This window comes from Impatiens glandulifera, chromosome 1 (genome assembly GCF_907164915.1).
Source record: "Impatiens glandulifera chromosome 1, dImpGla2.1, whole genome shotgun sequence".
Taxonomy (NCBI): domain Eukaryota; kingdom Viridiplantae; phylum Streptophyta; class Magnoliopsida; order Ericales; family Balsaminaceae; genus Impatiens; species Impatiens glandulifera.
The window spans coordinates 161419323-161555734 of record NC_061862.1 but is presented as its reverse complement, the minus strand read 5'-3'; the positions used below and the strand labels follow the sequence as shown (position 1 = coordinate 161555734).

Below are 136412 nucleotides of genomic sequence, written 5' to 3'. Positions count from 1 at the left end.
AATTAGTAAAAAAATATTATATTAATATATATGAAATTATATAATTTAAAAAAATGTATATAGACTTATCTATTAATATTTTGGTACTGACTTTTAGTAATTTATATATATATATATAACTTCAAACCTATATAATTTTTAGTTTTTAGTTGGATTAAGCAATGTGACAGTCAACTAATTAATTTTTATTTATAATATTGAATAAAATAATATTTGAAATATAATATAAATATTTTTGGGTAAAATTTGTTTTATTTATATTAAAAATTATAAAATATTATAAACTCATTTTGATAAAAAAAAAAATACAAAATATTAAAATCATAATGAAAAAGATAGATTAAATGAGTCAATTTTTAATAATATATATTAAGATAATAGTTAGTACGATTTAAATGAGTTTTTAATACAAGAAATAAGTCTAAATGTGATTTATTCATTTTAATTTAATAACTTAAATAATTTAAATTGTTAAAATATAGATAATATAATAAAGAGTTATTATAATAATCAAATATGCTCTAGAATAGGTTAGTGCATTATCCAAAATTAAAATGATTAAATGAGTTTACATTAATCTCTTATATCTAAACCATAAGCAAATCATAAGATGTGAAACTTGATGTGTTTTAGATAATCTTTTAATAGTTTGTTTTGAAATTGTATTATTTAAATAATTTTATTTTTTTATAAATTTTAATTTTAGAAAAAATTTAAAAGTGTTAATATATAATAATAAATTTTATTTTTTTAAAATAGAAAAGTATTTTAATTAATTAAGAGATATAATTGATGAAATATTGATGATTTTTTTTTTACATTATTTAAATAATTATTCCAAATAAACAAAGACCAAGTCTTCCCATTGTGTACCTTTCCACACCATTTAACCCTTCCACTTGTATAAACACCCCCACCTCACCCACTCTTTTAATATTTCCATTTAATCTCCTCCAAGGCCCCCAACCTCACCTATTAAATATTTTGATCATTAATTTATTTTGAAAGTTTTACTTTGTGGGGATGCCTCATTTATGTGTGTGTCATTTGATGCAGTAGTACGGAGATGATAGTTTTTCAATCGATCCATGATATGCTCAAACAAGCTTTGATCAATATAATTTTGGATCTTTACAACTCTCAATCTTCATAAAATCTTGTTCAATTAGATTTATTAAAAAAAATACAATCACAATCAATCATATTTCTTTCTTTTCTCATTTATATTAATTAAAATATTAAAATACAATTTATTCAAAAATAATAATATTTTATCGTTATATATTAATAATTTTATTAAAATATATTCATTTTTTCAAAATTATCACTCATTTACATTTTTTAAATAAACAAAGATTTATTTAAATAATTCCTATGGAAGAAGTTATAAGTGTTTTATCTTGGTTTGCATTCTAAAAGTTGAGTTGTCCTACTTACTTATAGACAATTACCAATTAGTCCATTGTTGGAAGATTACCTATTTGCCCCTTTGACGACATGAAGATTTATTTATATATATGTGGGCATGCATGTATTTGTGTAGTGTGTGCACAACTTGTAAGAAGATCGATCCTAGCTTAATTAATTAAGGCTTGCCATTTCAGCATGCAGATTTAGAAATTGAGAAATTTATCGATTAATGGGAAATTGTGTGATAATAATATTTCAATATTTTCTTATAATTAATATTGTAATCTTGTTGCAGCTGATCATTTCACTTCCTAATTTACATGCTCAGGATGATCAAACAGGTTAGGTCATTAAATCACAGTGACATGCACTATTTACTGATATTAATTTTGTGTGATCGACCTGTTTAATTTACACTTCATGCCATGCAGGATTCATAAGCTTAGACTGTGGTCGGCCTAATGGTTACACAGACAAGGATACTGGATTGAGATATGATTCAGACGACAAATTCATCGACACAGGAGTAACTGGAATGATCGCCCCTGAACAACAATCAAACACTTTGTATCAACAGTTCCTGTATGTTAGAAGCTTCCCCCAAGGAACTAGAAACTGCTACACTTTAAAGGTACCAGATAATGGATCAAGAACAACATTCCTAATAAGGGGAAGATTCTTCTATGGAAACTACGACAACAAGCATTCCCTTCCTAGTTTTGATCTTCAGATCGGGGTTGACCTTTGGGACACGGTGCTAATTTACAACGAATCTCGTACATTAAGAAAGGAGATCATATATGTACCAAACTCAGATTTTATTCAAGTTTGTCTCATCAATACCAACTCTGGAATACCTTTCATATCAGCTCTAGAGATAAGGCCTTTCAGTGATGATACCATATACAGAACAGAGTATTCTTTGAACTATTTTACAAGCTGGGACTTAGCTTCATCTGCAAATAACTTTTATAGGTAGGTTGATCATCAGCATCAATATCATCGTCTTCTTTAATTAATTTATAATCTTTACTGAATTAGTTTAAATGAAAAATAAAGGTACAAAGATGACTTGTATGACCGCATATGGATGCCGTATGACATGGAGGACAGCACTAGTCTCACAAGCGAGTTGCCCGTTAAGACTAATAATTTTCAGGTCCCTAACGTTGTCATGAATACTGCCAATGTTCCCCAGAACCCTAACGACTCCTCCTTAGTTTTTACGTGGGATCCATATAATATTACCGATCAATTCTATCTTTTCCTACACTTTGCCGAGCTTACTCCCAATGCGTCACGAAAATTTGGAATATTTCTCAATGGGGAGCTATGGGGTGTGCGCAATTATTCTCCTCAGTTTCTTCAGGCCGAAACTTATTGGAAAATGTTAGATGTTAGTTCATCTTACACGATCTCTCTCAATCGAACAGAGGATTCCGCGCTTCCTCCTCTCTTGAATGCCATCGAGCTCTACACAATCAAGAAAACACTCAACTCTCAGACTAATGATCAAGATGGTAAATTATTTTTATTTTTATTTTTATCATTTTTTGTACATTCTTAATATATACACTAATACAATATTTCATTTACAGTTGGTGGTATTATGGGGATAAAATCAACATACAAAGTGTTGATGATGAATAATTGGCAAGGAGACCCTTGTGGCCCTAAACCATTTTCCTGGGATGGGATCATATGTAGCTTTCAAGGCTTCAATCCACCTCAAATTATTTCATTGTATGTGCAAAATATTAATTCATCTTCAACCATATATATTTATTTATGCCTTAATTAATTGTAGTATAGGTATAAATTAATTAATACACATAATGCAGGAACTTGTCTTCAAGTGGATTGAGTGGGGAGATATCTCCTTTCATCCAGAACCTCACATCATTGCAAACTTTGTATGTCTAGTCTTTTATATTTATTAGATTAATTAATCCAGTAAGTATATATAATGATGTTTGGTTTAATATTAATTAACAGAGATTTATCCAATAACAATCTATCTGGGGATGTTCCAAATTTTCTATTCCAGTTTAGTTCGTTGCAGGTCTTGTAAGTATATACAATTAGTTATTTCTTTTAATGGGTTGATTAATTTGGTTTAGCTAGGTTAGTTAAGTTATAATATCTGTTTTAGGAATTTGAGGGGAAACAACTTGACATGTCCAATGCCATCAATATCACTCCAAGCAAAGATAAAGAATATTTTAAGGTACTTAATCTGGATACTTCCATGTTCTGTTATTTATATATTATGATTTACTTTCATATATAAACAACAAAATGAAATATAATGCAGTGATGATTGCAAGGGAGATTCAACAGCAACAGCAAGCAATAATCATAGAAATGGAAATAATAATGTTATTGTAGTAATTGCTGCTTCTGTTGGTGGAACATTGATATTAATGCTTATACTAGCTGCTGCTTCATTTCTCCTCTATTTCATTTGCATAAAAAAGAAGCATAAGAAAAGGGATCCAACAACAACAACTGGTACGAGATTATACATCCAACACATTCTCCTATCAATAAAATAAATAAATGTTTCTTAATTAATTTGATTTGGTCACTTAAAAATTTCAGTTCAAAGCTCCACAACAACCGCGTCTAGCAACTGGCAGAGCCATAACAAGGACCACATGATGCCGATCATCATAGGCGGCTCTAACATGGAGCACATGATAAAGAATTGTCAATTTAGTTATTCTGAGATTTTGAAAATCACAAACAACTTCGAGATCGTTCTTGGCAAAGGGGGGTTTGGAACAGTCTATCACGCCTATGTTGGAAACACTCAGGTTGCTGTCAAAATGCTTTCTCAGTCGTCCTCACAAGGATACAAGGAATTTCAAGCCGAGGTATGTATCATCTTCTTAAATTCACTTCCTTCCTTGTTTGATCCATTATAATTAATTAGTTCCTATATATATGTTACCTAGGCTAAGTTCTTGGTGAGTGTTAATCATAAGAATTTGACATCCGTGGTCGGTTATTGTTACGAAGATGATAAAATGGGACTTGTCTACGAGTTCATGGAAAATGGAAATCTAGAAAATCATTTATCAGGTAATTAGAAGTTAGTCATTTATATATTAAAGTGATGCTCTTAATGATGTCTAATTTCTCTATCACTTATCATGCATGCATGCATATTGAATTGATACAGAGAAAAGCTTACAAATATTGAATTGGGAGGAAAGACTTCAAATAGCAGTTGATGCAGCACAAGGTATACCAAATTTCAATCTAGCTAGCTAGTCTTAATTTCATAAGGTATCATTGAATTGATTTTCCTTCAAATCTAATTAATATAACTTATTTAACTTAGGATTGGATTATTTGCACAATGGTTGTAAGCCATCGATCATCCATAGAGATGTTAAGTCTTCCAACATCTTATTAAATGGGAATTTTGAAGCAAAGTTGGCTGATTTTGGGTTATCGAGAACAATTCCTTTAGAAGGAAGCGATTACTTCTCGATGGTTGTAGCTGGTACTCCTGGTTACCTTGATCCCGAGTAAGTACTTGGTATATATATTTTATTAATTCAATCATTAATATTATAACTAGTATATGTTAATTGATTTCTTTGTATGAGGTCTCTATAGGTATTATCTTACAAATAGAGTGACAGAAAAAAGCGATGTATATGATTTTGGAATCGTCCTCTTGGAGATAGTGACTGGTAAGCCGACGCTCTCAAGGAGGCAAGACAATGCACATATAATTCCATGGGTGAGTGCAATGATATCAACAGGGGATGTTAATCAGATTGGGGATCATAGGTTAAGGAATGGAGATGTTGACACAAATTGCTTATGGAAAGTCGTCGAATTGGCAATGGCTTGTGTGTCGCATGAATCGGCGAGGAGACCAAACATGAGCCAAGTTGTGATGAAGCTGAAGGAGTGTTTGGCCAGTGATATAGCACGTGGCTACCCGAAATCAAGAGATTTGATAAATGAAGTGATTCTAAATGATGAACTTATAATGCCTCCTCTTGCAAGATAATAAATAAAGAGAAATGATATTTTCAACGAAAGAGTAGCGAAAGCAAGGCCACGAATCTACGTGGCCTTGCCAGCTAGGAGAGAGAAAAAAAAAGAAAAAAAAAGAAAAAAAAAGAAAACGTTTCAGTTTTCCCCTTCTTCTTTCTTCTGTCTTTCTTCTTTTCATTTATTCTTTCCGGCGATTTTTCTCTTCTCTGGCGATTTTTCTCTCCGGCGGCGGCATCCCCGACTTCTTCAACTTTATTCATCTTCTTTCTTTCGATCGAAAATGGTAGGTCTTCTCCTTCGGGTATTTCTGTTCACTTCACTGTCTGCATTCATTCGTGAATATCTTTTCTCTTTTTCAGGCTGGTGGTCCAGGTACATCTCCATGCAAGACTCCAAAATCTCCAAGGACAAGGTAAATAACATCTAAAGACATGTTTTCATACCCTCCAGCTTCAACTACAAGTGATTGAAATGTTTTGGCCACAGTTATTCCAGCTTCATCGTTTGTATCCAATCTTCTCTTTACATTTCCGTCAATTACTTTGTAGGATTTAACATGACGTATTCTCTTAGGGCTTAAAGAATGGTTGTGCTCAAGAGAAATACTTGTTATCACATATTCCCCTTCATTTCGAACAACAACATTAATCTTTGCTTTACAATCTGTCTTCGTTATTGGTCTAGGCTAATGAAACTTGTTTTTTGACTTCGATTCTTTCAGAAAACTCTTGGCACAACCAACGCTGAAGTATTTCCTCTTACCACTTACATTTTTGCTCCCTAATTTGGTAATGCCGAATCCCGTTAAGTGGGCATATGATGTGTAGAATTCAAGAAGTTGTTCTTCGGAGGAAAATGTCATTCCAACACTAGGAATGTGACTGCAAAAATTAAGTGAAACCGTAAGAAAAAAAGTCCATAAACCACTCATTTCGGGTCCCGAAACCACCCATTTCGGGTCCCGAAACCACCCATTTCGGGTCCCGAAACAACCCATTTCGGGAAATAAAAGGACCCTTTCGGGTCCCGAAACAACCCATTTCGGGACAAGGAATGACCCTTTCGGGTTCCGAAACAACCCATTTCGGGACAAGGAAGGACCCTTTCGGGTCCCGAAACAACCCATTTCGGGACAAGGAATGACCCTTTCTTGTCCCGAAACCAACCATTTCGGGACAATGAATGACCCTTTCTTGTCCCGAAACCAACCATTTCGGGACAAGGAAGGACCCTTTCTTGTCCCGAAACCAACCATTTCGGGACAAGGAAGGACCCTTTCTTGTCCCGAAACCAACCATTTCGGGACAAGGAAGGACCCTTTCTTGTCCCGAAACCAACCATTTCGGGACAAGGAAGGACCCTTTCTTGTCCCGAAACCAACCATTTCGGGACAAGGAAGGACCCTTTCTTGTCCCGAAACCAACCATTTCGGGACAATGAAGGACCCTTTCTTGTCCCGAAACCAACCATTTCGGGACAAGGAAGGACCCTTTCTTGTCCCGAAACCACTAGATCTGTTCAGGGTACCTTTCGGGTTCAACAGGGGTGGATCTGTTCAGGTTAAGTTCTTCATCTACTGGGTTGTTCAAGTTCGGTGCTTCGGTTTCCTGAAAATTCAAACAGTTTAAATCCATAAATACTTATGTAAAATGTAAACCCTAGATCTGTAAAATCTAAACCCTAGATCTATTCAAAAAAAAAAGATCCTTAGAAAGGATACCATGGATTGGTATCATTTTTTTTACATTAATTCTTAATATACATACTAATACAGTATTTCATTTACAGTTGGCGGTATTATGGGGATAAAATCAACATACAAAGTGTTGATGATGAACAACTGGCAAGGAGACCCTTGTGGCCCTAAACCATTTTCATGGGATGGGATCATCTGTAGATTTCAAGACTTCAATCCACCTCAAATTATTTCATTGTATGTGCAAAATATTAATTCATCTTCAACCATATATATTTATTTATGCCTTAATTAATATTGGTATATGTATAAATTAATTAATACACATAATGCAGGAACTTGTCTTCAAGTGGATTGAGTGGGGACATATCTCCTTTCATCCAGAACCTCACCTCATTGCAAACTTTGTATGTCTAGTTTTTTATATTTATTAGATTTAGTATATGTATATATTGAAATTAATTAAACCAATATTATGTTCATTAATCTAGTATATATATGTTTAATGATGTTTGGTTTAATATTAATTAACAGGGATTTATCCAATAACAATCTATATGGGGATGTTCCAAATTTTCTATTCCAGTTTAGTTTGTTGCAAGTCTTGTAAGTATATATATAATTAGTTTACGGGTTTAATTAGGGGTGAGTAAATGGGTAAAATCAATCTGTTTTGTCTTATCCGTATTAAATCCAAACTAAATTTATTCAATTCGTAATCCAAACCATTTTACTAATTAATACGGATCGGATACGGATTGGATTGAAAATGGTTTGGATAATTCAAACTAAAAAATATTTATATATATCAACTTGAAATTAGTCAACAATTTTTTTTTTTTTTTTATAATTTTTTTGGTTTTTTTTTTAAAAAAAAAATTGAATTTTTTATTATTATTAAATTTGAATCTGAAAAAAATAATAAAAAAAATAATAATAATAAAATAAAAATAAATATCGTTGTGAAAGTGATGATAAGTAAAATATATATTATATTGAGATAAAATTTAATTTTAAAAAAATAAATTGAAAAATATATTTTTATTTAGATAGTTTGGATAATTTTAATCCAATTCGATTTAATTAAATCCGAACTCAATCCAATCTTAATCCAATCCGAATTAGTATTTAGGATTCGGATTGAATTAGATTTCGGATTAATTCATCCAATGTTCACCCTAGATTTGATTTCTTCTAAAAACACTTTGAGTTTAAGCAAGGGACGTGTCTAAGGGGTGTAAGGCAGGTCCTGCAAAAGTACATGTAATTAGTTATTTACTTTAATGAGAAAATGATTAATTTAAGTTATAATATCTATTTCATAAATTTGAAGGGAAACAACTTCAGATGTCCAATGCCATCAATATCACTCTGAACAAAGATAAAGAATATTATTTTAAGGTATATTAATATCTTAATTTGGATACTTACATGATGTATGTTCTGTAATTTATATATTATGATTTAATTTCATATATAAAATGAAAAATAATGCAGTGATGATTGCAAGGGAGATTCAACAGCAACACCAAGCAATAATAATCATAGAAATGGAAATAACAATGTTATCGTGGTAATGGCTGCTTCGGCCGGTGTGATGTTGATATTAATGTTTATACTAGTTGTTTCTTCTTTATTTCTACTCTTATATTGTATTTGTTGGATTTGGAATTATATTTTATTAGAGTTTATATATTGTAATGGATTTTAAATATTTATTGGGCTTAAAAATAGTAGTTTAGTCTTTTTAATTTTTAATGTACTCCTATAAATGAAAACATTCTAATTTAAGGTTACTTAAAACATTATTTCATGGAAAATCAATAAAATAGACGACTCTCCGAGAATGTAGGCATTTATTGGCCGAACTTCGTTATATCTTGTATTCTTCATTATTTTTTATCATTTATCTCTATATTCTTTTGTTATCATGTGTTTAGATTAGATATTTTCATAGGTTAAGGAATAGAGATTTTGACACAAATTAGTTATGAAAAGATGTGGAATTGGCAATGACTTGTGTGTCGCATGAATCCGCAAGAAGTCCAAACATTAGTTCATAAAGAATTGTCAATTTAGTTACTATGAAATTTTGAAAATCAAAAACAACTTCTAGATTGTTTTTGGCAAAATGGGGGTTTGGAACCGTCTATCACGCCTATGTCAGAACCACTCAAGTTGTTAATATGTTTATTAGTCGTCCATGTAATACACAAGGATAAAAGAATTTCAAATCGAGATATATCTTATTGACATTTAAAATTTTTACAATATTTTTTTATTTATTGTTTTTTTTTCTTTTCTTTGTATAGTTTGAATGTATCTTGCATGATATTAATTTGATTACTTCCAGAAATTATACCAAAATATTGGGTTATTAGGTAAACGTTATATTTAGTCTAATTCTCTCTTTGAGTTCGAGTCCGTCAAACGTCAAATTCTGTGTCTAGTTAAATGATTAAGTGTATTTACGGACTACCTACTTAATCCGTTTTTCCATTTTTTATTTATATGTTTAATCCCGACTTTATCTTCTATATTGTTTATGTATGATAATTTTAAATATTATATATTATTAACGAAATTATAATAAATTAATTAAATGAATATTATAAAAAATTAAAATTAAAAAAAATTATATAAAAAACAAATATTAAAAAAAAATTAAATATGAAATATTTTAGTAAAAACTAATATAAAATAATTATATCATATTAGTATATAATATTTTAAAAACTTTATTTCAAATATTATTTAGGTTGGAATTGGACTTTAATTTTAATTTTAATATATATAACTAGTTTGACCAATTAAATTATGGGTTTATATCTTTGTTAATTGATTAAATTATGATATACTTGAATATGTTTTATATTTTAAAAAAGATTATGATGTAAATAGTAATAATTAAATCAAATATAATTATATTAATACTAATTTCATTATAGTAATAATTTTTAATTAATTAAATATTATTAATAATAATGATAATAGTTACATCGAAATAATTAAATAGTACATTTTTATCCATCATATTATTCTTATTCACCACATTTATTAATCCTATTCATATTTATATTCGAATTCTTTGTTTGAACTAAGACTTCCTTTATTATAAAATTTTGACATCTATATTATTCAGGTTATTGATATGATAAAATGGACTTCTTTAGGAGTTTATGGAAAATAAAATTTTAAAATTTTATTTATCATGTATATATTAAACATTATATATTTTTCATGTCTTTTTTATCTATATTTAACAAGAAAATAAAATAAAAATTGATACAAGTAGAAGTTCACACATATTGAATTGTTGAGAAAGTTTTGGAACAGCAGTTTGATGCCTTGATGACTAAATTTCTGTTAGAAAAAACCATTTAATTACAATTTTGGAATAATTGTTCTTCCTTTTTATATGACACAATGAGATAATAATAAAACCAAACCAAATAACAAGCAATAAAATTAAACATCTTGCTAAATGGGAATTTTGAAGCAAAGTTGGCTGATTTTGGGTTATCGAGAACATTCCCTATGAAGGAAGCGATTAATTCTTTATTGTTTTTTTTAGAACATTGTGTTCCGTTTCTCCTTTAAAGTGCGATTAATCTTTGCGGGTTAAGAAATTTAGCACGCAAACACACTTAACAATTTAATCAGACGCAAAACTTGGCACTTGACAAACTCAAACTCATGATATTAGGGAGGACTGGGATGTCTAAATCTTGTTGTAGCTTTAGGTTTTTTCATAGTTAACTACACCAAATTAGGTTTTTTTCCGGCAACATTGTATTAACAAATTTATGGCGTTGGAAATTTCTCCACCACATAGAAATCTATCTTTAAATTCATCGTGATTTTTTCTTTTATTTTTGAAAATAGTAAATGACGTGTAATTGATGTATGCATATTGCATGATATCGGGAGATATCTTCATGGTGAAATATCATATAGTTTTCGGCAATGGAAACATGAAGTTGGATTTTCTGAAACAATTTTCCTCATTGTTGAATTCAATGGGTAATTTGTATGGCTTCACATTGTTATATATACCTATGTACTTTATGCGTAGATAGGGTCAACAAATTATAGATTTTTGTTCACACTTATAGAGACGGATTTTTTTACAAGATTACTCTATCCTTGTAATATATTCCATCAATTTGATGCCTTATAAGTTGCTTCTACTTTGGTATCATATATAATAAGTGTTAAAGCCAAAGCTCATGTCAGCAATCTAAGCATGTGAGGAACTGACTCGAAAATTCTTCGATTTCTTTAATTTCGTGAATTCATCCAATACTTTGCTAATTGACTTTGCATCCAGCACCATTCTTCGATTTCTTTAATTTCATGAATTCTTCCAATACTTTGCTAATTGACTTTGCATCCAGCACCCTAATAGTAATCATGGTGTTGAAATTTTAGTGTTCACTAATTATGAGTGGTTGTGCAGTGGTTTGATAGTAATCAATATAATATATTAGAAATATAATATAAAAATAATATATTTGTAAAATATTATCCTAATATGATAATTTGTGATAATATCGATATTATATTATATTATATTAGTTTTCTTATAAGTTTAATTTAATGTCTATATAAGAGACATGCCTTATGTAATTGAGAGATCATTGAATAAAATAAAGAGATTTTATTGAATGATCTTTCAATTACATAGTATTTGTCTCTTATATAAACATTAAATTAAACTTATAAGGAAACTAATATAATATAATATAATATCGATATTATATCTTACAGATATATTATCTTTATATTATATTTTCAATATATTATATTGATTATATTTATTACACCCCCGCAATCGAAGCAGATAAACGATGTATGCTGAGATTGGATCGAAACTTTTCAAAAAGAATCCGAAAAACCCTAATCAATGATGGTGTAGTAGCCAAAGGCGAAGAAGGTAATGTTCCAGTCAGAGTAGCAGCAGATGAAGATCCAAGCGCTACTGAGGTCGCAAATGATCTGAAAGTAGATGCATCAAAAGGAGATGACGATGCACTAGTTGCCATCCCAAAAGGAGGATATGGCGAAGAACTAGTGACGGCTGATCCAAATGGAGGTTATGGAAATCGTTGTTTTGGTTAATCCAGATCTGAAAGGAGCAGAAGCTCCAGTTGCGTCAAATCCAATGGAATGTGTGGAAGCGACTAAAGCCGAGACACCATGTGTTCCAAAGGAATGTGTGGAAGCAGCTAAAGTCGAGGCACCAGTTATTCCGAATCCAAAGACAGGGGCACCACTTGCTCCAAACCAAAGGAACTAACGGAAGCGAATGACACTAAAAAAAATAACAAAATAAAAAAACATAATAAAGTTATAGAGTTTTATTTGAGCCCTCCATCAATGACTTAAAGTAACCATTGATGGAGACAGCGGAAGACTATATTTTGTACTTAAGGACAAAAATTTGGCTCTATACCATGTAAGAATATAGAAAGAGATTTTATTGAATAATCTTTTAATTCCATAATACATATCTCTTATATAGACATTAAATTAAACTTATAAAGAAACTAATATAATATCGATATTATATCTTACCGATATATTATCTTTATATTATATTTTCAATATATAATTCATGGGGTTGAAAAACATATATATTATATTCTTATCTACCTACTTTTTATTTTAAATATTCAAATCTTGTGGATAAATCTTCTTTGGCAACAAATAATATATTCAAATATTGTTTTTATTAGGATTTGAATTTTTATTAATAAATTTATTAGAATATAGGTAATGAATAATATAATATTTTGATAATTGAAATTTATAATGTTGATATTAAATATTTAACTGTTAGTTTGTATGAACAAAAAAAATATAAATATATATTTTTATATCAATAAAATATTATATATATATATATATATATTTTTGTATCAATAATATATTTTAAAAAATAATAATCAAAATAATAATAAAAAAGTCTTAAGAGTTTTACCAGCACATAATTAATCTTTACCAGCGTAAGATTATGTGTCAATAACTTTATTTACCGACTCATAATTAACCCTTAACAACGTAAGAATATATGTTGGCAATTCTCTTTACCGGCGCATAACTAATCCTTACCGGCGCACAATTATGTGTCGGTATAGACATTTGCTGACACTAGATTATGTAATGGTTATATATTGGTGGCACATATATATATGCAGCAAAATTTAAATTTTTATGCGATAAAAATATTTTTATTGGAGTGGCTGTAGCTGGCACTCTTGGTTACCTTGATAAAAGTATATATATTTTATTAATTTACATATTTGGTCATATGCAAATACGACCGAATTCGAACAAATTAATTCGAATTTAAATACGATTTTTTATTTTTAAAATTAAATTGATAAATCAATTAATTTATTATTATTTATTTTATTATATATTATATAATAAATATATTAAAAAAATTGAATTCGGTTTGATTTTTAAATTGGTTAAAAAAAATCGAAAAACTCGATGGGTGAAATTCGAAAAACTCAAAAACCGAACCGATGAACACCCTGTTAATTGATTTTTCTTTGTATAAGGTCACTAGGTATTATGTGACAAATAGGGTGACCGAAAAAAGCGATGTATATTGTTTTGGAATTGTCCTATCGGTAATAGTGACCCGATACTTTCATGGATGCAAGACAGCACACATATAATTTCATGGGTGAGTGCAATAATATCTATAAGGATGTTAATCATGTTGAGAATCATAGATTAAGAAAGAGAGATTTTGACACAAATTATTTATAGAAACTCGTTGAATTGGCAATGGCTTGTATGTCACCAGAATCAATTAGGAGGCCAAACACGAGTCAAGTTGTGATCGAGCTAAAGGAGTGTTTGGCTATTGCGATAGCTAGTCGCTATCCAAGATCAATTGATTTGATTAGTCGAGTGCTTCTAAACGATGAACTTATAATGCCTCCTCTGGCAAGATAATAAATAAAGGAGATTGATTAGATGAACTTATAATGCTTCCTCCGACAAGATAACTTATCTTAATTTGGATATATTTATGTTTTTATGGTTGAATAATTGATAAACATTTTATTAATATGTACCTAATTAAAACTTCTTAATTAAACCGGCCGGAAGACCACCTTAGTAAAATAATACAATCCGTAATAATATTAAAGTCAACAAACATTAATGACATTGACAAGTATTATTGAAAAATGATACCTAACTCTTTATTTTTATTAGTATAAGGTCTAGGAACTATATTATAGTGTATATTTCAAATTAAAAATAGATATACTTTTAGTGGCTTTAATGTATTTGATGATAACAAATGTGTAATTAAACTCGAATCAAACAACCACTTTGTGTTCATTGATAAATATTTTATCATTTTGTGGTCCTATATATATTGTTGAATAATTAATAAATAATTTTTTAATATAAAATTTTATTTAAGACATTTAAACATGATTTAGGACTCAAAGTGGTTAGTTGATATGAGTTTAATTAAACATTTATAATTATTAACACATTTCCACAAATAGTCCTTACTATTAATTTATATATTTGTTAAATGTTTCAAGTATATTAAAAATAATAAAAATTATTTAAGAACGACAATAAAATATGACATGAAAAAAAAATACAAACAAGTTACTGAACATATGTTTGGTTCTTCAGATCATTAAAAAAATCGAATAACACTCCAATCTATTTCATCAGTTTTCTAAAGCAAATATAAAAAAATCATTATAATAATAGTTCAAATCGTATACGATAATTAAAAGTTCGGTGATTTCCTTTTAACACACCAAAAATTAATCAAGAAAGTAACATACAAACTTTATCATAACTTCCCAAAGATTTGAATACCTAAATTTATAACCATTATGGTTCAATTACTTCTTTCTTCTTCCACCCTGTAGGGCTCATGAGATGGATTGATTTTCACTCTTCAAAATTTGAATTTCTTTGTTTATACAACTCCGTGTCGGCTCCGTATTATTGATGTTGTTCAAGAAAGGGAGGCTCATGGAAGTCATTCAACTATTTCACAGGAAAGAGTCGAAGTCAAAGCTCGACTCCTCCAACCTCCCTCCTGAAAAGCCCCCATTTTTACAGCTAAATTTATAGATTACAGGCGGAAAGATCAGTTTCATACCTAGCTAGATGATCCAAATGGAACTCTTCCTGTTCATCGTGTTCAGTGTTTTCTCCATCATACCATTGGTTCAAGGGCAGGATAAGTCAGGTAAATTCATTTTTCTGAAAAAATTTAGGCACTGGGGTTTAGTTTTTGATCTTCAATTGAAATTAATGGCAATTTCTTACGTCTTAATAAGGTATGTTAAGCATAGACTGTGGCGTATCAGATTCCGATTCAAATTTTGTCAAGACCGGTGTAAACAATGAAATAGCAGATGAATACAAGGCTGGAAACACTGATCCAAGACTAACCAGTCTCAGAAGCTTCCCTAATGGAACAAGGAACTGCTACACATTGAATCCTCAATTTGGAAAGGGTGGTAATTACATTGTAAGAGCTTGGTTCTTGTATGGTAATTACGATGGAAGAAATCAACAACCAATCTTTCATTTGTACATCGGTGCTAATCTTTGGGACGTTGTTTTTAATTTCAATGCATCTCAATCTAGCTTTACGGAGATTGTATATGAATCCCCATCAAGTAATATACATGTCTGTCTTGTAAATATTGGTTCTGGAACTCCTTTCATATCTGCACTGGAGCTAAGGCATTTGAACAATTTCATTTACAAATCAAGGACCGGTTTGATGACACCATACAGACGGATTGATATGGGATTCGAAGGTCGTGATAGCGACTTGCTCGGGTGAAGCACGACATCCTTCCAAATTTCAAATATATGATTCTCTATTGAAGGAAGAGGTTGTTGTAAATTGTAATTAACACTAATTCTTGAATTTGTTTTTAAATTTTAGGAACGGAGATGAACTTGGTCGGCTATGGAGTTCCTCCAACGCTTCCTTTTTCCCGACAAAGTATGTCAGCACGTTTTTCCCTATCGACTCGCAGAATAGTAGTGATTACAAAGTGCCTATCCGTGTCATGAGAGATGCAGTTGAACCAGTTAATTCTAGTGACATACTGAGATTTTACTGGGACCAGGGTTTCTCTGGCACTAATTTTTATGTTTATATGCATTTCTGTGAAGTGGAAGCAATGAATTCAACAGAGTTGAGAGAATTCGACATCTTACTGAATGAAATCCCATGGGTGGAATCAGTCACTCCTAGTTATCTGAAAACAACCACTATTAGCAAAGACAATCCTGTTAGTGGCGGTAATGGTGGAGAACTATGGATGACTATTCAGAAAACAAGCCGATCAACTCTTCCTCCTATTCTTAACGCCATGGAGATTTACTTGGAAAAAGAAATTCAACAATCACCCACCAATCCAGATGACAGTATGTATATGCTTCATTCATTATTCAATACCTCTTTTGGTGATGTGTTTTGCCAGTTTTTTTATACAAAACTTTATGTTATTTTTAATTTCAGTTGATGCAATGGTGAGTATTTCGCTGGCATATGGAGTAAAGAGAAATTGGCAAGGAGATCCATGTGTCCCACTAAACATGACATGGGGTGGTCTCAACTGCACTTCAAATAGCAATTCGCCTCAGATAATTTCATTGTGAGCGGATCATTCTTATTATAATCTTGATTCCATCATACATAATATATAGATTCTAATTGGCAAAATTATGATGGTTGAAACAGGAACCTTTCTTCAAGTGGATTGACAGGAGAAATAGCTGCTTCGTTCTCATTGCTCACATCATTGGAAATTTTGTAAGTCTCCTTATATATGTCAACGACTGTTCTTGAGCCAAATAATACTGGTAAGCTCATTGTAGTTCTTCCATTTACAGGGATTTGTCAAACAATGACCTGACAGGGCCAGTGCCTGAATTTCTATCTAATCTTTCCAAATTGCGCATTCTGTAAGTTACCAAATTCTCGTTAAAAAAACAAAAACAGGAGTTGAACAATTTTCTGCTTTTTCAGGAATTTAAGGAATAATAATCTGGAAGGTTCTGTGCCTAGAGCCCTCACTGAGAAGACATCTTTGCAGCTTAGGTTTGACTTGTATTTTCTTTCTGCTAGTCTAAGAAAAGATCAAGTGTAGTAGTCAAATTCATCTGATCTGAAACTCTGCAAAAATATATCATCTTGCAGCATAGATGGAAATCCAAATATTTGCTCGTCGGATTCTTGTGTTCGAGCAAAGAAGAAAGGCAGTAACATAGTTGTACCATTAGTTTCATCTATTGCTTCATTCCTGGTAGCAGTGCTTGCAGTTGCTATACTATTGATACTAAAAAGAAGACGAAAAGGTGTTCATTTCAACTAGATCCATAATTGTTCTTCTTTTTAAAATATATATATATGAATGAAGAACTAAATTTCTATAATATTTTCATGTAAAGCCAATATGCCTGGAAGGCTGGTAAAATCAAAGAACCAAAGATTTACATACGCCGAGATTGTGAGCATGACAAATAATTTCCATAAGGTGGTTGGCAAAGGAGGATTTGGAACTGTCTATCTTGGCTGCTTGGATGATGGCCAAGAAGTTGCTGTCAAAATGCTTTCTGTGTCATCCAAAGGATCAGATCAATTCTGGACTGAGGCAATGCAACCAAAACCTCATTTGAAGCCTTCTTTTATCTGCAAATTCCACTTTTTTCTGATTTCCATTTTTCTATTGTTTTGCAGGCCGAACTTTTGATAAGTATGAATCACAGGAACTTGGCTCCTTTTGTTGGTTACTGCGATCAAGGGTCTGAAACAGCATTAGTTTACGAGTATATGGCTAATGGAAACTTACAAGAATATTTATCGGGTAACTTGTCATTTTGAGTAATTTCATTTCGAAGAAAACTGTAAGTATGAAATGAATTTTTTAAGGATGATGGGATTTAATTTACAATGGCAGACCTTAATAAACCTGTCCTGAGCTGGAAACAGAGACTCCAGATAGCGATTGAAACAGCCCAAGGTTAGCTATAATTTGTGTTTGAATTACTTTCTTCTTCACTAAGTTCTGAAAAGGTTGATGATATTTTTGTTAGCTTTGGAGTACCTGCACTATGGCTGCAAACCACCCATAGTTCACAGAGACGTCAAGACTGCCAACATCTTGCTAAACGAAAACTTACAGGCAAAAGTTGCAGATTTTGGATTGTCTCGAGTGGTCCCTGATGGAACCCACGTCTCCACTAATGTGGTTGGAACATTCGGATATCTTGATCCTGAGTAAGTTACTCACATTCTTTTCAAAGAAAAAAAAATCCTTGGAGTGGATTAGGAAACTGAGATTCTATTATCTACAGGTACTTTTTCACCAACAGACTGACAGAAAAGAGCGACGTTTACAGCTTCGGGGTAGTTCTTCTAGAGCTAATAACAGGTCTACCAGCTATATTAAAAAACGAAGACAACGAACATGTAGCCCAGTGGGTGAAGCCCATGCTAGAAAAAGGGGAGATAGACAACATTGTTGATCAAAGGCTAGAAGGAGATGTAGACATAAACTCTGTCTGGAAAGCTGTCGAAATCGCCATGAGCTGCATTCCAACCAATCCCATCCAGAGGCCTACTATGGATCATGTGGTTGTGGAGCTGAAAGAGGCTCTAGAAATTTATGCCCCCTCTGAAAAGACAACGAAAACAACAGATTATGGAACTTCAGAATTTCCCGACAGTTTAACTAATAGTATGATTGGAGATTACAGTGTTTTGGATATTGATTCTTCCTTGATTTTACCGAAACCAAGATAGGTTTATTATATACTAGGTGAAAATTTCTTAATCAGATTTTTTTACACTATGTCATCTTCATTCAATTCATCTCTTCATTGTTATTTCAGTGTTTTTATATATTGGTGTTGGATGTGTGTTTCTTTTTAGTAGACCAAAATTTAAAGTTAATCTTTCTTTTTTGTTTTTGTTGTTGAGTCAATTCATTAATCGTTTAAAAAAAGAGCGATATTTTTGCGCGATGGAATTGGCTAGATAAAATCGGTTTATAAGACCTACAATACACACAAATTCCGATGATGAATAAATGATTTCTCGCTTCATTCAACCAACTATTTCGTATTAGTAGTAAATGTATCCTTTTAGGCTATTGAAAGCGTCATTTTGAGGTAAATCTTTCAATGAAATCTTTCTTTTTATAGTTTCTATAGAGAACAACATCCCTAACTTCTTCCAGCTTCTTTTAACCTCCAAATTTCATAAATATAATCATATCATGAAACTACATAATCATGTTCTTAATACTTTTATTAATTTGATATGCCCTTGTAATTATAAATATATAATTGGCATCCTTAGTGTGTAAGAATCAAGTGCATAATATATATTTTCAAATTAAAATCTCAACCTATAAAAAAATATATATATCAAAGGGGATAGTGTAAAAATATAGAACCCGGCTGATAAAGGTTACCAGATTGTTTGATGTTGGTCATTTGAGGGGATTTTACTGAAATAAAAAAATTCTTTTTGGATAAAAAATAGTTATTTAGATTTTTAATCATTTAAATTATTATAATATTATTTTTCATTTAAAAAATTATAAAAGTAAAAAAAAATGATATTTTAATATTGATATTTTAGTTTTCTAACCTAATTAGATATAGAGAACAATTTAAAACATAAAATAAATATGTCTCGTGCTCACATATTATTGTTCATAGTTATAAATCGGGGTTTAAACGTGTTTTATAGACTTGATCTGAATAACATAAAATGTGGGATACATATTTTTTTTTAATAAAATTAGCCCGATTTATCTTTATTGAAAAATACATAGGAGTCTAATGTTTACTTCTCATTTTTTGATTGAAGTGTTATAAGACGAAATTTCACCCGGTGATATATGAATGCAAAATAATAGTTTTAAAATATGCGGTTCGACCGATGGTTTGATCGACGGTTCAATCGGTCTGACCAGACCGCGAAACGGTTGAAGGTGGTCAATCTTTTAACTTATATACGTTACCTTTTGAACCAGTCAAAAATCGGTCCGACCGGACAGTTCGACTGGAAATCCGAACCGAAAATTTTCGATTCGAAAGGTTATCTATTATTTTATTGGATCAGTTATACTTCCATATATTTCTTCTTCTCGGTAGGCAACCTTGACTCTAATCCTGTCGAAGACTGCATCTTATCGCTTCGTAATTAATTATCTTAAAAAAAATTGTACCATGATCAGACCAAAGTTCAACTAGTGGCGGACGGTGGCGGTAAATGTCTTTAAAGCATCTGATAACTCTTATCCATTCATTTCTATGTTTGTTAAAACTGAAGATCAATAATTTAAAGAATCGACGAGATTTCTCATTTTGTAACGCAAAGAGGTTCAAATGAAGGAGAGCGAGAGACAAAGAGATGGGAAGAAGAAGAAAGACAGAGATAGAGAGATGAGAAGAAAAATATAAGTCCAGCTATCTCTGCATCATTTGTTGATTGTGGTTGTGTAGATTAAAGTTAAAAAAAGTAACAATGGTTATGTTAAAAATAGAGGAGGTGTTGGTGTTTAATGTTAAAAAATTAACCATGACTAAGAGTAAAAAATGATAAGTATATGATTCATTCATTATTCGGTAACGTGTTTTTTAGTATTATCTTCTTAGTCATGGTTATTTATTACTTTCAAATAATAAAAAATTTAAAGTTCAGTCCAACCAATGATTTAACATGTTGAACCGGTTGGACCGAAGTTCGCCTAAAAAATCAGATTGATGACCGGAACAATTTTCAGAATAATGTGCAAAAATATATGATTAGTGTGAGTCGTGGTCGTAAAAATTAGAAAAAGGTGGAAAAAATTTCTTATATATTTTTACATTGTGAAGTTGTTGCAAATATATGAAGTCTTTTATGAAATTTGAGGGGAATTCAATAAGTTATGCCGGAGATTCTCGGTGACTATTGAAAGACATGGATTAGGGTGGCCAAAATAACGAGATTTACAAGTTTGTATCCTATAATTTTCTAATAAATTATCTGGTTGAAAAAACAATTGGAGGACATTTAATCACCGAAGTAGGTCATTAATGATTATTCACAATGTCATTATCATTAATATATCGGAAATTAGATCTGAAAAATTGTGCTTTTCTTCGAGATATTTGAATCAATCAATTGTAATTATGTTTTTATTTATTTTTAAACTATTTTTTCAATATATATATATATTATATAATTAAGTGATTTAATAGTTTTATTTATTATAATAAATGTAAAAAAATATGATAGAATATATGTGTTTGGGTAAAAACATGACCTCCTAATACGAAAATTAAAGAAATCAGTATGCCTACTGACTTCTCTTTTAACCTGATACTTCCGTCTTCTTCAAATCGCCATGGCTGCTTTTCAAGGTATCTGAATTAGGTAAGATCAGTTTCTTCTCTATCGTTTGTCTCTTGGAATGTCTGAGAATAAAATCCCTCTTCAAGCTCCTGTCTTTGATTCGTTCCATTTTCCCCCTACCTTGCTGCAGATCCAGAGAAGTCGTCATTTGAACATCAACTTGTCGATTTTCTGAAACATCTGTGAATCGCCCATTCTGTATAACTGAAGAATTTCTTCTTGCTAAGAGGTATGTGAGTTAGTATCTTGTGAATCAAACCCTTGATTTGAGAAGCTCTGTTGGACTACGTAACTTTCTTCTTTCTGAGAATTATCAACCTATAAATTGATGGCGACGACACCAATGGCGCCTCCGAACGCGGCCGGAAATTTCGATGGGAACCCTATGGCGCCGCCGCCGCCTCCAGGCACGGACATGACCGGAATATGTTTTAGGGATCAACTTTGGTTGAATACTTATCCGCTCGATCGAAATCTGGTCTTCGACTACTTTGTTCTTTCTCCGTTCTACGATTGGACCTGCAACAATGAACAGCTTCGAGTGCGCTCCATTCATCCTCTTGACATCTCACAACTTACGTAAGATACTTTCTTCTCATTTTTAGGGTTGAGATTGTGATGCTTTCATAAATCATAATGAATTCGTGCTAACAGTTAGAAATGTTCTTATGAGCTGAAATTCAAATCTTGTGATTCCTTAAGTTGCAACACATATCATGATCTCATTCATTCATCCAGTTTATTAGCTAGCCAACAATACAAGGCTAACTGTTGTATGATAAGAAACAGTTTTTTCTAACTGGGAAATAAGTAAAAGTGTAGGATACTTGTACAGAATGTTTTCGCAGTTCAATATTGAATGATGGGATCCTTTCATTGTTTGTTACTATTATCGATTAATTCGCTCATAAAAAGGGGTTAGATGGATGCGGATTGTAATTTGTTGTACAGGAAAATGACAGGCATAGAGTTCGTGCTGAGTGAAGTAATGGAACCTCACCTCTTTGTATTTCGTAAGCAAAAGAGAGATGGTCCTGAGAAAATAACTCCAATGCTAGCTTATTATGTCTTGGATGGGTCCATTTATCAAGCTCCACAGCTCTGCAGTGTATTTTCTGCTAGAATTGTAAGTTTCGATCTTCAGGCCTTTCGTGTTTCATATCAAATGACTGTTTTTCTGTTCTAGTAAAAGAAACTTCACTTATTTTGTTTCTAATAATAACACTGGAAAACATAAAACCTATTGTTTTGATCGGGGCGTGCTTCAGGCATTTCATGTTTCATATCAAACGACTGTTTTTCTGTTCTAGTAAAAGAAACTTCACTTATTTTGTTTCTAATAATAACACTGGAAAACATAAAACCTATTTGTTTTGATAGGGGCGTGCTCTGTATCACATATCCAAGGCTTTCACTACTGCAGCTTCAAAGTTGGAGAAGATTGGATATGGTACATACACATACCTCTCTTCGAAGTTTGACTGACTCCTCCTATATTAATTTTGGTCCAGAAATGTGTGACTCAATTTTGATATGAATGTAGTTGACAGTGAAAATGAGACAGCAGCGGCCGAGACAAAGTCTAGCAAGGAGATCATTGACATGAAGGAAGTCAAGCGAATAGACCAAGTTCTTGCCTTGCTACTCGGAAAGGTAACAAGAGTTGCTTTAATTCTACAAGGCAAGGAATCATGATGTGAAAATAATATGAATATGAATACGATTCGATATGTTTTGCAGTTACCAGCAGCCCCTCCCCCGCCACCTTACCCAGAAGGATATGCTCCTCCGGCCACAACAGAAGGGGATAAAACTTTCGAAGGAAGCGGGCAAGGAGCCGAGACCCAACTCCCTCAAATGGATCCCATAATTGATCAAGGCCCCTCAAAGAGGATGAAATTTTGAGAGGTAAATTTGACTCTTTTTTTACTACTCACTGACTTGACTGTACAAAACAAAGATCACTACATCCACATGTAATAGAACTTACTATTTTATTATTAGTTATGTGTGTTCTTATACTATATCTGCAGAAGCCCAATTTTAAATAATGATTTTTCTACAACTTTGATTGTTTCCATTTGGTTGTTGAAATTTCTTCTATCTTCAGTTTGGCCACAATTTTATGAGAAGAAGAGAACAAACAAGTGACTTCCACAACATTAATAATATTATTGTAATAGATTGGATTTGTTTATATTATCTTTTTTGTATGTCAGGATTTTTGATCACTCATTTCTAGAAAAATAGAAACAATCATTGCAATATGCATAAGTTTTTCTACCCAAAAAAAAACATTTATCATGTTTTGTGTTTTTTCAACCAATCATTCAACTAATCTATTAAAATATTTTCATAAATTTTGAATAATAAGTGAGCCTCAATTTTCTTATAGAAAATAATAATAATAATAAGTTGATGGCAACAAGATAATAGCATCGAAAATGTAGTAAAAAGGTAATAAAAATTAATTGTATATCAAATTCAATTATAATCCTATTATCAATTTATTTTTTCATGACCAATTTAACATTCTTAGTTATCAGACCAACATTTGTATAAAAAGGGTAAGGATTGGTCTGTGGCATATCGAAAAAATAGTAAAAGAAGAAAACAAATTAAATTCCCTTTTATGACCAAGAACCCATCCTTGATTCATGTCGATATGTCATTTGGTGTAAAAGGCAGATCCAAAAATTCCCTTTTATAACCAAGAACTCATCCTTGATTTAAAGTTGAGTTTTGCATTATGTCATATGGTCGTCTCTAGCTGGATTTTATGTTTGGAAAAAAATATTTTAAATATGTTATTTAGATATTAACTTAGATAAATAATATTTTAAAATATATTTTAATTATGTATATATTCATCAATTTAATAATATTTATTTGACTTTGATTTAATGAGATATTAAAAGCAATAGCTGTTTTTCTTTTTTTCTCAGTCTCCCATCAAATTATTATTTCAAATTTAATAGAATCTTTAATTGTTTTCACATGCAAAATAAATTTAGTCAATATATTTCTTAAAGTGATTTAATTACGTGATCTGGAATTAAGATTATTATAATTTTTGACTGGATGCCACGTCAGATGGATGGTCCCCCAAACGTAGAAGGAAGCAAAACTAAACAATCCTACATATAGCTGAGTCATCACGATAAGATGATGGGTCCCATTTGCCAACCAGACCTAATTTATTATTTATTATTTTGCTATTATAAACTGAAATAATATTTAAGGGTCAAAAAATAAACAGTTACAAAATGCAATAACCTTAATTTGCTATTTTAATCTCTGATTTATAATTATATATCCTACTTTTTCTTTTTCATTTTTAAAAATGATCAATACAATATTAATAAATAAAGTAGTTAAAGTATAATAATAGATAAATAATGGCATTTTTTTTTTTTATCAATTTCTTAACCTATGTGATGTATATCTACTAAATATATACATTAAATAAAGAGAGATTTTGAAAATTTTCAATAAAGGAAGCCAGCCACCTATAAATACATACATCTTCTTGAACCAATATTGCAACAACAATAATAATAATATTTTCTCTCTCTACTATTCTGTCATCATCAAAATCAAGAAGATGACTATTCATTTTGAGCAAACTCATCTCGGTAGTTCTTCTTTCTTTCTATCTCTCTTCTGGGTCGGTATCAGATTTAGGGTTTTGATCAAATCTTGCAACTTTCTTGGATAAGAAAATGATTTTTTTGATACTTCTTCTTCTATTATTTGGGTTTTAATTTATTCTTTCTTATTTATAATTATTAAACAGAAGGAGGAACTGAGCTGATTGCTGGTCAGAAGAAGAATGGAAATAATTTGGATGCTGATGATGAATTTCTTGTTCCCGATACCAATTCCTTCGGTCACAACTTCAGGTTTTTATTTTTAATTATTATCTTATATTATAAATTTGATAAAATCTAAGTTCAAATTTTGAAATATAAGATTTTACTATTTTATAAGAATAACGAATCTGATCGAGATATTCCGGTTAAATGAGAAAACTATTTCTATTTTAAATTTATTATAATAAAGATTTTATTTGTTTAAAAATGTTGTAAAATTTAATTAATAAATCTTGATGAGACTGAAAAATGCTTATTTTACAAAAAGACATGACCTTAAAACTATCAAAAGTATTAGGATCCTCTATGTCCCCATCAACAACATTTATAACTTTGTAGATTTTACATTAATAATAATAATAATAATAATAATAATAATAAGAAGAAGAAGAAGAAAGAGAAATTACAAGTTATTGTACAAGGCCCATTCATAAAATGGGCTTATAGAATTATGTACAAGGCCCAATTATTATTGTAATTTCATAAATAGAAATTAAATAAATAAATAAATATCAGGGATTATAATGCGGAAAGTGTGAGACAGCAAGGAGTGGAGGAGTTTTACAAGACCCAACATATCAATCAAACTTATGAATTTGTAAGTTTTTTATTTTATTTTATATATTTTGATATTTATTTATATATTTATTATTATTATTAATAAGTACAGGTGAAGAGGATGAGAGAGAAATATGGGAAAATGGACAAGGTGGAGATGAGCATATGGGAATGCTGTGAGTTACTAAACGACGTCGTTGATGAGAGTGATCCTGATTTGGATGAGCCCCAAATTGAGCACTTACTTCAGACTGCTGAGGCCATCAGAAAAGATTATCCAGATGAGGACTGGCTTCATTTGACTGCCCTTATCCATGGTAACTTTTTTATTACTTTTTTACTTTTTACTATATTCTATCTTATTTATTAAAATTTGTTTCTTGTCATATAAGATCTTGGCAAGGTTCTTCTTCTCCCAAGCTTTGGTGAACTTCCTCAGTGGGCTGTTGTAGGTAATTATTTATTTTACCCTACATTAATTACCATTACTTATAACAATGTTGATTATTTATTGAGACAATACAAAAAATGATTTGTAACAGGCGACACCTACCCGGTTGGATGTGCCTACGAAGAATGCATTGTGCACCACAAGGTATTACATGTCTCGATTAAATTATAACATTTTATTTTACTAAAACAAAAATTAATAATCATAACAATTTATTTTATTTATTTTGCGTACGTAAAGTACTTTAAGGAAAATCCAGACTACAAGAACGAGACTTACTCCACCAAATTTGGGGTCTATTCGGAGGGATGTGGGCTAAACAATGTGTTGATGACATGGGGTCACGACGATTACATGTACTTGGTGGCTAAGGAGAACAAGAGCACTCTGCCTCCGGCTGCCCTCTTTGTCATTCGATACCACTCTTTTTATGGTGAGATCGACAAACCGACCCATGACCTTAGTCTTACCAATTCAAATTATTAAGAATATATACATGATGTGCAGCTCTACACACGGGAGGAACTTATAAGTACTTGATGAATGATGAGGACAAGGAAAATCTGAAATGGCTTCATGTATTTAAGTATGTAGATGGTTTTATTTTTTATGGCTTATTATTTTAGTAAAGTTTGATGCTACTAATGTGGGATGAAATGTGGCAGCAAATATGACTTATACAGCAAGAGCAAAGTTAGAGTTGATGTGGAAAAGGTCAAGCCTTACTATATGTCTCTTATTGAGAAGGTATATATATATATTATTACAAAGTTAATTTAATTGATTGTCTTATTTGAAAACTAACAAATTTTATGAAACAGTACTTTCCGGCAAAGCTGAGGTGGTGAAGAGGCGAGCGGACATGCTGAGTTGAATGAAAAATTGAGTCACCATACCCTATAGACTTACTATTTTAATTTCATTTCTATGGCTAAACAAATTTTTTTTTTCATTTTTATGAATAATCTTGTCTTTGTTATATGGATTGATAGTCTTGAAATCAAATTTAAATCTCCATTATGCACTTGGGTTGAGTTTTTTTTGGCATACATATGGTTTTTGATTAATTTTGTCAAACAAATTGAATTTTTGTTCTACCTAATTAACGTTGAGTTGTTAGGAAAGTTATATTAAACATGAACGAGAATAATGAAAAAAAAGGATAGGAGAGTAATTATGTCTTCATAAATTTTGGATTAAAGCTAAAATTTAAGAAATGAAATCTGAAAAACATGCTGGAAAGAACTCTAATTGGGGTAGAAAATGTCACGCCCCTAACCGAGTCATAAGACCAACTGCTGTTGGCATGTCATTTACTGCACGACTAAAATAACATGCAAGGTTAACCAACTACATTTCAAATCTTCATTAACACAAAAATCCTCCTTACTCCTTACAAAAGTATTTTCATACACAAAATGTCATTATACCCCATCCTTAAACAAAAATCGATGGTTACATATTTCATGTCTTAAGGATACAATTTTTTCTATTACTCTTTAGACATGAGAGAGACTAATAATCTTTACCGATTATAATATTCAAGTCTTCGATACCCGCACAACCTCAGCTATTCAATATTATCTTGTTCTGAAAGAGTAGTCCATAAAAATGGATGAGTTAAACTTGTCCAATAAGAAATCATAAGTTTCTAAACAGCTGAATCAAGAGGTAATTAACTATGTACAGAAAAATTAACTTTTATTCAAAATATAATATTTAGTTTAAATAACCAATATACTTTTCGTATATAGCTCGGGTTAGTGATAAGACTACATTATTGCGATAACTCATTAGCCATTAACCAGGATTTGAGGGTCTATCATTGACTAATTTACCATCAACCAGAATTTGGGGGTCCTGTGTTGACTCATTAACCATCAACCAGAATTGGGAGAACAGTTTCCTAAAGTAACCTTGTTTGCCGTTCACTTTCCCAAAGTAACCTAGTTTGTTCATTCATTCCCAAACTAACCTAGTTTACTATTCAAACACAATTTTATTTATTTATTTATTTTACATTTAAAATTTATTATATAAAGTTTATATTTTGATATATATTTTAAATTATTATTTATATAAACTAAATTATTTAAATTTTGATATATATTTTAAATTATTATTTTTATAAATTAGATTATTTATATTTTGATATATAATTTAAATATAATTATTTTTTATAAATTTGATTATTTGTATTTAATATATATATATATATATTTACATTTAAATTATTATTTATATAGTGTAATAAATATTAAATAATTCTAATAAATAATTGATGTATACTAATAAATTTAAAATATTTTAACCATAATAATATAATAATTAAATATTCGCGTTTTTAATTTTATCAATTATTTATTAAATATAATAAAAAGATTATCATATTTATAGGGTTAAAATATTAATTAAAAATCTTATTATATTTAATAAATAATTGATAAATTTAAAATTTTTTTTATGAATATATTATTATAGTTAAAATATTTTAAATTTATTAGTATTTATCAATTATTTATTCGAATGTTAAAGGAAATATTTATTATATATATAAATAATAATTAAAATGTAAATATATATATATATTAAAATATAAATTATCAAATTTAAAATATATATCAAAATATAAATAATTAAATTTATAAAAATAATAATTTAAAATATATATCAAAATATAAATAATTTAATTTATAAAAATAATAATTTAGTTTTATATATAATAAATTTTAAATGTAAAAAGAATAAATAAATAAATAAAACTGAGTTTGAATAGTAAACTAGGTTAGTTTGGGAATAAATGAACAAACTAGGTTACTTTGGGAAAGTGAACGACAAACAAGGTTACTTTGGGAAACTGTTCGAATTGGGAGGTCCTGTGTTGATTCATTAACCATCAACCAAATTTAACTGTCATGCGTTGACTCATTACTGTTATAAGCGCTGATGCATTAATAACTATTATCAAAATAATAAGTACAAAATCCTATCTTGAGTATAAAATTACTTCTTTATTTCCACATTTACAATTCAACTTTACCATATTTTTTATTCTCAAATCATATTCTCTTTCTCAAATTAATTTGCCTAGTCAAGGTTATTCAAGTTATTTTTCCCTTTACACCCATTTTCAACTCATTTTAGTCTAAATAGACTAATCAAATCATTTTTTTAAAACTGATCTACCAAAAAACCTATGAAACTGATCTTCACTCACGGCCTCATTCACACTCCTCTGCTTCTTGCTTTATATCTCTCTATTGTTAGGAAGATCCACAATATATCAAATATCAAAAGTATATATCCTTATAAAATATTTTAGTATATTAAAATATTAATATATTTCATTTCTCAAATCTCACCTTTCTCCATAATATCTTCTTTCTTATTTTTTTCTTTTTTTTCAGAATCTTGAGCCTTGTGCACCTACCCTGTCTTATCCGTTGTCATTTTTTTTTCTCTCATTATAAAAATATAATATCTTTACAATCTTACCTCTTAAAAGAAGTTTGGTCTTCCAAGCTTGATTCAATCCTGGAATAAGTTTGGATACTTGTCTCTCATATCCTTTTCGAGTTCCCACGTAGCTTCCTTTTCAGAATGATTGCCCTACTTAATTTTATAATACTTAATAATTCGACGCCGAAGAACTTGCTCTTTATTGTCCACAATCATTGTAGGAACCTCCTCGTACGTCAATTTTTTTTCAAATACTAGTGGAATATATTCAATTATGTGACCATTAGTGGGAACATATTTTTTTAACATCGACACATGAAAGACGTTATAGACTCTCGCTAATGTTGGGGGTAATGCAATCTCATAAGCTATGCTGTCAACCTTTTTCAACACTTCGAATGGTCATACAAATCCATGACTCAACTTTTCTCGCTTTCCAAACTGCATAATACATTTTATTGGAGATACTTTTAAGAATACATGATCACCAATATTAAACTCTAAATTCCTTCTGCGATTATTGGCGTAAACTCTTTTACCTGCTCTGTATAATAATCAATTTTTTTATTTTACGAATCTTGTCATTTGTCTCCTACAAAATTTTTGGTTCCATCAATCTCTTTTCTCCTACCTCATCTTAACACACAGGTGAACGACATTTTCGACCATATATGCTTCATAGGGAGTCATTTGAATATTTGCCAGATAACTGTTATTGTAAACAAATTCTATTAAAGCTAATGACCATCCCATGCTCCACCCATATCAATTATACAAGCTTGAAGCATGTCTTCCATAACTTGATTTACTCTTTCTGTTTGCCTATCAGTTTGATGGTGAAATACATTACTAAATATCAATTTAGTTCCCAAACATTGATGCAAACTTCTCCAGAAATGTGACATGAACTTACTATCTCTATCTGAGACAATAGTTATTGGTATCCCATGCAATCTCATTATCTCCTTGATATACAATCGTGTCAAGTTGTCTAATAAAAATTCTATTGAAATCGCTAAGAAGTGAGCGGATTTTGTCAATATATCAACGATTACTCATACAACTGTATTATTCTTTCTTGTTTTCGATAATCTTGATACAAAATTCATGGAGATGTCTTCCCATTTTCACTAAGGAGTGGGTAAAAGGTGCAAAAAAACCTGCTACTTGTTGATGTTTTGCTTTCACTTATTGACATGTCAGACATTCAGAAACTTACTGAGCTATTTCTCGTTTCATATTATTCCACCAGTAATGTTGTTTCAAATTTTAATACATCTTTGTGCCTCCGGATGAACAATATATCTGGAGTAATGTGCTTCCTCTAATAATTCTTTTTTTAAAAGATCATCATTATGAACACATAACCGATTATGGAAACACAAAACTCCATCTTTGTCTAGCTGAAATCCTTTCCCTAATTCAGATTTTATATTTTTCTTGATCTTGATAATTCGAGAATCATTTTGTTGTGAGATTTTGATTTTTTCGAGAAATGTAGGAAGAATCGCAATATTTGAAATCAGACTTGGCTATTTCCCTTTTGATGATTCTCTATTCAAGGCATCGGCTACAACGTTAATTTTTCTATGGTGATAATTTATTATTAAGTTAAAATTTTGAATCAAGTCTAGCCACCTTTTTTGACGCATGTTTAATTCAGTTTGAGTATAAATTTCTTTAAACTTTTGTGATCCGTATAAATCTCGACTTTTGGACCATATATACAAGTGGTGTCGCCAAATCTTCAAGGCAAATACAACCGCTATTAACTCAGATCATGGGTATGATAGTTTCGTTCGTGCAGTTTTAATTGTCGAGATGCATAAGCAATAACATGTTTATTTTGCATGAAAACACAACCCAATTCCTTATGTGAAGCATCGCAATAGACAGTGAAATCTTCATTTTCCGATGGTATAGCTAGCACTAGAGTTGTAGCTTGCTGTTTTTTAAGTTTTTGAAAACTTTCTTCACATTTTGTTGACCATTCGAATTTCACGCATTTTTGAGTCAAAGAGTTAGTGATGATGCTATTTGAGAAAATCTCTTAACAAATCTCATATAGTAACTTGCCAAACTAAATAAACTATGTATCTATGTAAGAGTAGATGGTCTACGCATAGGGACGGACCCAGGAATTAGAGTTGGGGTGGGCTTGAATAAAACTTATATATAATAGAATATAGATTTATATCCTTAGATAAATCTAGTTTGATATAAAGTATTAAAAAATCATCCATCATTTTATTATAGAGTTTTGTCTTCACATTTTTCATTTCTAAAAATACTCGCTCAACTCTTGGTTAATTGTTGATACAACTCAATAAATGTAGAAATCTTCAATTTCAACATCACATTAAATTTATAATATACCAAATTCATACTTCAAAACAATAATATATTGATCACTTAAATTTTCAAAATAAAAATACATTCCAAACTTACAAATATAATAATATTAATTGAGTTGAATGAATCTGTTAAATGAGTTTGAATGAATTTGTTGGTTTTAAAAATGCGATAAAAAAATAAGTTTTACTAATGACTCATTAAACCGAGTATTTAACTCCATCAAAATGAAATCAATTTTTACATTAAAAACATTAAATTGATAATATTGTTTAATTACTGATCGGGAATGATCGAGAATACTGAATACTGAACTTATATAATAAATGACGTATTTTTTAAGTTGTTAGAGGTTTAGGTTCGATAGTCATATCGTCTTGAGATTTTTTTAAGAAGTTGACAAAAAAATATATATATTATTCTCATAATTTTATGTATTAAATAAGATATAAAATAAATTCAAAATTTGTCATATTTATGTTAATCGAACAATTAAATTAAATAAACATTTTAATCAAATAATTGGAGTGTAATAATGAAAAAATAAAAAATAAAATAGATATTTCATACAATTAAAGTTTAAGGATGAAAAAATAAAAAGAAAAAAATAAATTGTTAAATTTTAAGACTATATATTCAATTAAACATACTTAAACCAATTATAAATATTATATACCTAATTAAATTGATGAAGAGAATTAGAAAAAAAAAAATTAAGGATCGGTGGATAAGTCTTTATTCTTTTTAGGTATTAAAATGAAATAAGAGAATTAAGATGGAATTAATTAGAAAATAGGAGTTGAGGGGAAGGGAATTAGTTAATTAATGAAATAAAGGTAAAAGGATTATAGTTGCAGGGGCAAGACTATTTTCATCCCACAAAACAATTCTCAAACCCAAAATGCAGTAAATGTTATATCATACAGTAATTCATCTCCAACCTAAAAACTCATTTCCAAACCCAAAAGAATATTCTTAGAATATTTCTTTTTACACAAACTTTTTAACCTTATTAATATTATCTATATATTTATCAACTTTACATATTTAACCCTAATATTTTTTATTCATTCAATAAAATTAAAATAAAATTAATTATATATCACTACTTTATAATAAATCAATAATATATTTAAATAAACGAACATATTATATAATAACAAACATTATTAATAAAAAAAACACTTATACGTATAGATATAAAATAAATTAGATAAAATTTAAATATAATAAATTTAATGATTTAATTATACATTTAGAAAAAAAATATATAATTTTGTATCTTAAGAATAAAAAACATAAATTAAATAATTAATTTACATGTAAAAAAATTTAGAAAAAAAATAAATAAATAAGTGTGAGGACCATTTTTTAAAAATGGCAAAAAATGGTGATAATGAACTGTCCAAACGCATAATATGCGTCTGAACTGAAGAGAGAAGGTTGTTACGCATTATAGGTTTTTTTAAGGTGGGTTGGAGGAGAAAAGGGCAGCATAATAAGTTATGCGTGTCGGTTGGAGTTGGTCTAAAGGAGTAAAACAGTACTTACTGGAAAGATGAGATGAGGTTGCAGAATAATTTATTTATTTTTGTTTGGAGGGCAGCTCTAATTTAGATTCAAATCTGACTATGCAAATCTGATACCGCTTCCACCTCCTTTCGAGGATCTACACATATTCATCTTTAAATATAACTAGAAAAATTTTGGTGCGATACACACGAATAAAAATATAAATGAAATAAATTTAATAATAAAATAATAATATATATTCAATGTTTAAAATTCTTAATAAATTGCGAATAATATATTAAAATAAAAAATAAAACGCTCTTATTCCACATTTTATTCATTTCGCTAAAACAACTTATCTCCTCACATTTTTATCACATATTTTTTCCAAATAAACATTCCATCTCGTGACCTTACACTTTTATTTTGGTCAATCAAATATTTGATTAATATTTTTTTAATATTTAACATCATGACCTCACACTTTGGTCAATCAAATATTTGATTCATATTTTTTTAACCACTTTTAATTGAAATCGGCCTATTATCCATCGGCAAATCACATCACAATCACACTTTGTTAAAGTGTTGTACTTGTTTTGTTAGGTTGTAAGTTCGAAACATACCTATAACATTTTTATTTTTATTTTTAACCGTTTTAAATTTATGGGCGGGTCAACCCAAAATCCGACTCAAGTATCCATTTATTATCATATATATATCCAGATTAACCACAGTTCTCGAACTGGCAATCCGGACACTTTAAAAATTAAGTATCATTAATTATATATATATATATATATATATTAATTAGTTAAAAATGTCTTACGTTCATTAAATTTAGTGTTGAATTTAAAATATAAAGTGTTATTAGTTTAGTTGGTTAAAGAACGTTATACTTGTTTTTGTTAAGTTGCAAGTTCGAAATATACATATAACATTTTTTTATTTTATTTTAACCATTTTAAGTTTATGGGCGGGTTAACCCACAGTCTGACTCATGTATCCATTTACTTTCACATATATATCCAAATTAACCACAACTCTCAACCCGACAATCCGAACACTTTAAAAATTAAGCATCATATTTTATATATATATATACGCACTAAAAATGTGATATTATTCCACTAGAATTCACATTTCGAGAATTTAACATATAACTGATTTTCTCTAAAGGATCTAATTTTTATTTTTTTAATTTACTATAAATTGAAATAATATTTAAGGGCAAAAAAATAAACAGTTACAAGATGCAATAACCTTAATTTGCTATTTTAATCTCTGATTTATAATTATATATATCCTACTTTTTCTTTTTCATTTTAAAAAATGATCAATACAATATTAATTAATAGAGTAGTTAAAGTATAATAATAGATAAATAGGAAAAAAGCTCGCTTAAACGTATGTACTTATACAACTAGCTCACTTAAACGTATGTACTAATAAAATGTCATTTAAACGTACTTACTATCAAAAATTGGCTCATTCAGCCTCTTTTAGTAACCATAGTTAACTTTTATTTTTAAATTTATATATTTATTAATTAAATATTAATATATTTTTTCTCTCTTTCCTTTTCATTTATTATTTCATTTATTACTAATAAATCCTTTATTTTTATCTTTTTTATAATTTTTTATTATTTCTATATGAATATTTATGATTGATTATTTTAATTTTATTTTATATATATAAACATTAATCGTTAATTATTTTAACTCTATATTTCTTCTTCTTTTTTATATATTTTTTTTATATTCACATTAATTATTAATTATTTTAAAATTATTTAATCCCAATAATTGAATATAACAATAAAAATTCTTTCAGCAATAAAAATTCTTCAACACAAAAATAAATTAATTAAAAATTAAGAATTGAATAATAATAAAAACTCATTCATCAAACACTAAAAAAACACTAAAAGAGTAATAATCAAATATTTAAAATTAAGAATTGAATAATAATAAAAACTCATTTATCAAACACTAAAAGAGTAATAATCAAATATTTAGACAAAACAATTCTTTTACTACTAATATAAGTCGTGAATAAAAAATAAATAAAATATTATTAATTTCATTTTTATTTATATTAAACTAAATAAGAAAAAACCCTTTTTCATTTTTATTATATTAAATTAAATAAAAAAACCTTTCAAAAAAATATTACAGTAAACATAAAATTTATAAATAAGTTGTTAATTTTTTTTTAAAAAAATAAGAATTTAAAAAATATGAGAAATAAAAACTAATAAAAAAAGAAGATGAAATATAAAAAAGAAATTAATATTAAAATAATAAAAAATATAAGAATAAAATAAATTATCTAGTTTAATTAATGAAAAAGAAGGAGAAAGAAAATATATTAATATTTAATTAATAAATATATAAATTTAAAAATAAAAATTAACCATAGTTATTAAAAGAGGTTAAATGAGCTAATTTTTGATAATTCATATATTTAAATGACATTTTATTAGTATATACGTCTAAGTGAACTAGTTATACAAGTACACGTCTAACTAATATTTTTTTCCTAGATAAATATATACATTAAATAAAGAGAGATTTTGAAAATTTTCAATAAAGGAAGCCGGCCACCTATATAAATACAATAGGTCTTCTTGAACCAATATTGTAACAACAATAATAATAATATTTTCTCTCTCTAATCTTCTGTCATCATCAAAATCAAGAAGATGACTATTCATTTTGAGAAAACTCATCTCGGTAATTCTTCTTCTTTCTATCTATCTCTCTTCTGGGTCGGTATCAGATTTAGGTTTTTGATCAAATCTTGTAACTTTCTTGGATAAGAAAATGATTTTTTTCAGTATTTCTCCTTCTATTAATTAGGTTTTAATTTATTGTTCTTCTTTATGATTATAAACAGAAGAAGGAAGTGAGATGATTGATGATCAGAAGAAGAATGGAAATATTTTGGATGCTGATGATGGATTTCTTGTTCCCGATACCAACTCCTTCGGCCACAACTTCAGGTTATTTTAATAATTATTATTATTATTATATTATATAAAATATGTTTCAAGAAAATTTGATAAAATATGAGTTCAAATCTTGAAATTATAAGATTTCATTATTGTATAAGAATAACTAATCTGATTTGAGTTAAACGGTTAAACGATTAAGGCTCTATTTTATATTTACTATAATAAAACAATTTTATTAGCTTAACGATTTTATGAGCTTACAACGTTTTAGGAAGAGACATTCGGAGAGTGGGTTTTTAATAAATATATAAAATTCAATTAGCTTTTGTTTACAAATGTTGTAAAATTTAATTAATGAATCTTGATGTGACTGAAAAATGCTTATTTTACAAAAAAGACATTACCTTACAACTATCAGAGTATTAGGATCCTCTATATCCCCACCAACAACATTTATAACTATGTAGATTTTAATAATGTATAAGGCCCAATCATAAAATGGGCTTATTGAATTATGTACAAGGCCCAATTATTATTGTAATTCTATAAAGAGAAATTAAATAAATAAATATCAGGAATTATGATGCTGAAAGTGTGAGACAACAAGGAGTGGAAGAGTTTTACAAGACCCAACATATCAACCAAACTTATGAATTTGTAAGTTTTAGTTTTTATTTTATTTTATATTTTGATATTTATTTATATATATTTTTTAATATATTTATTATTATTAATAAGTGCAGGTGAAGAGTATGAGAGACAAATATGGGAAAATGGACAAGGTGGAGATGAGCATATGGGAGTGCTGTGAGTTACTAAACGACGTCGTCGATGAGAGTGATCCTGATTTGGATGAGCCCCAAATTGAACACTTACTTCAGACTGCTGAGGCTATCAGAAAAGATTATCCAGATGAGGACTGGCTTCATTTGACTGCCCTTATCCATGGTAACTTTTTATTACTTTTTACTATTTTCTATCTTATTTATTAAAATTTGTTACTTGTCATATAAGATCTTGGCAAGGTTCTTCTTCTCCCAAGCTTTGGTGAACTACCTCAATGGGCTGTTGTAGGTAATTATTTGTTCCCCCTACATTAATTATTACTTTACTTGTAACAATGTTAATTATTTAACAAGAAAATACACCAAAAATGATTTGTAACAGGCGATACCTATCCGGTTGGATGTGCTTATGAAGAATGCATCGTGCACCACAAGGTATATACATATGTCTCTCGATTAAATTATAACATTTTATCCTACTAAAACAAAAATCGGTAATCATAACAATTTATTTTATTTATTTGCGTACGTACGTAAAGTACTTTAAGGAAAATCCAGACTACAAGAACGAGACTTACTCCACCAAATTTGGGGTCTATTCGGAGGGATGTGGGCTAAACAATGTGTTGATGACATGGGGCCACGACGATTACATGTACTTGGTGGCTAAGGAGAACAAGAGCACTCTGCCTCCGGCTGCCCTCTTTGTCTTTCGATACCACTCATTTTATGGTGAGATCGACAAACCGACCCATGACTTTAGTCTTACCAATTCAAATTATTAAGAATATATACATGATGTGCAGCTCTACACACGGGAGGAACTTATAAGTACTTGATGAATGATGAGGACAAGGAAAATCTGAAATGGCTTCATGTATTTAAGTATGTAGATTGTTTTATTTTTTATGGTTTATTATTTTAGTAAAGTTTGATGCTACTAATGTGGGATGAAATGTGGCAGCAAATATGACTTATACAGCAAGAGCAAAGTTAGAGTCGATGTGGAAAATGTCAAGCCTTACTATATGTCACTTATTGAGAAGGTATGTATTATTATTATTATAAAGTTAATTTAATTGATAATTAATATGTCTTATTTGAAAACTAACGAATTTTATGAAACAGTACTTTCCTGCAAAGCTGAGGTGGTGAAGAGGCGAGTGGACAAGCTGAGTTGAATGAAAAAATGAGTCACCATACCCTATAGACTTACAGTTTTAATTTCATTTCTATGGCTCAACAATTTTTTCTTTCAATTTTATGAAAACATAGTCTTGTCTTTGTTATATGGATTGATACTTTTGAAATCAAATTGATTAAATCTCCATTATGCACTTGGGTTGAAGTTTTTTGGTATGGATATGGTTTTTGATTATTTTGTTAAAACTAATCCAATTTTTGATGAGTTTACTCTACCCAACCTAACTATGAGTTGTTAAACATGAACACGGATATAAAGAAAAAAATAGATGATGGGAAAGTATTTATGTCTTCATAAATCTTGGATTAAAGCCAAAATTTAAGAGTGGAAATTCAAAAAACATGCTAGAAAGAACTCTAATTGGGGCAAAAGACTTAATATTGATTGATTATTTTGAAATTAAATTGATAAATTCTCCATTATGCACTTGGGTTGGGTTGAGTTATTTTTTGGCATGCATACGGTCTTTGATTGATTTTGCAAACAAATCGCATTTTTGGCGAGTTTACTCTACTCAATCAACGAGAATAATGCAAAGAAGAAATGAAGATTTGCCAACAACCCTTTTGATGCGGTGCGAGTCGAAGAGGCGTTTATGCGAAAGTTGCAGCATCCGAAAATATCTCGCAAGTGTCAGATTTCGACGATTGCCTAGTGTTTTTCGGGCGGAAACGTTTAGGGGCTCAAAATCGCATTTTTTATTAGTTTCGGGTGTTTTTTGCAATTTATTAAAAGTTGTTTATTTCTTTTGCAAGCTAGGGTTTGAGTATTTAAAGGATCTTAAAACACTTTGTTAGGGGAAGATTATTAATCAGAAAACTAGGTTTCCTCAATATCTATCGACTTTCGGTATTCGTAAGAATCAACGAATCTTGATAAAGGTTCATCCTAGCCACGCACGCTGCATCAGTTGGTATCAGTTTCCAGTCGACCCTGAGGTATGCCGCCCCGAAGACAGCCGCGCAACCCTACCCCTGGTGCTGATGATGGTGACCTTGCTGAGTTGCGACGTGAAAACGCTGAGTTTCGCCGTGATAACGACGATTTGAGGCGGCAGGTTGAATGGTTGACGCAACGGATGGATGCATCTATGCACATGCACCACCCTGAAGATGATGTTACGATGACAGATGAAAACCCTCTCGGTGGTCTTCGGAATCGATCCCCTGAACGCCCCAATCATCGCTGGGAGCAGACTTTCAGGGTGGACATCCCTAAGTTCGATGGTAGTCTATCACCGGAAGAGTTTATTGATTGGCTTTCTCAGGTTGAAGAGATTCTGGATTTCAAGGAAGTTCCTGCAGATCGTCGTGTACCCCTTGTTACGATCCGCTTACATGGTCGTGCACAAGCATGGTGGCAGCAGTTGAAACAGACACGTGTTCGTCATGGTAAGGCAAAGCTCACGAATTGGGACAAATTCAGGAAGCATATTAGGGCTGCGTTTCTACCATATAATTACGAACGTAACCTGTACCAGCGGTTCCAGAATCTTCGTCAGGGTTCTCGTTCCGTGGATGACTATTCCACTGAGTTTTATACCTTTGTGGCTCGTGTTGACCTGTCTGAGTCCCCTCTCCAGTTGGTTTCTCGCTATATTGGTGGCCTTCGCCTCCAGTTGCAGGATATTTTGAATATGTTTGATCCCTTGACTGTTTCTGAGGCACATCAGCGTGCTTCACAGGCTGAGAAACAGCTAGCCAGGCGCGGTTCGGGTAGCTTTGGAAAACAGGTTGTCCCCACTAGTGGCATTGGTTCTTCTTCCCAGCCGGCCCATCCCACCCCAGCCCCCCCTCGCAGCACTACAGCCCCCCCGCAGGGACGTCCCGGTGGCTTGCGTTGTTTCAATTGTGGTGAAGTTGGCCATCGCCAAGCAGAGTGTCGCAACCCAAAGTCCACCAATCGTGGTCTTTTTACTGAGGTGGATGATCCTGACTCTGCTCTTCCTTCAGATTCAGCCCCAGTGTATGATGTTTATGATGATGAGGCAGCGGAGGAGTATGTTTCTGGTGATGTTGGCCCCCTTTTGGTGATTCGTCGATCATGTTTAACCCCTCGTGCTCCTGACAACGAGTGGTTACGCAATAATCTGTTCCATTCCACTTGTACCATCGGTGGCAAAGTTTGCACCTTCATCATTGATGCTGGGAGTTGTGAGAATGTGATTTCTGAGGTTGCAGTTTCGAAGCTGGGTCTGTCCACTGAGCCTCATCCCAAGCCTTATCGCTTGTCCTGGCTGAGTCAAGGTACGGATGTTACAGTTTCGAAGCGCGTACTTGTTAATTTTTCCATTGGTTCCCATTATCGTGATGCTGTATATTGTGATGTGGTTCCTATGGATGCTTGTCACCTTTTACTTGGTCGCCCTTGGCAGTTTGATCATTCTGTTATACATGATGGGCGTGCTAATACCTACACGTTCTTATTTCATGGTACCAAGATTGTGTTGATGCCAAATCAGCCCAAGAAGGGTGCTGCCCCCACTCATCATGCGTCCCCCCCTGCCACCTTGTTGTCTCGGGGTCCTTTTCAGACTGCCATGGTCGAATCAGGCATGGTGTTTGCTCTATTTTGTTCGCTGATTACCTGTGGTGCTAGTTCTGAGGTGCCTATTCCAGTGCAGCCGCTGTTACAGGAGTTTGCAGATGTTTTTCCTGAGAATCTGCCTTGTGCCTTGCCTCCTTTGCGTGATATCCAGCATCACATTGACTTGGTTCCAGGTGCTGCCCTACCCAACCGTCCTCATTACCGCATGAGTCCCAAAGAACATGAAGAGTTGCGTAGACAGGTGGAGGACTTGCTGGCTAAGGGACACATTCGAGAGAGCCTTAGTCCCTGTGCTGTCCCGGCCCTTCTTACCCCAAAAAAGGATGGGTCTTGGCGTATGTGCATTGATAGTCGTGCTATCAACAAGATTACAGTGCGTTATCGGTTTCCTATTCCCCGGTTGGATGACTTGTTGGATCAGTTGGGTGGTGCTTCTGTGTTTAGCAAACTGGATCTCAAGAGTGGATACCATCAGATTCGTATTCGCATGGGTGATGAGTGGAAGACTGCCTTTAAGACTCGTGAGGGCTTATATGAGTGGCTGGTTATGCCGTTTGGTCTGTCGAATGCTCCTAGCACCTTTATGCGTGTGATGAACCAGGCTCTTCGCCCTTTCATTGGGAAGTTTGTAGTCGTTTACTTCGACGACATCTTAATTTACAGTGACAGCGAGGTAGCACACCTCTCCCATCTTCGTGAGGTGTTATCTGTTCTCCGGCGTGACAAGTTCTATGCTGCTTCCTCGAAGTGCACATTTCTTACTGATTCTACCCAGTTCCTCGGTTATGTGGTGTCTCGGGAGGGCCTGAAAGTGGACCCGAGTAAGGTACTGGCTGTCAATCAGTGGCCCCGCCCCTCTTCGATCACTGAAGTTCGCAGTTTTCATGGCTTGGCTTCCTTCTATCGGCGTTTTATTCCTCACTTCAGTAGTGTTACGGCTCCTATCACTGATTGTATGAAGGGGGTTAAGTTCTTCTGGACGGATGATGCCGAGGCTGCCTTTGTTGAGATCAAGCACCGACTCACTTCAGCCCCTATTTTGGTTCTTCCTGATTTTTCCCAGCCATTTGAACTACATTGTGATGCTTCGAAATTGGGTATTGGGGCTGTACTTAGCCAATCTGGGCGTCCTGTTGCTTATTTTAGTGAGAAACTGTCTAGCGCTAAACTTCGTTTCAGTACCTATGATATTGAGTTCTATGCTATTGTCCAGGCAGTCAAACACTGGCGTCATTATTTATTTCAGCGGGAGTTTGTCTTATATACGGATCATGATTCCCTCAAGCATCTTGGTGGTCAGGACAAGATTTCTCATCGTCATGCTTCGTGGGTCTCTTATTTACAGCAGTTTACTTTTGTGATTAAACACAAGGCTGGTGTGTCTAATCGCGTGGCTGATGCTTTGAGTCGTCGTCATGGGCTATTGGCGGAGATGCGTGTCCATGTACCCGGTTTTGATTCGTTTGTGGACCTCTATCGTGATGATCCTTTCTTTTCTCAGGTCCTCATTCGCATCCAACAGGGGGATTCGAGGGACTTTGTCTTGGAGGATGGGTTCCTTTTCCGCGGTGTGCAGCTGTGCATTCCAGATTGCAGCCTGCGTTTGAGGATGATTCAGGAACTCCACAAAGAAGGCCATGTTGGGCGTGATCGTACCTTCCAGCTTCTTGCAGCTTCTTATTTCTGGCCTTCGATGCGCAAAGAGGTGGGGCGTTTTGTTGCTCGTTGTCGTGTTTGTCAGTTGGCTAAGGGCGCTTCGACTAATGCCGGGTTATACTTGCCTCTGCCTATTCCCACTCAACCATGGTCTGATGTCAGTATGGATTTTGTCCTTGGGCTGCCACGTACCCAGCGTGGTTCTGATTCGATTTTTGTGGTGGTTGACCGATTCTCGAAGATGGTTCATTTCATTCCCTGCAAGAAAACCTCTGATGCTGTGGCTGTTGCACAGCTTTATTTCAGGGATGTGTATCGCCTTCATGGACTTCCTGCCTCCATAGTTTCTGATCGGGACACTCGCTTTGTGAGTCACTTTTGGAGGAGTCTTTGGCGTTTGGTTAATACTCAGCTGAATTTTAGCAGTGCCTATCACCCGCAAACTGATGGCCAAACTGAAGTTGTTAATAGGTCTTTGGGGAACCTTCTGCGCAGTTTAATTGGGGATCATCCTAAGGCTTGGGATCTGAAGCTGCCTCAGGCCGAGTTTGCTCACAATCATGCTGTTAATCGCTCCACTGGTTTCAGTCCTTTCCATGTGATTTACGGCCTGTCTCCGCGTGCTCCTCTTGATTTGTTAGCGCTGCCCAGCAAGGTGCGTCCTCATTCCACTGCTGCGGATTTTGTTGGTCAGTTGGCTCAGGTTCATCAGACCACTCATGACCGCTTGGTTGCTGCTACTGCCAAGTACAAGGAGAAGGCTGATTCGAGAAGGCGTGCTGTTGATTTTGAAGTTGGTGACTTTGTGTGGGCTATTCTGACTAGGGATCGTTTTCCAGCTCATGAATATAGCAAGCTTGCTGCTAAGAAGATTGGTCCTGTTGAGATTGTGGAGAAGATCAACCCCAATGCTTATCGTTTACGCCTTCCCAGCCATGTGCGTACCTCTGATGTGTTCAATGTGAAGCATCTTGTTCCTTTTGTGGGTGAGTCTTCTTCTGATGAGGATGATGCGGTTCCAGATTCGAGGACGAATCTTTTCTACCCTGGGGGGAATGATGCGGTGCGAGTCGAAGAGGCGTTTATGCGAAAGTTGCAGCATCCGAAAATATCTCGCAAGTGTCAGATTTCGACGATTGCCTAGTGTTTTTCGGGCGGAAACGTTTAGGGGCTCAAAATCGCATTTTTTATTAGTTTCGGGTGTTTTTTGCAATTTATTAAAAGTTGTTTATTTCTTTTGCAAGCTAGGGTTTGAGTATTTAAAGGATCTTAAAACACTTTGTTAGGGGAAGATTATTAATCAGAAAACTAGGTTTCCTCAATATCTATCGACTTTCGGTATTCGTAAGAATCAACGAATCTTGATAAAGGTTCATCCTAGCCACGCACGCTGCATCACCTTTCTTCTTAAATCTCGGATTAAATCCAAAATTTAATAAAGAAAGGAAAACCATAAAACATGCTGGAAAGAACCCTAATTGGGGTAATTGGCAAACCTATATTGTAGTAATTAAAGAGCCAAAATTCAACTTGTATACAATGACCTGCAATTTGTTTATAAATGAAAAAGCTCAAATTCATCCTACTCACTCCAAGTCTCCAAGTCCATTCAATGCTCCTAAATGAATGCCATATGAGAAAGAACCCCACTACCCAGGCAACAAGATTAAGACTTAGACAAGTAAAGTGTCCCTTTTATTTTCTCCCCCAACTTTTGTTTAAACATCCAAAACAAGGTTATTGAAAACTATAACCTATGAGCTATAAGTGTCAAAGAAAACAAGGAAAATCAAAAAAGGCAGATAATGAAATTACAAGAACAAATAAAGCAAAGTTGTATATATTGATATATTTGGTAGAAAACATATATTAAAATTACACAGCTCAGGTCAAAACTCAAAAGTTAAATGGTGTGGAATATCAGTACAACCGGTGCAGGTAATGAAGTGAAGTGGGGTGGTACCAGAGTCAGAGATACAGAGTGTTAGGTTGACTTACGAGGAAGAAGAAGAAGATGGGCTAGCTAATTCATTTATTTCATTCATTCATTCAATCTCAAAATGAAATGAAAGGAGAAACACATTAACTCCATCACATGTAGAATTACTTCAAACATCTCTCTCAAAATTGCAGGCCAGATTCAACTTCCAACTCTCTTCACCCATTAATTGTCATTCAACTACTTTGCCAGCCCTCTATAAAGACTAGTAGTAGTAATTTGGCACAAAGCAATCTTTCTTAATTATTATTATTGTTATCATTTTCCCTGTTTGATCAAAAGATCCAGCACCACCAGCTGCCTAACTGTATTAAATCATATTTTAAAAAAATTAAATATAAAACAGTATACTGAATAATTTAAAGATGTGAAACAACAAAATTGTGGGGTTGTCTTTAATAGCCTATACCAACTTCAAAGAAGATATCAATTGCCTGTACTTCATCTTCTTCATTATAAGTTCTTCATTTCTCTATCCCTCTCTTTCACACTCCTTTGCTCACTTCACTACTAGTAATCCAAGATCCAAATACTTGTAATGGGTCCCTTCTTCTTCTTCCTCTTACTACTGTCCATTGTTGTTGGCACTGGTAATGCTCAAGACTCAACAACCCTCGTCCCAGCAATTATAACGTTCGGAGACTCTGCAGTTGATGTCGGTAACAATGATTATCTTGCCACCATTTTCAAGGCCGATTACCCACCTTACGGCAGAGATTTCGCCAATGAGAAACCTACTGGCAGATTCTGCAATGGAAAGCTAGCCACTGATCTCACTGGTGAGTGTACTTTTAAGTTTAACTTAAAAAGATCCAATTTTTATTTATTCATATCGTTTGTTAACATATTTGCAGCTGATACGTTGGGATTCCAGACTTACCCACCTGCATATCTGAGCCCAGAAGCTTCAGGGAAGAAACTCCTCATCGGAGCAAACTTCGCCTCTGCTGCGTCTGGTTATGACGACAAAACAGCCTACTTGAGCGTAAGTAATTACAAAAAGAAAGAAAGAAACTGGCACAAATTTGTAAACTTGGTTTTGGGTGTTTGTTGTTGCAGCATGCAATATCGTTGAGCCAGCAGCTTGAATACTATAAAGAATACCAGGGGAAATTAGCAGCGGTTGCCGGAGAAGAGAAAGCAGCCTCGATTCTAAAAGAAGCTTTGTATCTTGTAAGCTTTGGCAGTTCTGATTTCATTCAGAACTATTATGTAAACCCGTGGCTCTACAAAGTCTACACCCCTGACCAGTATAGTTCATACCTTGTCACCATTTTCTCCGGCTTCATCAAGGTAACTGTTTTAAACAAATATTTCTTTTCTTGTTCTTGTTCTTGTTCTTCTCCAATTGAATCTCGGAAGAATCTCAGGATCTATACGGATTGGGAGCAAGGAGAATCGGAGTGACATCACTACCACCATTGGGTTGTCTTCCAGCGACAATAACCCTGTTTGGATTTCATCAAGATGGTTGTGTGGAGAGGCTAAACACGGATGCTAAAGGATTCAATAATAAAGTAAAATCGGAGGCGTCGAGTTTAAAGAAGCAATTAGGGGGGTTAAAGATTGCAATTTTTGACATTTATACGCCTCTGTATAATCTAGTCAAATCCCCTTCAGACCATGGATTTGCAGAAGCAAGAAGAGGGTGTTGTGGGACAGGAACGGTAGAAACTACGTCGCTATTGTGCAATCCAAAGTCAATTGGGACTTGCAGTAATGCCACTGAATATGTATTTTGGGACGCTGTTCATCCCTCTGAGGCAGCTAATCAGGTCCTTGCCGATTCTTTGCTCTTAGAAGGTATTGAACTCATTGGATGATGATCTAGATCTTCACCCGACCGACTGACCGAACAAACGACCGGCCGGCCTGCCTCACAATCTCGTTTTCTGTCAAGTTTCAAAGTGTAACTGTAATATTGTGTGTCAAATTTGTGTGTGTGGTTCTTTCTTTCCTATATAAAAAGTTAGTATATCCCCCATTAATTATTAAAGAAGATGAAAGCTTTTACTTTTACTTCTTTCTTTTTAATTTCTAAATTTGTATTGTATAAGCAAAACTGGAATAAAAATATCTTTATAATCCCATATTCATTGTTTAATTTCGAGCTATTGTAATTTATAATAGACACAAATAAACATAAACAGACAAATCAATAAATAAGAAAAAGAAAGTTAATAAATAGAATAGTTGTGGAAAAAGAAAGTTAGTGAATATGAATAGTTATGGGAAGAAAGTTCATCAAGATTCATGTAGAGACGATGGAAGTTCAGTTGTATCATCAAGATTGTGGATATTTGGATACATAGCTTCGGTTGTATTTGTATTATAGATTGTGATTTTCGGTTGCATAACATCGGTTATCACACACCAAACTCAGGTATTTAAAATGACATGTTCAAATTATAGAATAATGTTATTTATTAAAACTAAATATAAATTCATAATATTAAGGTATCTATATATATATAATGATGCTTAATTTTTAAAGTGTCCGGATTGCCGGGTCGAGAGCTGTGGTTAATTTGGATATTTGGGTCGGATTGTGGGTTGACCCGTTTTTAAATTTAAAACGGTTAAAAATAAAATTAAAAATGCTAGAGGTATGTTTCGAACTTGCAACCTAACAAAATAAGTACAACTCTTTAACCAACTAAGCTACAAAGACTTTATATTTTAAATTCAACACCAAATTTGATAAATGCGGGACGTTTTAATATTAATATAAGTTCAACTTTTTAACTAACTAATCTATATATATATATAATGATGCTTAATTTTTAAAGTGTCCGGATTGCCGGGTCGAGAGCTGTGGTTAATTTGGATACTTGGGTCGGATTGTGGGTTGACCCGTTTTTAAATTTAAAACGGTTAAAAATAAAATTAAAAATGCTAGATGTATGTTTCGAACTTGCAACCTAACAAAACAAGTACAACTCTTTAACCAACTAGGCTATAAAGACTTTATATTTTAAATTCAACACCAAATTTGATAAACGCGGGACGTTTTAATATTAATATAAGTTCAACTTTTTAACTAACTAATATATAATGATGTTGAGTAAATGGATAATTGGGTCGGATTGTGGGTTGACTCACCCATAAACTTAAAATGGTTAAAAATAAAATAAAAAATGTTATCCGTAATTTTTTTTCACGGTTTTTATATTATTACTCGTGCAAATGCACGGGCTAAATGCTAGTTATTCATATAATTCAAAATTTCATCTCATTTTATGTTAATTTAAGACGTTTTAAGTGAAAATTGAAACCGTTAATTACGTTAATTTAAGACGTTTTAAGTGAAAATTAAAACCGTTAATTTAAGACGTTTTAAGTGAAAATTGAATCCGTGACATTTAATCTTTTAGAATTTTTATTTATATTATTTTCAAAACAAATTCTACAGGGATTAAATCGTCCAGGTATTATATCATTCTTTATTTTTATATTAAATTCACGATTTTTTCTATTTTTATTGAAAATAATAATCGATTTGGATGAACTCAACTAATCTCGTAAAAAATACAGTACATTTTTTCTTTTTTAGAGTTATATCAAATAACATATAAAATAGTTTAACAAATCAATTTAATCATTAAACTCGAACCCACTTTAATATATATATATTCTTTCGAGCATGGTAAAATCAACATTACTTTAATAACTTATAAACCATTAACCCAGACTTAAAAATTCTCATCTATCAATCGAGACTTAAATGTCTTACGATGACTCATAACTATCAATCGATACATAGATATCCCACGCTTTTTCATAACTATCAACCAATACTTAAATGTCCCGCATTGACTCATAACCGGTATAAGCACTCGAAGTAGAGGTAACGAGAGACAAATCTAGGTTGAGAAAGGTGCAAGTCCATCCCAAAATTTTTTACACTAAAAATATGATATAAACTGTCAATTTTTTAATTCATTTTTATTTAATTAATTATTTATTTATATAATTATCAAAAATAGATAAAATTATACATTAATCTACCCGTTTCATTCATAATTTTCTCAAAAAAAAATCAAGTCCACCCATCTTCATTTTCTAGATCCGTCACTATAGGTAACCATTATCTTATTAGTGTAGAATCATGTCGAGAATAATAAAAAAATTCCACTATTTTCATTAATAAATAAACATGTAATTTGGATATATATATATCATTTTTAAATCAACAAGCATTCATGTAATTTTTATCTATATCAAATCAACATCATTTTGAAACAATACGATTGTTTTATAAAAACTCACTTTATCAACATAATAATATACATATAATTGAACTGTAAATAAATATAAAATTATTAACAATTATCTAAACTTATTACCCAATCAAAATTCCAAATAAATTTTCATTTTTCTTTTTCTATTTCCTCTATGAACCTATTGGACCAAAACTTGATGAACCTTCACCAAGAAACGGACCAAAATTGGATGAACATCCATCAATAGACGAATCAAAACTGGATGAACCTCCACCAAGAGACCTACCAAAACCCGACCAACTTCTACCAAGAGGCAGACTTAAACCCGACGAGCAGACTAAAACCTAAAAAACCTCCACATAAAGGAGGACCAAAACCCGAAGAACCTTCATCAAGAAGAGGACCAAAACCTGATAAATTTACACCAAGAGGCACACCAAAGTTTGATGAACCTCCACCCAGAAGTGTACATAAACCTGATGAACTTCCACTAAGAGTTGAACCAAAACATTTATACAACAGGGATATCATCAACTAATTTCAGTCAATAATTGCGTAATTTATGTATGTATTGGACCAAAATAAATTTTTATTAATTACATTTGGTTTTAACCAATAAAATGAGTAATGTATATGAATGTTAAGAATGGTATGCAAATGTAAAGAATAGATAATCTTAATCGAATTTGGAATCTCATGTCTCAATTATCCACTAATATTGTAATATTATTTTCAATGAACCTTCATTTGTATATTGCTGTATCATAGTTTCATATAATTTGAAGACAATATATTATATTATTCTGGAATTCAAAAAAATAATTTATAATTAATTAATTAAATCATGACATAAATTATAATGAGTTACCTAAAGTAATTATAAATAAGAAATAAGGCTGTTCAAAATTTTATGAACTTACTTTTTTTAAGTGTATAACATTATTACGATTACACTAAAAGAATTGTAGAATTTAGCATAGATTATTAGTGTTATTATGATTATCACTTTGTTATATTATATTATCTAGCTGGAATAATTAATTGGAATAAATTAAAATTCATAAAAATGAATATGCATTGCAAAATACAAATGATGAGTTTTCAAATTTGGATGTTACTCCACCTCCTCTTTAATTGGATAATTAAAAAAAATATATATATATTAAAATTCAATTACACTATTTTGTTTTCGAAAATTAAAAAAGAGGTCAAATTATTTATTTCAAAATGTCTGGATTATCTGGTTGAGTATAATATATATATATATATATATATATATATATATATATATATATTATAATATAAAGGAGTAAATGGATACTTGGGCGGATGGTAGGTTAAATAAATATATATATATATATATATTATATATATATATATATAAAGGAGTAAATGGATAGGGTATGTTCATAAGTTTAAAACGATTAAAAATAAAATTAAAAATGTTATACATATGTTTTGAACTTTTTGACAAAAATAAATAAAGCCAAGAATTAATAAATTTTGTAAATAAAATTTTAATTATATTATATAAAAATAATAAATATTTATTATATATTTTCAAATTCCTTCTTATATTTAATTCTTTAACTAATAAATTAAATATATAATAGCGGTAAAAATTAATAAATTTTATAAATACAATTTTAATTATATATATATATTAATTATTTTATTTGTATTAATTATTTTATATTATTATATTATATATAAGAACCATTTTATTTATATATATAACAATTTATTTAAAACTTAATTTACATATATTTAAATAAAAATAAATTATTATTTTTATAGTAGTCTATAATTTATATTTGACCACTATAAAAATAATAATTTATTTTACAATGAAAAAATAATTAAAAATAAATTCTTCTTTTTAATTATTTATCTATATTTTATATTTAACACAAAATAATAAATAATATTTTTTATATTAAAAATATAATTTTAGTTATTAATAAAAAGAGTCAAAATTATAAATATAACACATCAATGATAAATGGTCTAATGGTTAAAATGATCATTTTCCACATTCGAATATGAGAGATTGTTGATTTGACGAGGAATAAGAGACTAGTAATATTTGTTGCGTATGAAACTAGTAACATTGGTTTGTCAATGATAAGAGATTTGTTGTTTGTTTGCCGAGAAACAATATAAGAGATTGATAATATGAGAGACTATTTGAAAAACAAAAAATATTGGTGTTTAAATATATTAAAGGGGTTTTTTGATTTATCAAAAAAAAGTTAATAAAATGGTTAGTAATATAATGAGATTGTTGGTTAAAAGTGAAAATTAAAAGATGTTGATAAGAGATATTTGATTTTTATGATAAGAGATTTAGGTTAATTTGCGAAAATTAATAAATTTTATAAATAAATTTTAATTATATATATATATATATTAATAATTTTATTTGTATTAATTATTATTATATTATATATAAAAAATATTTTTTTAAAATTATATTATATATAAAAATTTATTTAAAATTTAATTTATAATATATTTAAATAAAAATAAATTATTATTTTTATTATTTGTTTATAATTTATATTTGACAAGTAACTAATATTTTTTATATTAGAAAAATAATTTAAAACAAATTATTCTTTTTATTATTTATCTACATTTTATATTTAACACAAAATAATAAATAATATTTTTATATTAAAAATATAGTTTTAGTTCATTAATAAAAAAAATAATGTTATTTGTGAAATTTATCAAAACAAAAAAAATAAAAAAAAAATAAAAATTTTATTCGTTATAAAATATATACAACAACATACCTACACAATAAATATATATATATATATATATATATATATATATATATTTTGATGTCTAATTAAAGTTTTCGAATTTTCTAGTCAAAATAAAAATTGTTATATTTATATGCATCATTTTATTTATATTTATATATATCTATATATAATTAATTATGCCTAATTTTTTTTAACCGTGTAAAATTTATATATATATATATATAAATAAATATTAAGTACTTAAAGTTTAGCAATTTTTATTTGTTAATTTAATTTTTATTTATTTATTTAATTAATTAATTATTTAAAAATAATACATAAAAATAATTAATAATAAAAAGTTTTTAAGAAATAGGTAACACAAATTAATAATATAAAACATTAAATTCTTTTAATTTAAAAAATAAAATAAAACAAATTAACACACTTTTAAAAGTAAAAATTATATTAATTATAAAATAAAATAAAAAATAATCAAATTTAATAACTATACAAATTAAACTAAAGTCATTAAATAATTAAAAATAATAATAGTAATAAAACAAATTAATATTAAGCCGTTTAATAAAAATAAATAAAAACATAACATATTAAATTATATAAATTACTTATTAAAATAAAAAATTAGTTATGTACGATTTTTGTAAACAAATTAATGAAAAAATAATATTATTTGTGAAAAATAATTAGTAATCAAATAAATTTAAAATAAAATAATAGTAATAAATTTTTTATTTAAAATAATAAATTATATTTAAAAAATAATTTAAAAAATATGTAAATTATCATTGCTTTTAAAATATATATTTTTCAAATAGTTGATAAAAGTATTAAGAAATTAAATATTATTTTAATAAAATAATATATTAAAAAATAAAAATGTTATAAAATTATAAAATATATTTTTACAGAAAATATAATATAATTTAAATTAATAAACACCTTTTTTATTTAAAATAGAGAATTAAATAGAAATATCAAAAAAAAAAATACTATATATTTATTATAAAATAAAGATTAAAAAATATAATAATAATAATGTTTTATAATTAATTAAATTTAAATAAATGAAAAGTATATATATTAGGGAATAATTATAAAATAATAGTAAATTCATTTTCAAATTAATATATATATTTTTTATTAACTAAAATATAATATAAAAATAGAAAATAAATTAAGATTAAATAAAATATAATTAAATATATAATAATGATACAAAAATAAATTATTATAAAAAATAAAGAAAACAAAAAAAACTACTTTTAATAATAATAAAAATTATAACAAATGATAAAAAAATGATAAAATTTAAATATTTAATTTGTAAATTAATATATAAAATAAAATGGATGATTATACAAGTATTAAAAATGTATTTTACAAAACTGAATTTAAAATTATTAAATTATTGAAAATAAAATTATATATTTTTTAAAAATAAAATATTCAAAAATAAAATGATATTAAAATATTATTAATAAGAAAATATGGTAATAATATTTAAAAATAGTTTTATAATTAATTAAAATAATAAAAGATAAAATTACTAATACATTTACATAATTTAAATAATATATATAATTTAAAAATTTTATATTTATAAAAATTAATAAATATTAAATAAATTATTATGATAAAAAAAGATATATTTAATAATTAAAAAAGATATATTTAATAATTAAATTATGATTTTATACAAGTTATGGATTAGTTTGCATGTTAATTTACAGTGCTTACAGTTTTTCTTAATATATATTTTTTTTTTAATAATTTGATTATATACAATAGATTTTAAATTTTTATAAATAATATTTTTATATAAAAGTAAGAGAAAATAAAATTTATATAATAATATGAAATAAAATTCTTTTAATTTTGAAAAAATATATTAAAATTATTATTAAAATAAAATAAAAAGTAATAAGAGAAAATATAATTCAAAAATAAATAAATAAATATTAAATTATATTAAAAAATAATAATAATTTTTGGAAGTATATATAAAATTTATTGGATTTAAAATAATTATTTAAAATTCAATTATAAAAAAATAAAGTAAATAACATTTCTAAAAAATAAAAATATTTTAAATTAAAATTATAATATATTTAAATGAGTGGAATATTTTAAGAGTTTTATTAAAAGAGATAAAAATAAAAATTAATAAAATAAATTAAAACTTTTTTTAATAAAAAAAAAATTAATATATAAAAAAATGTAATTTAAAAATTGTATATATATGGACATTAGAAATTAGTAAGTATTAAAAAAAGTATCTTGCTAAATATAAATATTAAGAAATATATTTATAGATTTTTAGTTATTAAAGTTATTTATAAATTATTAATAAAATAAAACTGTTTATAATGAAAAAATAAATAAATTTTAATTAATTAGTAATTAATAAAAATATGAAACAAAAAAAATTAATTCAAAATATGAAAAAAATTATGTTTTAGTAATTAATGATAAATAAGTTATATAATAAGAAGCTTTTGTTAATAACAAAATTAAATAGTAAATATTTATAAAAAAAAATAAGAATAATATGAAGATTAATAATAATAATAATAATAATAGTTGTACTTGTTACTATAAATCCTTAATTATTAATTATTTGAAATGATTTGGAGAGTAAACAATAATAATTATAATTGAAGTAGCTTAAACTAATTATTATAATAATTAATTTTTAATTTATTTAACCCAAAAATTAACTATTTTAAATAAATTTATTTTAAATCTAATATATTATTATAAAATTATAAATATTAACTTATAAAATAATTAGAATAATATATATATATATATAAATAAATAGAAAAATTATATGGGTTTTCATTTTATAACATGAATGAACATTTTTAAATATCAAATTATAGCTTTATTTTAGTTTTAATTTTTACCATTATTAAAAAGAAAAAATCTAATAATTTTGTATATATTAAAATTCGATCTTAAATAAAATATATTATATATTTTGTTTTGCTGGAACTCCAAAAGTAAAATTTTATCACAGAATGAATGAGTGGAGTACATTTTGAAATTAAATTGACCCAAAATGAAAGCAAAAACCTAACAACAATAACATATTTACATATGAGCTTATATTTTAATAATAACATATAGGCATTGATAATAATGATGTAATAAGCATTGAGATACATACATGGCCTGAAGTATATGCACTAAAATAAAGAAAGCATCGTGAAAACAATTATTTTTTCGTTTAACATATTAATAGGTATTAAAAAAAAAATTAATACAATATGACCCCAAAACTTGTTATAAATATAACACATCAGTACTACTTAGAGGGTTAAAATGACCATCTTTCACACTTGAAATAAGTTTGAATTCTTACAAATACAAATTTAAGTAAATTATATGTGTGGATAAGAGGACGGTAATAAAAGAGAGGTGATTAATTTGACAAGGGATAAGTGGCTAGTAACATTGTATTGTCAATGATAAGAGATTTGTTGTTAATTTGCGAGTAATAAGATGAGAAATTAGTAATATATGAGAGACTAATTGAAAAATAAAAAAAATATTGTTAGTTAAATATATGTGTTAGAATATAAGATAATATAATGTAAAATATTATCATAATATTATAAATTTTGATAATATCATTAGTATGTTATATTATATCAATATAATATAATATTATATTATATTATATTATATTATATTATTAGTTTCCTTATAAGCTAGATGTAATGTCTATATAATAGACATAACTTATGTAATTCAATATATAACATTCAATACAATTTCTCTTTATTCTAACATGGTATCAGAGCCTTATTATTGTTCTTGAGTCAATAAAGTGATAGTCTTCCGCTGCCTCCATCAATGGTTACTTTAGCAATTGATGGAGGGCTTTAATAATTTTTTATTAATTATTATTACTATCTCTTAATAATATTTTCTTCTTTCAAATAATTATGTTGATATTCTTATTTTTTTCGACAATCATATTCTCTGAGTTTGTTTTCAGTTGTTGTTTTATCCCAGTAGTTAATGCCATATTTTTTAGTGTTAATCCAATCATATGTGTTCCTTTACTGGTTATTTAGTCAACACACTGCCATTCTCTCGTAAGAATGAGTTTTACAGGTGTTGTTTCACTCCAACATTCTATTCCTATGGAATTCTACATACATTCTTCGTTGGTTTTTTTTAATGCAACACACTGCCATCCCGTCGTTGGATGGATTTCGAGACTCGCGAATAACTTCGGGGTTCATTCGATTGTTGTTTCACCCCAGCATTATATTCCCATGGGATTCTACCTCTTCGTTGGTTTATCCGTCAACACACTGCCATCCTTTAACTGGATGGAGCTCACGAGTTTTTGAAGTTTGAAGAATACAACATCAACATTTCATCATCTCGTCTTCAACTTCAAGTTGATCAAGCGTTTTCCATCTTGAGTTTGAGGAGGGATGTTAGAATATAAGATAATATATAAGGTACGTAAGATATTATCACAATATTATAAATTGTGATAATATCATTAGTATATTATATTATATCAATATAATATAATATTATATTATATTATATTATTAGTTTCCTTATAAGCTCAATGTAATGTCTATATAGACATAACTTATGTAACTCAATATATAACGTTCAATACAATTTCTCTTTATTCTAACAATATGAATGAGATTGTTGGTCTATTAAAAAAGTTAAGGTAAAGTGGTTAGTCATATGATGAGATTGTTGGTTTGTCAAAAGTGAAATTAATAGATGTTGGTACTATTAAAATAGTTGGGTGCAAAAATGAAGTTACAAGATTAGTAATATGATATGTCTATTAGGTAAGAAATGATATTTTTGGTTGACCGAGAAATGAAGGTGAAATTGGTGTAGTGAGAAAAAAATTAAATGATTATCAAATTTGTTATCATGTTTTTTTTTTTTTATGAATAACAAAAAAAAACGTTGAATAAGAGCAGTAAGACGACCACTAGATTGTCCCACCATTGAAGTCCCTCATGTTCATACCATAGATATTATCGACGAAAAAGATGATGAAGGTGATGAAAACGATAATGATGACGGCGACGACATAAATACATGAGAATTGTTTATTTCAATTTTGTAAATGTGAATTTTATTTATTCTTGTATTGCAGAGACATTATGTTAATTTTCATAATATTGTTCTTAATATTAGATAGATCAATGTTCAAACATTTAATTTAATGTTAAATGTAAAATAGCTTCAAACAAAATATTATTTAGATGTGACCAGGGGAGAGTTTGTTAGAATAGATATAATATTGATACAAACTATCTAAACTAAAAATATGTTAAATTAATTTAGATTATTTCGATAATATAGAAGAGAAAGATATAATCAAAATAAGTATTATATATTATAAACTACAATTAAATTTAAATAATAAAATAAGTTAATAATATATTTGAATAAATTAACAAAAATAATTAAGCATAAAATATTTCAAGGTGATTCATTTAATTTAATCACTTCTATTTAATGAAGGTGATTTAAATTAAATAATAATATTGTCAAAAATATAAAAATATATAATATTATACTTGAATGATAATTTTTTTTATCTTAAACATATAATTAATTGTATAATTTTTTAATATAAAAAGGCATTATGATCACTAATCATAATTATGACTTACATTTCCACTTAAAATATGAGAATAGTATATTTGATACCTTAAAAATCAAAAACTACTCAAGATTAGTTGAGCTATATTAGTAATATTATGTTGTTTAAATATTATTTTTGGATATATATTTTTTAGTCTTATTTAAAAGATTATTGTCCCGTTAAACTATATTGTTATATTGTTAACTAGATGTATGTTATAATTTGAATATATTGAATAAAGAATATATTTATAAGAAAAATAATATAGATGAATTTAAGTCTATATTGTTAATATTTACATAAATAGTAAAAATAGTTGTTTTGTACATGTCACAAAAAAAAAATTAATAAGAGAGATCACATAATGACTCCACAATCATGAGTACGTATGACCTCCAATTAATAATCACCTACCTATTAAAATGACATAATAACTTCTCTTAATACATCTATATTTTGTTTAATCATTTCATAGTTAACAACTGATATTTTATAAGAAACTGTGTTTAAATAAAAGAAGAAAAAGATGTGGTATAATGAGTCGGGTTAAAATAATTTATTTAATTTGTAGGGATATGCATATTAACTAGCATTAAATATATAAGTATTTTAAATAAAAATAATATTATTCAAATTTAAATAATTTTGAATTAATTTTAATTTATAAAAATTAATTAAATTCAAATATAATGTTTGCATATGGTTAAATTCATCAAGTATATAAAATTAAAAATATTTATAAAAAAAAATCTAACTAAGGATAGGATCTATGCAGGGGTTTAGAAACCTTTTATTTATTTTGTAAGGTGAGAATATGACTTACCTCTTCATTTAAAAAAAAAAAAATTTAATATTTGTTTATCCAATTATTAAAAAAAAAAAAATAGAAAAACATAATTTTATATACTATTTAAAATTTTGTTGTTATTGTTTTAAGCCTATTTTAAATTATTTTCAAATTTATCCCAACCTCAGAATCATGATGCATTTCTAAATTTAATGCACACAAATCAAACAACATTTATTATGTGTTGCTTGTGTCAAATATTATTTATATTTATTTGAAAAAAATAAAAGTATTAAAAAATTAATTAACCAATTCATTTAATTTTTTTATATTTATAATGATTTTGATTATTTAATAATCAAATTTAGTAATAAAAAATTGTTAGGGTCTTATTTTTTTATAATAATAAATTATTAAAATAGATAATTGAATAAATATTTAAAATTAGTATATTAATTAAATAAAAAATATTCATAAAATGTCTTAATTTGTTTTTTTATATAAAGTTACTATAATAGATAATTTGACAAATATTAAAAAATATTTAAAAATAATACATACATAAATAATTAAATACAAAATTATTCTTTGGTCCTAATTTATTTTTTATAATAATAAATAAGTCTTAAATACATTTTTCATTAATTTAAAATTTAACATATTTAGTTAAATATATTTTAATATTTTTTAATCTAAATATTTTTATTAATTTGTTTTACATTTTCTTTTCTTTAAATTATTTTTAGCAAATAATTTTTTATTTCTTTTATTTCAGTATTTTTTTTAATATATTTAATAATTATTTTACTAAGAAATATCATTAATTATTACTTTTGTGTCTCAATTTTTTTTTATAATAATAAATACGTTTTAAATACATTTCTAAATTAATTTAATACTTAACATAATTAATTAAATATATTATAAAATCTAATAAAAATAATATCTCAATTTCGCTTTTGGTATGATTTTAGGCATTTACTCACCTCCGTGGACGAACCTTGCGATTTTAAAAAATGCATTCTTAAACATTCAATTACATCTTTTTGCATGATCTTAGGTCCTAACTCACCCTCTGTGGACACGAATCATTGAATTTTATCACCAATATTTGTGTTACTCAAGCCGACATTCCCTCAATAGACGAACCATTTTATTACATATTTGGTATGATCTTAGGTCATAACTCACCTTCCGTGGATGAACCTTTAGGTTTTCTCACTAGTGTATGCGTTACTTAATCTGAAATTATCTCATCATAAGTTATATTTTGTAACCAATGTATTTTTTATTTTTTATTTCATCATAATTTATCTTTTCATTTTTTTCTAATATATATATATATATATATTATTCTAATTAAAAATATTTCTCTCTTAATTAATTTTTTAATATTTAATAATTATAACATGTTACATATTTATTTTTATATATAATATTTATAATATTTTCATTAACTAAAAAACATATAATTTTAAAAAAATGTTAAATAAAATTTTGTCTTTATTAGTTTATATTTTTTCTCTCATTATTTATACATTTAAATAATCTTTCAGTATGATTTTAAGCCTGACTCACCTGGTGAACATTCTCACTAGTGTTTGCGTTATTTAATTTGACATTCCCTCCGTAGACACGAACCTTCAGTTTATCTCACAAATGTTTGTTTACTAAGCCGTCTTTTCACCCATGTTTATTTACTCAGCTGACAATCTTGCTTCTACTTTATGCTATGTTATACTTAACTACTAGATCAAGTAAGACGTTTGAAATAATTTTATAATTTTGTGTATGTATATATATTTTGTAAGTTAGATTTTGTAATCAATGTATTTTTTATTTTTATTTCAATTTTTCTAATATAATATATATATATTATTCTAATTAAAAATATTACTTATTTTTTCTTAACTAAAAAAACATAAAAAAGTTTTTAAAAAATGCTAAATAAAATTTTTATTTGTTTACATTTTCCTCTAATCATATATACATTCAAATACACCTTTCACCATGATCTTAAGCCCTTACACACCCTTTTGTGGACACGAATCATTGGATTTTTTTACTAGTATTTGCGTTACTTAATTCGACATTTCCTCCGTGGACAAATCCTTAGTTTATTAAGCCGTCTTCTCACCAATGTTTGTTTACTCAAGTCGACAATCCCGTTTCTACATTATTCACCAATATTATATGTTATACTCTAGTCAAATTCACACTCACATATATTTATTTTTAAAAGGATTCGAACTCTGATTTAAGTATTTAACGTGAATACTTTAACTGCTAGACTAAATAAAGTAAAGTTTTTTTTTGAATAATTTTATAATTATATATATATATATATATATATAACATTTGTAAATATATATGGTATTTGTTTTTTAAAATATTTAATAAATACTTATTATTATAATATATTTTGATTGAAATTTTATTAATTTTGAGTTGATTATTTATTTATATATATATATATATATATATATAAATATATATATAAATGAATTTTTATTGCTAATTTTTTAATATTTCATTTTAAATATATATGATTTTAACTTTTTTATATTATTAACTATTCAAATATATATATATATATGATATTTGTGTTTTAAAATATTTAATAAATATTTATTCTTGTAATATATTTTAATTAAATTTTTATTTTTAAAATTTATTAATTTTTGAGGTTAATTATTTATATATATATATATATTAATTTTATTATATTATAATAATATGTGTTTATTATATATTTTAAAAATATAAATACATATAATTAAATAATTAATAATATAAAAAAAAAGTTGAATATCTATAACTTATATTTTTTATATTTCTGTGAGTGAATTTAATTAATTAGGAAAGAAATATAACTTTTTTTTATATTAACTTATTTCTTTGTTTTTTATTTTAATAATAAATATAAATAAAAGAATTTAATACTTCAAAAATTATTTAAAACAAAGTAATATTACCATCATTAATATTAGATAATTTAATACTTCACTAATTTCAATCACGCTTTCACACGTCTCTCTAATTTTTCGGGAAACTAACCACCGACCTGAATCGTCTTATTATTTATCGACAAAATAACCTCAAATTCCAATGTTGTTAGCCTCTTATTCATCGGTAAATAAATTACCAATCACAATCGACCTCTCATCTCGTAACTTCACACTTTCACACTTAGGGATGGATCTATGTAGGGGCTCGGATGGGTTGAAGCCCACTCCGAAAAAAAATAAAATATATATATATATATTACTGTTTAAATTTGACTATACCCGCTAATTTCTTAAAAAATTTCAATATACTTCAATGTTTGATTATCTAATTATTAAAAATAAATGTAAAACTTACCTTCATACGCTAGTTTTATTTAGATTTTTCTCGCTATTTTTTTAAGCCCGCCTCAAAAAAAATTAAGCCCACCCCAACCCTATTTTCTAGGTCCGTCCCTGTTCACACATACATTCCTCTAATTCCTTGGTAAATTAACCACCAATCCCAATCGACCTCTAATCTCGTGACTTTACGATTTTTTGTTATTGGAATTTTTATCCCTTAACAAATCAGCCACCAATCCTAATGTTACTAGCCTCTTATTCCTCGGCAAATCAACCACAAATCTAAATCATACTTTCACACACTTATTATTTTTCGGCAATCCAACCACCAATCACAATCACACTTTCACACACCTCTTATCTCTCGGCAAACAAATCATCATTCTCAATTGACCTTTAATCTCGTCACCTCATAATTCTTTATTACCGGTCTTTTATCCCTTAACAAACTATATCTCAATCACACTTTCACAAGTCTCTTATCCCTCGATAAACCAACAATCAATCTCAATCACATTTTTACACATTTCTTATCTGTAGGTAAACTAACCACCAATTCCAATCATATTTTTACACGTTTCTTATCTCTCGATAAACCAACCACCAAACTCAATCACATTTTCAAACGCCTCTTATTCCTCGGAAAACCAACCACCAATCTCAATCATAATTGCACATGTCTCTTATCTTTCAGCAAACCAACCACCAATCTCAATCATAATTTCACATGTCTCTTATCCTTCAGCAAACCAACCACCAATCTCATTCGATCTCTAATCTCGTGACCTCACAATCATTTGTTACCGACCTTTTATCTCTTGACAAACCACGTCACAATCACACCTTCATACATCTCTTATCCCTAGGAAAACAAACCACCATTCTCACTCGAAATTTAACCTCGTGACACAACACTTTGGTTAATCAAATATTTGATTCATGTTTTTTAACCACTCTCAATTGTTACCAGCCTATTATCCCTCGACAAACCAGATTCCAATCACACTCGGTTAAAGAGATGTACTTGTTTTGTTAGGATACAAATTCAAAACATACATATAACATTTTTTATGTTATTTTTAACCGTTTCAAGTTTATAAGAGGGTCAACCCATGATCCGATTCAAGTATTTATTTACTCTCACATATATATCCAAATTAACCACAGATCTAGATCCGAAAAATCAAGCAAATTCAAATTAAGCATTATTATATATATTAGTTAGTTTAAAATGAATTTATATGGTTAAGAATGTTCACGTTCATCAAAATTTGTATAAAATTTAAAATATAAAGTTTTATTAGCTTAGTTGGTTAAAGTGTTATTTTTTTTATTAGGTTGCAAGTTTGAAACATAGCTATAACATTTTTAATTTTATTTTTAACCGTTTCAAGTTTATGGGTGGTTTAACTCACGATCCAACCCAATATTCATTTACTCTCACATATATATATATATCTAAAGTAACCACACCTCTCGACCCAACAAACTAAACAAATTCAAATTGAAAAATATTATTATTATTAATAATATATATATATATATATATATATATATATATATTTTGTTGAACTTACATTTATTAATGACTCATTTACCCTATTAAAACATTTTTTTAATGTTAAAAATGCATTGTATATATTTCTGATATACTAATTGTTTTTACAAATAAATTATAGTAATATTTACATAATCTATTTAAGAATAAAGTGATTTTTTTATTATTTCTTCTATTGATATCTTTACAATAAAATTTAAAAATATTTATTTTTATTATTATTTATGTTCAATAATTTATATTAAATTCAAATAGAAAATTATTAAAATAACTCAAGTAATAATATTTTTAAGGAAAAAAGCTCACTTAGACGTATGTATTTTTGTACAACTACTTCACTTACATCGTATGTATTAATGAAAGGTCGTTTAAACGTACGTACTATTAAAAATTGGCTCATTTAGCCTCTTTTAGTAACCATGGTTAACTTTTATTTTTAAATTTATATATTTATTAATTAAATATTAATATATTTTCTCTCTCTTTCCTTTTCATTTATTATTTCATTTATTACTAATAAATGAACCCTCTATTTTTATCTTTTTTATAATTTTTTATTATTTCTATATGAATATTTATGATTGATTATTTTAATTTTATTTTATATATAATCATTCATCATTAATTATTTTAACTCTATATTTCTTCTTCTTTTTTATATATTTTTTTTATATTCACATTAATTATTAATTATTTTAAAATTGTTTGATCCCAATAATTGAATATAACAATAAAAATTCATTCAACAATAAAAATCCTTCAACACAAAAATAAATTAATTAAGAATTAAGAATTGAATAATAATAAAAACGCATTCATCAAACACCAAAAGAGTAATAATCAAATATTAGACAAAAACAATTCATTTACTACTAATATAATTTGTGAATAAAAATTAAATAAAAAATTATTAATTTCATTTTTATTTATATTAAACTAAATAAGAAAAACTCTTTTTTCATTTTTATTATATTAAATTAAATTAGAAAAAAACCCTTCAAAAAAATATTACAATAAAATATAAAATTCATAAATAAGTTGTTAAAAAAAATTAAAAATGAGAATTTAAGAAATATGAGAAATAAATACTAATAAAAAAATGAAATATAAAAGAGAAATTAATATTAAAATAATAAAAAATTTAAGAATAAAATAAATTACCTAATTTAATTAATTAAAAAGAAGTAGAGAGAAAATATTTTAATATTTAATTAATAAATATATAAATTTAAAAATAAAAGTTAACTATGGTTACTAAAAATGTTAAATGAGCCAATTTTTGATAGTACATATGTTTAAATGATATTTTATTAGTACATACGTCTAAGTGAGCTAGTTATATAAGTACATACGTCTAAGTGAGATTTTTTCCTATTCTTAACTAAGAAAACGTACATGTCTCTCGAGTTCGATTCTCACTAAAAAAAATTATATATTTTAAATTGAAGTGAAAATCATGATATATACTTGAAAAAATAATACTCTCATTATTTTTTGAGTGACATTATTAATTTTAAAATAGTGTTAAAATTTATTAGATAAATGAAGTATTTATAAAAAAAATTGTTTACGTAAAAAAAAATATATTTCATTTATTAAAAATGCTTTAACGAAATATGATCATGTAATTCTCCTTAAGAATAAATCGTAGTAAAAAAAATAATATTTGTAATAATTTTTAAACACCACAATCTAGATCTTCTCAAACTAAATTTTATCTTTCAATATTTCAATACTTTATTTTATTCGGTAATCCAACATTATTTTTCTTATGAATTAAATTTTAATGTAATTTCTATTTATTTTTTTTTTGGAAAATCGCTAATTGCATAATTGTAAGAAATAATTAGAAAGTCATTATTTTAAGTAGATTGAGTGTATTTTACTTTATTTTTATAAAAGTATATAGATTATAAAATTAACATCTAAACAAATAAAAATGAAGTAATAACAAAAGGGTAACAAGTCATCTACAAATACACAAGTATATAGTATTGTGAAATCAAGCCATCTAGCTAAATATTTGAAATCTATGAACGAAACAAAATATTTACTTTTATCATGTTATCTCATTGCGTCTTTATTATTTTATGCTTGCGCTAGAGAATTAACAGAGCGGACCAAAACTTGACGAACTTTCACCAAAAGGGGGCCAAAAGTCGGACGAACCTCCCCCAAGAAGCGGATCAAAACCTAATGAACCTCCACCAAGAGGCGGACCAAAACCTATGAACCTCCACCAAGAGGCGGACCAAAATCTGATGAACCTCCACTAAGAGGAGGACCAAAATCCGATGAACCTCCACCAAGAGGAGGACCAAAACATGATGAGCCTCCCCCAAAAGGCGGACCTAAACCTAATGAACCTCCCCCATGAGGCGGACCAAAACATGATGAGCCTCCACCAAGAGGAGGACCAAAACTAGACGAACCTCCTCCAAGAGGAAGACCAAAACCGGATGAACCTCCGCCAAGAGGAGAACCAAAACCAAATGAACATCCACCAAGAGGCGGACCAAAACCTGATAAATCTCTACTAAGAGGCGGATCAAAACCTGATGAACCTCCACCAAGAGGAGGACTAAAACCTGATGAACTTGGTGGACTAGAACATGATGAACCTCCATCAAGAGGTAAACAACCAAAACCTAATGAACATTCACCAAGAGGAGGAGCAAGACCTGGTGAAATTGATGGACCAAAACTTGATGAGCCTCGACCAAGAGGCGGACCAAAACCTGATACCTCCACCAAGAGGAGGACAAAAACTGGATGAACCTCCACCAAGAGGAGAACTAAAACCTGATGAACATCCGGATCAAAACCTGATAAACCTCCACCAAGAGGAGGACCAAAACCTGATGAACTTAGGGGACCAACACCTGACGAACCTCCACCAAGATGTGGGACAAAACCTGACAAACCTCCACTAAGAGGCAGGCCAAAACCTGACGAACCTCCAACAAGAGGCGGGTCAAAACCTGATGAACCTCCGCCAAGAGAAGGACCAAAACCTGACGAACCTCCACCAAGAGGCGGGCCAAAACATGACGAACCTCCACCAAGAGGCGGGCCAAAACCTAACGAATCTCCACCAAGAGGAAGACCAAAACCGGATGAACCTCCACCAAGAGGAGGACAAAAAGTGGATGAACCTCCACCAAGAGGAGGACAAAAACCTAATAAACTTGGCGGACCAAAACCTGATGAACCTCCACCAAGAGGCGGACCAAAACATGATGAACCTCCACCAAAAGGCAAACTAAAACCTGATGAACTTTCACCAAGAGGAGGACCAAAATCTGATGAGCCTCGACCAAGAGGCGAACCAAATTCTGAAGAACCTCCACCAAGAGGAGGACCAAAATCAGACGAACCTCCACCAAGAGGAGGACCAAAACTGGACAAACCTCCACCAAGAGGAGGACCAAAACTAGACGAACCTCAACTAAGAGGAGGACCAAAATCGGATGAACCTCCACTAAGAGAAGGACCAAAACCTGATGAACATTCACCAAGAGGCGGACCAAAACCTGATGAACTTGAAGGACCAAAACCCGACGAACCTCCACCAAAAGGAGGACCAAAACCGGATGAACCTCCACCAAGAGGAGGGCCAAAACCTGATGAACCTCCACCTAGAGGCGGACCAAAACCTGATTAACCTCCACCAAGAGGCGGACCAAAACCTGATGAACCTCCTCCAAAAGGCGGACCAAAATCTAATGAACCTCCACTACCAAAACTTCTACAACGGAGATAACATCAACTAATTTCCGTCAATAATTCCATAATTTATGCATGTATTGGATCAAAATAAATTTCTAATAATTATATTTGATTTTTACCAATAAAATGAGTGAATGCATGTGAACCTTCGTTCTTATATGTTTTTTTTATCATAACTTCATCTAGTTTTAAGACAATATATTATATTATTCTGGAATTGGAGAAAATATTTATAAATAATTATTTAAATTGTGACAAAAATAAAAATTACTTACCTAAATTGATTATAAATAAAAAGTAAATCTATAAACAATTCAAACTCTTTTGAACTTATTTTTGAAAGTGTATAACATAACACCATAATTATGATTTCAATGAAAATTTTGTAGAATTTTTAACATGGATTACTAGTATTTCATACTTGATTATCCCTTTGTTATATTAAATTATCTAGCTAGAATAATGAATTGAAACAAATTAAAATTGTACATTATTCCAACTCCTCTTTAATTGTGATAAATAAATAAAAAAACACATTAAAAATCATAACATCCTTATTTACATTGTTTTGAAAACAGTTTCGGTCATCGATCCGATTTTTTAGGCTATTTCGGTCCAATCGGTTGAACCACTGGTTGGATTGGATTTTATTTTTATTTTTATTTTAAATAAATTTAAATATATTAATACATAATTTGTATATATAATCATTTAGGTGTAAGTATATAAAAAATAATTATATAAATGCTAATTAAATACAATAATTTATTGATCAAATTAATATTATATCAATTATTTATAATTCCCTATAATCAAAATAACAAATATACATCATTCTTTACAATCAAAATAACAATCACATTAAATATTTATTATCAATTATTAAACAAACAAATCAATCAATATTAAAATTTTAAAAAACAGTTAAAAAATTATTAAATCAAACAAATATTTAATTACGTGGTTACAATTTGAATGAATACTAAATCAAACAAATATTTAATTTATTTTTTATTAATATTTATTTGATTAACAAAATTGACTAAATTTTTCTCAGAAAATCTAAAATTAAAATACATACAGGTCATACATACATATCCAATTCCCTTTTTCTTCTTCATCTTCATTTTATTTCCTTCCTAATGTCATCGTCAATAAATCTCTCTTTACTTACCTTCACTCCATAAACCCAATTTATAGGCATACAGTTAATTACTTGTTTAATATTTCTTTCTTCATCTTCATTTATTAATTAGAGGAAGATCGTAGATCTGATGAGTTAAGGACTATATATAGATCCGAGATCTGATGAGTGAGTTAAGATAGATATGATGAAACCCCATATCTAAGTAGATATTAGAAAGAAAAAAAAAATACCTACGTCTCTTTATTTTTTATTTTTTCTACAACAACTTGTTATACCCTTTCTTTCATCTTTACCAAATAGAGTAGTGTATATGGAGGAGAAGAAGGAAAATAATAATAATTTATAATGTAACGTTTTGAATCGGAAAAATTCGGTTTGATTTTCCGGTTCCGGTCGGACCAAATTTTGACCGGTAAGAAAGGTAACCATATTGAAGATAAAATACAGGCCGCTCAGTCAACTGTTTCGCGGTCGGACCGGACCACCGATCAGTCAGTGTATTTTAAAACTATGCTGATTTGTTAAATTTAGTTTGTATGTACGTGGAGACTGAAGTAAAAGAGAGAGAGAGAAAGATAATGAAAGAGGGGAAATTGAAATGAAACAGGAAGGTGAATTAGGAAAGGTGAACCATGTGTGAAATGAGTTGGGAATGATGCTAGATTAATTAGTATTCATATTAACAAGCATATGTGTGATTTGTCTCTTAAAAAATAACACTATTATTAAAGGTTATTATAATAAAATAGGAAGATTCTGGTCGTCATCTGATGCACACGAATAAAATATAAATAAAATGAATTTAATAAAAAATAATAATAATAATATTTTTAATGTTTAAAATTTTTAATAAATCACGAATAATATATTAAAATAAAAAATAAAACGTTCTTATTTCACATTTTATTCACTTCGTTAAAACGTACAACTTATCTTCTCACATATTTCATCACATATTTTTTCCAAATAAACTTGTTATCTCGTGACCTTATACTTTCACTTTAGTTAATCAAATATTTGATTAATATTTTTTAATATTTAACATCGTGATCTCCCACTTTGGTCAATCAAATATTTGATTAATATTTTTTTAACCATTTTCAATTGATATCGACCAATTATACATCGGCAAATCACATCCCAATTACACTTGGTTAAAGTGTTGTGATTGTTTTGTTAAGTTGCAAGTTCGAAACATACCTATAGAATTTTTAATTTTATTTTTAACCGTTTTTAATTATGAACGAGTCAACCCACAAATTGACCAAAGTATTCATTTATTCTTACATATATATCTAAATTAACCACAACACTCGACCCGACGATATAAATATTTTACAAATTAAGTATTATATATATATATATATATATATATATATATATATTTGGATAGAAACTGTGAAATCGGTTGTATTAAGTTATCTTTATTTAAATTATCCTTTGATAGATTATTTGTCTCGTAAAACTCGTACAAATTATTGTCGATCCATACGTCTAATTCACACCTCAATTATTATTACGATAAGGGTCTAATGAAAAATTGGTAGAAACTTCTGTTAAATTTTGAAAATCTCGAAGATTTTATGTTATATTTTATTATTGATAAATATTTATTATTTAATTTTTATTAATTGTTTCATAAATTGTCAATATAATTGTGTTTAATGACACTTTATATACTCGTATTTTTATAATATTTTTATTTCCATGTTTAAATTATCCTCATTTATATCCTATTATATAAATTAAAAAAATATATAAATATATTTAAAATTACTATTGAATTTTTTTTTTATTGGAGATCCATTGTCTCTTGAAGACTTTTTTAGCTTACCCATCAAATCCATTTTGTAGAGATAACAATAATGACTTTTGAGAAATTCCAATCCAAATTTTTGAATGGGCCTCAAGCTTTATATAATACGATATGAAAAAGGCCCTAAATATCAAAGTCAGCCCATATTATGAACCCTAGTTCCGTTCCTTCACTATATAACCAGGCAGCCATGGAAGTCTACAATATGTAGCATAGGTTATCACTTTCTTCATTTTGATATTCGTTCAATCTTTCGTAGATGTTCTATCTATCTTAGTAGTCAGCAGTGATTGTGTGTATCGTCGTTGTGCTTAATCTAAATGCACTCTGATCGAAAGATTTCCCTGCAATAGAAAATCGTTCAATCGATGGGGAAGATGGGCAGTTGTTCTTCATTGTCGGTTGAATGATCAACAATCATCTTCCCCACAAATTCATTCATCTGTATTTTCTTTATTTGATTTTGTCTCTCAGAATTCAGCAGGGATTGTGTGTATCGTCGTTGTGCCACTTAATGCACTCTGAATCGAAAGATTTCCCTGCAATAGATAATGGGGAAGATGGGCAGTTGTTCTTCATTCTCGTTGAAAGATCAACAATCATCTTCCCCACATTACATATATATTTTCTAATTATCTAATCAAACTGCAATCTTTATTTGATATTGTCTCTCACTAGTCAGCAGTCAGCAGGGATTGTGTGTATCGTCTTTGTGCCATAACTTATGCACTTTGATCGAAAGATTTCCCTGCAACATATAATCATTCATTTGATGGGGAAGATGGGCAGTTGTTCTTCAATTTCGTTGAATGATCAACAATCATCTTCCCCACATTACATATATTTTCTAATAATCTAATCAAACTACAATCTTTATTTCATCTTGTCTCTCTCTCAGCAGTCAGCAGGGATTGTGTGTATCGTCCTTGTGCTATAAATTATGCACTTTGATCGAAAGATTTCCCTGCAACATATAATCATTCATTTGATGGGGAAGATGGGCAGTTGTTCTTCATTCTCGTTGAATGATCAACAATCATCTTCCCCATATTACATATACTTTTTCAAATAATCTGTAATATCTTTATTTGATCATTTGTCTCAGCAGTGATTGTGTGTATCGTCTTTGTGTCATAACATATACACTTTGATCGAAAGATTTCCCTGCAACATAAAATCATTCATTTGACGGGGAAGATGGGCAGTTGTTCTTCAATCCTGTTGAATGATCAACAATCATCTTCCCCACATCACATTCTTCACCTTGATTAAAGAATTTAAAGTATCTTACTCACTGATGATAGAAAAAGCTTTCCTTCCAAATTATATTTTGGAACCTTCGCTTACTGATGCAGAAGATGTTCATCATCTGTTTACAATGCTTAAAAATCATTGATATTGAACTTGGTTTCTTCTACGTTATATGAGAGTTTGTCAATCAAACTAATTTAAATATCATTTTTTGGACTATTAGATTTTTTTAAACTTACTCATTAATTATACAACAAGATAAGTTTTCAAAACAATAATTTTAGTATTTAAATATATAAAATTATTGATTAGATGGTTGAAATGATAATAAAAGGATAGCAAGTTTTTTTTGATAAAATCTTAGATTGTAGTTTCATTAGAGTGACATTGCTTCATTACACTAAACAATGGAATTTTGTATATATGATGCAAAGGGCATCTTGTTTGATAAGAAGACTTATAGATCACTCTTTATTGAGAATTATTGTTCTAATACTCAAGAATTCTGATTATTTATCTATTTAACGAAAATTTATTAAATAAAAATGGCAAAGACATTATTATGAAAAATATAGATTTTCCGGGATTAAATTGAAATTGGATAAAATGTAATAAGAATAGGCTTTCTTATTTCTTAGTCGGAAAGATATGATTCATGAAAGTGAGATTATGTAAAAACAGAATTTGAATATGTTATAGTGAAACATGAAATGATGTATGGTAGTATGTGAACAGTATAAACATAAACAAGAGAGAGAGCGAACAATCTGTTCATATATTCTCAATTAAGAAGTAATAAAATAAGACTTCAATTCCTATATCCACTAGATAGATATCAAATTCATTCAATACTTTGTCATTCCCCTATCAAAGTATTATCTCAGATTTGACTCATTTTGTGATTCCCCTGTCAAAAATTGTTTGAAATTCATGATTGCTGTCCTAAACTATAAGCTCTGATTCATGATTAAAAACAATAAGCAAATAATCATGTTTCAGTGGTTTGTTTGATGTTGAAGAAGCTAAATAATATAAATTGACAAGTCTTTAACTATCTCAACTCAATGAAGCTTAATAACAACAATGTCAAAACCATATCTCATTCATTTAAAAACCAATAATAACATACTAGTCAATCTACTTTGTCATGTTGATAATTAAAAAAAAAAACGAGAGATTTTTCGATAATCAGTAAACTACTAATCATTCAAAGATTATTGAACGCTAGAAAACGATCATTGAACGACTTCCTCTTCTTCACATTTCCACAAGAACCCTCCGCCCTCTGTCTCGGTGCACTATGAGACCTCAACTTAGCCGAAAAAGATTCTGTGCTAGTCATGTATTTCGGGACATTTGAGTATGACGACCTCAAGAAACTCCCACTGCAAACGCTCTTGGAAGAGGGTGTTGAAGGTCCGTCATAATCTCCGCAGGATCGAGCCATACGCGACTTGGGCTGTGGCGTTGAGAACCTGCATGCAGCCTCGCCATTAATAAACCTCCATCCAGTGCAACGAAGGGGAGATGATAAAGATGTTGGGTAATAGCAACATGGGTCATCTCTGTTTTCAGATATTGATGGAGTTTGAATCCATCTAGTAGACCTGCACGTATCGATCTCGACTATCTTGGGACTCTCATCTTCCTACAACAAAACGAATTTATCAACAAAACGCATATGGGTCATCTTAGTATAGTAGTAATCTTGATCCATACCAATAATCTCCTTTGCTTATCAACGAGACACCGAGCCTGAGCTTGAATTAAAGCCTGCATACTTTGAAAGGTTTCAGCAACTCGTTTTCTAACAAAGTAGCCCCTTACAACTGCCTGAAGTTTCACCAGTCCTTTCAAAGCCCTGAGTGCACGACGTGCCTGAAACAGAAAACCCACCATTATTTGTTAAACTAACACTAAATTAAACCGAGCTAATAATGATGTTTCGATCATGAAAAGTTGAAAACCCATTCACCAGATGGCCTCTGTAAAAAGTCTGAATCTTGACAGCTGCCCACCAGACTGATCCTCTACTTTGGGTTGTTAATTTCACCACCTCAACCGCAGCTCGTGCCGCGACCATGGCTGCATTTGCTGCTGCTTTGGTTGCGGCAGCCACAGCTATCGCATGATGTTCTTCCTTCTCGGCGAGATAAGACTTCATCATCCAGCTGTTGTCGGTTGCTTGGTGAATTCCTGATTCCCTTGTCGATTTTCTGAATCTCCAACTTATCTTCTCACGAAAGGGAACTGAATTTGAGTTTTCCTTTTCTTTCTTCATCCCCAGAAGACCGCGCAACCATCTCATAGCTTTCCCCATTCTCACCTCCTCCAAGAAGAAGAAGAAGCAAAGTCTGATGATTTCATATTTCTCCTTAAGAAACGTTTAATAGTAATTAATTTTGAAAACGGTCAAATGGGATGCTTAAATTTCTCTCATTCCCGCCATTAAAGCACTTGTCAATTATGAGTGAGCAATCTTGTCTCTCTCTTTTTGCAGAAAAATAGGGACAGTTACATGGGAGAAGATCTTGTTTAAGCGAAATCTTACTGGACAATTCCCATTTGATTTTACAGGATTTTTTCTACGAGGAAATCCTTTAGAAAGATGGGAGCTTTCCTGTGGAGAATCTCTGTACAAGAAAGATCTAAATTAAGAGGCTGAATATGTTTGATTCAAAGAGCCGTTATTTTCAGTTTACTAAAATCTTGCTTCATTATCTGTTTGTTTGTATTTTCTAGTGGTTACAAAACTCTTTAATTTTATTTTGTTTTTTCAAATTTGCTCTGTGATTCTCCACTTTCCTATCAAAATATTTATTTTTTAAAATTAATTAGCATTAATATTTTATTAACTAATTTCCATATGAAATAACCCAATTAACAATTAATTGAGGCTTTTATCAAATGTTTTCCGAACTATCACAAATTTAATTATTTGAGTACTTTTTTAAAAATAAAACCAAATATTTGTGTTATTATTATAACATATCATTTTTAATTTTTTAAATTAATTTATCTCATTTATAAATAAAATGATATTTACAATAAATTTGGATGTACTCTTTGATAAAATTAAATATTTTTTTCAACATCTACCTATTTTAATTTGTAAATAACTAAAATAATGTGTAATAAGATGAAAAAAATGAAAATTTAAAAAAGGTATAGGTTAAGTATTTATTTTTCAAAATTTTTTGAAACATAACTGTGTGTACGAATACCAAATTGAGGCATAATTGTGTTTTAAACTAAGTATATTTTTTTGAGATTGCCTAATACAATTTTAATATTTTAAATAATGTGTGATAATAGTTGAAAAAAAATCAAAAAATATTTTATTTTTTTTAACTAATAAGAAAAGAACAGTAATAAGTTGCGCGTTTTATCGAAACAAAGGATTAAAATTGTGTTAATTCGAGCCTCAAATACCATAATTCAAAATTTAAATACATAAAAACAATTCAAATTAATTGAGCCATAAAAGAATTATAAGAACAATGTTGTACTACATCAATATCAATATTAGAACCAAATTAAACAGATGAATAATATAAACTTAATGTGAGTTAATTTGAATGGGGAACTTTCTTCAAAACAAACCCTAAACTCCCTTGAGCAAAAGAAACATAACTAATATCCATTCAAATGCAATCATGCATCACTTGGTGTTGTCTTTCCCTTCTTACTAGTGCCAACTGCAAATGAATGAAAGATAAAAATTAACATTCTTAAATTGAACATATCTGTTTGTTTTTACTTAAACTGTACTTACTAGGACACAAGAACAATTTGTGGATCTGAGATGTCTTAATGACTCGCAGTCTTCTCACACTGCAAACAAACATGCTAACAAAACAGAGACAACAAACAAACAACAAGCTTATAAGTATTTTCATGGCTTCCTCCTTCTAATGAAAATAGAAAGAGACTTCTTACTTCCATGGCACATCTCCAACAAGAACTCTTTCTCCTTCATTATCCTCATAAACAAGCGTGTATTCCCCACTTCCATCCAACAAACCCGTAATCGATTTCTCCTCACCATGATCAGAACAATCTCTTTGAGCTGCCTCCAAACAGTTTTAACAGTAAAATGAAAATCTAATCTTTACTACAAGTGAAAGTGATTATTATTACCAGCAATAAGGCCTCTGAACAATTCATCAACAACACTAGACAGCTTCTCGTAGCTATCATAAGCTTTAAGATCAACTTTCCTTCCTATTGCAACTCCTTCCATATTAATCTTTACAAACAAACCATTTTTAGTAATCTTCTCAACCTTGTCACATGGATCTGTTTTCATCAGATTCTTCCTAGATGATCTTATTGGAGGCCATCCCACAACTGGAGCACCACCAATTCTATCATTTATTTCATGTGAAAACAAGACATAATTTATTAGTTGTCGAGATGAGAGAAAAGGGTGTAAGATAAAACAGAGAGAAGAGTTGAACCTTTTCTGATCAGAACTGCTAGGGCAGGGCACAGCTGCAGGAGATGGTGAAAATGCTTTCTGTTGAGAGCTACAGGGCTGTGATGATTCATTTTCCATAACAGGGATGCTTTTTGGAATTGATTGAAGCTGGAGAAATGAGGGGGTTGTCTGCTGCCGCCATGGACATGGAGTTTGGAAGCTTTGGTTTTGGCTATCATCATTGACCCGTTCAGTCTCAGGCTCTTTTATATCTGAAAATACCCTTTTCGCTTGGAAGCTATGGTTTTGGCTATTACCATTGACCCGTTCAATCCCTGATTCTTTTATATCTGAAAATACCCTTTTGGCCCCTGAAGAAGAAGTATTATAAGTATTGCTGTTCTTGAAGAATCCATCATCATGTTTGATTCTCCAATCTCGTTTAACTGGAGGACCAAGCCTTAGCTCAAGATTTTTCTCTTCATCATCATCATCTTCTTCTTGTTCAACAATCCATTCTTTCTCTTTAGGTATTAGATTCAGTAACTGGGAACACGCATAATCATCATTGCTTGCAAAACCCACCATTCTTTTTTTTGTTGTTAACCAGAAATAGAAGAAACCCACAAAAAAAATACTAAAGCTTCTCCCATGTTTATTAAATATGGAGAAAGGATATGTGAAGAAGAGAGAAGGATGAATAGAATAGTAAAGAGAGAGCTGAAAGAATAAAGAGAGATTCCCTTTTTATGATCACAAAAGAAAGAGAGGTCCCCAAAAATGGAACATGAACACAGAAAGAAAAGAAGGATAGCGTAATGCACGCAACGCCGTCCCTTTAATTTGGTCTCTTCAGCAAGCAATCAAACAACCAACCAAACCAAAGTCTATCTCTCTTTAGCTTTACCTTATAGGCTTATAGCTGCTGCTGCTGCTGCTGTTGTTGTTTGCTGACCTCTTCTTGTTCTTCTTCCATCTCTATTATTATTATTAATATTTATTATGATATCTTTATCTTTATGCAAAAGGCGCCTACCAAACCTAGCTTTACGGGGCCTCTGCTTAATTCATGATTTAAGTAAGTAAGTAGTGTTTTTATAAAACTAATTTTACCTATTTCATTCAAATACTTCTTCTAGATAGCTGATCTGTAATGGGGATGTAAAAACATACAAGTGAAAGAGAAAAAGATTTATTATTATTATTATTAGCAGCAGCCAGCAGTCGCGTGTTCCCAATAAAAACATGCTGCATATGATACGGTCATATCCCCCATGTTTTTGTTTTTGTCTGCTTGCTTGCATGATTCTAGAAACCAATATCAGCCGTTGAATTCTGTGTGTTTTTAACTCATCGTTTACCGGGTGTTCTCATCCAACGGTGATCTCATCATTCGTGCCCAAAATATACTATTAATTTATGGGTTAATTCGATATTACATGTACATGCATTACCTATATTCCACTCATCAGTGACACATATACACAAAAATAAAGTATAATTTTTCATTTATTAATTTTTTTTCTCTTTGTATATGTGTCACTTTTTTAATGGATACACGATAGTTGCGAAATCACCTGGCTTAGATTTAATAATCCAAATCTGAATCGAAATATTAATTTGAATAGGATATTTCAAATGGCATTAAGTTTGGATTAGATTTAGATATCACTTATCAAATATAAAAAAAAAAAAAAAATTTCAAAAAAATTTACTTATTTCATTCCAATATATTATTATTTTTTAATTTTACTTAACAATTTTGTAATCATTTTTTTTTAAATTTACTATTTCTTTTAATTTAACACATTTAGGCAATTTTATTTCATATATTTAATTTTTTAGGTAACTATAATTTATATATATATATATATTAACTCTTTTTACATTTTCCAACCAATGAAAACCAATGAAGGTGATGCCATGTCATTCCCTCACCAAATTCCCTCTCTCTATCCCTCCTCATATATTAAACATCAATTAACAAAATAAATTAAAAATAATCTAAATTAAACAATTGAATAAAAAAAATAATGAATTAATTTGTTCAAACTAATTCAATCCATTCCAATTCAATTCAACTTTACCTATATTAATAAAGATTGAACTAATATAGTTTGAAATTAATAAGGATTAGGTAAAATGAATTGGATTGAACTATTTGTTCACCATATGAATAATATATTTTATTTTTTCTTATAATTTTAAAAAATGTACATAATGATAAAATATCTCTCATGTTAATTCTACTAAAAAAATCTTGTTAATTGTTATACCGATCCTATGATTAAGAAGACAACCTCTCAGTTTTGTAGGGCCTATTAATTAGACCGGCTTAAAACATGTTAAATAGGCACAACACAATCTTTGATCCTCCGACCACCGCAACATCTTCTTTAATGCTTAAAGCCGGCGGCATCATCATTCTGGCTCTGCTCATTACTTTTTTATTCTCAAAGATTTCTTTTAATTTTTTAAAATAAACTTATGTTAGGAGGGAATGACATGTTACCATCTCACTAGTTAAAAAAATGATAAAGGACGAGGAGAGAGAAGAAATAGAATATTTGTTATTTTTTTAACGAATTAGATTATATCATGTCATTCCTTTCAAATTCTCTCTTCCAAATTTTCTCTCCAAATTATTTTTCAAATAAATATGAGCTTACTAATATTTACTGTGCAGTGGCGGATGGAATTTTTATTTTTTAAATGAATTCTTATGGAACAAAATTAAGATGATGTGGGTTAAATTGTATATATATCATCCCTCAAAATAATTAATAAAATCCTTATCCAAAATAAATAATAATAAAATGCATATAAAAATTCCAACAACAACCCATTGAAAATGGTAAAAGAAAGGTTCCCCGCATTCCAAGTCTGTCTGTCGGCGTGATGAATTGTGTTTTAGTTCAAAATAAAGTTAGGCCATTGCCCATAAACAATTAAACATTAATGGATGATTGATTAATTTATCTTGGAATTTAAATAAGTGTTTAATTAATGTTTGGCTTGTAAATTTAATAATAAACCGCGCGTGATTAATGTTAGGATGTCTAAAATTTGACTTAATTGAAATGATTTATAAAAAAAAGAAAGAAAAGAAAAACATATTTATAGTTATTCACTCATTTGAGTCCACTTCAATAACCATCATATTTCACTGAGAAGAAAAAGAATGCAAAGTTTTTTGCTACACTCTATTTCTCTAATGTTTTAATTAATCATATAATTCATTAATAGTAATATATTTATATGGTAAATATTCAAATAATAAAATTTAAATAATTATTGATCAAACTCAAACTCAACAAAATTATAATTAACTTTTTAGAGTTTTTTTTTTAAGTGTAAACTCTGTGAGCTTAAAAAACTTGTAGAAATAGTATTTTCTAAAATGAAAATAAATTTGTAAAATTATATATCTACATACTTTTCTCTTTTAAAAGTTTAATTATTTGTGAGAGTAATCTCTTTATCCATTGATGGATTTTGTATTGGTTAATTTAGCTATCTCATTACCATTTTCATCATGTGGATACTTTCTTTTAATCTGTCACTTTAAAAACAATTGATACAATCCGCGTTAGGGATTGCTGATTCGCGGACATACAATCCTTTTATTGCAGCGGGCTACGCGGACGCGTTTGAGGTGTTGGATGAAAATCTAGTGCCCGTCAGATGAGCGCGATTGCGACAGTAACTTTATCTCTGAATTTTGGCTAAACCCGATTACTGATTTTATTTTTGTTTTAAAACTTTAAGGGTTGTTTGAAATTGATTTTTCTTTCATCCTTTTAGATTTAATTTTGATTTTATTAAATACACAAAATATTGAAATAAATATGACAATTATTTTACTATTTTTTTTCTTCATATTTTAGGGTTTAATAAATAATTTTTGGGATGAAATGGGTACCTCATTTCATCCTAAATTATTTATTATAATCACTTGTTTTTTTTCCTAAAATTATTTTAAGATACATGAGTACAACATTTATCCCAAATATTTTTTTTTTTGTTTTTGGCCATTTTCCTTAATTAATTAAGTTTTAATTATTACAATAATTAATCTAATTAATTTTTTAAATACACAAAAATATTAAAATAAATATGGCAATTATTGAACTATTTTTTCTTCATATTTTAGGGTTTAATGAATAATTTTTGGGATGAAATGGGTACCTCATTTCATCCTAAATTATTTATTATAATCACTTGCTTTTTTTTCTAAAATTATTTTAAGATACATGAGTACAATATTTATCCCAAATAATTTTTGTTTTTGTTTTTGGCCATTTTCCTTAATTAATTAAGTTTTAATTATCACAATAATTAATCTAATTAACTTTTTAATTAGGTTTTGGCCAAGGGGTTAATTATTTTGATTTTATTTATTCAAAAATAAATTAAAATAATTATTTTAATATTATAAATTGGGTGTGTAGATTTTTTAGTACTTATAAGATTTTAAATAAAAAATAAAATATGTAATCGAGTGTAGCCAAAATTCGGAAGAATGACTACAACTGAAACCACAGTCATCAGATGAGCGTTGGATTGTCATCCAATGCCTGAGCTGTCTGCATCGCCCGCTGTAATGGGAGAAACGTGCGCCCGCGCCGCACCGGATTAGCTAACACCCTGCTAGTTGAAATGCAATAGAGCGCTAACGGAATGCTCCGGGATTGTCAAATACGCCCGAAACGACGTTGTTTCGCCTGCGGCCGTCGTCTTCGTCGCGATCGCCTGAAGTATAAGAACGACATCCATATTTGATTTTTCAAAGATGGAACTCCGTCAATAATTCACAATTTCGATTGATTCAAGAGGTGAAATGATCAACATACCACAATAATCAAAGATGTCATTACTGGCTTTTGATTAATTAGAGTCCACTGATTCCATCAAACGATTTTAGAAGACTATAAATAACCTCCCTTAACAATTCAGAATTTAAGAGATCCGATCTTAAGCATCAAATCAGGATTTTTCAAAATCTTTGCTTAAGGCCTCATAGTTTGGATTTAGGAATCTAGAAAATTTCCTCAAGGTCTGAGAAGTGTTCTCTAACACTTGGTAAGCTTCCAATTATCATTTAATTCATATTTCCAGTTTGAAATTGAAATTTTTATATTTCAGTTTTCATAAGCTTGTATACTGCCTATTTGCTTGATTTTTTTTATTGGAAATGGATTTAAGGATCATTTACAAGTTTTTTTGTGAAAGCTATGATCGATCAATCGATCTCAAATGAAAAAACTCAAATTTAAATTTGGAAAAATTAGAAAATGGGGTTTCTGTTCTTTGGCTAATCACCAAGAACAACAACTTAAAAAACTTCCAAAAATTTCAATGATGTTGAACAACTATTTGGATCATATTCAATCAAAATCAAAATGTTCAAAATGTTCAAAATATATAAAAAAAAATTGAGTTCTTAAATTGGTTCAAATGAACAACCAATGTTCATGTTTTGGTATCAATCAATCATATGAAAAAGTTATTAGAAAATTTTTTATACTTCATTACAGGTTTAAAATCAAAAACCCGATTTTTGTCCCTAAACTATTTTGAACAAATTGATCATCACCCAAGTCAAATGATACCTTGGAATGATGTTTCTAATGTTCCTGGGGTCTTTGTGAATCTATCCAAATCATTGGATCAAAGGATCCAAGCCTCTATCGAAATTGAAAAACCTGTAATTTTGATGTTTTTGAGGAGCGATAGGTCCGACCATGGCCGAGAGATTCGACTGATAATTTTGATGTTCTTGATCTAGGAACGAGAGGCCCGACCGAGAAATCGAACTTAGGACCGATGAGTCTGGCACTCGATCGAGAACTCCCAAACTCAAGACCGATGATCTCCACTAGGACCGATGTGTCCGACCGAGAAGTCAAGCCTATGACCAAGGAGTCTCGCACCCGACCAAGCACTCCCGAACCTAGGACTAATGAATTCCACCTAAGATCGAGGCGTCCGACTAAGAATTCTAGCACCCGACTAAGAATTCTAGCCAATGACTAAGATGCCCTAACACCCCGACCGAGGATCCTAAACCCAGACCGAAGGGTTCTCGGCTAGGACCGAGGACTTTTTAGCCCCAAAAGATAAAACAAACCCATGACCTAGGACACCGGTCCGAAGGATTGTTTGGTTCCGATTTTCAAATTTTAAAATTATTTTTGTAATTTTGGAATTCCAAACCATTTTCTAAAAATCCTGAAAAATAAGTAAATGATTTCAAAATATTCTTGGGATATTTCCACAAAAGATATTTTTATAAAGTCTTGCTTGAGATTTATATTTGAACTCTAATATCTTTAAATACTAATGTTCTTCAGGTACTTTTCTCTCCAATCATCATCAACAACATATACGAACATTTAAATTATTGTTGTTACCATTCCTTAAATACGCAAAAACATATGCATGTCTAGGACCAGAATAATAATCGGTTAAAATAAAACGTTATACTACTGATTTTCAAAAGCCAAATTTATAAGTAGAGACCGTTTTTAAAACGGGTATGGAGGATGAAGTGCGAAAACTCTTTCTCAAGTATCACCAAATTACGAGCGGAAAGAAACTCTAGCTAAAAATGCGTTTGTACACGTAAGCCTTTTTATTGATTTAAAAAAAATTAATTGGCGACTCTGTTTCAAATAAATAATCTTTTAAATTAATTATTTTTAATTAATTTAACATACATTTTCAAAAATTAAATTTTAATTTGATAATGACAAATTTAAATATTATTTATAATTGAACTCCAAATTAATTATTTTTAATTAATTTAACACACATTTTCAAAAATTAAATTTTAATTTTATAATGACAAATCTAAATATTATTTATAATTGAACTCCAAATTAATTATTTTTATAATTAATTTTAAAAAATTTCAAAAATTATTTAAAAATTTTAAACTAATGTTTTATTTTAAAATTATACTGACACGCAAACTAAATTACTTTAAAAAGTAAAATAGTCATTTAAGTATGACATTTGTTTCATATTTGAACAAAAATAACTAAATTTTATAATGTAATTCGGAAAATTCAATATCGTTTTTCGTGTCAAGAATTATTTTTTTAAATAAAACATTATTTAAATATTTTTAAATGATTCTCGACAGATTTTGAAATTACTTAAAAATAATTAATTTTGAGGTCAATTATAAATAATACGAGTATGTGCAATAATCAAATTACAATTTGATTTTTTAAAAATCCATTATTTAAATTAATTTTAAAAAGATTATTTATTTTAAACAGAGTCGACAATTGATTTTTTTTAAATCAATAAAAATGACATACGTATACAAATGTATTGACCAAAGTTTCTTTTAATTAGTAGTTTGGTGATACTCGGGAAAGGACTTTCCCGCTTCATCCTCCGTACACATTTAAAAAACGGTATCTACTTATAAATTTGGCTTTTGTAAATTGATTATATTACGTTTTTAGTTTTACAAATTATTCTTTTGGTTCTAAACATGCATAAGGTTTGTGCGTTATTTAAAGAATTGTAAAAACAATTATTTAAATGTTGGTACATGTTGATGATGATAACTTAGAGAGGAAAATACCTAAAGAATATCAATCATTTAAAGGCATTAGAGTTTAAACATAAATCCCCAAACAAGCCTTTATCAAAATACCTTTTCGTGAAAATATTCCAAAAATATTTTGAAATTATTTTCTAATTTTACGGGATTTTTAGAAAATGATTTGAGGGTCCAAAATTATAAAAATAATTTGGATTTTGAAAATGGGAACCAAACAGGCCTTACGAATGAAGTCCTATGCCTTGAGTTTGTTTTCATCAATCGGGGTCCAGGACCCTCGGTTGGACCCATCGGCCCGAGCTAAAAAGCCTCGGTCGAGGTGTTAAGGACTCTCGGTCCTTGGCTGAAATTATCAGTCGGAGTGTAAAACCACCGGTCTTGGGTGGAAGTCATCGGTCCTAGGTTCGACAGTTCCCGGTTCCGTGTCTGATGTTTTAGTCGGATGTAAAAATCCTCAGTCAGACCTCTTGGTCATAGTTGAAGAACATCGGTAGGACCTCTCGGTCTTGGCTAACAAGCCTCGGTCGGACCTCTCGATCCTAAGCTAGGTTTCTCGGCATGTCTTCTCGGTCTAGGACCGAAGATCCTCGATCGGATCTCTTGGTCCTCGGTCAGATCTCTTGGTCCTCGGTCGGACCTACCGGTCCTTAAGTACATCAAAATTGTATGTTTTGCAATTTTGACGGAGGCTTGGATTCTTCGATTCAAGGGTCTTAAAATAATTTGTAACAAAAAATTGGATTTTTGGTTTTAAAGTTGTTTTGAGGTGAAATGAATTAACCAATAACTTCCATATATTTGATTGATACCAAAACAAGAACACTGGTTTTGGACAAATTTAAGAACTCAAAAATTTCAATTATTTTGAAATTTTGATTTTGATCAAACATGATCGTGATGGATCAAACATGATCATGATGGATCAAACATGATCCAAACAGTTGTCCAACATCATTATAATCATGTTGGGAATGTTTTTGGACTATGATCCTCAAGGATTAGCCCAAGAATATCAAACTTTTTTTTTTTATTTTTCAAATTCAAATTTGGGTTTATCTTTTTAAGATCGATTGATCGGTTCCTATTTTCAAAGAAAACTCATAAATGATCATAAGATCGATTTCCATTAATCAAATTCAAGAACCGGGCAACATACAAGCTTATGAAAACTGAAATATAAAAATTTCAATTTTAAATTGTAAATATGAATTAAAGAATGATTGGAAGCTTATCAAAAATTGGAGAACACTCATTAGACCTTAAGAAAAATTTTGGGATGCCTGAAACCAAGATTTAGAGCCTTAAACAAAAATTTCTAATAATCTAAAGCTTTGAGCTTCAATGAAGAATTTTTAATTTCTTTTGATTCAAGGCTTTAGATGATATATTTTTCCTTCGAAAGTGTTGAGGAGGCTATTTATAGCATCCCTGAGTCGGTGGAGGCTTCAAGTGGATCGAATTAGCCAAAAACATTAATGAAATTTTGGCTATTCTTGGCCAACTTGACGAATTAAGGATGAATCATCCATATTGATGTAAGAGAAACGATCACCGAAGTAGGGTGATCATTTCAGCTTTTGAATCAATCGATTTGGTTGAATATCGATTGTATTCCAATTTTGGAGAATCGAAGGATGAGACATCATTCTTATCTTCCCAGTGCTGTGATGAAGACGACGGTGGCGGTTGAAACGATGTCGTTTCGGGCGTGTTTTGACCTTCGCGGGGTGTTCAGTTAGTGGTCCGTCAAAACATGTTCGTACCGTTGCGTTTTGATGGACAGAGCTAACATTCGTGTTAGTTAATCGAGTGCGGCATGGGCGTGCGTTCCCTTCGTTGCAGTGGGCTACGCGGTCAGCCTAAGAGCGTTGGATGACAATCTAGTACTCATCCAATGACTCTGGTCCTTGCTGCAGCCGAATTTCACAATTTCGGCTACAAAGGATTATAAATATACATTTTTTTATTAAATCTTTAAAGTTTTGTTTGAAATTGATTTTCTTTCACATTTTGACTTGAATTTTAATCTTTTTAAATACACAAAATGTTGAAATAAATATGATAAATATTTTGTCAATTTTTTTTTAATTTAAGGTTAAATAAATAATTTTGGGGGATGAAATAAGTATCTCATTTCATCTTAAATTATTTATTTTAATCTCTTGATATTTTTTAAAATTATTTTAAGATAAAATGAGTAAAATATTTATCCCAAATAATTTTATTTTTTATTTTGGTTATTTTTTTTAATTAATTAGGCTTTAATTATCACGATAATTAATTTAATTAATTGTTTAATTGAGTTCTTAATCATAATTAATTAATTTGATTTTTATTTACTTAAAAATAAATCAAAATAATTATTTTAATTTATTTTGATTTTATAAATTAAACATGTATTTAGTCTTTACCAATAGTATTTAATATATATAGTTTATTCATTTTACATTTGAGTGTGTAACACCTGATATATTAATTGATTGTAAAAACAAATGACCGGAACAAAATATATGAAGAAACAAAATAAAGAGATTGATAATTTAACTCCTACAACTTAAAAATAATTATTAAAAAATACTGTATTTTGGTCAAGCAAGTCAACAATTAAGGTATTTAAGAGCAATTAATGTAGAAAATTAAAATTATTGAGGAAAAAACACCAAACCTTGTCCAACTAAAAATAAATACAAAAATTAATCAAACACAACAATTCAAGCTAAATCAAAATTATAGATATATATATCTTAACCAATTAAGTTTATGATCTATGTATATTAAATAATTAATCAATCAAGTAGATGACAATTAGAGAAAAAACATTTTTATAACGAGTTTTTATTTCAAAAAACTCCAAAATAAATTGTTTTCAAATTAGGTTACCATCCAAATTATTTTTGATACACTATCTAATTGTAGAGAAATCGTCGAACTTTTAATGATTATAATCGTCTCAGGCGTATTATTCACAATATTATTATTATTACACTTAATGATATCCGTTCCGGGAAGTCGGTAGAGTCGATCGGGGGAGTTAATCGTTATTCTTGATGATCTATGCGTTTGATAATCTATTAAATAACGTTATTTTTTTTTCTTTCATGTAATGTTTTTGTTGTTGTGCCCAATCATATCTTATAATTTTTAATATACATTGATCATTTAAAAGGAATGAAATTGACAAATGAAATCGCAATAATATAGAAAATTTTGTTATAGAATTAATAAATCGAAGAAATAATAAATAAAGACATAGAAGAAATAAAAATAAAAATAAAAACTTGTGGAAAAACACACAACTACTAATTAAGAATCATAGACAGAACCGATATGAGAATGAATAGAATTCTTAGGTTTCCAAAATGTGAGATGGGTTAGAAAAAGGGGATCAAGGAATTGATATTTTCGGCTGAGGAAATTAGAAAAGTAGAACAAGTACTGTTCAGGTTCTACTCTTCGCTGGTCTACTGTTGAAAGGTATCTCTATCTCTCTCATTCTAATTTTAATCATGTCTCCCTTTATCAGTTCTAAGCAAACTGAATCATTTCTTTCATCTCAACTGATTTGCGAAGTCTACACTTGTTTCTAACTAGTTGATAAACTAGTTTTTGATCGACTTATGAGTATCCAGAATCTCGACAATTAGGGTTTTCTGTCTAGGTGATCGGAAGTGTAATCATTGCTAGCTTTTTATTGACCCTGCAGCTTGAATTCTCAAGATTTGATCTTCTATGGATAGATAGGATTTCCACAATTTCAAAATTAAGGCTTCGTTTCTGTTTGGGTTTTAATCTTTATGTGGAAATCCACATTTTCTCCAAAAGAGAAAGGGGTAGACCCTGTAGAGACAGCTTGATCAGTGATCTTTTAGTGATATTTGACAGTAATCCTACAAATATCCTGCGCATGTGGGTTTCTGTTGAATCTAAGAACAAATGAATTTTCTTATGGGATGTGATTTGTGTTTCCATCTTCCTTACATATAATTTGCTTAAAAAAATTGTTTCATGTTCTAGAAATGGGTTTTGAATTCTCATTGCCTTTGATGCCATATTCAGGACCTTATAAAAAAGAAGAAGAAGAAGAAGATAAAGGGGAACCAGATAAATTGTAGATATTCTCTGTTGGTTAGGCTATACCATGGCTTCGGGTTTTCCTGTTGATTCTTCATACTATTCAATGCATGATGCTGGTTCCCAGACTACCCAGGATAATATGTCGAATGAAGGTGGTGGTGGTTGGTATTACTCCAGAAAGGAAATTGAAGAAAATTCTCCATCCAGAAAAGACGGTATTGATTTGAAAAAAGAGACTTATCTGCGCAAGTCATACTGTACGTTCTTACAAGATCTGGGCATGAGGCTCAAAGTGTAAGTGCTTCTACCTTATCCATAAACCATTTTCATTTTGTAGTTATAACTAGTTGGAATGCATTCAATTCTGAGAGGTGTATTTGCAAATGACATGCTTATCATCTAAAACCTTTGTACCAAGGCTTATTAGTTGTGTCCAAGATGCAATGAAATGGATAGAGTGAAGTTTTAATAGAATCTGAGATACTATTTGCAACTGCTCACATAATATAGGTTGAATGAGGCATGGTAGAAAAGCATATTATATGACCATGTGAATAGTTCCGTTTTAATTTGACTATTTTCATGTTTGCCCTCCTCATCATTTACTACTTTCTTAACACCAATTAAACGCAATCTTCCTTTCATACTTGATCTCGTTCAGATTCTTCTTAATGTTTTGTTATTTCAAATGTCAATGGGAATCTTGTTTGATGAAAAAAGTGGGTTATTTGGATTATTTGGGTGAAATGACCAAAAGTTTCTGTAGTATTTAATGTTCTGAATGTTGTGAAGGATAAATTAGTGGTATTTTAGTTGATGATTTGATAGAAGAATTGATTTGGTGATGGGATGTTGAATCCAAATAATAACCCACATCTAACAACTCCCTACTTTGATATATTAAATTTGGTTCAATCTCCAAAGTGATACTTTATGTTGTGTTCTGTTCTATAAGTTTTATCAATTATTGAGTTAGTTTGAAAAGTTCTGCTGGTCTATATAAAATAGTTCTGAAAAAGTGGGTTGTTGTTCTAAAATGCAGACCTCAGGTCACAATTGCTACAGCCATACTTTTCTGTCATCGGTTCTTCCTGCGTCAGTCCCATGCAAAGAATGATAGGAGAGTAAGTAAAAGTGCTTATTTGTGTCTACTTCTAATTAAACGATACATAAATTCTGCCAAGAACTGGATTTGACACTGATCGGTCCCTAACTTCCATTTTGCAGACCATTGCTACAGTTTGTATGTTCCTGGCAGGCAAGGTTGAAGAATCTCCCCGTCCTCTGAAAGATGTTATACTCGTTTCTTACGAGATTATACACAAAAGGGATCCCAATGCAGTTCAAAGGATTAAGCAGAAGGTAAATGCTCGTTCATCCCAATATTGTACTTGTTGATATTATGTATTTCAATAATCGGTTTTGAGCAGAGAGGAATGAATGGGTTTAACATGGACAGACGTAAATGATTTGTGTAGGAGGTTTATGAGCAGCAAAAAGAACTAATTTTGCAGGGAGAAAGATCTGTGTTGGCAACTCTTGCTTTTGATTTTAATGTGAATCATCCATATAAGCCCTTGGTTGAAGCAATTAAGAAATTCAAGGTTGCTCAAAATGCCCTTGCTCAAGTTGCTTGGAATTTCGTCAATGATGGGTAATGACTTATGACGAAGATATTATACCATATGTTTGGTTCATTTTGTCTTCTTTTTTTTTCACTTTGATCGATTGGATAAATGAATGCAATCCAGGCTTCGAACATCGCTTTGCTTACAACTTAAGCCCCATCACATTGCAGCAGGAGCAATTTTCCTTGCTGCCAAGTTCCTCAAAGTAAAGCTTCCATCAGATGGTGATAAGGTTTGGTGGCAGGAATTTGATGTCACCCCACGTCAGTTGGAGGGTCGGTTGAGAAATTTTGAATTTTTTTCAGCCATTAATTGCCTATTTGGAAGATCTGGGTCTGGATATGGATCCGAATCTAGATGAAAATCCTTCAATAAATCTATTTAGATTCTTGAGATAGCGTTTGGAAATAGAACTTAGTAATATGGTTTCTCATCTACATCTAGATCCAGATCATAAATTTATATCCAAATCATAAATTTGTTTTTAACTGGTATAACGAATCATACACATATGTTTGTTTGTTTCTCCTTGCAGAGGTTAGCAATCAAATGTTAGAACTATATGAACAGAACACAATGCTTCCCACCCAAGCTAGTGAAGCTGAAGATCATCGGGCAAAACCTCCCTCGAGCACAGAAGATCATCCTCTGCTTACACATAGTACTGGCACCCCATCGAAATCTGGATCCATAAAACCATCTACATCTCTGACGACACCCAGCCATTTGGTTGGCGAGGATGGTGAGGTCGAGACCAGCCAAAATCGAGAGAACGACCAGAAAGTGTATGTGGACGATGAGGTTGCAAACGAATATGAGCAGCAACCTCACAGAGCTGTTGAAGAAGATGACGAAGGAAGAAATGTAATTGGTAGAAGTGAAGTGGTTGGTGGGTCTCCTCATGATCAAGATGCAATGAAAAGGATTGACAAAAAAAAGGTAAAGGCTGCACTTGAGAAACAGAGGAGGTCTCGTGGGGATGGGGGGCGAAAAACTGACTTGATGGGAGATGATGATCTAATAGAGTGGGAGCTTAAAGATGATATTGAATTAGCTGGTGGAGAGAAGAGTAAGCAGCAGGAGGAGGAAGAGAGAAGACAAAGTTCGTTAAGATCAGATGATTGGTCGAATGAAGATGATCGTCGTAATATTGAAAATGTGGAGGAAGGAGAATTCGGCGATGAGTCGGAGAAGTCGTGGAACCCTAAATCCAATGGGGAAAGCTCGCTGGATCGTAGATATCCAGAGGAGGAGGAGGAGGAGGTTTGGAATGGGAATAAGCAGCAGCAGCAGAATCATCGTCATAATAATAACAATATCGGGCAACAACAGCAGCAGGATGAGAAAAAGAGAAAGAACAAATCCAGTTCTAACTCAGAAAGGAGTGAAAAGAAGAGGCGCCACATGGAATACAACAACAATTACCATACCTAAGAGACAGTAAAATTATAAGTTAAGATCATCTGAGTTTGTTTGCTGTTGTAAACATTTGATTTGATTTGATTTGTTGATACACAAGCAAGAACAACAAACATTATTATTATTATTATTATTATTATCATTTATCAGAAGACAACAAACATTAATTATTTTTTAAAGCTATGGTGGTGGTGGGTCTTGAGCAGACATGTTGAATGATTTGGATATAGATTATGATCATATAATAGAGGCTGAGTTGCTGAGTGAGATTAGTGGTGAATTAGGTTAACAATTATTTGTTTGTTTGTAATTGTCTTGTCTTGGATGATAAAATTTGGTTATTTATAACTTTATTTTCTCTTTTTATTGTTTTTATGTACATAGAATAAGTAATTTGGTAACTATCTTATAGACTCAAAGTATTTTGAATGAGTGGTAGTATGATTTGAACAATTGAATTTTACGATAATTTTTTACGTTATTTTTTATTTATTGTTTTATTTTTTCCTTATAACGTTTAATGCATTTTATGATATTTAAATAAAATTGAAGTTCACGGGCTCTGTTTAGGGCTAATTTGGATGGTACTGCCCTCTCATCAACTAACATGCCTTAATTTTTGGGATCCACTCTTGAGCTTGTTTGATGTAGTAGGGTTATGTTATTGGTTAATTGGATAATATGATCAAAATATATTTTATTTTTTAATATTATACAAAATAAAATAAATGTATATTTAATATTTTAATGAATAATTCAATGTTTGTATTTCTCAATCAAAATCAAACAAGGTGTGGTATTATTAATAAGGTGTAATTAATGATTACAATAAGAGCAGTAACAATGTTATAATAATATGATTGGAAAATTGACTTGTTTTTGACTTCAATTATTATTATTATTATTATTAATTAATTATATCGAACAGCACAATTTATGAATGAATAACAAATGACGGTGGATTTAATATTTTGTTAACAGTTGGTCAGGGCCCCACGTGTGGGTCGAGTATACTAAAAGTGGCATTCCACGTGTCATTACTGGAGGAATTCTGAGATCACATGGCGATTCTTTAAAGTGAAGGGTCAAGTGTATTATATAGCTTATGAAAGCTCCTTCAATTGTCTGTTACTGTTTTATATAAGAGCTTGTTTGATAATATGTTTTTTTTTGGATTTTTATGTGTATTTTTTGAAAATTTATTCTTAAAGAAAAATGAGTTATTTTAAACAAATTTAAGTTTAATTATTAAAATAACTTTTATATTTAAAAATAAAGATAAATTTAATAAGTGTGACAATCAAAAATAGAAAAATATGTATAGAATTAATATTTTAATTAATAAATTAAATAATTATAAAATATATATTATAAAAAAAAAAAGTCAAAATAATTGATTCAACTACATCTTGAGTAAGTTTCATCTATCTTATATTCAATATATTCGTGTTTCACTTTTGTTTATGTCAAATACATTTTTATATAATAATAATAAAAAATAAAATATATTTTAATATTTTAGTTAATAAATTAAATTATATGATTAATAAGATAATAAATAAATTTGAGCCACAACACTTTGATATAAGTTATAAATAACATGTAACCTTAAAAAAATCATATCACTCTCAATTTCCTTTGAGTTTCATTCAATTCATTATTTAAAATCTTAAAATACATTTTTTTTTAATTTTTTTTTAATTTTTTTTTAATTTTTTTTTAATTTTTTTTAATTTTTTTTTTATATTAATACCATTTAACTATTTTTACTAAAAAAACATAGTCACCTCAAAATCATCACCAAGGCCTTGATTATGATTGAATTTTTTAAGACCCAACCAAACAAGACCTTGACCTTCCACGTTGGATTCTCGCCCAGTACAAACAGTGGACCCAGCCCAACTGTCCTCTCCTTTATCCCCTCTCTCCCTGTCTTCCCAAAGCTAATAAAATAAAATAAAATAATATGAGTTTTAACCTAACTTATTAATAACTAACTAATTGCATATAAATAATACACTAATTTGTACTCTAATTAATTTGTGTACAACTAAAAATAAATAAATTAATAACTCTCAATTCTTGTTTAACATTTAAAAAAGACGAGTTAAGATTTTAAATCTATTCAAATTAAATTTTTTTCATAAAATTTACCTTGTCTAAAAGATAATAATATCAAGCAAACAAACAAAATAATAATAAAGAAAAAACAATCGTTAAGGTATTCACCATCGTTAATATCATTTTAATACAAAAATATTTTAAACTATACATAAATCCCTTGAACACTAATCAACTCACATTAAAAATAAAAAAAAATAATTGAAGAGCATAAATAAAAGGGTAGTTTAGTAATTTGAGTTCACTAAAATAATCTGTACAACGGCCTTCTTCCACCTTTCTCTCTATCTGTCTGTCTGTCGCTTTCAATTTTACTGTCGTATAAGCACCGGCACAGCAATTTACCGGCAGCTCAGTTTTTTGGGCATCAAAAAATAATAATAATAATGGTGGATCTCCTCTCTCCTCCTCTCTCCATTGAATCTCCCAACCTCCTAAGTAGTAGTAGTATACTCCTTCACTGTAGTAATTATCATGAACTCTACCATTTTCCTACCATGATTCTATTATATCTTCCACAGTTTCTCTGAAATCTGATCTTTCCTCCATGAATATACCTCAATACCCCAAATGGGTTCTTCTCCTTTTCCTCTTTTCTCTTCTTCAATTACCCTGTTTCTCTTTATCATACCATTCTCCACTTAACTGTTCCGATACAGTTCGAGTCTGCACGTCTTTCATCTCCTTCAAGCCCAATCCAAACGAAACCTTTCAAGTGATCCAGAGCATGTTCGATGTACTTCCCCAAGACATTACCTTGGAAGGAGACGATCGTGGCTACGTTTTCATCCGCAAGAACTGTTCTTGTTCTCCTTATGTGAAGAAGTATTTGACTAATACTACGTTTACAGTTAGGCAAAACGGTGGATCCGTGCATAATATGGTGATTGATGGGTACCAAGGGTTAGCCCTCCTTCCTAATTACACTAGGGCGGCTAGAGCTGGAGCGGTTGTATCGATTCAATTGTTTTGTGGATGTTCGAGTGGGCTTTGGAATTACTTGATGAGTTATGTGATGAAAGAGGGTGATAGTATTGAATCTTTGGCTAGTAGATTTGGTGTTAGTATGGATAGTATTGAGGCTTTGAATGGGTTAACTAATCCTGATAATGTCACTGTTGGTGATCTTTATTATGTTCCTTTAAATTCAGGTATTATGTCTCTACCATTTGTAATTTTTTCATACTTGGTTCTGAAATTAAACCTTGATTGCAGTTCCTGGTGAGCCATATCCTACAGAGAGCCTTATTCCTCCCACTTCTGCTCCTGCACCAGCACACTCTGCTGATCAAATCGCAGGTATGATGTTAGAACAATACCCTGAATCCATTATGAGTCTGGGCTTGATTTTTGTGAAGATGTAGGGATTAAATCCCAACCCAGTTGAGTGTTCTTGATATTATGCACTTTTAGCATGCCTAGATGTGCATAATATGTAATAGGCTATTATTATATGGGTTAGGGACCTAGCCCTAATATGCTCATTTATTATTTTATACTTGTATGAATCTTCTACACATGTATGTCCCATTATTATTATAGATTGTTAAGTTCCTAAACTTTATTAATACATCACTTTAATCTTTATATGATAACCAGATGTGCTATTTTGCCAATTATAAAATAGTAAATGACCTTTATAAGTGTGTGCCTCTACAGTCTACACATTATCTTATTGTTTTTAACTAGTCACGCCCCTAAACTTTGTATTTTAACATATCACTTTAATTGGGATTAATCTTTATCAATGATACCCATATGTTGGAATAAGTCCAACATGGTTATTGTGATCTACCAACTTAATTTTGATATGTTTTGACGATGTCTGAACAAAGGGTCTTTGTTGTTGGTTGACTTATATATAGCTGAGGGAAAACAGGCAGAGAAGAAGAGCAAGTCTCATAAAGAATATGGGTGGATTCTGGGATGTTTGGGACTTGGTTTGGCTGTGATTCTTGTGCTTGTTATTGTAATATTCATTTGTTTGAGGTCATCAAGTTGCGATAAAGGAGGAAGCAATCCAAACGGTGAGAATAATGGTGTTTCTCATAAGTTCCAAATCCTCAGGAACACAAGTTTCTGCTGTGCTTCCGGGAGGTATAATATCTGTCGCAAATCTGGTGAAATTAATAAGCAAGCAAATGGTGAATCTAGCGACCGCCAGATAAATGTTCCCAAAGGTATTAATTATGAATTTATGATTGTTTAATTCCCAAATTAATGTTGGATTTTGATACTTAAAACAATTTATGTTGTGCAGCTCTGGGGAACGATGTTTTTGATATGGAAAAGCCATTGGTTTTTGGTTATGAGGAAATTACGACGACTACTGATGGCTTCTCTGATTCACACCTTCTCGGACATGGTACATATGGCTCAGTATATCATGGCGTCCTTCGCGGGCAGGTTACATTTTATTTCTACTTCAATTTATTTGAATATTTAGAAGCGTGTCTTTTTCTAAACAAAACCATATTTTTTTATAGGATGTTGCGATAAAAAGAATGACAGAGACGAAAAGTAAAGAATTTTTGGCTGAACTGAAAGTTCTTGGCAAGGTTCATCATGCAAATTTGGTAGAATTGATTGGGTATGCAGCAACTGATGATGAACTCTTCCTCATTTATGAATATGCACAAAAAGGTTCACTAGGAAACCATTTACACGATCCTCAGAGCAAAGGTAGTTCATGTTTTTTTATTGAAGAAGGTGTATTTACTATCACTGTTTGTATGGAGTATTTGTTTATAACTCTTGATATATATTATATATAATAGGGCATACATCACTTTCATGGATTATGAGGCTTCAAATTGCACTTGATGCTGCTAGAGGTCTTGAGTACATTCACGAGCACACGAGGCCTCACTATGTACACCGGGATATCAAAACAAGTAACATCTTACTCGACGACTCCTTTAGAGGAAAAGTTTCAGATTTTGGGCTCGCAAAACTTGCTGAAATCACAAATGATGCCGAAGCTTCAGTCACACGAGTTGTTGGAACATTCGGTTACGTAGCACCAGAGTGAGCGATAGACTACTGCTATTAATTAATGTGCAAGAAATTAAATGAAAATGGTTGTGTTTCTATTTTATAAGTTTTTAACTATTAATTGTGTTGTTGTTAGGTATTTGAGAGATTGTGTGGCAACTAAGAAGAGCGATGTTTATGCATTTGGAGTCGTTCTTCTTGAGATGATATCGGGAAAGGAGGCTGTCACGAGATCACAAGGCAATGCGTCTAATAATCATAACCCCCCTGAGCAAAGGCGTTCGTTGGTTTCCATTGTAAGTGGTAAAATTTATACAATTAATGTCTTTTTACCCAAAATAACCTGATTTTGATAAACAAGATTATTTAGAAATAACCCAAGATCAAAAAAGGCCTTAGTTTTTTGTTGTTGTTGTGAATACAGATGGTATCAGCTCTTAAGAACACAGCTGATCACTCCAAGAGCAGCATGTCAAGCTTCAAAGATTACATTGACCCTAATATGATGGACTTGTATCCACATGATTGTGTTTTCAAGGTAATTTTATATAACTTACTTTGAATTTGATAAATGCATATATATTCATTTTCCTCTGCTTATATATAGGCGGCCAATTTGGCAAAACAATGTGTGGATGATGATCCGATTATGCGGCCAGACATGAAGCAAATCGTGATGACCTTATCGCAGATCCTTTTGTCATCCATCGAATGGGAAGCCACTCTAGCAGGAAACAGCCAAGTTTTCAGTGGACTCGTTCAAGGAAGATGATCATCATGATCATCATCCCATATGTATAATATTAGTCCACTCCCACTTTCAACTTTTTTGTAGTAGAATAATAATAATAATATTCTTTGTGAACTTGAGTTAAAAAGAAACATGTTGTAATTATTTATTCAGCAAAAAAAGAAGCAAGTTTCACTTGCATAATGAGGCAAGAACACGACGGGGTGGTTGGAATGAGCTGCGGGCATGGAGGACAGCCAAGTTGTCAAGAAGCAGAACATCCCCGTTTTTCCAGGGAATGGCAACGGATTCCTCCTCGAGTATTCTCAAGCAGTCGTGGATGGTGTCGGCAGGGAGAGGCGTCCCATCACCGAAGGTCACCGCCTTGACAGGGTCGTTCCTGTCATCTTTCCATCCTGTATAAGCAGCCGCCATGCTGTTGAACCAAATCTTTCTATTCTTGTCTACTTTAATAGCCGGAATTGGTCCCATTATTGACTTCACTGTTCCATCTTCTTGCCATTCCAACTTCATCCCCAACTTTGCAGCCCTGTTATTATTTATTTCCATTATTAGTTGAATAAAACTAGTTAACTTCTTCCTGTTGTTTTACCTCTGATCTGCTACAGTCTTGTCTTGGGTTAAAAATGTTGATTTCCATCCCAGCCCAATTGGGGAAGAAGGATCATCATCTTCTCCAAGAACTCGTGTATAGATCAATCCCTTCTCTTCCAATTCCTTCACGAAATCAGGATACCTATCTTTCATCTTCTGGTAGACAATGTGGCTAAGAACAATTGGTGTTTCCCCTCCACTGCTCGGTTCCACTTCACAGAAGAAGAACAGTTTTGATGGGAACTCATTAACCTGTTGAAAATGAAATATCAAGATTACAATTTACAACTACAACTGAATAAGTATGTTTTCAGTTACATGGGCCATCTCATGGTGAAAGGGGATCTTTTTATCCGGTGGGGATTCGTTGGCAGTGAAGACCCGTCCAACGACGTTGGTCCTAGGGGAGATGCCGCCTACATAAGGCAAGTCATGAAAACCGAAGGCCTCAACTACGTCGTTGAAGTGGGAGGCAGTAGTCAAGTTGAATCCCCTGAACATGATTGCCCCACTTTGATGGAGAATTGAGTCTATCCATGGCTTCTGATCCTTGATGGCCTCGATTAAGTCTGATGGGTTTACAGTGATGTTGTTCGAACTGGGTGATGATAATAATACAGCTGGGAATACGATTCGTCCTTCATCGTACAACTTCTGCTGAGGTAATGACTTGGTTTCTACAAAGAAGAAACTCATGTTTATGCAACCGTGATTCTTCTTCTGTCTACAGAATGTGTTATTGAGATATAATAAGTATATGAATAATAATCCCGTTAAATAAGAAGTTTGATATTATTGTTGAATTAATAATGGTGTGTTTTTTTATTAAAGGAAGAAATGTAGCTTAATTCTTCCTTTGTTAGTTATTCTATTGAATATTTAAAATGTGCTTCCTCATGAGTTAGCAAAAAATCTTAAAAGAAGGAAGATTCTAATTTATATATGTCATGCACGACGTCATTAGATAATAAAATTGTTTTTTTCAAGTATTCCAGATAGAGTCGTAGATAACAAACAAACCAGTTCAGATCTTCTGCTACCGATTGCCGTGTTCCCCTGTGGCGGACCAATCAGATTGCAGCATTATTAATTTAATAATAAATAAATCTGGGCAGGAGACGGAGGGAGGGAGAATCCGGAATCCGGGTTTAGGCCCGGGTTCACACAAGACGCCGTTAACGGAAGCGCCCGTTAACGCCAGGAAATAATATAATATTCAGATAATACCCAGATAAGATATCTTCGCTCTGATCTACACGCCCATTGAAATGACCCTCATGTAAACCCCCCATACCCAACCATGAGAAGACCGTCTGCCGTTCATGAAAATACACTAACACGTCCATGTAATGACCGAATTGACATGCATATTATATTTACGTTTATTATATATTAATTTAATTTATTAAATAACACAGGCAGCGATATAATATTCGCTTCAAGTAATTCAATCTTTTATTTTCTAGGAATTTTTATTTACTTTTTTTATTTAATTTTTTTTTGCCTCGAGACTCGCTGGAGCGAAGATATATTTGCTTCAATTAATTTTAATAAAAACCTCATGTAAAACCCCCCTACCGACCCATGTAAAGACCGCTTGCCTACCATGTAAAGACACTTACCCGTTTATGTGAAGACCAAAATGACATGGATTTTATATTTCCGTTTATTAAATATGAATTCAATTAAATTATTATGACATGCAGCAACCGAACAAATCTTCGCCTCAATTACCGGCTAGTTTTTTTTTCCTATTTTTTTTTTATTTCATTTTTTTTGCCTCGAGACTCGCTGGAGCGAAGATATATTTGCTTCAATTCATTCTAATAAAAACATCATGTAAAACCCCCCTACCCACCCATGAGAAGACCGCTTGACTACCATGTAAAGACACTTCCCCGTCTATGTGAAGACCAAAATGACATGGATTTTATATTTCCGTTTATTAAATATTAATTCAATTAAATTATTATGACATGCAGCAACCGAACAAATCTTCGCCTCAATTACCGGCTAGTTTTTTTTTCCTATTTTTTTTTTTTTCATTTTTTTGGCCTCGAGACTCTCTGGAGCGAAGATATATTTGCTTCAATTCATTCTAATAAAAACATCATGTAAAACCCCCCTACCCACCCATGAGAAGACCGCTTGACTACCATGTAAAGACACTTCCCCGTCTATGTAAAGACCCAAATGACAAGGATTTTATATTTCCGTTTATTAAATATTAATTCAATTAATTGAAGATGACATGCAGCAACCGAACAAATCTTCGCCTCAATTACCGGCTAGATTTTTTTTCATAATTTTTTTTTATTTCATTTTTTTTGGCTGGAGACCTTCATGAGCGAAGATGTATTTGCTTCAATTAATTCATTACTTTTTTTTATTTATTTAAACTCTTCGGTGGAAAAGAACATTTGTTCGCCTAGACCATGTTCCATGTAAAATGGATTGAATAGTCGCTTCTCGAGAGAACACTTATTCGCCCCTGGTCCCTGTGTCATGTTACATGGAATGAATAGTCGCTTTTCGAAAGAAGACATGTTCGCCCCGGTTACATGAATATATATACCCCCTAATATGATTATTTTATTATCATTTCCGCCCGATTCATCTCTCTCTCTTCCTGCCTCCTTTTCACGGCGATTCGTAACCGGCTCCCCGTCGACTGAACCTGAATCCACATCTTCACGACTCCACAATGGTACGTATTCCTGACTATTAACTTTTAATATTTAGGATTATGGAACTACTACAATAGATTCTGTTATGTGATGTTGTTGTCTCTTTAATCTTTAGGAAACCCTACTCTCAAAATGTCACCTTGACTGTAAATCAATGTTATTTAGGAAAACTTACCTAGTGTTGTGTTTTGTGATATTATTTCCCTGAAACCCTAGTACATACTCACAAAGACCGTTTTTTTTTTCATGCACGTGCAGGCAACTGCCTCAGCATCCGTCCAAAACTTTGGCAAAGACTGGATTTTATGCCCAAATCAATTAACAAGTGAAGAGATAGTACTCTTCGTTACATTTCTCCCTTTTTTTTTCCATATTGTTTAAGTTTTCATCCTGTTTAACTGAAATATTTATGATTGTTCTTAAACAGCACTTGATGCAACAATATGCTAACACATGTGGTGCCACGGTGTCAATGAGGTGGCGAGACGATGTTACCCACGTCATAGCATCCACCGATTCTAATGGTGGATGCGGTCGCACTATCAAAGTATTGAAGGGCATATTGAACGGGAGTTGGGTCCTTACCATTGATTGTGAGACTCTGTTATTCTTAACCCTTTACTGTTAACTCAATATTCATTTTCACATATATGAAACTAAAAACACCTATTGCTTTTATACAGGGATAAAATCATCAATCAGATTTAACTGTTACGTGGACGAGGAACCATACGAGGTGCAGCGAGATAATCATGGGACTGTGGGCGGTCCAAGAGCTGGCAGAATGCGGTATTTGAACAATGTAAGTTTTGTCTTATTCCTACTCCTCCATATGATATTCAATTGTCCATGATTACTAATAATGTATTGTATTTTCTTTCAGCTGCCCAAACTCTTCGACAGTTACACCTTCATATTTGCAGGGGAATTCATCCCGGCTTACAAACTTGATCTTATGGGGTTTGTAATTGCTGGAGGAGGTACAACTAAAGAAATGGAGAATCCATTTGTCGAGCCCGAGGACGACAAAACTATAGTTGTATACGACAAGTCTCGGCACGATGTTAATGAACTTGTTTGGGTATTTGAGGCAGAGAATCCTCTGAAGACATATTTGGATGTGTTTGGTGTTCCTCACACAAGCTTGCTAGAATCCATTGCTGCTTGTGATTTGCAGCCTTTGTTTTTGTAATAGACATGTGTTGGTTGAATTTGTTACTGAATATTTGAATAGTTTTCATTCTTCAATTTGTTAATGTTATATTTGATTTCAGATTTCTCTTTTTTGTTCTTAGAATTGTGTTTTTTAAACATCAGCCTTATATTTAACTAAATCTTGAAACATTAAGAAATACTGTATAACTTGAAGTATAAATTTGATAAATAATTAATATTTCTTAAAACTACTGTCAAAATAATATTTGTAAAACAATTGTCAAAATAATAATGTGAAGAAATCTTCGCTTACTGATTGATTGATTGATTTATTAATTTAATTTCATAATAATTTTTGTCATTTAATTATTTAAATGAAATAATTTTTTTAACAAGTCACCTCACCGCCACCTAACACCTGCGTTTCATTAAATGCTGCATGCAGCAAGCCATGCTGCTAGCTTAGACAAGTACTCTTCTCTCTCTCTACTGTACGACCATTTCTTCGCCGGAGTGATACTACATTGTCTACCATCGACCTCTCCTTCGCCGGAGACTTCATTATAATATCAATCCATCTTCCTAAATTATAAAATGGTATGTTTTTGAATGTCATCTATACCTCCTTTACTTTTCTTCCCAAGCTTTTCTATGTTTTTTGAATACTCGACATGAAATGTTCTGTTCTTTTTGATTATCAGGAAGGAATACGTATCAGCGAGAATGATATGGACGAGAATGATATTATTGATTTAAGGTAACATTGTTTAAATTCTCCAAATTTTGTAGTGCACATGTAAGCGAAGATCTCTTCACTACTATATTATGAGATAATATCTTATGAAGCGAAACTATATTCGCCTAATATTACAATCTTCATACTGTTGAAGTGAAGCTTTCTTCGCTTATATTGTTTTCATTTTCCTATAATCTACAAACCTTTATTTTCCACTTGTTCAAACTGAACAGCGAATCTGCTACTTGTCGTCGTCAATTGAATTTCGATGGAAACGGCCAACCTTTGGAGGACATCGAATCCAACTTAATTCCACTTTTAGGTAGAGAATTTGAGAGTGAAGAAGAAGGCTACGTATTCTACTTAGCATACGCTAAACTAATAGGATTTGGTATAAGGCGCAGTTCAAAACATGTAGACAAGGAGGGTAAAATACTGGATAGAGTTTTTTGTTGTAGTGCACAGGGTGAACGGGGAAAGGACAAACGTGATGTCTATGTGAAACGTAGACGTTCTGTGACTCGGTTCTGTTGTGAAGCGAAATTGAGGATAAAGCGTGCAGACAATGGAAAGTTCCAAGTGGTAAATTTTATTAGTGATCATAGTCATCCTCTTGCAAGTCCAAAGAAAACTCACCTGTATAGATGCCATAGGAATATTTCTGCAGTTGCAGGCTTACATATCGAGATGGCCACTAACGTGGGAATTCCTCCTAAGTCATCACATGCTCTAATGTCTAAACAAATCGGTGGAAGGGAGAATCTAGGTTTTCTTCCTGAGGATTACAAAAATTACCTGCGCACGAAAAGAACCAGAGAGTGTAATTTTGGGGAAACAGGGGGTGTATTAGAGTATTTGCAGAACAAACAATCCAATGATCCTGGTTTTTATAATGCTTTTCAACTTGATGCGGACGATTTGATAACGAATATTTTTTGGTGTGATTCCAACATGCGGTCCGATTATTCATACTTCGGAGACGTGGTCAGTTTTGACACCACATACAAGAAGAATAATGAAGGTCGTCCAGTTGCGCTTTTTGTAGGTGTCAATCATCACAAACAATCAATTCTTTTTGGAGCAGCTCTATTATACGATGAAACTGCGATGACTTTTGATTGGTTGTTTGAGACTTTCACCAAAGCTATGCATGGGAAAAAACCAAAAACCATTCTTACAGATCAAGACGCGGCCATGGCTAAGGCCTTGGCGTCTCAATGGCCCGAAACAAATCATCGTCTCTGTATTTGGCACATATTTCAAAATGCAGCCATACATCTTAGCTCGGTGTTCCATAATTTCAGAGATTTTTCTAAGGATTTTTCTTCGTGTATATATGATTTTGAAGAAGAGATAGAGTTTGTTGAAGCTTGGAATCAAATGTTGACAAACTACGGGCTTGAAAACAACGATTGGTTGAAACGCATGTTTAGCATCAGGCGAAAGTGGGCATTAGTGTATGGACGACAAATGTTTTGTGCTGATATGACGACAACACAGAGAAGTGAGAGCATGAACAGTATGTTGAAAAGGTACTGCTCCTACAAACACAAGTTTTTAGAATTTTTCAAACACTTTGAAAGACTACTTGATGAAAGAAGATATGATGTGTTGAAGGCTGATTTCAAATCAATTACCAGCCAACCAAGTCTTAACTATCCAGTTTTGATCTTAAAGGATGCCTGCAAAGTTTACACCCCAGAGGTCTTTAAGTGCTTTGAACAACAATGGTTTATGTCGCATGATTGTGGTGTTGAAATGTTAGAGGATGTTGACACACACAGAAAATACAAGGTAACACCCCACACTAGGAGATGCTCTCATACAGTTACAGTTCATAAGAATGACGATAAGAATATCGAGTGTAGCTGCTGTAAATTTGAATTTGGAGGGATTTTGTGTGCTCACATCCTAAAGATTTTCACAACGATTGACGTGTTGAAGATTCCTCCGGCGTTGATATTGAAGAGGTGGACAAGAACAGCCAAAGATGGAATATTTGGAACTGATCCAACCGTGGACAGTACTAATGTTGATCCGAGTGAGCTTCATAACATAAGATACAGAGATTTGTGTGGGTTGTCCATGCATTTATTTAACAAGGCAGCCGAAAGAGATGACACTTACAATCATGTCAAAGAAATCATGCTGAGCCAGTGCACGTTTGTGGATAAAAAATTGCAGGAGAGTTTAAATATGCAAACTCCACCAACCGGTTTATCACGTTCGGCCGAGGGTGCCCCTGTGCAAGCAAAAGGAATGAAAACTAAGAAGCCAACAAAGTCGGGTAAGAGAAGGAAAGGTGGACTGGAGAAGAACTCAAGAAAACGAAAATCAACAAGAATAACTAGTGAATCACATATTCCGGTATGAAATTGCTGACTTACCCTTCTTTACTAATAATTGTGTTATTAATATTCATATAATAACATACTTTTAAATAAATTTGATCTTCCTTTCCAGCCATCAATTGCAATGCCAACGACAACTCCTCAGTTCTCAACTCCTCAACAATGGGACGAAAGTTTCAGCATGGACGCCAATACTCCGTTCACTGTTCTTTTGTCATCTCAACTATCGAATTCCAGTTTCATGTGAAATCTGATATGTATATAGTATTGTATGTACGTTGGATTTGAAACAAAGTATAAGGTCGAATGTATGCATGCGAAGTTTTATGAAATACCAAATGAATGACCACACTAATTCATTTCTAAAAAATTACAAACACCTATATGAATCGAATATTTATTCGCCCCAAGTCAACTAATATTAAGTATCCTTTTAGTTGCAAATTGAGAAAATGAAACATAATACTGAGGCGAAGATGTTTTCGCTTGAACCTAACCATCTTTGTCTGATGAAATTGATCTTTATGTTGAAACTGGTATTTACATGTCGTGGTAAGTGCAGTGACATGACAAGTCATCCCGCTTCTCATGGATGAGATGGTGGCTTTACATTATCAGTAACGTGAGGCGAATATGTATTCGCTTCATCGACAAAATGTATTAGAGGCGAATATTTATTCTCTTCATATTTCTTTCATGAAATTAGAGGCTTCACATACATATTTTATGAAGAGAAGGTGTTTGAAGCGAATATTTATGCGGCTCATGTTTATTTCACTTAATTTATTCATTTAACACATAATTGAACAAGTATTTGAAAATCAAATTTCATAAAAAAAACACTTCATGTAAACACGTTCCTAAGTGTGAGGATGTGAAGTAACAATTTTTTAGAATTGAAATTACACAACATATTCTTTATTGTAACAATAAATCATTACAATTATAGGAATAGTTTAATTACCCCATCTGTCTATGAGTACATTATTGTACTCATGTGAACTAAAATTATTTGTAAAATTTAATTACACAATATGTATACAGTTCCTAAATCATTGACTTATCCATTTACGGCAGGAATTGTAGACCTCGCTCCTGGCCTTGTTGAGCTCCGAGCCAATGACACGCCAACAGTATTCCATCCTCAATGTCCTTATTTGGTTCCTTACATTTCTTTTAACTCCAAAGCCAGTTTTCCACCCCTTCACCTCACCTTCATACGTCTCCATGTGTCTCATGCAATAAATGCCGCAGTCAGTGTAATTCTTTGAATCCTGCCATGGCAATTTCAGACATGTCTTTTCCAAACCGCCATACTTTTTAGCAAGAACGGGGTCTACGTCGTTCATATATTGTTGAATGTAGTCATCCTGATACATCATTACAAACAACATTATGTAATGTATTTTAGTGCTACTAGAATTCCAAAATTGAACTGTTTTAAATTTTAAGGGTAGTGTCATACCAAGATTTGTGCATTCTTATATCTTCTTTCAAAGGGCGATTGCATAGGTGACTCGCGGTTATCAATTACTTGAAATTGCCTTTGTATGAAGTTATAGCAAACAAGGTAGAAATGTCTGTCATCAATGATTGGGAAAAACAACTGTGGATAGAATTAGAAAAGATTAGATTTGAACTGAGTGGTAAATGATATTATAAGGTATGACAGCCAAAGATGTACTTACGAGGTCCACTTCCCAGAGGTCCTTTTTTGAAATTTGGAAAGCACGACCTTCTAGACAGAACCTGTCATTGAATTTTTCTCGCGTAGTTATCCCACCTTCACGAAAAATCTGTTTACAGCAGTCTTTAGTCTCACAAGAATAACATAATTGATAAATAACAGTGCTAGTACAACTTACGGTGAGCACGGTTGTGTAGAAAATCTTCTTGTAACGAGATTTGACATTTTTCCTACAAAGGTTGTGCAAAATGTATGACCAAACATCAATAATCATACTGTCTACCCAGGTTTCATTAGCCATTGTGAGCATGTCCCCGCGCGTCACGTGTAGACATAGGTGTTCCGAAATAAATAACATTTCACTGCATGGAAACAGCAAAACATATTTCAAGATGGTGTGCAATTCCTATTTTTTATGAATAATTAAGCATTTGCAGCAAACATTACCTTGGATCAAGTCCTCCAGCAAATACGAAACCCACAAAAATCTTCTGAAAGTTTGTTAGTTTCTTGTCATCCCTAAACATTTTATTGAATTGTGGTGTTTTCAAAGCTGTAGGCAATTCCAATGTTTTAACCCATTCTGTCGTTCGCATGTTTGGACGAGAAGAGCCAGTTTGAAGTGGCGGTAGTACACTGGAGATGCCTTCTTCCGGTTCATTCATTACTATCTCCAAAGAATAGGCGGTGTGAAATGGCGTTAGTAGACTGGAGATGCCTTCTTCAGGTTCATTCTTCACTGTCTCCAATGACGAGGCGGTTTGAAGTGGCTGTGGTAGACTGGAGATGCATTCTTCAGGTTCCTTTTTAACTATCGCCAAAGAAGGGGAGTTTTTGTTGGTTTCGGTTTTGATGACATCGGTTAACCAATCAGTTTTCAAATTTCGTGGGGCTTTTCTTTGGACAGTTAAGGCCTTTGAAGGTCCTGCTTCCTCATTTTTTTGGATAATTAGGGTAGGAGGCAAGGCTGGGGTGGTTGTAGTGCTGGGGTTCGTGTTGGTTTCTGTTTTGGGAGTAATTGGGTTGGCTTTGGTTTGGGCTTGTGCCATTGGAGGGGTTGTGGTTTTGAGTGGAGGAATGGGGTTTGCTTTGGGCTTGTCTTGTGCCATTGGAGTGGGTGTGGTTATGATTGGAGGAATGGGGTTTGCTTTAGGCTTGTCTTGTGCCAATGGAGGGGGTGGGGCTGGGGTTTGGGTAACTGTTTTGAGTGGAGGAATGGGGTTGGTTTTGGGCTTGGCTTGTGCCATTGGAGTGGGTGTGGTTATGATTGGAGGAATGGGGTTTGCTTTAGGCTTGTCTTGTGCCAATGGAGGGGGTGTGGTTTTGAGTGGAGGAATGGGGTTGGTTTTGGGCTTGGCTTGTGCCATTGGAGTGGGTGTGGTTATGATTGGAGGAATGGGGTTTGCTTTGGCTTGTGACATTGGAGGGGGTATGGTTTTGAGTGGAGGAATGGGGTTTGTTTTGGGCTTGGCTTGTGACATTGGAGGGGGTGTGGTTTTGAGTGGAGGAATGGGGTTGGCTTTGGCTTGTGCCACTGGAGTGGTTGTGGTTATGATTTGAGGAAGGGGGTTGGCGTTGGCTTGTGCCATTGGAGGGGGTGGGGCTGGGGTTTGGGTAACTGTTTTGAGTGGAAGGGGGTTCTTGTGGGATTGGGGTGTTGGTGTGAGGGTGGGTTGTGTGTGGTCTAGGGTGTTTAGAGGATGGGTGTTGGATTTGGCTTGGTTGTCTGCGTTGATATTTTTTTGGATGTTGGGAGAAAGTGAGCTCTTGTTGGATGGGGCCGTTGGTGGGTGGTTGGCTTTTGTCTTCGTTTCGGTGGAGGGGGTGAATGTGTTCTTGTTCGATGGGGCCGTTGGATTGGTGTTGGCATGGTTGTTGGTAGGAAGGGTGTTGCCTTTCGCTTGGGTGGTGGCTTCCGTGTGGGGGTTAATGCCACTTCCTCTGGGCTGCTGCTTTTTGTTTTGGTCCAGACTCCGCTGTAAGCCTTCCCTCAGGATTGCATTGGAGTTTAGCACCGTGGCCAAGGGCTCAAACGCAGACTGTACAAGTTCCATGGCGTTTATCTGGTGCATCTCATTCAGATATTTAGCCCCTTGTGCCAATTCTTCGGCAGCGGCAGCAACCTTCCTCAAACATGACGCCAGGTTTTGTGTAATTGGAGCATGCTCAGTTGGAAGGTCATCTCCAGTTTGTGGTGGTGTTGGCTGCACATTTTGTTGCATCGGTGGTTGCTCATTCGGCATGGCTATGCGAGCAACCACCCTACCATGTCCAAACCCTCCCTGTGCAGCCTCATAATCAACCCTTTCGTACATCTTCTTCTCGTCCCAGCATCCTATAATAGGAAAACTCCTTGAGATCTTACTGTTTACCTTGAACTCAACCACACGGTCCAAGTAGCACAACTGATACATTAGCATGAACAAATATATGTTACGTTCAAAGTCATCAAAAAATTATGAATGGACAACCTCCAGCAAATAGATTTCTACACTCACCAAAAGAAAGGTTAATGGTCCATGGAAATAGGATGTCTTCTTTGCTTTCCACTTATAAACACTGTCGACTAGCCCGTCTAACGTGAACTTGCACCAGTTGTAGTCTTTGATTTTAGATACATCCTGGAGGGATTTCAGTACTTTGAATCTGAAAATAAAAAAGTAGTGACTCAAGCCATGTAAATTGATATTGAAGTTCTAAATGAGATCACAGAATTAATGCTAGGTTCTTTGGGTTTACCTGCACTGTGGATTTTGGGATGTCCACAAAAAACTGGATACAACAAACACCACGAAGTCCATCTTGAAGTTACTGTCTCCTTCTGTGTTCTGTAGAATTTTGTCAGGCATTTGGTAGGTTGAAGGACCTCCACTGTTCTCGAATCCCCATCTCCTTCTCCACGCCGTGAGATGTTCCTTGTACACCTTGTCGTCCGTGTGATTTCCTAAACACTCTGCCACAACTAATTCACCTCTGGGTATGTTCAATACACATTGAACATCCTCTTCATCAATCTGCATCTCCTCTCCACTGTGTAGGACGATGCTCCTCCTTCTGGGATTGAATAGACTCACAATGCACCGTGAGAATTGAAGTGGGCATTTTGATATGCCAAGTGACAGAAGGGAACCAAATCCGATGTCCTTCACAGCCTGCTTCTGTTCTTCAGATAACCTGTTAATCAGGTGATGAAGGCCCGATGGAGAGGTTCTGCTCTTGAAATCGACATCAGGGTCACGAGTCCTTCTTCTTTTCTTCTGAACCTGGTTCTCACTAAGTGCTTCATTCGCCGCGTTGGCCAGAATATCCAGTGGTGTCGTGGGCGTGCCTGATGCATCGGGTTTTCGTTTCCTTTGTTGAACACTACATTATCATTAGCAAATTGGATTACTTACCTAATCCAAATAGAGTCAAATTTTAACAATTGTAACATTCGCGTAATTACCTTAGTGTGTTCACTTCAGTCGTGGATTCAGTATATGGAACTATTTGCATATCGGAATCCTGATTCTGAGATGTTAAAGTCACATTTAGATTCAAACGACCTAAACTAAGAAAACGAAATAGACACAAGCATGCAACCGTAAATACTTCTTACCATTTTCGCTGGAGCCGAAGATACTAACCGGAAGACAAATGGGTTCGTAGTCGAAATGCCGGAGACGACAGCGCTAGGTCAGATGGTAGAATAACCTGGGTGTCTTACGGCCGAATTCGGGCTTCAGATGTTTGACAGTTTTACTATGCAAAGTGCACTCTTAGTGTGAATGTATTTTCATGAGGCCGTATCGGTTTTCACAACCATGAATAAGTAGTTTCTCATGAACTTCGTACGAGTCGAAGCGATATTCGCTTTTGTAGTGTGAAAGGTAATTATGCATTATGAAAAGTAACATACGTCAATAGACGAGGATGTATTCGTGCAGAACTCCGCACTGTACGAATATATCTTCGCTTAGTACATGTCTTTCATGTTTCACCTTATTTGAAAAAAAATTCCCAGAAAAGAAACAACTACAATGCTGAATAAGCGAACAAATCTTCGATCTGCCAATCTAACAGATCGTATCCAATCTAAAGGAATGACGTTTGATTCGATGGTAGCGATTCACTGACCGGCGTCACAAAGTCTGAGACTTTGTGACAGTTGACTTGACATGTGGTAATTTTTTTGGCGCTTCATTGTACTAATTTCCTTTTTAATTGAGCTGTCAATTAAATTTTTTTATAATAAATATAAGGTTTGTTAAGTATGAATAATTTAATATTTCATATAATGTTAATTATAGTAAATGTAATATTTTAATTTATGACCGTAGTCTTCAGCATTTTTTAATATAAATTTTGGATTCCTATAATGAGGGTAACAACTAACAAGATAAGATCAAACATCACCTAAACTTTTTAATTAACAATATATAAATTATGATTGATGTTCCCTATCTAAAATAATGAAGACTGGTCCGATTCGATGTATAATGATTAGTTTAAGATATGATGTAACGTACAAAAATATGTCGGCAATGAATTATAAATAAAAATGAAATGTGATCCAGGGGATAGAAATTGAGAAATGGTTTGTAGCGAAGATTTATTCGCGTTAGTGTGTTTGCCACCCACATTCATTCATAATTTAGGTATTCACATACAAGCTTTGTTGTACTTACATCAGGTGTAAAGGGTATTCTCATGTAGGGGTTGTGTGTTTCACATGTAAGTCAACCTAGAATCCATTGAAGCGAAGATTTATTCGCTTCAGATTAGTTTCTCATAATTTGCAAGTTTCACTGAACACGGATATATGTTCGCTTCTTTTCTTGTATAATTAGATGATTGCATGTGTTTAAAAATAGAAAAATGTTGTGCAATTGGAAACTGTATTAAAATATAATATTTCTTACTTTTTGTGATGTGACAACAATACTGCACACTGTTCCGATTTGACATGTCATGACATGCATAATACTTTTACTGAATCCATAGATATGAAATGATTTCTTTATAGGGTTTTATACAAAAACACACCTCTTTTTCAATGATGACATCTAATTTCTGCACGATGTGACAAAACAAAGGATTAATGTTAATATTAAAAGAATAAGATTAACAAATATTATAAATAATTAAACTTAAATTAAAAATAATAAAACCTTAATAATTAAACTTTAATTAAAACTTAATAAAAAGAATTAATGTTAATATTAAAAGAATAAGATTAAAAAATTTTACAAATAAATTTAAATAATTACTATACATATAAAACCAGTTCAACCAAACACCCTTATAATTTTACTATTGGGATAAATATACTTTTATAATTATATTGAAATAATTATAACAGTGTACTACTGTCTACCAAACACATCCTACGTATTATATTGAATATAATTTTATAATTATTCATGAAAATGTGTTTATTCATGTTGAAATAATTTATTATATAATATAATGTGAATGACAATATTGAATAATGTATTATTTTTAATATTATTAAGTGTTATTACATTTTCGTGAATGAAATTACTTTTTCATGATGTGACAAAGTGACTACACACTGTTCGGATTTGATATTTCATCACGGGAAATTTACTTTTTCTGAATCAATAGATCTAAATAATTTATGAAGAGAACAGATTTTCTTTTTGCTATAAATGTAGGGATTACATGAACAATCTTCGTCGGCAGCATGAAATATCTATTGAGCGTTTTTGTTGAGAGTGTGTGTTTTTTTCATATAGTTTGTTGGGATGTATCATTTGGGAGATTCTCTGTGATGGAAAACTTGTACAATCAAGATCAAGTGGTGGAAAACATCTTCAGTGTACACGAATGCTTGGTAACTCAAGTAGAAACTACCGATCAAATGAAGATCATTCGTGTACACTGCTGTGGTTGCTTCCCTGGGATGTACCATTTGGGAGATTCCCTGGGATGGAAAACATCTCAAGAGATAACTCAACAGGTGTAGGACCCCAGTTATGCGTGAGAGATCCGCTGTGGTTGCTTCAATGGAGATGCCTTGAAGCTGGAGATGCAGATGAATATTGTTAAAATGTACAAATGTTTATGAAACGGGGAAATGTTTATGAAACTTGTAATGAAAATTTGTACGTCGAATGATAATATTTATTTGTTATTTATATTTTCATGCAAATGTCATTAAACATTAATAAAATAACGAAATTGTTAAAAATAATAGAGTATTATCATATCATTGCCATAATTTGAAATGTAAGTTTTGGTCCGATTCGATGTGTAATGATTATAAATAAAAATTATATGTGATTAACGGAAAGAAATTGGAAAATGGTTTGTAGCGAAGATTTATTCGCGGCGTGTAATTTCCTCCCACATTCGTTCATCATTTTGGTCTTCACATACAAGCGTTGGTGTACTTACATCAGGTGTAAAGGGTATTCTCATGTAGGGGTTGTGCGTTTCACATGTAAGTCAACCTACATTTCATTCAAGCGAATATTTATTCGCTTCAAATTAGTTCTGCACACGAATATATGTTCGCTTCTTTTCAAATATAATTAGATGAAGTCATGTGCTTAAAAATTGAAAAAAAAACATAATTTGCAACTTCATTAAAATACAATATTTATTAATTTTTTTGATGTGACAACAATACGGCACACTGTTCCGATTTGATATGTCATTACAGGCTACATACAGTAAACCAGAGATATGAAATGATTTCTTTATAGGGTTTTATACGAAAACAATCTTCTTTTCTTTTTTGAATGATGAAAGATATTTTCAATACATTTCCGTTGAATGTGGTCGACCTGAAATATGAAGATCAAGCGAATATTATGTCGTTTCGTAACAATGTTTTGTTTCATATAGAAACTTACAGGCGAATGAATCTTCGTTTTCCAATTCATTACAGTATGACATGAAAGTGTCAACAATAATATGTAACTTCAAAGATTGGATGCGACATCATCTTCGTTTTTAAGGGTTTTACAGGCGAAGAAATGTCCGTTCGATTTACTGGATAGATATGGTGTAAGGAAGCGAGCAACCAATCGATTGATCAATCGAAGGGGTTTACATGAACAGATCAGTTGTTTTACATTATACTTTGAATTGATCATGACATCCAAATTGCAATCAAAGAATGAATCAAAGCTAACGACAATGAGTCGATTTATATCACTACAGAATAAACGAACTACATAATGTAAAATATAACTTCAGACTATAATCAAACATAACTTCATAATATTGATGAATACACAAAAACATTCCATAATCCGTTTACATAAGTACTGCACAGATTAACCAAAAATAGAGATGTTCAACAATACAAATGAAGCTCTAGTCTGATTCATGAGAGGATGACTCGTCTATCGGTCCTGTCAGCGACACGACCTCATGTTCGATGACGGGTGGAATGTATAGCTGAATGGCTTCGTTCACAGCATTGATCCATCGGTTGGGGATGAAAACCGTCAAAGAATTTTCAATTATTGATGCGTACTCTAAGTAAAGATGTTGAGGAGTAAACATGAAGTCCTCCGGAGGATTGTCTCCATTTGAAGGTAGGGGATTCCGTAGGCCAAATTGTCTGTATATGACACTTGTGCAGTAGGAGGTAGTTCCCTGAAGGCCCAACAAAATGATGAATGGAGAACCCCTCATCTCGTACATCATTTCAGCAAACAGATACCACGGAACAATGAACCTAATTGGGTGAATATCCGAAATAAAATTCGGAGGCACGAGTCCATTGACCCTTTGCACTTGTAGATTGGCAAAGGAAGTGTAGGGAATTGAAGGACGGGGCAACCAATGCAACTTGTCTAACAACCAGAGGTATAGAACCAAAGGTGATCCACGGCGAGAATAGTTGTTTTCCTCGGGAACAAATTCGTTAAGACCAAGTAATGTCTCAGCAAGTACCAGGCTAGCCAGGTTTGGGGCGTTTCCCATCAGTGCAGGAACTACACGCAGGAGCCTTTCCGAAGGCCGGCGTCCTGCAGCCGGACATAAAAAAAAATGAGCCAGAACCACAAGCATGATCAGTTTGCTTTGTGTGTGGCTGATGGTCCTCTCAGCTCCCTGGACACGCCAAATGTACTCGTCTATGTTTGTCATATTCAGAAATCCATGTTGGAGGGTAAACAAGAGAGCATCAAGCATTGTACATCCATAGAAGCTGTCGCAAATGTGGACGGCCATATGAGGATCTTGATGGACAGGCAAGATCATGAGTGCATTTGTACCACACCTAAGGATTGAAGCAAAGTCCTCTAGCGTCGGGCATATGTGCATTTCCCCAATAACAAAAGAACGAGAGTCCGTATCCCATCTGCTTTGCATGTGGGCCATCAGTCCGTCGTTAACGTTTATTCGTATTAGAGGAAGAATCTCATCTACATGATAGACACTAAAAGGGACAGGGTCATCGTTGATCAGACTTAAGTATCGCTCCAGTTGTTGCGGCGATAAAACCAGCATGTCTGGGTCCATCTCTACATCCATCTTATGAGTTTTACGCTTAAGGAAAGACAACGGTAGATAGAGATTCGGGAAGGAGTAAGAGTGTAAAGTGAGAGTGAGAGTGAGAGTGAAGGTATGAGAGTGATGATCTTGATACAGCAGTAGTTGAAGTTAATAAATGAGTTTTCATTCTTGTATTGAAATCAATACATACCACAGGTGGTTGCATTACATGTTGCGAGGATATCTTCGTTTATGAATTGGCAAACATATAGTGAAGAAGACATCTTCGTCTCGGATATTAAAAATATGGATTGCACCAAAAATTAACATAAGAAGATATCTTCGTTTATGATTTACAAAATGTATAGTTGCGAGGATATCTTCGTTTATGAATTTAAAAACATATAGTGAAGAAGATATCTTCGTCTCGGATTTCCAAAATATGGATTTCACCAAAAATTAACATAAGAAGATATCTTCGTTTAAGAATTTCGTACTTTTCAGTGAAGAAGATATTACGGTTGCAAGTTTTTCAGTTTCATGATGTTGACAATATATCTTCGTTTAAGAATATTAAAACACACAGTTAAGAAAATGTCCTCGTTTATGATTTTAAAAAAATCGGTACAAGAAGACACATCAAACATCAATACATTATAACTCCATACATTAACATCTGAATTGCAGTACATACATTAAGATCTGAATTGCATTATAAGTTATAATTCACTATCAAACATCCATACATTAAAAAATGTGAATTGACCTGTGTAAACATAAGAATTACTGTACAAGTATAATTCCGTATAAGACATACAAATCCCTAATATCTTGATCTAATTGCAGTCTTTAACTTGAAACTATTGACATTGTGCTCAGACATAAGAATTCTGTATAAATATTTAATCCTCAACGTACTCAAAGCTTCTTCGGCCTTCAAAAGAACAAGAGAAAGTATAAGAACATCTAAAATTGTTCAATGTCATCTACTAAAAATTAGATATGGTGTTATACTTACATTATTTTCGTTGATGTCAATAGACCAATTCTTCACCGTTCCTCTATATGTTTCCATATGTCTCATTAAGTATACACCACAGTCTGTCTTGTTTGTTTTGTCTTGCCAGTCCAGCTTTGGTGCCGTTATCCTGTATTTTTTAACCTTGGCAGCCATTCTGTCCATGCCTTGACTTAACAAGAATTGCACAAAACAATCGAGTTGTTTACTCAAAGTGACATACTTGTCCAAAATTTTCATTCCATGAGGACGGCCGGAGTTGTCTATTACAACGATTTTGGAGTCCTTAATATTCACACAAACAAGGAAGAAATGTCGGGAAACGACAACGGGTAGGAATATCTGCAAAAAGAACACAAACATTTAATACATTATTGCATATTATTTACTTGGAATTGAGGGATATGTACAGACCACGTCAGCGAAGATGAGGTCTTCTTTTGTGACTTGGTAGTTTCTCATGTCTTCTTCAATGGATTGGGAAAATAACGTGGCATCATGCTGCATATTAACCTGCAAAATAAGGGCAGAGCATCAAAGTCATGAACATCAAACAATACATAGCAAAAAAAAAGAGATGCACTTACATGTGAACATGATGAGAAACAAATTATTCTTGGTTCATGCCTTGGCAACCTACGGCATTTGAAGTGCACAATTATGGACCAAGCGTCAATCACTTCGCTCGAAATTTCGCGACCCATTTTCATTGAACGAAGTAATTCCCGGGTGATATTACCAGGTGCACCTACGTACAGAACGTCACTGCAAAATACATTCATTTAGAAGACCATAACTAAATAATTTCATTTTTAAAATTTCTAAAACAAGGCGAAATAACTTACGATCCAGGGAGGTCTTCATCAAACACAAAATCGGCTAATCTCTGTTCCTTGTTGGTTATTTTGTGGTCCAACATATCAGCCACCTGTTGCATGTAAGGGGATCGAAGGTGCACAGGAATTTTTGAGATCTTCCTCTTAGGATATTCTTTAATGTTGATGCGCCCCCCCCCATCACCTTCATCTTCATCTTCAGAAGATTCAACCGCCTTAGAAGCCTCAACCTGTTGCTTGCCCTCACCCTGATCAGTTGGCGCAACAGACTGAGCTTGGGGTTCCTCGACATTTTCCTTCCCTGCACCATGATCATTCGGTTCTAAATGATGAGATTTGGGTTCCTCAACCTGTTGCTTGCCTTCACCCTGATCATCGTCTTCAAGAGTGGGTGTCTGCACTGGGGGTACCTCATCCGGTTCCTTGACTTCGCCATCATGATCAGTTGGTTCAACACGGGGTGAGGCATCTTTGTTGGGAAGAACTGTATCCTCAGGTTCGTCCGGTTGAAAAGGGGGTGACTTCGCTTGAATGGGCTGAACTGCAGCCTGTACATCTTCCAGTTCAACAAGGAGTGATTCATCGTCAATGTCCACACCTGCATCCTCAAAATCTTTCGTTTGAACAGGGAGTGACTGATCTTCAGTGTGCAGAACTGCATCATCGAGATCATTCGGTTCCACGTGATCCGAACGATTTTCATCAGGGGTCATAACTGCACCCTCAGGTTCGTCCGGTTGAAAAGGGGGTGACTGGGCTTGAATGGGCTGAAATGCAGCCTGTACAACTTCCTGTTCAACAAGGAGTGATTCATCGTCAATGTCATGACCTACATCCTCAACATCTTTCGTTTGAACAGGGAGTGACTGATCTTCATTGTGCAGAACTGCATCATCGAGATCATTCGGTTCTACCTGATCTGAACGATTTTCTTGATGGGGCATAACTGCATCCTCTAAATCATTCTGTTCAACCCGTGTTGTTGGATTGTCTGCATGGTCCTCCAATGCAGTCTCACATGTGTAATCAACCCGGGGACTAATGACTTTCAAGCCCGCACACGGTAAAGTGTCCACAAGTGCCTCCCTTGTAGGATCTTCCACGCCTACATGAACCGGACCATCGAACACCACCTTCAAGTGTTTCATGAAGCCTTCAGACTCTCTGAGGTTCAGGAAACCGGCCTCAAAAAAGGGCTTCGGATCGATGTTGCGTTTCTCCAACTCCCCTGATAGGTAATTCAGCTGTTGGGCTGTATCTTTAAAAGTTTGCAGGATTTTGGATGTCAACAACTGTACATTATGAAAAACATACTTCATTAATCTTGAAAACAGGATAATAAAGAACAATGGGAGTCAATTTATTGTTTCCACATACCTCATTATCGTCTTCTTTTACTTCAACCGAGTCAACTGGATTCTCGGGTTGTCTAACTGCTAGGCGCGCCCTTGCCCTGCCAAGCCCAAAACCACCGGCACGACCTTCTAAGTTGGTAAACTCCAACACGCTGACGTCATCCCAACAGGAGATGATTGGAAATTTTCTTTCGTAGGGGATACGTTCACCTTCCACAAAAACACCATCTAGGTAGCAAATCTGGAGTAAAGGAGTGGGAGACATGTTAGAAAATATTACATATCTATAAATCATATATAAGAGAGGCAACAATACTTACCGATAAAAGGGTTATAGGTCCATCGAAATATGGATTTTTATTTTTACTTGCTTTTTCTTTCCAACTTCTTACACTGTCAATCAATCGTTGAAGTGTAAAGTGGCACCAGTTTAGTTCCTTTATGTTATCAACCTCCATTAAGGATTTGAGAATTTTGAACCTGAAATGAAAAAAATACATTTGTCAGTATTCAAAAATACAATTAGATATATAAGAGGTTTGAATACATGTTTACCTGGCTCGTGAATTTTGAACAGGACATAAAAAACTAGAGACAACAAAGACAACGAAGTCTATTTTGAAATCGTTGTCTGCACTTGTGTTACTTAATATCTTGGGGATCATAGAAAGTGTTTCGGGAGCTTTGGAGTCTTCCCCGGTCCATCTGGTCTTCCAATCCCTCAAGAAATTAAAATAAGCAGGGTCCTTAGTCTTGTCCAACCCAACGGACTCGACTACGTTCATTGAGCCTCTAGGGAGGTTCATCACGAGCTGTACGAGATCTTCATCGATACGGATCTCATCACCGTTGGCCAATACCAGAGAACTCTTATCCGGGTCAAAAGATTGGATTACATGTTTGGAAAAATGAGCAAGGCACTTGGAGACGCCCATTGTAAGAAGAGAACCAAACCCGATTTCCTTAACGGCTTCCCTCTGTTCTACGCTCAATTGAGGAATGAGTTGAGCGAGGCCATGAGGTGATGATCTGGTTAGAAATGTCACTGGACGTTTCTTGCGGGTTTTGGTTTTTTGGGGAGAGGGGGGAAACTCTTCATCGAATGGGGTAGTAGACGGAGAAATATTAGTGGTTTCTGGGGGTGCTTCTGGTAACTCTTCATCGACTGTTGGAGTGGAGGTATGAATAACATTTCGTTTTTTTTTAGGGGGAAAAGGTGGTGGTAAAATCTCATCAGTACCTGCAGCAACATCAGTAATTTCGACAGCAACTGTGGAAACTGATTCAGCAGTCATCGACGACTTAGTATTCGTCTTCGGATTTCTCTTCCTCTTCCTTTCATATGTAAAGTTATTAAACCTCGAAGTCATTATTTTGGGTGGGATAGCATAAATCAGTATTCAACGAAATAAATTGAATAAACATGTGTAAAATTAGTATAAACACAATAAGATGAACATACCTCTCTGGTTTAGTGCTGGGATTGACGTTGGATGCCGGAGTGGGTGCAGTTTCGTTTTCGGTTATGCTCCTACAAACTTGCAAGACGACCTCTCGGGAGTCGATGGGATGATCCACTTCCATGTTGTTGCCTTGGTTACCCGACATGTTCAGAAGAAATCCTTGTAGTATAAACGAAATATCTAGGGTTTCGACGTTCAGTGTTTGGATTATCGCCGGGAGATAGAGAGAGAAGAATATGAACAGTTGCTTATGAAAATGAAATTGAGGGAGAGTCGGCTTGTAGCGGGAAATTGAAATTATATCAACTAGTCATGGAAGCGAATAAATATTCGTTCGATATCGTAACTTCTTAAAAAAATAATAAAAATAAATTGAAAATAAAAACTATTCATCGAAGCGAAGATTTATTCGCGGAATGTAAATGCACGGGTAAGTGAATTTACATGACAGGCAAGTTGGCTTCTCATTGGAGGGGAGGTGGTTTTACATGAACGTCAGGCTAAAAATATTTGAAAAAAAGAAATCTTCGCTTTCAATCGTCTACTCGAAAAACAAAATTAAAGCGAATATTTGGTCGTTTACTGATTGTCATTTCAAATTAATTGAATTAACATTTATTAATAAACGGAAATATAAAATTAATAATAATCAAATAGACAAGGAATTGAGGCGAAGATTTGTTCGTTTGCTGCATGTCATCTTCAATTAATTGAATTAATATTTAATAAATGGAAATATAAAATCCATGTCATTTTGGTCTTCACATAGACGGGTAATTGTCTTTCCATGGCAGGCAGGCGGTCTTCTCATGGGTGGGTTGGGGGGTTTACATGAGGTTTTAATTAAAATTAATTGAAGCAAATATATCTTCGCTCTAGAGAGTCTCGAGGCAAAAAAAATTAAATACTAAAATTAAATAAAAATTCCTTGAAAAAAAATAAATGAATTAATTGAAGCGAATATTATATCGCTTCATTCGATTTTTAATAAATTAAATTAATATTTAATAAACGTAAATATAATATCCCTGTCATTTTGGTCTTTACATAGATGTGTAAGTGTATTTTCATGAACGGCAGGCGGTCTTCTCATGGGTGGGTTGGGGGGTTTACATGAGGTTTTAATTAAAATTAATTGAAGCAAATATATCTTCGCTCTAGAGAGTCTCGAGGCAAAAAAAATTAAATACTAAAATTAAATAAAAATTCCTTGAAAAAAAATAAATGAATTAATTGAAGCGAATATTATATCGCTTCATTCGATTTTTAATAAATTAAATTAATATTTAATAAACGTAAATATAATATCCCTGTCATTTTGGTCTTTACATAGATGTGTAAGTGTATTTTCATGAACGGCAGGCGGTCTTCTCATGGGTGGGTATGGGGGGTTTACATGAGGGTCATGGCAACGGGCGTGTAGATCTTCGCTCCCATCGCATCTCACCCTTCCCTCTGACACGGTGCCTGGAGCGAAGATATCTTATTTGGGTATCATATGATTATTATATTATTTCCTGGCGTTAACGGGCGCTTCCGTTAACGGCGTCTTGTGTGAACCCGGGCCTAAACCCGGATTCCGGATACTCCCTCCCTCCGTCTCCTACCCAGATTTATTTATTATTAAAATAATAATGCTGCAATCTGATTGGTCCGCCACAGGGGAACACGGCAATCGGTAGCAGAAGATCTGAACTGCAAACAAAATGAGTGAGAAAGAAAAAAAAATGCAAATTCAAGATTCATCTAATAAAATTTGTGTTAGGATTTGTATCTCCCAAATTCGACCAGTTTGAAACAATCTGTAAAAATGCAAGAAAGAAGAACACAGGAAGACACAAATTTATAGTGGTTCACTCAAATTGAGCTATGTCTACTTCACTCACCACCAGATTTCACTATTAAAAAAATGAAGGAATACAGAGTTTTTGCCTTACACTTTATCTCTCTAGAATTCTGTCTGCATCATGTAAACCCTTAATAATTACATATTTATAGAGTAAACATTCCGGTAATAAACCTAAATAACTCTTGATCAGGTCCAAACTTAAAAACAAATACAAACTCAATAAACTCTAATTAACACTTATAAAATTTATTATAAGTGTAAACTGCATAACTCAATAATTTGTTATCAAATACATTCATTTACTTTCATTAATAACTACTTAAGTTCCTATTTAAGTTCAAGTGAGTCTTAATTTGTGATTCATGTTTCCTAAATTAAAAAAAATGTTAAATGTATTTTTTAAATTTCTTAACAAACTCAAGTTAAATGTTCTATTCCCAAATTTAGTAAGGAAAGTCTTTGACCAAATAATGAGCCTATTTTAAATTTATTGTCCATTAGCAGAATTCAAAATATTTATTTTTATTTGACATATTTTGGGGGAAATTTGATTAAATAACCTCAAAGATGAGGTTATTTGATCTGGTGGTGGCTTGCTAATTTTTTTACGCTCGTGGTGTTTTTATTTTTTTTTGGACGATATTGCCTTTGTAGCGAAACGCTAAGTCCCTTAGCGTTTCGCTAAGCGGATTAGGGTTAGTATAAATACTCTAATATTTTCATTTCCTTAGTTTTCTTTCTCTCTCTTCTCCTGTTCTCTCTTTCACGGCGGCCGACGGCGACGGAGGTTGCAGGCGGCGGTTCAGTTCATACAGATCTATACAGATTTACAAGATCTAACCTAATCCATTTATATTTTTATCTATACATATTTACAAGATCTATATAGAACTAACCCTAAATCTATTTTGCATGCAGGTCTCCGATTCTAGGGTTTAGTGTATGCAGATCTCCGATTCTAAGGATTTGAAGGTCGAGGAAGATGTTCATTTCAAAATCTAATTCGAGTTATGTTCATGTTTACATTTTCTTCATTTCAAAAATCTTTTCATATTTCGTTCTGGTTCATATTTGGTCATATTTGTGGATTCTTATTTGTTATTTGGTTCATATTTGTTCATGTTTGAGCATTTCGTTAGGTTATTATTTGTTATTGGTTGATATTTGCAGAAAATCTCTGATTAGATCGTATGTGTTTCCGTTTCAGATCTGCTAAACGTTTCGCTACGGACCTTCCGTTCCGCTACGGGCTTAGCGTTTCATATTTGAGCATTTCGCTAAGTGCTTAGCGTTTCGCTAAGTTCATTTCGCTAAGTGCATTTCGCTAAGTGCATTTCGCTAAGTGCATTTCGCTAAATGTATTTCGCTAAGTGCATTTCGCTAAGTGCTTAGCATTTCGCTAAGTGCTTAACATTTCGCTAAGTGCTTATTTATTTTGATTAATAAATAAGTAATGTAATGCTTATTTATTTTGCTAATGATGTTTGAAGGATGAATATTGTGCTAATTTAAAATATATTTTAAATAATTTGGTGCAAAAATTACTTTAAAGTGTAATTTAATTTATACTTTAATTTTTGACAAACATAATTTTTTTTTTTTAAATTTACCAATTTATCATAATCAAGATGAAAATAATAATCCATAAGAAAGAGTCCAATAAAGATTCATATAAAGAAAGTAGACTATTATTGGTTAGATATATCATATATATCCTGATCATAATGCACTCTTTTCATTACAAAGTTGTATACATGCATTTAAAACAGGAAAACACTGATAAAATCAAACATAAAACCAAAAAAACTAATAAAAATAGGAAAGAAATTCACATAAGTTCTCCATTGAAGAACCAAAAGATGAATTTTAGATGATTAAAGCCATGAAACAAGTAAGAATTACACACATACATACATATTATTACATACATAGAAAAGAGCAAAATCTATTAAGGTTCAAGCTTCAGCGACACAACTCTGGCTTGCCGATTACTCTTCACAGACTTGACGAAAACAACCGCCAAATAAGGAGGTGCCCACCATGGCCTCCGTACTATTTGTTCTCCTTTCAAACAAGGCACTGAAAAAAAGTTCATTTTTTTATTATCAACAAACTAAAGCTAATAAGATTATAGTTTTGGAAGAGAGTAAAGGAAGGACAAGAAATCGACCAACCTTTAATTCGCCTCAGTTCCTTGCAAAGGGTTATAAAGTCACCCCATTTCATGTGACATCGTCTTATAAACCTAAGTATATGTTCTATCGTGAACATTGACATGCATTCTAAGTATTCCCCATTTACACCAATTTCTTTGAATATTTGACGATAACTTCCTAGATTTATCTCTTCTAAATTTTTGCACCAAATTATTTAAAATATATTTTAAATTAGCACAATATTCATCCTTCAAACATCATTAGCAAAATAAATAAGCATTACATTACTTATTTATTAATCAAAATAAATAAGCACTTAGCGAAATACACTTAGCGAAATGCACTTAGCGAAATGCACTTAGCGAAATACACTTAGCGAAATGCACTTAGCGAAATGCACTTAGCGAAATGCACTTAGCGAAATGCACTTAGCGAAATGCACTTAGCGAAATGGACTTAGCGAAACGCTAAGCACTTAGCGAAATGCTCAAATATGAAACGGTAAGTCCGTAACGAAACGTTTAGCAGATCTGAAACGGAAACACATACGATCTAATCAGAGATTTTCTGCAAATATCAACCAATAACAAATAATAACCTAACGAAATGCTCAAACATGAACCAATATGAACCAAATAACAAATAAGAATCCACAAATATGACCAAATATGAACCAGAACGAAATATGAAAAGATTTTTGAAATGAAGAAAATGTAAACATGAACATAACTCGAATTAGATTTTGAAATGAACATCTTCCTCGACCTTCAAATCCTTAGAATCGGAGACCTGCATACACTAAACTCTAGAATCGGAGAGCTGCATGCAAAATAGATTTAGGGATAGTTCTATATAGATCTTGTAAATATGTATAGATAAAAACATAAATGAATTATGTTAGATCTTGTAAATCTGTATATGTTAGGATCTAGGTAGCCGCTGGAGGACCGGGGTTGGACCGGTTAGCGGATTTCACTCAAAGGGTGGTGGTTAATCCGGTTAGAGATTAACACCGGGCTTTCAATACTACACAAACTGTCACAAACCCTTGAACTAGGTTCAAGCGCGGAAGAGGTTTGTTTCAGGTTGAAGCAGCACACTTGTATAATAGGCAGAACCGGTTTCAGATGATGAAGGTTCGAAAAATTGGTGAATCGGTATTTGTAACCTGGCGGTCCGGTTTGAATAGAGTCAAATAGGTTAGAGCGGTGTCAGTCGGTTAGAAAATGGAACCGACAGAAAGTAAATAACAAGACAGATTTTATGGATGTTCGGAGATAAAACTCCTACGTCACCCCTTTCTCTCGAAACCGCGAGAAGGATATTCACTAGGAATACAAGTACAATCCGATCGAGACTTATTTCCTGCTCGATAACACTCTTACAATTTACACCGAAATTATAAATACACACTTTAACTTAGCACTTAAGCTTTTCTAGAGAGAGAACACACTCTTATCACTTGTAAATTAAATGCTCTTAGAATCTCTTGTTGTCCCCATTTACTCTTCTTCGACTGCCCCTTTTATAGATGAAATATGCCAACGGTCATATTTCACTTCCTTGAATCTGATTGGATGAGCAGAGTTTCAGAGGTTCAGTGATTCAGTGATTCAGACCCTACGGTCGTCTTTTCAGACCTGACGGTCAACCTCAGACCTGGCAGTCTGTTCTTCCGGTGTGTAAGACAAACCTGCTAGGTTTGTCTTTTACTCAATGTGAACATTGTCTGTTGAACAGTTGTCTGTACTTGGAAGATCTCCTTTCTGACTTATCCCGAAGTGGAAAGATCCTGTAGGACTGTCTTCTGCAGCCTGCAGGCTTTTCTCAGACTTGTATGGATATGGAAGTGTTCAGTCTGTTCTTTTGGTATCATCTTCAACAGATACCCGAATTGTCTTCTTGTACTGGTCGGTCATTCGACTTAACCGGATGGCTTCCGGTGTGAGTGGTTTAACCGGACATCTTCCGGTTATTCCTCTGCCTTGTGGCTGATCGGCTGTCTGATGTTTCCGGTTTTAAGCTTTGGTCGATCCTTTCTTTGTGCGGTGATGTTCCAAGTGTTCTTGGTCGGTTTAGTGACTTGACCGGCTAGTTTTCTTAACCGGTTTATTTGTTTGACCGGTCTGGTTCCTTGTTCCTACATGGAAGGTTTATTTAAGTTAGGTTATGTGAACCGATCTAATTTTATCTATCAGTATAGATCTGTATGAACTGAACCGCCGCCTGCAACCTCCGTCGCCGTCGTCGCCGCCGGCCGCCGTGAAAGAGAGAACAGGAGAAGAGAGAGAAAGAAAACTAAGGAAATGAAAATATTAGAGTATTTATACTAACCCTAATCCACTTAGCGAAACGCTAAGGGACTTAGCGTTTCGCTACTAGGGCAATATCGTCCAAAAAAAAATAAAAAGACCACGAGCGCAAAAAAATTAACAAGCCACCACCAGATCAAATAACCTCATCTTTGAGGTTATTTAATCAAATTTCCCATTTTTTTTTATATATATTTCTTATACCATGAGTTACTTTTGAAGAAAATTTTGGCTAGCCCCAAAAGGATACGGGTCAGTTTGTTTATTTTTAAAATATTTAAAGGATAAATAATTATAAAAATAGTTAAAGTAATTTTGATTGGTCATAGAATTTATAACTTAGGCCTTGTTTAGATTGAATAATGATTGTTGATGATTTTGAGGAGGTGATGATTAATTTTGTTAAAAAAAACTTAAAATGTATTGATATATATAAATAAAATAAAAAATAATAATTTAAAATAGAAAGTATTTTAGTATTTTTGTTAATGAAATAAATGATGTGATTGTTGAGAAGTGATTGATTGAAAAATTAATTGTGTTTGAGTTTTTTAAAAACCAAAAAGAATAGGGCTTTACATTTTCTTTCATCTCAACCAAATTAAATTCAAAATTGAATTTTTCTATTTTAATTTGATTCGTTTAGTTTTACCCAGATTAACTTATAAATGATCTTAGGATCAATTTTAAACCTATAAATCACACAAGGTGTAATATTGAAAACTATTTTAACTGATATATAAAAATTTCAAAAACTTTGTTCATGACATTCTTTGTAAAGTTTACAACGAGTTAGAGAACCTTCATCAACTCTTTCCAAAAATTTTGGTTTTCCAAAGTTTTTGGATGAACCAAAATTGAGCTTAGAATCCTTGTACAAGATTTAAAAAAAAGCTCAAAAGCTTGAAAATTGTAATGCCGAATTTTCTAAAGAGCTTGATTAATGATGTGGGGTTGGGTCCTTGTTATTCGTCTTAGTCCGAAGGTTCTTTTTATAGTCGACCTAAGTTAGTTAAGGGGCCAAGTGGATCGAATTCGAGAAAAAAGTAATTAATGACTTTTGTCTTACCCGATCAATTCTTATCCACTTAGGCCATAATTGGACCTTAGATTATAGGCAAAATGACCACAAAGCTAGGGTGATCACTTGGCTATTTGAATCACATAATTTGGTCCAGAAATGAGTGATTTTCACTTTTTGGAAAATCAAACATTTCGACATGTTCTTATCCACTTCGCGAGGAAGAAGACGAAGTCGAGTCGCGGACGTGCGTTAGAGCGTTCTTCGACCGTTTTGTTCACACTCCATCAACGACTAGCGTTTTGCGTGTTGGGCGTTATTGTTTTGTCTGTTGATCCGCGGAAGCAAGCTACTTTTATAGTTATTTGGTTAGCCTTAATGTTCTTTGAATTTAATTCTTCTCTCATTCATTTGGCTTTTATTTTAATTCTACCAAATATATAAATTAATAAACATAAATTTATTTTGCCTTTTTATTTTTAATTAGGACCTTATTTTTAATTATTTTAGAATTTAAATAGTTACGATAATTATTTAATTTAAATAAGTCCTAAATTTAATTATTTTAAATTTAAATTAATACAATTATTATAGATTTATATATACAATGGTAAGCACTAAAATTTTACCTACCCAATTTATAAATTTAAAAATAAATATATTGAATAAATAAAACAAAATAATTAAAACCAAGGCAAAAACACAATTAAATAATTAATTATTGTGATAATTAAATATTAATTAATTAAAGATAATGAAATAAATAAATAAATAAAATAATTTGAAATAAATTTTATATTCATTTAAGCTCAAATTAATTTTAAAAAAAATCCAAGGGATTAAAATAAATAATTTAGAATTAATGCTATTTCAATTTTATCCCAAATAAATTATTTATTAAACACAAATATATACCAAAAATAAATAAATAAATAAATTGGCAAAATATGTGTCATATTTATTAAAAAAAAAATTGCATATTTTTAAGATAAAAAAAAAGTCAATTTAATTTCAAAAAAAACCTTAGACTGAAAATCACATGTGATCCTGTGTGGCGGAAATTCGAAAGAATCGTTGCAGCAGGAACAATACCTTCGGATGAGCGTTGGATCATCATGATCCAACGTCCAACAGCCATCTTCGTTGCTCGCTGTAACAAAGGATGCGCGCTCGCGAAGCATGGGATCAACTAACTCACGCCTCAGCGCTGTTAGCCGAAACGTGACAGAATGCTCGATCGCAGGCGAAACGCCAACGGAGCGTCATGCGTTTGAAATTGCGCCTAAAACGGTGTCGTTTTGCGCTTGCTTTGTCTTCTTTCTCGCAACGACGAACTGGATAAGATGAGTTTCATCTTTGATTTTTTAGAAATAGAACTTTGTTGTTTTTTAACCTTTTGACTTCATTCAAAAGTTTAAATGATCACCCTACTTCGGTGATCATTTCTCATACACCTAGAAACATCATTGCTGCCTATATCGGCAACTGAAGAAGAACAACCAAAAAATTTAACTTAATTGAGGCGACTTGGTCGATGAACCGGTATTGGGAGGCTATAAATAGCCTCTCTTGAGCAAACCGAATGCAAGAGATTCACTCTCAAGCTCTCAATTAAGTTTTTTTGAAAAAATCGTCATTAAAACATCAAGCTTTCTGGAATTTCGAATTTTTTGTAAAAGACTTCGAATCTCTGATTTAGGCATTCAAGAAGTTTTCTAAGAGTTAATGAATGTTTTCCCACTCCCAGTAAACTTTGAATCACCTTCTATTTTGAATAACATTCTGAATGTTATTTATTTATTTATTTTTTTTTTTTTTTTTTTACAGTTTTGTATACTGCTATTTGTATTCTCCACAAACATTCTTTCCTCAAAGGTGAATCAGCAAATGAACTCTTCCACCTCTCTAATGTAAAACCACAAAGGACTAATTCTGTACTTTCCCCAGCCGTAATAATGGACTTTAAGGGCATGTCAAACAAATCTGACAAAATCGAGCGACAACATTCAGAAGAGATTCGCCAAGAAGTGAGAAAATGTTTCAGGCTTACCTGCTAGTTTCTGAATATTCTTAAGAGATGGTATTTTAGCATCAATTGAAGCTGTATGTGTACGGCCCTTCTTGTAACTTCCTTCTTTCATCAATAAAATCCAGGGACACCAACAAAGAAGATATATTCTCCATCATTAACTGAATTAGTTTTTGAAGCTGAAAAATAAAACATTACAAATGACCAAACTTAAAAACTTAGATTTCCTTCTAACAACATTCTGGATATAATTTACCTGCAATGTTTCTCCAGCAGCAATGTCATCTAATAGCAGTATGTCCTTTACTATCCTAGAGAAAACTACCTCCAAAACTAGACACATACTCCTCTTGTAAGTCCAAGGTAGCATAAGAGAACCCCAAATCATGTATAACTTCTCTAAAGTAAAAACAACCTGATAAAAACCACCATCGCTTAAGTCCATGAAAACACAATGAAAAACAAATAAAGGAAAGTTTTTACCCTTTATGCTAAATGTTGAAGATTCATATTGTTTCACTTGATGAGTATTCTGACAGCCCTTCTGCACCATCAATGGCCTAAAATCACAATATAAAAAATAAATATAAAAGTTAAGAAATAATAGCTTTGAGCAAGGAAAATTTTGATCAAAATATCTGATCAAATTTGCCTTCTTAATATATTTTCTACATTAGCTGGATTCTTAGAGCCAAATCACTAGGATTTTACCTGGTTAACAGACGGCTTCATTCGGACATTTTGAGAAGACGATTAAAATCAGAAAAAAAGATTAACAGCCTCTTGCAGATCTGGTTAACCTAAATTTAAAAATAAAATAAAAAAGCAAAAATCCGAAACAGAGAAATTGCAGATGTCCAAAAGCAAGTCGCTACACACTTTAAGAGATCCAATATTGCATTAACATATCCCAAAGAGCACAAAGAACCTTCGATGTCACCCCAACAAAGGTCATTTTCGTGAGAAGATTGTAGCAGAAAAGATTCGTGCTAGAGTTTGAAAAATCGATGAGAGAAAGTAAAGTAAGAGAGCAACAAAAAAATTTCTATTTATTTAAATAAAAATGAAGCAAACACAGTGATTGATTAACATAAAAAAGAGTGACATGGGAGGAAATTAGGGAATTTGGAAGAAGAAATGAGAGAAAATAACGTATCACCACATTGACAAAAAAGAATAAAGGATGAGAAAAGAGAGAGAAATTTTGTTATTTTTCCAGGTAATCAGATTGTGCCACATAATTCCCTCTAAAATTCCTCTTCCAAATTGTCTCCCGTAATAATTTCTCATAAATCTCTAATGTAAATATCTATTGAAGTTTACTTCATTAGGTAGTATTTGATTCACTTCTTTCAGCGCTATAAATACTTAGTGAAGCAATGTGCCATTTGTTTCACTCATGTCACCGTTGTAAATTCATAGTGAAACTTGATTCATTAGCTAGCATTTGTTCCACTTTTATCAGCGATGTAAATACTTAGTGAAACAAGCTTCACTAACTAAGTTTGTTTCACTCTTTTCAGGTTGTAAATACCTAGTGAAACTAAGGGGGCGTATCTACTCTTCTTGGGCTAGGGTGGGCAGCCCCACCTAAATTAAAAAAATACTTTAGGTGAGCTCCGCCCCAATTAAATTAAAAAAAATAAAAATTGGGGCAATTACCTTTTCTCACTCCTCTACTATTAGATTCTCATATATCTGGTCCCACCTAGCAAAACTTTTTTTTGCTTTTTATTTTTATAAATAAAATTAAATTAGCACTTTATATTTTTCTGATATTCGAATAAGTTCTTGTAGAAGTTAATTTCGCATTTTTAATACCATTTCTTTCTCCACATCAAAATTTATTTGAATTAGCAATTTAGTGATAATGATTCATAAGAGTAATTTTGTTGAAAAACATTTTTTTGAAATATTTGGTTAATCTTTTTTAATATGAATACAAAAAGGCTTTTTATCCTTACCTAACTTAATTATAATATTTTTATTGATCAAATAATTAATGGATGTGTTCTAAGTCATTACTAGTTATGTTATTTGTTTGTTTAATTATTAAAATATAAGTGATTTAAGTTAAAAAAATATTAAAAATACAAATATATAATAAAAAATAACTATAAAAGAAAATCTAATAATTTAATTTTTTTAATTAATTTAATAAATAATTGGTATGTTTTCTCTTTAAATTTTATGTAAATTCACAAATTATTTTTAAGGTATATATTATCTAATTTTGATGAATGATAAGTCTAATTTAAAAGTTAAAATGATTAATTAAATATATTATTAATTTTTTATTTAAATATTTTTTAGTGTTTTACTTTTTTTAATTTATTTTTATTAAAAAGAATAGAAGGTCACAACTTCAATAATGTGTATGCTAAATGTTTTGAATGTACTGTTTTATTTCATAATTTCATAAAGTAAATGTTCATACATCTTTTATTTTATATGTTTGAATGAATTAATTTATTATATCAATTACATGAGAATAAAAGCGAAACATAGAAAGTTAAATTTGAGGTGATGAAGATTTGGTTTGTAGAAAAAAATGTAGTCAGCCCCCACGTAATTTTTCATTCTGGTTCCGCCCATGCGAAACAAACTTCACTAGGTAGCTTGTTTCATTATTATTTTTTTTTATAGAATTGACATAAATACATAAATGTTTTTACATGAATACATAAATGTTTACACATTAATGTGTTAGTGGTTTTACATTAACGTTTATATATATATTTAATATATAATTATATAAATTATAAAATAATTAAAACAAATTTATTTAAATATATTAGCAATAAATTTTAAAATATATTGTTATATATATATATATATATATATATATAATTATATATATATATATATATATATATATAATTATATATATATATATATATAATTATATAAATTATGAAATAATTTGTACAAATTAATTTAAATATATCACAAATAAATTTAATTATATCAATTATAAAATTATAATTAATATGTTATATCATAAATAAAATAATTAATAATTAATACTAATTAATTTAAATATCTCACAAATTAATTTATAATTATATTTTTATATTTGTATATATATAATTATATAAATTATAATATAATTAACACAAATTAATTTAAATATAACCGAAATAAAATTATATTATAAATATGTTTTTATATATAATTATATAGATTATAAAGGGATTATGTGTACAGTAAATGAAGCGGAGAGAGTGATATTTAGCTATATAATGTTTCACTTTTTTTTCATTTAAATTTTATTTTAAATGAATGAAACTAATTTAATAATAAAATAATAACGCTGGTGCGAAATATAACACGAAGAATCGGTATACATCGGTATACATCGTAACATTTTTTTTAGTCACTCTATGGAAGGTCAATTTAAGTAGTCTTAAGTTGGTTATTTCAAATATTAATAATTATTTTTTTCCAAAATTTAATTAGGATGAATTTAACATTCTTATCTTATTATTTTACTACCATTCACGTCCCGTTCAATTTTAGATAATTTCTCAAGAATATCTTTACTATAATTTTTTCTAAAAATAAATAAATTATATGAAAAATTTTGTAATATAATATATATTAAAAAATTATATTATTATAAAAAATAAATTTAAAACTCTTATAAAATAAAAATATATTAATAATATTAATTATGTTTATAGTATTCAAAACAAAATTATGAACACCACCGATTAAACAGATATTTATAATATCCAGACAGAATCATATCATCAACCAATTAAATCCCATTCCGATATTTATAATATCCAGACAGAATCATATCATCAACCAATTAAATCCCATTTATAACCAGACAATTCAAATCAAAAACAGATTATAATTAACATTCATGAATACTATTTTTTTTAATTAGAGACATGTTATAAAAGAAAATACAATAATAACCTAATTGATTGAATGTAGCATCTTTAAAATAATGAAGTCTTCTAAATATTTATATTTTAATTCTTCATATAATAATGGAATCCTTTAAATTCTCATATTCAAATTCATTTATTCATATGCATTTTCATCTGTTTTTTTCATTCATGTCACACACTAATGAAGAAAGAAACATCTTGTAATTATTTATTCAGCAAAAAAAGAAGGATTCCAGATTTTTCACTTGCATAGCGAGGCAAGAATACGACGGGGTGGTTGGAATGAACGTCGGGAATGGAGGACAGCCAAGTTGTCAAGAAGCAGAACATCGCCGTTTTTCCAGGGAATGGCAACAGATTCCTCCTCCAGTATTCTCAAGCAGTCGTGGATAGTGTCGGCTGGGAGAGGCGTCCCATCACCGAATGTCACCGCCTTGACAGGGTCGTTCCTGTCATCTTTCCATCCTGTATAAGCAGCTACCATGCTGTTGAACCAAATCTTTCTATCCCTTGTTCTACTGTTGTCTACCTTAATTGCGGGAATTGGTCCCATTATTGACTTCACTGTTCCATCTTCTTGCCATTCCAACTTCATCCCCAACTTTGCAGCCCTGTTATTTATTCCCATCATTTATGATTAGTTGAATAAAACTAGTTAGTTAACTTCTTGTTGTTGTTTTACCTTTGATCTGCTACAGTCTTGTCTTGGGTTAAAAATGTTGATTTCCATCCTCTTCCAATTGGGGAAGAAGGATCATCATCTTCTCCAAGAACCCGTGTATAGATCAATCCCTTCTCTTCCAATTCCTGCACAAAATCAGGATGCCTTTCTTTCATCTTCTGGTAAACGATATGGCTAAGAACAATTGGAGTTTCCCCTCCACTGCATGGTTCTACTTCACAGAAGAAGAACAGTTTTGATGGGAACTCAGGAACCTGTACAAAATGAAATCTCAAGATTACGATTGATTATAAGTAATGGGTGGGGGATAGTTTTTTACCTGGGCCATCTCATGGTGAAAGGGGATCTTCTGATCTGGCGGGGATTCGTTGGCAGTGAAGACCCGACCGACAACGTTCGTTCTAGGGGCGGCGCCGCCGACATAAGGCAACTCATCGAATCCAAAAGCCTCAACAACGTCGTTGAAGTGGGAGGCAGTAGTCAAGTTGAATCCCCTGAACATGATTGCCCCACTTTGATGGAGAACTGAGTCGATCCATGACTTCTGATCCTTGATGGCCTCGATTAAGTCAGATGGGTTTACAGTGATGTTCGAATTGGGTGATGATAATACGGCTGGGAATACGATTCGTCCTTCATCGTACAACTTCTGCTGAGGTAATGACTTGGTTTCTACGAAGAAGAAGTTCTTGGCCATCATCTCATGTGCCCACGACGGGATGCAACTATCTGTAGAAAAATGCACTAAAGAAGTGTAATTTTATCTCACCCTTCACAGAATTACGTCCTCATTCATTCATTAATGGTGGCTCTAAGGTTCCAAAATTGGAGGATAGGATTAAGGTAAGGGGACCCACCAAATCATAATTTTTTTTTTTGAAGTATAGAGGTAAAGTAGTAAGGAGAAGAAAAAAAGAAAGAAGAGAAATGCTTCCAAAAGTCAAATCTATGGAAATTTTGATCATCACAATTCACAAACATGCACTCTGATCTAAGTCATAATAAAATCCCAATGAAAAACCATATGGTAAGAGTTAGCGATTTTGATCATGTCTACCGTCTAAGATTATATGGTTGGTATTGTTATTATGTCAGTCAGTCAGACATATATCCTTCAGCTCCATCACTAGAGCCGTAGCTGCCTCTGCCATCTAAGTCTTCGTCTTTGTCAGCCTTCTTCAGCCGCCTTGGTATGGTGGCTGCCCTCCTCCTCTTCTCTGAGAAGACTTTTCCACTTCCATAATCCTGCTGCCGCCATAACTAATATTATGTAAGTAACCACTCCTCCAACCCCAACAAAATAATATAACTTACGTTTTTTTCTTACTTAAGATTAGATCAATTGAACATTACCTCCTCTGCTTCCCTTGATTCTATGACAGCAGCAACTCGCCTTTTCCTTACAGTCACTTTCGAAGGTGGTAAGAAATGTTCCACTTGCTCAGATGACTTCCCTTCCTTGGACCTCTTCTTCCGTAAGATCAGCTTTGTTGGCAGGGGCTGTATTTATTGCATTATAATTATTATCAAACCGAAACATATCAAGAATAAAGAAAGATAAGACGTTTCTCAAGTCAATACCATATAACGAGCATCTGAATCACCAAACGCTACTAAGTATGTTGTAGGGTCATCTACATCTTCTCCTCGTACCTGTTGAGAATCAGGAAAGGAAACTTGGAGGGTTGGTTAGTAATATATCAGTAGAAATTAATTGGTAAATAAAAGCTACCACTTACATCCCACTGGTACTCACGAATCCATGAATACGAAATATCCTCATCTTCATCATACATGTCTTTAGTTAGCTGCCACCGTGACACAAAGGGGTAAAAATCATCCTAATGAAAAAATTAACACCAGAGCAGCTTCAACTAATTATATATTTTCAGTCATACTGACCTCTTCCTTTAATGGTGCCATAAAAGCTAAAAATCTTTCAGGCTTGTCCGATCCCGACCCCTTTGTTACATAACTTTTCATCACAGCCTGCATATAGAGTAGAATGCATAATCATATTCATGCCCATCCAAAAGAGTTCAACAAATGGTCAATGCCAAATAAAACTGTCCAGAAATGAACCACAAACTCCTCTTCACAGCTTTTTGAGTTTATGTTTTCAAATGTGGTTTCAACTTTGATTGGAGTCTCCATGATTACCAATTGAGTTTAATGCATAATGAGATGAATCAGACCTCAAAAAATAATATCAATTCTACAAGAATGGAAACTTTTTTAAAACCAGTCAAAATAGAAAAAAGTTATTGAATAGAGCAAATGCTATATTGTACTAATTACAGTGTCGGGAGTGTTTTTTTTCAGTAAGTCATAAACCAGGTTAATATTGTAATGCAAAAGCCGAAATGGAAATCCTACCCGAGATTCAAGCTCTTCACAAGTAGATTTGTTCAATTTTTTGTAACTATCTGAATCAGCAGTTGGAGCACCGTCAAATGTTACCATAACAAACTGATCTTCGTATCTGTCACCATAACAGTAAAGATGCTGGTTGATTAATGAGATGAGGACAAATACTAAGGTAATAACATATTGGACACTTACTATTTTGAAAATAAATTAAATATATCTCCCATTGATGACAATTCCAAACACGGTGTTATCTCTTATGCTACATAACCTTCCAACCGTTTGAAAACCACGTAAGCATGGACTATTTTTTTTCTCTTTAACTTTCCTCTCCCTCTTTCAAGTGCAGATGGAATGAAGAGAAAGAAGAGACAAATAAACAGAGAAAAGGATGGGAATGAAAAGGAGGGGGAAAAGAGTAAATGGAGTGGTTTTAGACTCCATGTCTATGTACTAATTGGAAGGTTATGACATAAGATTGTTTGGAATTAGCGTTAAAGAGGGATCATATTGAAGAGGTTCTCATAATTGGATAGGAAAAAACAAAACCACGACAAAGTTTGAAGGCCAAAATACCAAATTTTCCCTTATTTATTCATTCATTTACTCTGATTGATTGTTGTTAGTATTATGCATGCGTTTCTTCTCTATAACTAATATGAGAAAAACAAAATGCATGATATACCTATCAAATTCAGGCAGTAAAGGCAGTATTTCAACAGGTGTAAGATTCTTGTTGGTTGCATGAACAGGCATAGACTTGCATGCAACAAATGAATCCTCAATTTCCTGGATTTTTCTGTCCCTGTAAGAGTTAAGGGAGGAAAGGGTTAAATTCTTGTCAGAGATCATATATGAGATATGAATCCATGAAGGAAAGTAATGACCTGTTATTTAAGTTCTCCAGAATACTTTTTCCTCGCGCTTCGCGTAACTCTTTTGCTTGTTTCTCAGTCAGAGGCTGCAAACGCATTAAAGTTTTTCATAATAAATTCAAAAAGGACGTGCTTCTAGTATTTCAAATAAATAAGCGAATCCAGATATATAACTTACCTGTTTTGTTGATTCAGTATTAAGAGGGGAGATGTACTGTGTTTTGACAAGCCATGAAAGACCTTTATCCGTAGGCCTATCTTTCTTGCGAATACCATCTCGTTTGAAAGGAGTTATTGGATCATCATCGAGTAATAGCTCCGCATCTTCAGGATCTAGTGGTAATTTTTCACCCTTGGGAGGACTAATAAAGATTAACCATCAGTATGTAAAGTCATAGATGATTTAGGTGAGTGTACATAAAAAACTATAAATGGCAAATACTTGAATACGCTAAGATCAAGAAGATCAAGAGGTATCCCCAGATCTGTCTCAGCATAGAGTTGAGGCTTGTGCATTTTCTCCAGTGATGTAATTGAGTATTTCGTAAATCTGCAAGAAGAGACGTGAGATTCATAATCATTTAAAAGAACTAAATAAAGAAAAAATCATGGAAGTTTAAGACTACCTGTCTTTATCCCTTCTCACAGACATCCGTTTTAGTTGTGCAGATGGCTCAGGTAATTCATTGCGGAATCTTCAAAGAGTG

The 136412-nt window shown here is 31.5% G+C and overlaps 12 protein-coding genes, 1 long non-coding RNA gene and 5 other non-coding genes across 19 annotated transcripts in view; 14 read left to right on the top strand and 4 right to left on the bottom strand.

Annotated features, from left to right (window-relative positions):
* The first annotated feature begins 1557 nt into the window (after positions 1–1557).
* LOC124920527 (putative leucine-rich repeat receptor-like protein kinase At2g19210) lies at positions 1558–5563 on the top strand. The gene is made up of 13 exons (XM_047461026.1): positions 1558–1751; positions 1842–2385; positions 2470–2930; positions 3009–3153; positions 3252–3323; positions 3406–3477; positions 3563–3637; positions 3725–3921; positions 4012–4286; positions 4368–4494; positions 4595–4657; positions 4757–4946; positions 5038–5563. The coding sequence occupies exons 1-13, from the start codon at positions 1640–1642 to the stop codon at positions 5438–5440; spliced, it is 2736 nt and encodes a 911-aa protein (XP_047316982.1). The 5' UTR covers positions 1558–1639; the 3' UTR covers positions 5441–5563.
* A 116-nt stretch (positions 5564–5679) lies between these two features.
* Positions 5680–7708, top strand: LOC124920536. Its single transcript, XR_007097642.1, has 3 exons — positions 5680–5839; positions 7216–7360; positions 7459–7708. It is a non-coding gene; the product is annotated as an uncharacterized LOC124920536 (long non-coding RNA).
* Positions 7709–15100: 7392 nt separating this feature from the next.
* On the top strand, positions 15101–19044 carry LOC124920526 (probable LRR receptor-like serine/threonine-protein kinase At4g29180). The gene is made up of 13 exons (XM_047461025.1): positions 15101–15368; positions 15460–15970; positions 16080–16567; positions 16662–16797; positions 16884–16955; positions 17036–17107; positions 17172–17243; positions 17343–17500; positions 17594–17796; positions 17883–18009; positions 18103–18165; positions 18239–18422; positions 18500–19044. Exons 1-13 carry the CDS (start codon positions 15287–15289, stop codon positions 18945–18947), a joined length of 2616 nt encoding a protein of 871 aa, XP_047316981.1. The 5' UTR covers positions 15101–15286; the 3' UTR covers positions 18948–19044.
* Positions 19045–21592: 2548 nt separating this feature from the next.
* LOC124920534 (mediator of RNA polymerase II transcription subunit 6) lies at positions 21593–23575 on the top strand. Its single transcript, XM_047461035.1, has 5 exons — positions 21593–22133; positions 22506–22680; positions 22935–23004; positions 23098–23207; positions 23295–23575. The coding sequence occupies exons 1-5, from the start codon at positions 21883–21885 to the stop codon at positions 23457–23459; spliced, it is 771 nt and encodes a 256-aa protein (XP_047316991.1). The 5' UTR covers positions 21593–21882; the 3' UTR covers positions 23460–23575.
* A 1568-nt stretch (positions 23576–25143) lies between these two features.
* LOC124920533 (probable inositol oxygenase) lies at positions 25144–27455 on the top strand. The gene is made up of 10 exons (XM_047461034.1): positions 25144–25189; positions 25351–25456; positions 25943–26024; positions 26097–26301; positions 26377–26436; positions 26527–26579; positions 26676–26868; positions 26943–27021; positions 27101–27182; positions 27257–27455. The coding sequence occupies exons 1-10, from the start codon at positions 25159–25161 to the stop codon at positions 27281–27283; spliced, it is 918 nt and encodes a 305-aa protein (XP_047316990.1). The 5' UTR covers positions 25144–25158; the 3' UTR covers positions 27284–27455.
* Positions 27456–37466: 10011 nt separating this feature from the next.
* Positions 37467–38850, top strand: LOC124920535 (inositol oxygenase 4-like). The gene is made up of 7 exons (XM_047461036.1): positions 37467–37665; positions 37732–37791; positions 37885–37937; positions 38042–38234; positions 38309–38387; positions 38467–38548; positions 38631–38850. Exons 1-7 carry the CDS (start codon positions 37470–37472, stop codon positions 38655–38657), a joined length of 690 nt encoding a protein of 229 aa, XP_047316992.1. The 5' UTR covers positions 37467–37469; the 3' UTR covers positions 38658–38850.
* Positions 38851–45382: 6532 nt separating this feature from the next.
* Positions 45383–46936, top strand: LOC124920530 (GDSL esterase/lipase APG-like). The gene is made up of 4 exons (XM_047461031.1): positions 45383–45687; positions 45763–45893; positions 45968–46201; positions 46279–46936. The coding sequence occupies exons 1-4, from the start codon at positions 45447–45449 to the stop codon at positions 46729–46731; spliced, it is 1059 nt and encodes a 352-aa protein (XP_047316987.1). The 5' UTR covers positions 45383–45446; the 3' UTR covers positions 46732–46936.
* A 23283-nt stretch (positions 46937–70219) lies between these two features.
* Positions 70220–70373, top strand: LOC124923212. The gene has a single exon (XR_007098217.1). It is a non-coding gene; the product is annotated as a small nucleolar RNA snoR135 (small nucleolar RNA).
* A 43-nt stretch (positions 70374–70416) lies between these two features.
* On the top strand, positions 70417–70555 carry LOC124923210. Its single transcript, XR_007098215.1, has one exon. It is a non-coding gene; the product is annotated as a small nucleolar RNA snoR135 (small nucleolar RNA).
* A 69-nt stretch (positions 70556–70624) lies between these two features.
* Positions 70625–70776, top strand: LOC124923208. Its single transcript, XR_007098213.1, has one exon. It is a non-coding gene; the product is annotated as a small nucleolar RNA snoR135 (small nucleolar RNA).
* Positions 70777–70840: 64 nt separating this feature from the next.
* Positions 70841–70992, top strand: LOC124923209. The gene has a single exon (XR_007098214.1). It is a non-coding gene; the product is annotated as a small nucleolar RNA snoR135 (small nucleolar RNA).
* A 48-nt stretch (positions 70993–71040) lies between these two features.
* On the top strand, positions 71041–71192 carry LOC124923211. The gene has a single exon (XR_007098216.1). It is a non-coding gene; the product is annotated as a small nucleolar RNA snoR135 (small nucleolar RNA).
* A 3473-nt stretch (positions 71193–74665) lies between these two features.
* LOC124920531 (auxin-responsive protein IAA18-like) lies at positions 74666–76564 on the bottom strand. The gene is made up of 5 exons (XM_047461032.1): positions 75651–76564; positions 75331–75557; positions 75130–75259; positions 74966–75039; positions 74666–74888 (listed from the first exon to the last, which is right to left on the bottom strand). The coding sequence occupies exons 1-5, from the start codon at positions 76196–76198 to the stop codon at positions 74845–74847; spliced, it is 1023 nt and encodes a 340-aa protein (XP_047316988.1). The 5' UTR covers positions 76199–76564; the 3' UTR covers positions 74666–74844.
* Positions 76565–86510: 9946 nt separating this feature from the next.
* On the top strand, positions 86511–90473 carry LOC124920529 (cyclin-T1-3-like). Of its 2 annotated transcripts, none has more exons than XM_047461030.1 (7): positions 86511–86663; positions 87246–87557; positions 88306–88387; positions 88491–88625; positions 88778–88917; positions 89015–89166; positions 89427–90473. In XM_047461030.1, the coding sequence occupies exons 2-7, from the start codon at positions 87328–87330 to the stop codon at positions 90323–90325; spliced, it is 1638 nt and encodes a 545-aa protein (XP_047316986.1). In that variant the 5' UTR covers positions 86511–86663; positions 87246–87327; the 3' UTR covers positions 90326–90473. The 2 variants fall into 2 exon arrangements, with proteins under 2 accessions (XP_047316986.1, XP_047316985.1); XM_047461029.1 differs by having other exon boundaries at positions 86513–86663; positions 88742–88917.
* A 2309-nt stretch (positions 90474–92782) lies between these two features.
* Positions 92783–96304, top strand: LOC124920528 (lysM domain receptor-like kinase 3). Its single transcript, XM_047461027.1, has 9 exons — positions 92783–93582; positions 93647–93730; positions 94297–94611; positions 94692–94837; positions 94918–95113; positions 95209–95458; positions 95562–95721; positions 95850–95963; positions 96033–96304. Exons 1-9 carry the CDS (start codon positions 92979–92981, stop codon positions 96195–96197), a joined length of 2034 nt encoding a protein of 677 aa, XP_047316983.1. The 5' UTR covers positions 92783–92978; the 3' UTR covers positions 96198–96304.
* Positions 96264–97495, bottom strand: LOC124920532 (clavaminate synthase-like protein At3g21360). Its single transcript, XM_047461033.1, has 3 exons — positions 97089–97495; positions 96769–97022; positions 96264–96705 (listed from the first exon to the last, which is right to left on the bottom strand). The coding sequence occupies exons 1-3, from the start codon at positions 97464–97466 to the stop codon at positions 96348–96350; spliced, it is 990 nt and encodes a 329-aa protein (XP_047316989.1). The 5' UTR covers positions 97467–97495; the 3' UTR covers positions 96264–96347.
* A 34348-nt stretch (positions 97496–131843) lies between these two features.
* LOC124920524 (clavaminate synthase-like protein At3g21360) lies at positions 131844–133241 on the bottom strand. The gene is made up of 3 exons (XM_047461024.1): positions 132783–133241; positions 132464–132717; positions 131844–132392 (listed from the first exon to the last, which is right to left on the bottom strand). The coding sequence occupies exons 1-3, from the start codon at positions 133161–133163 to the stop codon at positions 132023–132025; spliced, it is 1005 nt and encodes a 334-aa protein (XP_047316980.1). The 5' UTR covers positions 133164–133241; the 3' UTR covers positions 131844–132022.
* A 317-nt stretch (positions 133242–133558) lies between these two features.
* Positions 133559–136412, bottom strand: part of LOC124913928 (protein PAF1 homolog) — a 4235-nt gene continuing 1381 nt past the window's right edge. Inside the window, exons 2-12 of the mRNA XM_047454372.1 lie at positions 136332–136400; positions 136148–136255; positions 135884–136067; positions 135718–135791; positions 135516–135635; positions 134840–134945; positions 134366–134452; positions 134203–134271; positions 134045–134116; positions 133817–133963; positions 133559–133708 (exon numbers count right to left, since the gene is read on the bottom strand). Of these exons, the coding sequence (XP_047310328.1) occupies positions 133559–133708; positions 133817–133963; positions 134045–134116; positions 134203–134271; positions 134366–134452; positions 134840–134945; positions 135516–135635; positions 135718–135791; positions 135884–136067; positions 136148–136255; positions 136332–136400 (1186 nt within the window). The remainder of the gene's footprint in view (positions 133709–133816; positions 133964–134044; positions 134117–134202; positions 134272–134365; positions 134453–134839; positions 134946–135515; positions 135636–135717; positions 135792–135883; positions 136068–136147; positions 136256–136331; positions 136401–136412) is intronic.

Excerpts from the sequence above, each read along its gene's own strand:
- LOC124920527 (XM_047461026.1), top strand. The coding sequence starts at position 1,640 with ATGGGAAATTGTGTGATAATAATATTTCAATATTTTCTTATAATTAAT. Across the intron at positions 4,495-4,594 it reads TCTAGAAAATCATTTATCAG|AGAAAAGCTTACAAATATTG; the intron begins GTAATTAGAAGT and ends GAATTGATACAG. Across the intron at positions 4,947-5,037 it reads CCTGGTTACCTTGATCCCGA|GTATTATCTTACAAATAGAG; the intron begins GTAAGTACTTGG and ends AGGTCTCTATAG.
- LOC124920524 (XM_047461024.1), bottom strand. The coding sequence starts at position 133,163 with ATGATGGCCAAGAACTTCTTCTTCGTAGAAACCAAGTCATTACCTCAG. Across the intron at positions 132,718-132,782 it reads TTCACCATGAGATGGCCCAG|GTTCCTGAGTTCCCATCAAA; the intron begins GTAAAAAACTAT and ends CATTTTGTACAG. Across the intron at positions 132,393-132,463 it reads AAGACTGTAGCAGATCAAAG|GGCTGCAAAGTTGGGGATGA; the intron begins GTAAAACAACAA and ends AATAAATAACAG.
- LOC124920535 (XM_047461036.1), top strand. The coding sequence starts at position 37,470 with ATGAGAGACAAATATGGGAAAATGGACAAGGTGGAGATGAGCATATGG. Across the intron at positions 37,666-37,731 it reads TTTGACTGCCCTTATCCATG|ATCTTGGCAAGGTTCTTCTT; the intron begins GTAACTTTTTAT and ends TTGTCATATAAG. Across the intron at positions 37,938-38,041 it reads AATGCATCGTGCACCACAAG|TACTTTAAGGAAAATCCAGA; the intron begins GTATATACATAT and ends ACGTACGTAAAG.
- LOC124920529 (XM_047461029.1), top strand. The coding sequence starts at position 87,328 with ATGGCTTCGGGTTTTCCTGTTGATTCTTCATACTATTCAATGCATGAT. Across the intron at positions 87,558-88,305 it reads CTGGGCATGAGGCTCAAAGT|ACCTCAGGTCACAATTGCTA; the intron begins GTAAGTGCTTCT and ends TCTAAAATGCAG. Across the intron at positions 88,918-89,014 it reads TGGAATTTCGTCAATGATGG|GCTTCGAACATCGCTTTGCT; the intron begins GTAATGACTTAT and ends AATGCAATCCAG.
- LOC124920532 (XM_047461033.1), bottom strand. The coding sequence starts at position 97,466 with ATGAGTTTCTTCTTTGTAGAAACCAAGTCATTACCTCAGCAGAAGTTG. Across the intron at positions 97,023-97,088 it reads TTCACCATGAGATGGCCCAT|GTTAATGAGTTCCCATCAAA; the intron begins GTAACTGAAAAC and ends CATTTTCAACAG. Across the intron at positions 96,706-96,768 it reads AAGACTGTAGCAGATCAGAG|GGCTGCAAAGTTGGGGATGA; the intron begins GTAAAACAACAG and ends AAATAATAACAG.
- LOC124920531 (XM_047461032.1), bottom strand. The coding sequence starts at position 76,198 with ATGGTGGGTTTTGCAAGCAATGATGATTATGCGTGTTCCCAGTTACTG. Across the intron at positions 75,260-75,330 it reads GTTCAGAGGCCTTATTGCTG|CTCAAAGAGATTGTTCTGAT; the intron begins GTAATAATAATC and ends GTTTGGAGGCAG. Across the intron at positions 74,889-74,965 it reads CAAATTGTTCTTGTGTCCTA|TTGGCACTAGTAAGAAGGGA; the intron begins GTAAGTACAGTT and ends ATTCATTTGCAG.
- LOC124920530 (XM_047461031.1), top strand. The coding sequence starts at position 45,447 with ATGGGTCCCTTCTTCTTCTTCCTCTTACTACTGTCCATTGTTGTTGGC. Across the intron at positions 45,688-45,762 it reads GCTAGCCACTGATCTCACTG|CTGATACGTTGGGATTCCAG; the intron begins GTGAGTGTACTT and ends ACATATTTGCAG. Across the intron at positions 46,202-46,278 it reads TTTTCTCCGGCTTCATCAAG|GATCTATACGGATTGGGAGC; the intron begins GTAACTGTTTTA and ends GAAGAATCTCAG.
- LOC124920526 (XM_047461025.1), top strand. The coding sequence starts at position 15,287 with ATGATCCAAATGGAACTCTTCCTGTTCATCGTGTTCAGTGTTTTCTCC. Across the intron at positions 16,568-16,661 it reads ACCCACCAATCCAGATGACA|TTGATGCAATGGTGAGTATT; the intron begins GTATGTATATGC and ends TTTTAATTTCAG. Across the intron at positions 16,798-16,883 it reads TCGCCTCAGATAATTTCATT|GAACCTTTCTTCAAGTGGAT; the intron begins GTGAGCGGATCA and ends TGGTTGAAACAG.
- LOC124920534 (XM_047461035.1), top strand. The coding sequence starts at position 21,883 with ATGGCGACGACACCAATGGCGCCTCCGAACGCGGCCGGAAATTTCGAT. Across the intron at positions 22,681-22,934 it reads GTGTATTTTCTGCTAGAATT|GGGCGTGCTCTGTATCACAT; the intron begins GTAAGTTTCGAT and ends TTGTTTTGATAG. Across the intron at positions 23,208-23,294 it reads TTGCCTTGCTACTCGGAAAG|TTACCAGCAGCCCCTCCCCC; the intron begins GTAACAAGAGTT and ends TATGTTTTGCAG.
- LOC124920528 (XM_047461027.1), top strand. The coding sequence starts at position 92,979 with ATGAATATACCTCAATACCCCAAATGGGTTCTTCTCCTTTTCCTCTTT. Across the intron at positions 93,731-94,296 it reads CTCTGCTGATCAAATCGCAG|CTGAGGGAAAACAGGCAGAG; the intron begins GTATGATGTTAG and ends ACTTATATATAG. Across the intron at positions 95,114-95,208 it reads ACACGATCCTCAGAGCAAAG|GGCATACATCACTTTCATGG; the intron begins GTAGTTCATGTT and ends TATATATAATAG.
- LOC124920533 (XM_047461034.1), top strand. The coding sequence starts at position 25,159 with ATGACTATTCATTTTGAGCAAACTCATCTCG. Across the intron at positions 26,437-26,526 it reads TCCTCAGTGGGCTGTTGTAG|GCGACACCTACCCGGTTGGA; the intron begins GTAATTATTTAT and ends GATTTGTAACAG. Across the intron at positions 27,183-27,256 it reads ATATGTCTCTTATTGAGAAG|TACTTTCCGGCAAAGCTGAG; the intron begins GTATATATATAT and ends TTTATGAAACAG.